Consider the following 115280-nt stretch of genomic DNA (forward strand, 5'->3'; position numbering starts at 1 on the left):
CAAATCTGTGGTCCACCCTTAGGAAGTGTGAGTTTACCTTCTGTGTACGACCTCTTTGTTGAACTATCTTACGTGTCTACCTTATCTTTATCAGTCCTCATAAATTTGTTTGGGAACAAAGTCAGAAATAGTGGAAACTCTCTGTACACAGGGCTTGTTGCCTGGTGGGCTTCTCTGGTGCGACAGCAGGCTAAAGATCACTAATTCTTTGCATGCTCGGGCTAGATACCACTAATTCTTTTCTCTTGGGCCGACTGGTTTTACCAGAGAGGCATCTTCTGATTTCCTGCCTAGGAGTAGAGAGGGACTTAAAGCCTCTTTCCCTGTCTGCATGTGCTTTCAGAACCCAGTGAGAAGGGGAACTAGGGAAGAGGGTAGTCACTGTTCAGTTGATGTCCTCTTGTGAATTCCCCCTTTGGTTGTCCCTTTACTAGATATTAGTGATGGGGGGAAGGGTGGTGGACTGAGGTAGGCATGTGTTTTCAACCTACCATGATGAATTGCAAGTCCTTCCAGGGATGCCAGGGCACGGTGGGGCCCTGTAAGTGATTGCATGATCAGGAACATCAAGTATGACCTGTATCAAGTATCAAGTATGATCTGAAGAACACTCAGCTGAACTTTCTCTTTGGAAACAGAGCTGCTATTCTTCAGGTTACCTACCATTCCTTGGACCATACTAACCTAGTATATTCCTGGGAGACTTAAAAGATCCATCAGTGAAAGTTCCAGAAAAGGGCCAGACACTGTCTGCTGTGTAGGTTCTAAGCCATCCCCAATTGATCTGGGGTGGCCTCAGCCTGCAATGACTTGAAGCAGGATTTTGGTCCCTCGGCTGGAGGTTGAAATCAGGCCGCAGCAGTGAGAGCACTGAACCTTAGCCACTAGTCCAGTGGCCAGTGACAAGGCCCCTGGCCTGTTGTCTTTGTAGAAGTGAATTCCCACAAAGAGACAGAAAGTAGTAAAACAAGTGTTTATTAGGAGAAAAAAGGGTACGTGTGAATAGACTCACACGGGTGGGCTCAGAGAGAGAGTTGTGCCCTTGTGGTAGTTTGAATCACTTATGTGGGGCATTTCTTCCCGGTTTCCTTTGGCCAATCATCTTGCTTTGCCTGGTTCTGAGTCCGTATTTGGTTTGTCTCAGGGTCCTCCCCTGTGTGCGTGCACATCTCTTAGCCAAGTTGGGTTCCAGCAAAGAGGCCTATGGGTAGGTTGACATCACTCACTTTTTGACCTCCAAGGAGCCTTTCTGTGCATGCATAGCTGGGAAGGTCTCATTGACCTTGAGAATGAGAAATATGTGGTTTCTCTTTTATCTGGACAGGGCCCAGCCTCTTCTATTATCGTCCTGCCATTATCTTCATCTTGGAGTATCTGTCCACAGGGGACAAACTCCAGCTGCTCAGCCTGGAGCCCATCTATCTCCTGCCTCACAATCATTAGGAACCCCATGGTCTTTGGAGCCATTATTGAGAGAGGTTTGTGTACACACCAGGACTGTCCTGGTCCACTTCCTCAAAAGGGGTACTCCAGATTAGATACCAGGCTAAGGTCCTGCTAGGGGTGCCTACTCTCCTTCTCTGTGATTATCAACTCTAGAGAGTCCTAGTGTCCTCAGGTGACCCCCAAGCAAACTCAAACCCAGGAAGCTCTGGGAAGCTGGGAGAATGTGGAGAGGCTTCCCACGTTGTACGAGGCACATTTCTATATACCAGGGATACAACAGGGAAGAACATAGGAAAAAATCCTGCCCTGGTGGAGCTGACATTCTCAGGGGCATGAAAGAGAGCTTAAATTTAAAGGGAGCAAGACCAACTTTAGGAAAAACCTACCCACTCATTCTAATTTGGTAAGAAAAATAAATACAAGTGGTGCATGTAGGCTTCTAAATCTTAGGAAACACAGGTCTTTATAAACTCAAAGAGTGAAGGTGGTGGCCACAGGGGAGCAGAATGGCGGGTTAGCAGGTCAGCAGTGAGTCAGCAATGTTCCCTGAGCCCCTGTGAGGTCTGGACTGGATGTTCGTCTCCATCCATTGCTGAGCTGGTGATCTAACATTTTAATTTTTCACATCTGCACTTTCTCTATTGGATACAGAAACACAGGTAAAGTGTTGTACACAATGCTCAAAGGATAGATGCTGATATTACAGCCACTGTAATGAACTGTTCTGCTTCTACCCCTTATTCAAGTCTTACTGTGTACACATATGTTTCCAGACACACTCCTGTTATCTGAAACTTTGTTCCCTTAAAGCACTTGGTTTATGCTCTAGATAAAATTTCTCATTTAACCCCATAAAAACACATTTGGAAAATTGCGGTCTCCTTTGACTGTTTAGGGTGTTGACTTCTTTTGTTATCTTAATGCAGAGATCAGGTTTAGGCAGGTCTGGTAAAGGACATTTGTTGATTTGGGGTCATCCAGTATCCATTCACCCTACTTCCACTAATAGGCCGTGCTCTCATTTTCTCTGGGGAATCCACACTCCCTTATTCTTATACCATGTAGATCAGATGTACACCACCCCTCATCTCCCCGTGACACCATATCACCCCCGCTAAAGCACAAGGGGTGAAGCATGTGAACTCAGCTAAGCCGCTCATTCAAACTCCCCACACACAGTGATTGAGCTAAGGTACCAACACACATTCTAATCAGAACTATGGAAATGCAATGAGACCTTCTGTGGAAATGCTACAATAGAAACCAGTGTTCTTTCCTGATGAACCTGAACCTCAGACATTGGAAGACCTAGGGCCACAGACATCTTGAACCAGGAGGACACCGAGAATAGAGCTAAAATTGAGGAAGTAGAGCTGAAAGGGTGAGAGAAAATAGGGGAGACAAAGGATATAAAAGGAAAGAGGAAAGAGAGATTGGATCCTGTTGACGTTATATGAGCCCTGGATTGACCTGTGCTGGAGCCGGGAGAGAGCGCCCTGGACTTTTCAGTTATGTGAAGCAATCACCTCCCATTTCCACTTAAACCAATTTGCATTACACTGATTGTCATTTGCCAAGAAAGAAGCTTACTTGATAAGCTGGTGCGGCTACCAGCAGAATGAGGAGGAAAGGATGCCTCACGGATGTGACTTGAAGGACACCAGGTCCAGGACCAGCTGACCTGATGGGAGAGAAGTGCACACATCAGACCCTCCTGGTCATCCTACAGGACCTGGGACTGCTGAGAGCTTGGAAAGAGGATACACTGTTTGTGTCAAGTAACACTGAGCCTATATGGCTATAAATTTGGAGAGGACATGTGATTTGAGAGATTGCAATTAGGATAATAACAAAGTGTTTCATAGGTAGATTTCCTAAGTCTCTCAGATTCCAGAAAGGAAATGATTCTCATAGGGTTCTAACACATGGATTCATCAAAAGATCACTGGGTCAAAGGAAAGAACCCAGTTCCCACATTCTAAACCCCAGAAACTCTTTTTAATGTGAGGTACAAAGTAAACCACTGTCTTAGCTCAGGCTGCTATAACATTAAACAGGTGGCTTAAACAACAGACATTTATTTCTCTCAGTCTGGAGGCTGGGAAGTCTGAGATCAGGGTGCCAGCATGGTGAGATTCTGGTGAGAACCCTCTTCCTGGCTTGCAGACAGCTGCCTTCTTGCTGTGTCCCCTCATGGCAGGGAGAGAGGAAGCTCCAGTGTCTCTTTCTTTTCTTATAAGGGCACTAATCCCAACATGAGGGCTGCACCCTCATGACCTCATCAAAACCTAATTACCTTCCAAAGGCCCATCTCCTAATACCATCACATTGGAGGTTAGGGCTTCAACATATGAACTAGGGGGAGAGGGGAGGCAGGGAACACAAATGTTCAGTCCATAACAATCACCAAGATGTTGCAGATATTCAGAAGATTCCTGGCTGGTGCAGCTATTTAAATTTCATACTATTACAAACCCCTTCTGGTTTTTCAGAGGCTGCTGTGGCAATTTTGATAGCTGAGATTCCGGACCCTCAGTTTCAACCTAGCACCCCAAACCAACGTGCCCCATTCTCATGGAGTCAGCAGGTTTTCTCCGTGTTTTCCTTCCTTCCTTCAGTTCCAAGTTTGGCCCTGTTTTCTAAATTGGTATGCTGCCCTTGGCTGCGGATCATAGTGACCTGCTAAAGGGGCTTAGCCAAGAAAATAAGCCTCGTTCATATGAAAGACCCCTGCTGGAAAAGCTTAACCTAAACCACATTCCACAAATCACACCACCCCCAGAGAACCCTCCGTTCTAAGAAGATGATTGCACTTTTTGTCTATTAAGTAGAGCTCAAACTCCTGTACATTCTGTCAGGGATTCTCCATGGGATAATGAGATTTGGGAATAGGATGAACACCAGAGTATGTATCCCCAAAGTTTCAAAGAATTACTATTCTTTAAATCCTGTTTTTCATTTTGTTAGAAAATGAAGTTAAAGGGACAGCAAATTACTCACTGGCTTGTTTGTTAATTAAAACAATATGGAGCAAAAATTCCATCTTTGGTCAGCTTGAACAAAGCATACTCTACCCAGTGATGTATCCTTAAATTCCAGAGTGTGATTTCCATCTGGTCCAAGCCAAAAAGTAAAATAAAAAAGAAGAAAACTAGGCAGCGATTCTCATCTCCTCTATTAGAGTACACTCATTATTGCAACAAACAACCCCAATCTTAGTGACTTAACATTAGTCAATTTTCTTTCTTGCTTATGCAAAGCTCAGTTGTCTGTAAGGCGGACAGTGTAGTGGGGCTACAGACAGTCTTCCAGCTGAGCCCTGGGGTTGTCGCTACACCCTCTGCTCCTGGCCAGCAGATGATGGCAGGAGGGAGAAGAGGAGGAACACGCAGGAGGATTCAGGGGCAGGAGTCCCTACTAACTGCAAGGGAGGCTGAGAAATGAAGTCCCACTCTGTCCCCAGGGAGAGGAGGGCATGGGCCCTCTAGCTGGACTCTGTCACCTCTGCTCTGCCCAACACTCTAAGTCAGCATACAGGCTTCTCTTCTGTCTTCTGTGTAGTTCTTATCAAAACCACAATATTTGCCTCATACTTTGCAGTTTGTAAAGCCCTTGCCTGTGTACTATTTTACTAATCCTCCCAGCCATTTTAAGAGATGGTGATTAATGTCAGTGATCAATCCCCACGTTAATGATGAGCAAATTGAGGCAAGAGTGAATGAGCAGCAGAGCTGGGTCTGGAACCCAGGGCTTATGGCTCCAACTGCCCTACTTCCCCAGGGGGACAGGGTAGCGAGGTGGCCAAGGGACCTGGCTCTGGCACCAGACTACCGGGCTGCAATCTGAGCACTGCCACTGGTTGACCACAGGATCCATGGCACTTGTCGACTCTCCAGCACCAGTTTACAACGTGGGGCAATTGGAAAACAGCCCTCATAGGGCCACTGATGAAATTCCAGCTGGTGATGTCCAAGGGGCCTGCAAAGCACTTGGCTTCTAACAAACCTCCTCAATGATTGCTGACAGCAGCCAGGGGAAGGAGACTAAGAAAACACCCAGACTCTCGTAGGGCCCCTGCTTAGAGCTCCACGGTTTGCTATGGAATAACATTTTCATAAATTTCATTTCCATGCAGAGAAAAAGCCTTCTGACTGCATTTTCACTTTTCATCACCACAGAGGGGTGCCCTCTGGTCTCTTGGTGAGGGACCCGCGGAGCTGGTATTCTCTCTCCAGGCTTCCGTCATGACAGCCCTTCATTCATTGCCAGGATGCGCTCAACCCAGAGGGAGACTCCAAGACTGGAAACAACTTCTGAGGGTCCCATGACGAGGACCCATGCCCAGGGACCCAGCCCAAGGTGGCCTTCAAACTGGGGACTCACAAACACTTGGACTATTTCATTTCAACACCATGGGTAATTACTAATGATACCAAGACCCCGCCAAGTTTCCGTAGACTCGGTAATTTACAAAGACATTCTCCACTTGACTGCCCCACACTTCCCCCATGAGGGAGACATGAAAGATGTTATTACTGGCCATTCCTAAGACTAAGGAAACTGAACCTCACTTTAATAACCTTTCCAAGGTTGTATGGTTATTAAATAGCAGGGTCAGCACTAGAACCTTGCTAGAATAGAAAGCGTGACTGTCTTTTTTTGTATGGAGTCCTCAGATGCAGACTCTGGACAAGGATTTGAAGGCAAGTAGTTCATTTTAGAGACCATCCGAGGAAGTGAAGAAAGGAAAGAAGAAAGGGAAGGAGCCAGGGTGTCCCCTGTAGGCAACTGTGCAGCTCATCCTGCTGGGGAGCTCTGGAAGGTGGCGTAGAACATGCCACCCCAGGGATGCTTGTCCTGTAACCCCCATCTGTCATTGGTCAGGGGTCTCAGGGACATTAACTCCCGGGCCCGTTCAGCCTACCTCATACCCAGGCTGAGAGCAAGCCTCTGTGTGGAGAACCCTGGGGCCTGCAGTAGGATACTTCTGACATGAGCCCGGACGGGGGGTGTGAAGGGGAAATGGGTGGGGTACCCACAGCATCTGCCGGGTTCAGTGTGGGACCAGACGCCTCCTGCCAGTGTCCCCTCCTTAGCCCCCAACCTATTCCCACTGACAATCTCTACAGGGGGTCCATAATGGAGACTGGATTTTCCCAAGGGCTGCACATGTTTCCTGAGAGAGACGGGATTGGAAATAGTTGATGATAGAGATGTAGATTGAATCCAGCTCTGTCATTTCCTTGCGTAAATCACCTTAACCTCTTACAGCCCATTTCTCCACCTGTAAAATAGGGATAATATATATTGCAGTGGATTTGGGGGAGGATTAAAAATAGAAAAACTAAAGCGTAAGCCCCCATGACAGCAGGGACCATGCGTGTTGTAATCAATGTATTCCCAGCATTGAACACAGAGCTTGGGAATGAATGAAGGAAGGAAGGAATGAGTGGAAGGAAAGATAGAAGTAAGGAAAGTGGGGGTGGAGAGAGAGAAAAGAAAGTGAGACAGAAAGAAAGAAAAAGAAGGAAGGAAGGAAGGATGGAAGGAAGGAAGAAAGGGATGATGTCAAGTAGCTGGACCACTGAAGGCTCTCAAAAAGGGTTGGTTCTCGGGCTTCCCTGGTGGCGCAGTGGTTGAGAGTCCGCCTGCCGATGCAGGGGACATGGGTTCGTGCCCCAGTCCAGGAGGATCCCACATGCCGCAGAGCGGCTGGGCCCGTGAGCCATGGCTGCTGAGCCTGCGTGTCCGGAATCTGTACTCCGCAACGGGAGAGGCCACAGCAGTGAGAGGCCTGCGTACCGCAAAAAAAAAAAAAAAAAAAAAGTGTTGGTTCTCATTCTGTCTTCTGGTTCTTGGCCTGGTGGTGTACTACATTATAATAGCTGAACCAGAAGAAAATGAAACCTTTAAACCCTGATAAATATTGTTTCATTTCTCAGGCGAGCCACAGAGTATAAAGTTTAAAAAGTGTTTCCCTAAAAAAGAGGCTCAATGTCTCTCTAGCTGTGGTCTGTCAAGCATTGGGTGGACTTGCCCTCTCTCCTCCCCTTGCCTCCGTCCTGTGGTTCCTTCTCCCACCTGGACTGGTGGTTTTTCGGCCCAGGACTGCCGGGTGCAAAGGACAAGGGTTGGGCAAAAGCTCCAATTTTCTTCCTGCTTTCTGCACCTTTCCTTTTATGTCCTGCCTGCCATGCACCACCTCTGCTCACCTCCCTCCTCTCCCATCTCCCACCTTACCCTAGCAGTGGACCCCAGCAGTGGACCCTGGCAAGGTACCCCAGCAGTGGACGCCAGCAGTGGACTCCAGCAGTGGACTCCAGCAGTGGACGCCAGCAGTGGATGCCAGCAGTGGATGCCAGCAGTGGACGCCAGTGGACGCCAGCAGTGGACTCCAGCAGTGGACCCTGGCAATGTACCCCAGCAGTGGACCCTGGCATTGTATCCCAGCAGTGGATGCCAGCAGTGGACCCCAGCAGTGGACCCTGCAATGTACCCCAGCACTGTTCCTCAGCAGAGTACCCCAGCTGTACTGCGAAAACTCGCCTCACGTGAGAAAACTCGCCTCACGTGGAATCTCCTACTCATCTCGGGTCCCAGTGAATGTTGCTGTGAACGCTCATATATCCCCCAAAGCCAGAAACACGCTCTGCATTGACAGTCGTAATGACGATGCTGAGACACCCCAGGCTGATTCACTCCTCCCACAAGCCTTTACTGAGCCCCTGTCACGTAGCCGGCAGTGCGCCCGGCTGTGGGGAGACAGTGGCAAATAAGGTAGAACCTGTCTCTCCTCTCATGGAACTTGAAGCCTAGTAGGAGAGGCAGATAGTACACAAGTAATCACCAAACAAATACATCTTTACAGTCATACGCAAGGTGAAGGACACGTACAAGAGCCTGCAGTAGGGAGATGACGCCTCTCCTGGGCAGGTTTGCTGCGGAAGTGGCGTTTGGTATGCAGAGGCTAACTAAGGTATGAGCAGGAGATGGGGACTGCCTGGTAAAACCCTAGAGCAGGAAGAAACCCACTATGTGCCGAGACCTGAGAGGCCCATACGACTAAGGCGCCGTAAGTGAGGAGCACGGGGGCGCCGGTGAAGCCTGAGAATTTCAATGACCTGTCCCGAGGTCACACGACCAGTACATTTGGGGACTGGACTGGATCCTGAGCTGGACGATGCAGAGCATTATAGGTTTAAGTCATTCATTCCATGGACACGTCTTGAGCACCTACTGTGTGCCATGCACTGTTTTAGGCATTGAAATAGAGAAGAAAATAAAGTCTCTTCTCTCAAGGAGTTTGGTCTTTGTCCAGAGCCCTGGAAGCCCCAAGGAAGGATTTTTAGGCAGGAGGTAACAAAATCAGACCTGTATGAGAGACTGGGCTGCTGGCAGTGCGGTGAAGGGTGCAGAGGCCATCTGGAAGGCAGCCCGGTGGTCAGGGTGAGAGCCAACAGCAGCTTGGCCCAGAGAGTGACAGAGGACGTAGAAAGAAGTGGACACATTCCAGAGACATTTAGAAGGAAACAGTTATAGCACTTGGTGATTCATTGGTTGTCAGGGTGACGGTGATAGAGACATCACAGGTAACTTCCAGGTCCCCGAAGATACGCAGTGCCTTCTGAGTCACCTAAGAATGAATAGTTTGTGGCAAGGTAGTGTAAATATTTGGATTCCTAAAACCGTGAACACTGGTATGGGACACCGTAGTTAACCAGAACTCACACTTTTCTCACCTATGTTTAGCTTAGGATAAATGAAAGGTGCGTGTGAGGAGGGGGTGTTATTTGTATTGGCAGAAGTATCGTTGCTGATTAAAAAAAAACGTTCAGAATGTCCTTAATCATCCTGAGGGTTATATTAGTTTCCTAGGGCTGCCATCACAAATGACAACAAACATGGCAGCTGGAAACAACAGAAGCGTATTTGCTCACAGTTACAGAAGCCAGAAGTCTGAAATCAAGGTGTTGGCAGGGTTGGTTCTTTCTGGAGGCTCTGAGAGGGAATCCACCCCATGTGCCCCCCTCCTAGTTTCCGGTCACTAGCAGCAATCCTTGGCCTTCCCTGACTTGCAGACGCAAAACTCTACTCTCGACCTCAGTCTTCACTGGCTTTCCCCCCGATAAGGTCTCTTATAAGGACCAGTCATTGGATTTAGGACCCACCCTACATCCAGGATGATTTAATCTCAAGCTCCCTAACTTCTGTACATCTGCTAAAACCCTATTTCCGAATAAGTTCACATTCATAGCGTTAGGACTTGGACATGACTTTTGGGGAGATACCCTTCAACCCATTACAAGGAAATAACCACAAATATTAGGAAATATGATTGCAGGAAACAGACTCGGGGAGAGACATTTATGGGTTTCAAGGATGTGCATAGAAATGCACCAGTTTTCTCTTTGTTGCTAAACATTAATTACCATAGTCTTTTTTCTTCTTCTTCCCGAAGTGCCTTAGAGGAGAGACGAGATTTCCATAGTTCTAGCTCACAGTTTATATACAAACAGAGGAAACAAAGGATTTGTTTCATTGTACATGGCCCTGGAGATTCATACAAATTATTTCAAGCCAAGACTAATTGTTTAGTTTTAAGGTTGGTAATTTATGTGCCTAAGAGTAAGAAAATAACCAGAGATTAAAGAACAGCTGTGGATGAATTAATTTTATCCCCAATCACGTGGCTGAGAGCTGGAAATGTGCCAGGAAGAAAAGCAAATAAATGAATTGAAAATCCTAGTCATTTACGTCAGACTTAAGCTGATCGATTCCAATCTATTCCCCATTGCAAAGAATAATAATAACAACAGCTTACAATATTGAACATTTACTTTGTGCTTGCCAACTACTGTTCAAAGCACTCTACACATATTATCTTATGTGATCCTCACAACAACGCTATGACAATTATCACCCCCATTTTGCAGAAGAGAATATTGAGGCAATAAGAAACTTGCTCAAGGCCACAAAGCCACTAAGAAGTAGAGAGGCCAGGATTTGGACTCAGGGAGACATCAGAGCACCTACTTTAAATCAGTATGCAATTTTTTTTTTTTTACGGTACACACGCCTCTCACTGCTGTGGCCTCTCCCGTTGCGGAGCACAGGCTCCGGACGCGCAGGCTCAGCGGCCGTGGTTCACGGGCCCAGCCGCTCCGCGACATGTGGGATCTTCCCGGACCGGGGCACGAACCCATGTCCCCTGCATCGGCAGGCAGACTCTCAACCACTGCGCCACCAGGGAAGCCCCAGTATGCAATTTTTAAAGTCTTCTTTATTTCAAAAATATATAATAACCACTATTTTTTTTTCTGCTTAAGGCAAAAATGTTGGATAAATTCCTGCCAGTCTCTACCAAGATCCCAAACTTCTAATCATCCTTCATCTTCCTTCCTTCCAAAATGATCATTTGACTGTATTTAATGTCTTTCTACAGAAAATGTTAAGTGTAAAACTGTTTTTTAGGGCAGGCGGTCTCTGTTTGCATATCTAGCCAGGATATAAAGGACTTCAGACATTGGGGCAAGGTCACATAAAGGACACCCTCCAAGATTAAAACCAAGAAAACTCAGATTGTGGATTTTGTTTAAAAAAAAAAAAAAAGGATGAGAAGAAACCTGCTGATTAAAAGAGACTTAAAAGATATAACAATTTTTTAAATGATCAAGTCTAAACAAACCGTAGTGTCCATAGATGCACACCGGGTAATAAAACTATTTTTAAAAACACAAGAAAGTGGGCTTCCCTGGTGGCGCAGTGGTTGAGAGTCCGCCTGCCGATACAGGGGACACGGGTTCGTGCCCCAGTCCGGGAAGATCCCACGTGCCGCGGAGCGGCTGGGCCCGTGAGCCACGGCCGCTGAGCCTGCGCGTCCGGAGCCTGTGCTCCGCAACGGGAGAGGCCACAACAGTGAGAGGCCCACGTACCACAAAAAAACAAACAAACAAACAAACAAAAACACAAGAAAGTGATAGCAGTTAGGTCAGCAGAGTGGTTACCTCTGGGGAAAGACAGGGTGGTGATTAGGATGGGGTATGTGGAGGGGCTTCTGGGTGTCTCCCTAAGTTCTATCTCTTGTCGTGGGTGATGGTTACAGGGAGTTCAATACGCTCTCCATGTCCCATTAAACCATTCATTGGCTTTATGTGGTGTTCTGTGTCTGTGTTTTATTTTTACCTTAAACAGGTTTTATAATTTAAGAATAATTTAAGCATATTATTTACAAATACAGAGATAATCAGGAGAAACGGCTAAAACAGGAGAGGGTAGTTCCTTCTAGGGGGTGTATGGCTTAGGGGTGATGAACTCCTATATTTCATTGTAAATCTTTTGATGCTGAGTCTTTCTGATTAAAAAAAATTAATTAATCTTAAAAATAATATAAACTAGGTATCGTAAAAGCTTACCTGCAGGGCCGTCAAAAAGGATTTAATGCTGAATACGGAGCACCCAGCCCAGTGCCTAGCTCTCAGGAGGCACTCAGTAAATGATGGGGATTCTATTCCTTCTCCCATGCCAAACTGAGGGATGGAGAAAGGCGTCCATGGATCCCCAGCACTGCCTGGCACGTAGTATGCACTCAATATATATCTATTTATTGAATGAATCAGTGAATATAGGGGTCTCTTTATATAATTCAACGTATTTTCAACATAAGCTTCCTAGCAAATCCTTGCTAGTTCTGGCTGTGAGCCAGCTCGGAAACACCACATCATATTAAGGCATTTCTAATTAGCGTGAGGGAGGTATTGAAGCAGGGTTTGATTAAAATATTTCAGAGGAATATAGCCTCTCTCTCCCCAGAAATAGTTGAATAAAAAAAATATTAAACTCTAAATCGCAAAAGTAACATGTATACTAAAAAAAAAAAATTTTTTTTTTGGCCACGCCCTGTGGCTGGCGGGAACTTAGTTCCCCAACCTGGGATTGAACCCACACCCTCAGCAGTAAAAGTGCAGAGTCCTAACCACTAGACTGCAAGGGAATTCCCAATATACTAAAAATTTTTAAGCTGCCTTTTGCCCCTCCCCACCACACCCCTAAATGTGGGCTGGGCTTAGTGACTTGTTTCCAAAGAATGGAACAAAAGAGGAAAAATAATAACATTACAGTGGCCAAGTCTGAGAGACCACCTTAACCCAGAGACCAAGATTAACATCTACAGTGATAAGTCCTGTTGATGGCTAGCAATGAGAAGGTGGATGCCTCCTCTCTGTGGAATTCTTTCCCCGAATTCACAACCTCAATCTAATCATGAGAAAGTCAAAATTGAAGGACATTCTATAAAATATCTGACAAAACTGTCAAGATCATGAAAAAACATGGTAATTAGTTTGATCATTGTAATCATTTCACGGTGTATATATATATGTATGTATACTAAATCATCACACTGTACACCTTTAGAAAAAATAAAAGTTTGCTGAATGAAAACAAAATCATGAAAAACAAGGAAAGAATGCAAAACTGCCCCACACTAGACTGTGGCACATGACAACTAAATGTGATGTCTGTCGTATCCTGGATTCGATTTTGGGACAGAAAGAGAACAGTAGTGTAAAGACTGGTGAAATCTGAAGAAAGTCCAGAGTTTAGTTAATAATAATGTACAATCTTGGTTTCTTACTTCTGACAAATGTACCAAGGTGATGTAAGATGTGAACATTAGGGGAAAGGGGTGAGGGCTGATACAGGAACTCACTGTAATATCTTTGCAACTTTTCTGCAAATCTAAATTATTCTAAAATTAAAAGCTTATTTTTTTTAACCCTGAAATCCTGTTTTTACTAAGTCTTAGTGCATGTGAAGGTGCATAAGTTTATACAGCCTAAGATCCATTCACTGACATTATTACTTTTTTTTTTTTTTGCGGTATGCAGGCCTCTCACTCTTGTGGCCTCTCTCGTTGCGGAGCACAGGCTCCGGACGCGCAGGCTCAGCAGCCATGGCTCACGGGCCCAGCCGCTCTGCAGCATGTGGGATCTTCCCGGACCGGGGCACGAACCCGTGTCCCCTGCATCGGCAGGCGGATTCTCAACCACTGCGCCGCCAGGGAAGCCCTGACATTATTACTTTTAAATTTATTTATTTTATCTTTGGCTGCGTTGCGTCTTCGTTGCGGTGCGTGGGCTTCTCATTGTGGTGACTTCTCTTGTTTCGGAGCGCAGGCTCTAGGTGCGCAGGCTCAGTAGTTGTGGCGCGCGGACTTAGTTGGTCTGCGGCATGTGGGATCTTCCCGGACCAGGACTCATCCCCTGCATTGACAGGCGGATTCTTAACTACTGCGCCACCAGGGAAGCCCTAAAAGTTTATTTTTTTAAGTGTTGCCTTTAAGATTCGCTTATTACAAAAAGCTTTCAGAAACAAAACCAAACCCTAAACCTACCGCATAGGAGAAGGGTTATACTTCGGAGTGCGCTGAGGGCATTATGGACCATTCTGCCTTTTGAGTAATATAGCATGAAAGCAATGAAGCAAAGAAAACAAAAGACAGGTAGACTCAGGGAGGGAAAAATATTTTGAACACAAATCATCTTGCAGTGACTTCCATTTCAAGGGAATGGCAATTCCTCACACTCTTCCTTGGGTAAACTCCTGGAATGTGCAGACTGGACAACTGTGAGAATGGAGGGGGGAAGAGCTTTCCACGGAGAGGGATTGATCGGCTCAGGGAACTGGAGGAAGCCCAGTAGAGGTGATGTGGCGAGGCTAATTCAATGACATGCCTCTGGAGGGAGATTAACCCAGCAGAACCACACGCTGATGACTTTCCATGGTCCCTCTGACCCCTGTTGTGATGCTCGGAGAAGGAACCTATCCAAAATGAATCACCCACATTTATTTACTCACGAGGAAACCTCTAGACGAACCCAAGCAGAGGAGTGTTGTATAAATGACCGGTCTGCACTCTTCAAAAGAGTCTAATGTTACAAAAGACAAAGTCTGAGATTAAAAAAGGCTAAAGACATAACGACTAAACGTCTGCTCGGGACTGGATCCCTGAAGAAAAACTAATTTTATAAAGGGTATTTTGGGGACAATTTGTGAAATTTAAATATGGACTGTATATTAAATAATAGTATTGAATCAATGTCAAATTTCTGAATTCGATCATCGTACTGTAGTTCCTATGTTAAGAGGATGCCCTTGTTCTGAGAGGATACGGGCTGAAATATTTAGAAGTGAAGGGCCATGATGTCTCCTGTGTACCCTCAAGTGGATCAGCAAAAATAATATACAAATAATAATAAGAATAATAATAAGACATATATTGAAAGTGATAAAGCAGATATGGCAAAATATTGCAATCGGTAAATCCAGGGAAAGGGTAGACAGGTGCTTATTACTCTGTTCTTGCAACTTTTCTGTAGGTTTGCAATTTTTCAAAATAAAAAGGGAAAGGAAATCCCTCAGGCTATTGTACCGTGAGTGGATTGGAGGGAGCAATAAAGAAGGTTGGTCCAGGTAAGACAGAACGGTGGCCTGGACTAAGCATTCGGCAATGGACATGTAGAGATGCATGTATGGTTGACGTACATCTGGGATGTGAAGGAATGAAAGGAAGGAGGTATTATGTTCACACTTGACATGTGACAAGTCTACACCTCAGTTGCTTTCTGACTGGAGTATCGGCAAAATATTACCTTTTAACATGTTACAATAATCATTAAAATCACCATAAGCATAAATGTAATAAGTGTTATTGTGAATGTTATTATTACAAACTACATACTAATAATTTGTTTCCATTGAGATAATAAATGCTCATGGATGAACTGTAACCACAGGCTGAAGTCTATGATCCAGTTGGTGTTGGAAGGAGACCCGGGAAATTATGGCGAAAGCTTCCTGCCGGTTCTGATGTAGTCAGGTCACAGAGCCACCGCTCTAGAAACCCAGATCCATTCTAGTCTGGGTTTGGATTCCAGTCTCTCATCCTGTTGCCTCGCAGTGTTTCAGAGGAAGCCCACCCTCAGGCTAAGTGGATTTATTAATTACTGTTGCAGGGATTGTCCAACAGACAAACAAGATTATTCAAGAGAACTTGAAGTCAAAGCAGGGGAAGATATCATCACTCTCATTAAGGACTTTGAAAGAGTAGCTTTTTTTTTTTTTTTTTTTTTTTTTTTTTTGCGGTACGTGGGCCTCTCACTGTTGTGGCCTCTCCCGTTGCGGAGCACAGGCTCCGGACGCGCAGGCCCAGCGGCCATGGCTCACGGGCCTAGCCGCTCCGCGGCACGTGGAATCTTCCCAGACCGGGGCACGAACCCGCGTCCCCTGCACCAGCAGGCGGACTCTCAACCACTGCGCCACCAGGGAAGCCCAAGAATAGCTTCTTAAATTCTCTCTCCAAGTCCTGCTCCTCAAGTTTCTGATTTCTAAATTTTATCTCAAGGATAGCGGAATAAGAATACATGTTGTGGCATTTACAACTTAAATCATGTGACTTTGGCAACAGTTACAAAACAACCCCAAATTAAGGAAAAACACTGCAGCAAGAAGACAAGTTTCACAACTGGACCCGCTGGAAATTCCAAGCCCTGGTGAAAGTAAAACAACGGAAAAACACACACTATCAACTTTCAAGCCTCTCTCGGCTCTCAGACACTTGCAAGAATTCCAGACACCAGATAAGGATAGACATCAAGTCCATTACAATGTAATGATGGCTCCTTAGATGACGGCTCTAGGTTCTGCATACATTTAATCAATGTGAATCTAAGAAATCTCTTTTGGCGTTCATAACACCAACTAGTTCTGAAGTTCAGTGTTCATTCTTGTCCGAGATTTAGAGACCCTCTACTTTCCCCAAGTGCTTCCCTGGACTCATTCAACATGTGCACATAGATACAGCTAACTCTTCCGAGCCTACTGGTGTAAATCCTTCCTGCCTTAAGAGGAAAAGTTTTAAGTTTAAATGAAAACTGCTGTTTGCCCAAAGATATATGTACAAAGACACTTACTTCAAGGTTGCTTATAACAGCAAAAAAGAACTTAAATATTCTTTAAATAAGTTATGGTATATCCATATTATGGAATTATATGCAGTAATTTTTTTTTCTTTTTAATGAAGTAGCTCTGGTACAGAAAGATCTTTAAGACTATTAGGCTGCGGGGGAAAGCGAGTTGCAGAATAACATTTTTAATTTTTCTTAACATCTTTATTGGAGTATAATTGCTTTACAATGTTGTGTTAGTTTCTGCTGTATAACAAAGTGAATCAGCTATACATATACATATATCCCCACATCCCCTCCGTCTTGTGTCTCCCTCCCTCCCATCCTCCCTATCCCACCCCTCTTGATGGACACAAAGCACTGAGCTGATCTCCCTGTGCTATGTGGTTGCTTCCCACTAGCTATCTATTTTACATTTGGTAGTGTATATATGTCCATGCCACTCTCTCACTTCGTCCCAGCTTACCCTTCCCCCTCCCCATGTCCTCAAGTCCATTCTCTACATCTGCATCTTTATTCCTGTCCTGTCCCTAGGTTCTTCAGAACCATTTGTTTTTTTTTTTTTAGATTCCATATATATGTGTTAGCATACGGTATTTGTTTTTCTCTTTCTGACTTACTTCACTCTGTAGGACAGTCAAAATGGATTAAAGACCTAAATGTAAGGCAAGACACTATCAAACTCTTAGAGGAAAACATAGGCAGAACACTCTTTGACATAAATCACAGCAAGATCCTTTTTGACCCACCTCCTAGAGAAATGGAAATAAAAACAAAAATAAACAAATGAGACCTAATGAAACTTAAAAGCTTTTGCACAGCAAAGGAAACTATAAACAAGATGAAAAGACAACCCTCAGAATGGGAGAAAATATTTGCAAACGAAGCAACTGACAAAGGATTGATCTCCAAAATATACAAGCAGCTCAATATTAAAAAAACAAACAACCCAATCCAAAAATTGGCAGAAGACCTAAATAGACATTTCTCCAAGGAAGATATACAGAATAACATTTTAAAATATTTACGTTTAAAAAATCAAAACTAAATACATATGTACATGTTAATATTATCTCTGTGCATATATATGTATGTTAATGCAAGAAAAGGTCTGGAAGGGCCTTCTACAAACTTTCATTAGCATTTACCTTTGGAGAAGGAAATGGAGTTGGCAGAAAGCAAGGGGAAACTTTCATTTTTACTCTATTTAACTGGGTCTTGTTGAATTTTTAATTATAATCATGATTTGTACGTCACTTCTGTAATTTTCCAAAAATTTGTATGTAAGTCAAATGTACAGAAAATAAATAGCAAAAAAGCTTTGTGAAGATTATTCTATTTCTATTGTGTTCTCCTAACTGCAGACAATGAGCATTTACTACTTTTATTTTTAAAATAATACAAAGTGTTTTTAAAAAGAAAAGACAATCATATTCTCTAACTGGAGCTGGGGAAAACCAGGCTGTTTCTGAATAAAAGAGCCCAGTAAGGGATCCCTAAATGGTTCAGGAAAGGGTTGCCAAACTTGCTTCAAATTTGCCACAAAGTTGCTACAAGTGTGGAGCAGTTGGTTTGCTGGGCCGACCTTCTGTGGACCTACAGGAATAGAGAAGCCTTCACCCCGGGGCCCTGTTCCCTGTCCCTTTGGGCCCAGGAGGGAACAGTACCGGGGAGTCTGGGCCACTGTAAGCAGACTGCCCCTCACTGAGCCCCATGGTGTGTGCCCATCAAAGGCCTGTAGCCGGCAAGCACCACTGTCCTTCTGCAAGGACAGAAACAGCACCTGAGGGGACAACACTGACTTCATTAGATGCCAGCAGCAGGAACTGCTCCTGGGGGCCAAACTGCTCCCAGAGTGACTTACAGAAGTTTGCACAAAACACAAGAGTGACAACTTGATGATCTCAGCTCTCTCTGCTCTTTTTTATTGGCTGGCCCAAACAGCATCCCCCTATGCCTGAGACTCTGACCTGCCCAAAAGGAAGATACCAAACATTAACTTTAGAACCAGGCCATGGCAGAGACCCAGTATGAGCTGATGTCTCTCAGAGAGGCGACCATACCTCCAAAGAATCAAAGAATTAAGCTAGATGGTTTTAGCATCATCTTCTTTCCTTAAATTAATCCAGGCAACCTCACTTATTCCTATTTTAAATATGTGCTTAAGTGGAAGATTTAATGGGTACTGTTTTGTTCAGCTAGGCCTATTAGTGAATTAACAATGACAAAATAACACCTAACACTTACAGTCCAGCATTGACATGTATTGCACGCACTGAACACGTGGGCAGGTGTTGTGTTCTGTGCCTGACATACTTCATCTCATTTAATCCTTACAACAGCATTAGACCTGGGTGTTATTATTATCATCCCCATTTGACTGATGAGGAAACTGAGACTGACCAAGAATACACAGCTGGTAAGTGGCAGAGCCTATAGCCGAATTTGTGTACATTTGATTTCAAAGCCTGTGCTCTTAACTGCTGTGTTATTTGGGGGAAAGATCTGTTCTTCAGATGAACAAAAGTCCTAAACTACCTCATCATTTGTACCTGAAATTCAAACCAGGTAGCTTGAGAGGTCCCAAAACAAAATGCTCCCAAAAGACTCTCAGCCTGAGTTTTCTCATCTCTAGATGGGAACGGTAATACTAGACTCTATCTCACAGGGTTGTGAGAACCCAAGGAGGAAACTCACACAAAGGGCTTAGCTTAGTATCTGGCACATAGCAATTGTTCAATAAATAAGTGATCAAAATAACTAACACTTCAAAAGCGTGCCAGTAAATATATCAGCTGGATGAGTTTACCAATACAGCCAGCAAACACCTCAGAGAAAGCAGGGTCCAAGCCATGCGATACTGAAAGGGGAAGTCTTAATGGAAGGACTGAAGAAGTCATGAGAATTAAGTCCATGTACTAGGCAATGCTCCTTGGAACTGGAACCCACCCCCTTGGTGCTGGGCAGGGGAGCAGAGAGGAGGGAAGGGAGATGGGAACACAGGGACCCAGGCAGAACAAGCTGGTTACTGAACCTTCCTCTCCATCCTCCCACCAACAGGGCTATCTTAGTGAAATTGAGGTACAATGAGCTCAATGCTATTTGAAAGTTGCTAAGACAGTTCTCACCACAAAACAAAACGAAACATTGTAACTATGTGAGGTGATGGATGTGTTAACTAACCTTACCAGTGGTATTTATTTGTAGTACATACATATGTCAAATCTTTATGTTGTATACCTTAAACATACATAATATTATATGTTAATTATATCTCAGTAATGCTGAAAAAATAAATTAGTTCAATGCCCTCTCTAAAAGGGGGGAAAGCCATGAAAGGGCAGCATTAAAAGCTGAAAGATGTTTGGGTAAGGGAATAAAAGGAAGCCTTACCTTTTTAGCATCAGATTGGAGGTTTTCAAACTGTGTTCCATGGAACCCTGCTTTGCGGGTTCCACAAATGTTTTCATTAGGATTTCACTTTTTAAAAATAACTAGGTTAAATAATGAACAGACATGCTTAAGAGTGTTATAAATCAAATTTAAACTCATTAGAGACCCCCAACTGAGATAACTTGGGAGGTTAACTTATTTTTATGAAGACCTCAAAAGTAAATGTTCTGGGGAGGAAGCTTCGGAGCCGCGGAGGAGAGCACAGCAACAGGGGTGCGGAGGGCAAAGCGGAGAGATTCCCGCACAGAGGATCAGAGCTGACCAGCACTCACCAGCCCGAGAGGCTCGTCTGCCCACCCGCCGGGGTGGGCGGGGCTGGGAGCTGAGGCTCGGGCTTCGGTCAGAGCGCAGGGAGAGGACTGGGTTTGGCGGCGTGAACACAGCCTGAGGGGACTAGTGAGCCACAGCTAGTGGGAAGGAGTCCGGGAAAAAGTCTGGACCTGCCTAAGAGGCAAGAGACCATTGTTTCAGAGTGCACAAGGAGAGGGGATTCAGAGCACCGCCTAAACGAGCTCCAGAGACAGGTGTGAGCTGTGGCTATCAGCGTGGACACCAGAGACCGACATGAATTGCTAAGGCTGCTGAAGCCACAAAGAAGCCTGTGTGTGAGCACAGGGCACTATCCACACACCCCTTCCGCAGAGCCTGTGCAGCCCGTCACTGCCAGGGTCCTGGGATCCAGGGACAACTCGCCCGGGAGAACGCACGGTGCGCCTCAGGCTGGTGCAACGTCACGCCGGCCTCTGCCGCCGCAAACTCCACCCGCACTCCGTGCCCCTCCCTCCCCCCCCCCCCGCCCCAGCCTGAGTGAGCCGGAGCCCCCGAATCAGCTGCTCCTTTAACCCCGTCCTGTCTGAGCGAAGAACAGACGCCCTCAGGCGACCTACACGCACAGGCGGGGCCAAATCCAAAACTGAGCCCCTGGGAGCTGTGAGAACAAAGAAGAAATAGGGAAATCTCTCCCAGCAGCCTCAGAAGCAGCAGATTAAAGCTCCACAATCAACTTGATCTACCCTGCATCTGTGGAATACATGAATAGACAACGAATCATCCCAAATTGAGGAGGTGGACTTTGAGAGCAAGATTTATTATTTTTTCCCCTTTTCCTCTTTTTGTGAGTGTGTATGTGTATGCTTCTGTGTGAGATTTTGTCTGTATAGCTTTGCTTTCATCATTTGTCCTAGGGTTCTATCCATCCGTTGTTTTTTTTTTTTTTTTCTTTTAAAAAAATTGTTTTCTGAATAATTATTTTTTATTTTAATAACTTTATTTTATCCTCCCTTTCTTTCTTTCTTTCTTTCTTTCTTTCTTTCTTTCTTTCTTTCTTTCTTTCTTTCTTTCTTTCTTCTTTTTCTCCCTTTTATTCTGAGCCATGTGGATGAAAGGCTCTTGGTGCTCCAGCCAGGAGTCAGTGCTGTGCCTCTGAGGTGGGACAGCCAACTTCAGGACACTGGTCCACAAGAGACCTCCCAGTTCCACATAATATCAAAGGGCAAAAATCTCTCAGAGATCTCCATCTCAATACCAGCACCCAGCTTCACTCAACGACCAGCAAGCTACAGTGCTGGACACCCTATGCCAAACAACTAGCAAGACAGGAACACAACCCCACCCATTAGCAGAGAGGCTGCCTAAAATCATAATAAGTCCACCGAAACCCCAAAACACACCACCAAACGTGGACCTGCCCACCAGATAAATAAGATCCAGCCTGATCCACCAGAACACAGGCACTAGTACCCTCCACCAGGAAGCCTACACAACCCACTGAACCAACTTTAGCCACTGGGGACAGACACCAAAAACAACGGGAACTATGAACCTGCAGCCTGCAAAAAGGAGACCCCAAACACAGTAAGATAAGCAAAATGAGAAGACAGAGAAACACACAGCAGATGAAGGAGCAAGATAAAAACCCACCAGACCTAACAAATGAAGAGGAAATAGGCAGTCTACCTGAAAGAGAATTCAGAATAATGATAGTAAAGATGACCCAAAATCTTGGAAATAGAATAGAGAAAATGCAAGAAACATTTAACAAGGACCTAGAAGGACTAAAGATGAAACAAGCAACGATGAACAACACAATAAATGAAATTAAAAATACTCTAGATGGGATCAATAGCAGAATAACTGAGGCAGAAGAACGGATAAGTGACCTGGAAGATAAAATAGTGGAAATAACTACCGCAGAGCAAAATAAAGAAAAAAGAATGAAAAGAATTGAGGACAGTCTCAGAGACCTCTGGGACAACATTAAACGCACCAACATTCGAATTATAGGGGTTCCAGAAGAAAAAGAGAAAAAGAAAGGGACTGAGAAAATATTTGAAGAGATTATAGTTGAAAACTTCCCTAATATGGGAAAGGAAATAGTTACTCAAGTCCAGGAAGCACAGAGAGTCCCATACAGGATAAATCCAAGGAGAAACACGCCAAGACACATATTAATCAAACTGTCAAAAATTAAATACAAAGAAAACATATGAAGAGCAGCAAGGGAAAAACAACAAATAACACACAAGGGAATACCCATAAGGTTAACAGCTGATCTTTCAGCAGAAACTCCGCAAGCCAGAAGGGACTGGCAGGACATATTTAAAGTGATTAAGGAGAGAAACCTACAACCAAGATTACTCTGCCCAGCAAGGATCTCATTCAGATTTGATGGAGAAATTAAAACCTTTACAGACAAGCAAAAGCTGAGAGAGTTCAGCACCACCAAACCAGCTTTACAACAAATGCTAAAGGAACTTCTCTAGGCAAGAAACACAAGAGAAGGAAAAGACCTACAATAACAAACCCAAAACAATTAAGAAAATGGGAATAGGAACATACATATCGATAATAACCTTAAATGTAAATGGATTAAACGCTCCCACCAAAAGACACAGACTGGCTGAATGGATACAAAAACAAGACCCATATATATACTGTCTACAAGAGACCCACTTCAGACCTAGGGACACATACAGACTGAAAGTGAGGGAATGGAAAAAGATATTCCATGCAAATGGAAACCAAAAGAAAGCTGGAGTAGCAATTCTCATATCAGATAAAATAGACTTTAAAATAAAGACGATTACAAGAGACAAAGAAGGACACTACATAATGATCAAGGGATCAATCCAAGAAGAAGATATAACAATTGTAAATATTTATGCACCCAATATAGGAGCACCTCAATACATCAGGCAAATACTAACAGCCATAAAAGTGGAAATCAACAGTAACACATTCATAGTAGGGGACTTTAACACCCCACTTTCACCAATGGACAGATCATCCAAAATGAAAATAAATAAGGAAACACAAGCTTTAAATGATACATTAAACAAGATGGACTTAATTGATATTTATAGGATATTCCATCCAAAAACAACAGAATACACATTTTTCTCAAGTGCTCATGGAACATTCTCCAGGATAGATCATATCTTGGGTCACAAATCAAGCCTTGGTAAATTTAAGAAAATTAAAATTTTATCAAGTATCTTTTCCGACCACAATGCTATGAGACTAGATATCAGTTACAGGAAAAGATCTGTAAAAAATACAACCACATGGAGGCTAAACAATACACTACTTAATAACGAAGTGATCACTGAAGAAATCAAAGAGGAAATAAAAAAAATACCTAGAAACAAATGACAGTGGAGACACGACGACCCAAAACCTATGGGATGCAGCAAAAGCAGTTCTAAGAGGGAAGTTTATAGCAATACAATCCTACCTCAAGAAACAGGAAACATCTCGAATAAACAACCTAAACTTGCACCTAAAGCAATTAGAGAAAGAAGAACAAAAAAACCCCAAAGTTAGCAGAAGGAAAGAAATCATAAAGATCAGATCAGAAATAAATGAAAAAGAAATGAAGGAAATGATAGCAAAGATCAATAAAACTAAAAGCTGGTTCTTTGAGAAGATAAACAACATTGATAAACCATTAGCCAGACTCATCAAGAAAAAAAGGGAGAAGACTCAAATCAATTGAATTAGAAACGAAAAAGGAGAAGTAACAACTGACACTGCAGAAATACAAAAGATCATGAGAGATTACTACAAGCAACTCTATGCCAATAAAATGGACAACCTGGAAGAAATGGACAAATTCTTAGAAATGCACAACCTGCCAAGACTGATTCAGGAAGAAATAGAAAATATGAACAGACCAATCACAAGCACTGAAATTGAAACTGTGATTAAAAATCTTCCAACAAACAAAAGCCCAGGACCAGATGGATTCACAGGCGAATTCTATCAAACATTTAGAGAAGCGCTAACACCTATCCTTCTCAAACTCTTCCAAAATATAGCAGAGGGAGGAACACTCCCAAACTCATTCTACGAGACCACCATCACCCTGATACCAAAACCAGACAAGGATGTCACAAAAAAAGAAAACTACAGGCCAATATCACTGATGAACATAGATGCAGAAATCCTCAACAAAATACTGGCAAACAGAATCCAACAGCACATTAAAAGGATCATACACCATGATCAAGTGGGGTTTATTCCAGGATTGCAAGGATTCTTCAATATATGCAAATCAATCAGTGTGATACACCATATTAACAAATTGAAGGAGAAAAACCACATGATCATCTCAGTAGATGCAGAGAAAGCTTTTGACAAAATTCAACACCCATTTATAATAAAAACCCTGCAGAAAGTAGGCATAGAGGGAACTTTCCTCAACATAATAAAGGCCATATATGACAAACCCACAGCCAACATAGTCCTCAATGGTGAAAAACTGAAACCATTTCCACTAAGATCAGGAACAAGACAAGGTTGCCCACTCTCACCACTATTATTCAACATAGTTTTGGAGGTTTTAGCCACAGCAATCAGAGAAGAAAGGGAAATAAAAGGAATCCAAATCAGAAAAGAAGAAGTAAAGCTGTCACTGTTTGCAGATGACATGATACTATACATAGAGAATCCTAAAGATGCCACCAGAAAACTACTAGAGCTAATCAGTGAATTTGGTAAAGTAGCAGGATACAAAATTAATGCACAGAAATCTCTGGCATTCCTATACACTAAGGATGAAAAATCTGAAAGTGAAATCAAGAAAACACTCCCATTTACCATTGCAACAAAAAGAATAAAATATTTAGGAATAAACCTACCTAAGGAGACAAAAGACCTGTATGCAGAAAATTATAAGACACTGATGAAAGAAATTAAAGATGATACAAATAGATGGAGAGATATACCATGTTCTTGGATTGGAAGAATCGACATTGTGAAAATGACTCTACTACCCAAAGCAATCTACAGATTCAATGCAATCCCTATCAAACTACCAATGGCATTTTTCACAGAAATAAGACAAAAAATTTCACAATTTGTGTGGAAACACAAAAGACCCCAAATAGCCAAAGCAATCTTGAGAAAGAAAAATGGAGCTGGAGGAATCAGGCTCCCTGACTTCAGCCTATACTACAAAGCTACAGTCATCAAGAGAGTATAGTACTGGCACAAAAACAGAAATATAGATCAATGGAACAGGATAGAAAGCCCAGAGATAAACCCATGCACATATGGTCACCTTATCTTTGATAAAGGAGGCAGGAACGTACAGTGGAGAAAGGACAGCCTCTTCAATAAGTGGTGCTGGGAAAACTGGACATCTACATGTAAAAGTATGAGATTAGATCACTCCCTAACACCATACACAAAAATAAACTCAAAATGGATTAAAGACCTAAATGTAAGGCCAGACACTATAAAAGTCCTAGAGGAAAACATAGGCAGAACACTCTATGACATAAATCACAGCAAGATCCTTTTTGACCCACCTCCTACAGAAATGGAAATAAAAACAAAAATAAACAAATGGGACCTAATGAAACTTCAAATCTTTTGCACAGCAAAGGAAACCATAAACAAGACCAAAAGACAACCCTCAGAATGGGAGAAAATATTTGCAAATGAAGCCACTGACAAAGGATTAATCTCCAAAATTTATAAGCAGCTCATGCAGCTCAATAACAAAAAAAAAAACAAATAACACACTCCAAAAATGGGCAGAAGACCTAAATAGACATTTCTCCAAAGAAGATATACAGATTGCCAACAAACACATGAAAGAATGCTCAACATCATTAATCATTAGAGAAATGCAAATCAAAACTACAATGAGATATCATCTCACACTGGTCAGAATGGCCATCATCAAAAATCTAGAAACAATAAATGCTGGAGAGGGTGTGGAGAAAAGGGAACACTCTTGCACTGCTGGTGGGAATGTGAATTGGTTCAGCCACGATGGAGAACAGTATGGAGGTTCCTTAAAAAACTACAAATAGAACTACCATATGACCCAGCAATCCCACTCCTGGGCATATACCCAGAGAAAACTGTAATTCAAAAAGTGTCATGTACCAAAATGTTCATTGCAGCTCTATTTACAATAGCCAGGAGATGGAAACAACATAAGTGTCCATGATCGGATGAATGGATAAAGAAGATGTGGCACATATATACAATGGAATATTACTCAGCCATAAAAGAAATGAAATTGAGTTATTTGTAGTGAGGTGGATGGACCTAGAGTCTGTCATACAGAGTGAAGTAAGTCAGAAAGAGAAAGACAAATACCATATGCTAACACATATATATGGAATATAAGAAAAAAAATGTCACGAAGAACCTAGGGGTAAGACGGGAAGAAAGACACAGACCTACTAGAGAATGGACTTGAGGATACGGGGAGGGGGAAGGGTAAGCTGTGACAAAGCGAGAGAGAGGCATGGACATACATACACTACCAAACGTAAGGTAGATAGCTAGTGGGAAGCAGCCGCATGGCACAGGGAGATCAGCTCCGTGCTTTGTGACCACCTAGAAGGGTGGGATAGGGAGGGTGGGAGGGAGGGAGACGCAAGCGTGAGGAGATATGGGAACATATGTATACGTATAACTGATTCACTTTGTTATAAAGCAGAAACTAACACACCATTGTAAAGCAATTACACTCCAATAAAGATTAAAAAATTAATAAAAATAAAGATGTAAAAAAAATAAATAAATAAAATAAAAATGTTCTCCTACTACCTTTCTTTATTGAAAAGAATCTTGGATAATGCAAGACAACTGTTTAAAAAACAACAGAAACAAAACAAAAGCAGTACTTTCAATCATGTATTTGTGTGAAGTTGGATTTTCTTAATCCTCTGTGAGCAAAAACAAAATTCAGATACAAACTGGTTGCCGAGACCAATAGCAGACTGCCAATTCCAAATTTTCATGTTCTTCAAGTAGCTGCTTTGTTCTGATTAACTTTATAAAATTAACTTATAAAATAACTGCACAGTAATAAAATACCATAGAAAATACTACATACATATGTAGTAAAGTTCTACCTAAGATTTTATTTTTCACAAAGATTGTGGTACTAAATGGAAAGTTTGGAAACTTCAGCCCTTGATCATTTGGACAATGGGACGGGGAGGGTCAGGTTCCATGCATAAGACCCTCTGGTTCCTGCTCTACCCCTGAATGTTAAGACCACCTCTTTCTCTTTCCTGTCCAAGCCCTGTGGCTCTGCAGGAACCAGGAAGAGACGGAGATTCAGAAAGCTGAAATGGAGCCTGCAACCCTTTTCTGCTGCACGGGTCCACTACACAGAAGTGACCCTGCTTCAATGCCCAGCAACTTCCACCAGCCCCTCCTTCCTTACTCTAGGTAATACTGACTTAGAAAACAATGCAAGCCAGTCTTGCTAAGATCTCAGGCCTTCCAGGTCTGGAAAGTTTGCACTCTTATCCAGGAACTTCCTTCCCTCTCTGGCATTCTTCAGTTTAATCCATTGATTAGTGAAAACTGCTAATGACACGCCATAAGGAAAAATACCAACAGGAAAAGGTAGAGACAAACAGGAACGTTGAGCCTGGCCATCTCTTTGGGAAAATTCCAGAAGCAAGGGGTAGACGGAAAGGTGAAAACCTACAAGAGAAAGCATGTGGGAGAGCTGTGGGCCTTTTCACTTTTGTATAAATATACGTAAGAAAATATACGTGAGACCATATTCTATATTCTACAGTAAAGTGCCATTATCTTTGTTATAATTTTCCAAGTAAATGTGGTCACGTTCAAACACTGCAGCTTCAGCTCCACTATATTTCATATTATTTAGCCACTATACCCAGTAAGCCTATTTCAACCATAACATCTCTATATCACACACACATAAAACGTTTCTGCACTCTGCATTATGCCAAAACATTTCAAGTTAGAGGAATGACACATCATTTCAAGTCAGAGGAATGACTAAGTAGATAATTCCTTAGAGGTGGTTGTTAATCTGAATTGAACTACACCTCGCATAGTTATCCTCTACAGGTTTAGAGATTCTGAAAAGTTGGAAGCTTGTGAGTTTGGTGACTTTCCAGTACAATATGAGAATTCTATCTGTCTGAAACAGGAATAGCCATAGTTAACTGGTGAAGCTGAATCATGGGTTCATGGAGGTTCAGAAATGTATTCTATTCTGTATCCTACTTTTGTACATGTTTAAAATTTCCCATAATGAAGTTTTTAAAAATAAAATGTATCTGCCTTCCTTGAGATCTATTTTAAAATAGATTCTATCAGCCAGCTTCATCTAACTCTTCCTGTGACAGAAGTCACACACTAACCAGCCTCGCCTACGAAGACTAACACGTTCTTTCTGTTCCCTTTGGCCCTGCTTTGCAATTTTTCTTTATTGAATGTTCTCACACTTCTAACATTCACTTATTCACACTCTTCAGACGTCACTAGAGACTTTCTGTCCAATACTTCACTTCCCTATATACCCTGACAGAGAAGAGAAAAATCCTGAGCCTGATGTAATTCAAGTTCTATTACATATCCTAAAGTTCGGGGTCAGCAGATATGATTACAAATAAAGGCCAATACAAAAACAATGTAAGACTGCTCCAAAATGCAAACGAATTTTCCAGAAATTCTAAAACCACTGAGTCCCTGTGAGGCCTCACAATCTTTATCACAAAAATCAGTAGCTTATAAAGAATTTTAGCCAAAATGTGCACAGAAAATAAAACAGTATATTTGCCCTTGGGTTGGGCTGTAGGGAGTAAAACGATGCCTTGTCACCTTAGCTGGCTTGCTGTGGGTAGCTCTCCTGACACCTCCCCAAATAAGACAGAAGCTCTTAGATCTTTGATTTAAACCCTTACATCGATTTCTCAAAGTTGCCATTTTTCTTTCCTTCCTTATCCTTTCTTCCCTTCCGGCTTTGTGACATTAACAAGCTAAGTAGGACGAGAAATCAATTGTCCTTTACCCTCCTGACTTAGTTCCTCCACGCCAGCCCCTGCCTGATCTCATGCTCTTGTTTTCACTCAATGCCCTTCTCTGGCCATGAAGCTTCAGAGGTGAACAGGACACTCTCTGTCTTCAAAGAGGTCATTTTCTTCTCTCCTTTGACCCTGGGTTCCTGTGTTCCAGTGCCCCATCTTGCTGAAAGGTGAGGGCCTGTTTAACTTAAGACTTGGCATGGAGTCAAGGTAATCGTTGTCAGGTTTTGGGTTTGTTTGTTTCTAACAAAAACCCATGGACAAATAATGTACATAAAATAAAAGCGAGACGTGTCTAGCAGTTCTTTTGAGAAAAATCAGGAGGTATTTTTGGCCATTCCCACTAGAGAGCACTAGACCCAGCACAAGTCCTCAATCACCTCTTCTGCCACCTGCCTTCACCCCTCGCTGCCCCTTATGCCACCCAAGCTGTATGATTCTAAAAACCTCTTCCACATACACAAGGTCCGTACAGAACTGGGACCTTGCCTGTTGTAGAAAGTTGGAATTCCTGAAATAGATTTTATACGCTTCCTACCGATGGAGCTCAGGCCCCATCTTATTGGTTTCAGACCCTGCCTCAAATAGGGGTTCTGACACTGCAGTGAATTCAAGGGCTCTAGAGACAGACACAGCTGAGCCTGAGGGATTCTTTTTTTTTTTTTTTTTTACATCTTTATTGGAGTATAATTGTTTTACAATGGTGCGTTACTTTCTGCTTTATAACAAAGTGAATCAGTTATACATATACATATGTTCCCATATCTCTTCCCGAGCCTGAGGGATTCTAAGGGTAGGTGTGGAGGTGCCAGGAATAGATAAACAAAGAACAAAGCTTGTCAGTCTTACCATATCCTGCTCATAATCACATTATATACCTCTCGTGCTTTCTAGCAGTTTCTACACATCACAACCCTGTTCTCTCTAACTTTATTTTACAGGTTAGGAAAAACCGAGGTCCAGATTCATCTAAAGTTACTTGGCATCCAGCCCACCACCAGCATCCCCTCTGGGCAGGAGTCACTGAAGATCAATTAGGTCTCAGGACACTGATGACAACCTTGAATCTGTGGCCTTTTCTCCTTTGCAACCATGAGATCAGCAGACACAGGCCGACCACAGGAAGCGTCTGATCTCTCAGTCCAGCACAGTCCTCTGTCCATGCTCTCCAGCCAGACCTCCAGGAATAAAACTGTGTTTAACAAAATTGTGTTTAAAGCTCAGAGAGCGCTCCCCTGGTGGCGCAGTGGTTGAGAGTCCGCCTGCCGATGCAGGGGACACGGGCTCGTGCCCTGGTCCGGGAGGATCCCACATGCCGTGGAGCGGCTGGGCCTGCGGGCCATGGCCGCTGAGCCTGCACGTCCAGAGCCTGTGCTCCGCAACGGGAGAGGCCACAACAGTGAGAGGCCCGCGTACCGCAAAAAATAAATAAATGAATAAATAAAATAAAGCTCAGAGAGACCACACACTGTGGGGAAGCGTGGGGGCATTTCAGTAAGAGGCTGCTAGAACTTACAGGATTGGGGCTTTGGTTTGGTGGTTTGGGGGGGGGTTCAAGGAACAGAGTTTCACTCTGGACTGGGTGCTGTCAGGAAGGGGGGGCTAATCCTTTGATCATGTATCTTAATAAATCTCATCTAGGACAGATGGGAGCAGTGCTAAAGCCGTCACTGGTACAGCAGCAGCGGTGACTGGGATTTGGCAGGAGAGGGGTGTTTGGTATTTTGCAATCTGCAGTGATCTTGTTTTTGTCCATGTTTAGGTGAAATTACAAAGTGGTCTTGTTTATTGTTTCACTTCATCATGGTCATACCACGACCTTGTCTGAGGTTGGTGTCCTGTGAGGTTGTTTACGTCCTACTAGGAAACACCATGGTCCAGCTGGAGTTGCTGGGCCAGCTCCAGAAAACATCCCAGGTGTAGCTATCGCTGGCTATTTCCTGGCTATCGGGGGCTGCTTTCCCCCCCGCCACCCCTCAGCTCTCTTTAGTCTTGTCTTTTATGCCTGGAAGATGTCGTGGGGATTAGGTTAAATGAAATAGTACAGCACAATACCCCACAACTTCCTGTTTAAGTAACTAGCTCTCGTATGCTCTCTGTTGTTTTGGCAATTGTGTCTCAACCTCCCTGAGGACCTGAGAAGGGCCCTTCTGACAAATACCTCTGATTATCATCCCAAACCCAACATTATGACCAAAGTCTGACTTAGGTGACAAACCTCTAACATCATCCAACCAGGAAGCCACAGTCAGGACTCGAACTCAGACCTTCTGCTTCCTGACCCTTTGCTTTCCGCACACGCTGTGACGATGGCCCCAGCTAGTGACAGCCCACGCCAGAACCTGGACTTGCAATTCCAAGTCCAGTAGGGCTTTTTCACAAGACTATTGACTTGAGTCTGAAATTCTCCTATTAGAGATCAAGGTCAGAGCAACGACAGAAAGGGCACAGAGTCCATACGTTGTCTATCAGATAGGGGCACTTGTGGGGCTTGCTGCAATCCCTCCTGACTCTGCAGGGCAAAGGCACAGATTGGGACAGACATTGCAGTGAGACCTGAGGCCAGGAGCTATGCTGTGTCACATTAGAAGGGTCTCAACCTTATTCCCCTCCTCTTACCTCCTGAGATTCACACCCCACCTCCTCATTCTTCTACATTCTCTACCAGTTCCCATCTGAGGGCAGATTCTGCAGTGAGTTTGTTCTTTGCAGACTCTTCAAATGACACAAAGATCGGAACAATCAATGAATGTCCAGGAGGAGGGTCCCTCTCCATTCTGCAGCCTTCACCCCTACTTCTGCTGGAGGCTCGTAAGTCAAAGTTGGAAAAGACAACATATTTAGGCTAATTTATACTTATTTCTGGTTCTCTGGGCTTTGGGGTAACAAAGATGGAAAAATATGCAGAAACAACTTCTTTTCAGGGTTTTCAAACTATTCTATGGGGTTGGGGGGTGGCAAGAGAATGAGTTTCTCCTTTACACAGGTTTTATAACCCACTGAAAAATATTTTTCTACCCCTCAGCTTGGGAAACAGGCAATTCTCAACCCAAGACGGGCTCTACAGTGAAGAGACCTAGCTTTCTGCAGAAGACTCACTCTCCAATTTTCCTTGTGTTTATTTTCAGTTATCTCAGCACAGGATGTTCTATCAGGCAAGGTCAATTAAGAGACACTCTCTGAAATACAAATACAGTTGAGTTGGATCACAGAAAGAGGACTTGGTTAAATATATAGAAATAGTGGTTTCAACTATTAAATTATTTTGCTTCCTGTCAAGTCCAATCTGCATCTCGGTTTTCTTCTCCAAGATCCCTAACTACCAGGACGAGGTAAGAACAAAATAGGATTGCCACCAACAACACAAATGCCCAACCTTCCCGTGCAGAGCTTCTGTGGAATTCCACACCACCTTGATACAACCTGTATGCTCACTCGAGGGAGAAAAAAGTGAAAGACACATCCATGTAACTTACGACATGAGTATGATACCCCCAAGGTTGTTAATAAATACTTTATTATGAATCATCACGTGGGAAATGAGTAGAAAATGAGGAATCCTTTTTACAAAATCTAATGTTTCTGACTCTGGTGTCTTAGAACCAAAATGAAGCTATGTTTCATTCATTTGTAAGCTCCTAATGTGTTTTATTCAACGCACTATTAAAACATAAGGGAACCCAAAAAGGGAACATAGGTTGATAAGCCAATAAAATCATTAGTCACAGAGCTTAAAAACTCATGCTGGATTGATTTTGGTTAAGTTCGGAGAGGCTCTAATTATTTGGTAATCATGGAAGGAGATCGTTTAGATAATTTATTCATAAAATCCTCTGTTAAGACTTTCAATATTCTGGCTCTTTTAACATGAGAATTAAGAGGCAAAATGCTCAAGTCCATCACTGTACCCTAATGGATTTAAGCATTGTTTTAAAAAATTGTGTCGTCCCTAGTAGAAGAAGCTAAAAGGCAGGCTAAGGCAACATGGAGAGCAGGCAAGGAGGAAAGTGGGACACAAGAAGGGGACCCAAGGTCAAGAAGGAACCGGGCTGCTTTACCCACAGCACCAGCTGGAGCAGTGTCCATCTGTTCAGGAAGACCCAGGCTGAATACCAAAATGAGCCAGATTGTGATGAATTTCACCGCCCACGTTATCTCCACAATTTAAATTTCTTCCCCGCAAACCTTTTTTCTCTGAGGGAGGAAACTAGAAGAGGGATCCTATCTGCTTCACCTTTTTATCCCCCAACTCCTGTCCCCTTGCCTAGCATATAACAGGTGCTAAATAATGGCTTAATTAAAAATCTCTCCACCTGGGGCATCTCTAGGACAAGTCTAAGAGGTCTGAGTACCATCTCCACAGTCAAAGTCTTCCCTCGGGGATGGGGGGTGGGGAATGACTTAGCAAGCTTTTTTTATTTCGTGGGGATACAAGGCATGGAAATGGAAAGCTTCGTTCTCTGTTCAAGGGGTTTTAAGTCCCAATGAACAGAGGGAGGGAAATTTGGAGAAATGGGCAACTCTTCTCATTCCCCAGAAACTGTGTCATGCTGGCGGTGACGGGCCTATCCTATAAGCCCTATAGGACAGATGGACAACAGGAGGCCGAGAAAAGAAAACCCCTTTTTCCTGACGTCTTCCATTCCCATGGCCGTCATGGTGGATGCAGGCTCTTCCCCAGCAAGCCTGTCCCAGCTCAGCCAGGTTCAACTGAGCTGCCCTGGGAGAAGATGGATGCAAACCGGGAGACTTCAAGGCATATTGCCTCGCTCTTGGTCTGTGGGGTTTTATTCCCATCACTGGGCCCAGGAAAATGCATTCAAATGACAATCTCCTGTCCCCACACGGACCCCTTGAAGTGACTGGTTAGGGGGGAAGAAGAGCCTTACACATTTTAACAGCAAGCTTGAGTCTCAGCCCTGGGAGGGCCACGCTCTGAGACCTTAGAACATGGGCCTGCACTGGACCGCTTCTGGCAGGCCAATGGAAGGAGCGGTGCGCACCCCGCTGGGGTCACTGCAGCTCAGACCCCGCCCAGAAGCCTGGGGCTGCTGGCAGTACACCAGGGCCCGGACCGCACTCCTACCCTTTCCTAGAAACCAAATGCTGATGGGATCAAAGAGCTGGAAGCCACTTTCTTATTTTGGGAATGGATCTTTTATTTCGTGACTGGTAAAGGGTATTTTCTATGCAAAATCGCTGCTAAGCAATTCACTGTGATGCCTAATATACCTACCCTAATACTTTTTTTCACTGATAGTCTCAGTTTGCTCTTCCCCAGACAAAGGTTTCTGGATTAATTGTGCTGATCTTTCTCAATCAAAAAAGAGGTGAGATATCTCCAGAACACTAACTTTATGAACGTGGACAGTACGTTATTATTACACGTCCATTATTACAATGACCAGAATATTCTCTACAATGCTTCAAAATTGGGTTTGTAATGATTACCTGGACAGGAGGCTTACCAATGACTCACATTTTATGAAAAGGATTTTAAGTCCATGTGTATAATGCTACCGAGATAGAATTCTCTAGGAAGAGAATTCCTCTTTATTTATTTATTTTTTGCCAACAATTTTAGAGGCAGGGTGTTAAACTGATTGAAGTTTCACAAGATTGACATTATTGCTTAAAGTGCTTGAATTGGTTACATTAAAAAAAAAAGGTACAGATTATTTTAAATAAAAACTAAAAAAAAAATTTTAGCAACAAAGTCAAATAAATGAATGCCACACAAATACAGTAACTCTTTTGGTTATACAGAAATGGAAGCCAAAATAAATTAATGCAATACCGAAAAACAAATTTAATTAGGCAGAAACATAGGAAATCATTTTCCCTGACCCATGCCACTTACATGAGTTAATCACACTAGTGCTGATAAATGCCTTGACCATATAATAGCAAACGAGGGCAAAACATTTAGTGCACAATATTTTAATACACATGAATATACAAAGTTGATCAAAATGCAATGTTTAAAGATAAAATCCATCTGTAATAAAGCTACACTCCAATATCTAAAATAAGCCCTAAGCCCCAGTTAGAACATAGTTTCATTGTTAGGCATGCCCATGAAAATTAAGGGTATCCATGAAAATAAACGCACAAGGACCATTTCCGTCATTTTTTTCCCCATTTCATCTGAAATCCAAAATATACCAGGCTATAAAACCAATATGACTGGTTTCCTAGTCAAAGCACCACCCTCTTGGGCTGCTCCTTGGCTCTCTTCAAACCAGCCCACTTCGTGTTGCCTCGGAATGGAAAACGCATCAGAATAACAGGACTGGGCGTCGGCATTCTACCAACATGGACTTTCAAACAAATGAAGGTTTTATCACACTGTAACATAATCTAGATGTTAAACAAGAAGTAACCAATAAAGCAAATATTCCTTCTCTTTTTAAAGTGGAAAACACTGCAACTTATTTTAAAACACCCAGCAGTTAAAAGGAATACAGCAGGCCTGCTCACTCCTGCCAGAAAACGACACACAAAAACCCTGGCCACTTGAGGGAATATTGCTGAGCCTTTGTGCTATTGTTGACCTCAGAATGGTCTCACACATCCCACACCATCTCTGCTTCACACAATGAATGAGGGATGAAAAATAAAGAAGTGTTTATGTGCTCTAGTCTTCACATAAAGTGAAATGACTGAGGGGGAAATGTAGCTGCCTCGTGTTTCTTTCGTTTAGTAAAGAGGAAGGGGGAAGAAGTTCCCAGATAGCTCTAAAGTTTAAAAAACTGATGGAGTGTTGGCGGATAAGTGTGTTTTGGTCTTTTTTTCAATCTTCTTTTCCTGCAACACACAACCATTTTAGTGTCTCTGTGTTAGCTTCGATACTTATTTTTTTAGTCCAAGAATTTATCCGTGAATATTGAATTTTAACTGACCTTTTCTACTAAAAGGCATTATTTCAGTTAAGTCACTGGGAAAAACTTTTTACACATCAAAAAAAAAAAAATGAATCTATGACTTAGCATTCAGATATTATTTCCTTAGACTTCCAACTGAAAATTTTTTTTCTAATAAATTAGCTTCAAGAGTCATTTCAAAGGTAATTTTCATAGTTTTTCTCATGTATCAGTTCCAAATATATTAGGGATCAATCAGGGTTTTTTTAAACTTTGCAACCTGCAGTCAAATATATGGTTTATGTATAGTACAAACAGTTCCCTCTAACAGTCACCTTCAACTGGAAAGTGTCTCTCCTTAAAAGAGAATAAAAACACACCTTCCAGGTACGCCATTACTGCATAAGTTTTGTGGAGGAAAAAAAGACAAACTATTTATAAATATGAATTCACCTCTAAACAAGGCAAGGTATATTTTCATCACTTTTATAAAACAATAACATGAAGATCACCCTGCTTTTGTCTTCTCCAGTGAAAAGTAAAACATTTCACTTCAAGCATGAACAGATGAAGTGTTGGCATGCTTATGTAAGTTGTGAGCGACAAACAGTTCAAGATACTTCAAAGATAAGAAATCCAGTTTTCATCTAGATAAAGTGCTATGCTCTTAATTGTCGCAAAATGGCCAGTAACATTTTCAATTTCAATTTTAGTTCACATTATGCCACAAGTTTGCATGTTCCTTCGCTGATTTATTAGGTAACAAAATAACAGGTTCACAGTATATTATAGCGCATGGAAGTCAACTGTCTTCCCAAAGGAAGCCAAGATCTACAACTCATAACATTTGTAGGAAACCAAAAACCAGCTCAACAGCAAAACACTGTATCGACCCTTTTAATAAAAGGTGCCAATACTCAAAAGATTTAATAAATACATATGTAACAAAAAGTAACTACGGTGAGATGAGGTTCTTCCAAAAAACTCCGTTTGTCAAGCATCCTGGGAGTCTGAGCCAAAGAAACGCCACCATTTTGTTCATCCCTCCACCCGCCCACTGACACTTCCTTTGACCCACTTGCATCCCCAGCTAACTCCAGTATCTCCTGTAGGGAAGGTTCCATGTTAGCCCTGGAACTTGCCAGGGCCTCAGTACACAGACTGAAATGCTAAAACGTGAACAGCTGTACAATGTGGCTGATGGGAGGAAAGGTGCAGAGCCTTCGTTCTTCCTGGGAAAGGACGGTGTTGGTGCTGCCTAGCTAAGGAGAGCTGGGCGCAAGGCAGTCCCTGTGGTGTCTCAGCTCTGCCACCACTGACTGCGAAACACCAGTAGGATCGGAAAGATACCTTGGGAAGCTTAGCAGCGCCGGATAAAGGAGATACAACTCACAGGACAGAAGAAAAGCATCACTAAAAACAAAGAGCATAGAGCTATTTTCCTGAAACTTGGTTTTGGTAGAAAGATAAGAAAAGCAACTTTCCACTGTGCACAAAAGCTACCTCCTCTTGCCTTTGCCTGCCCTGAGCCCCACACCTCCTCAGCCTCTGGAATTCTCATGGCTGGGTGAGCTCAGCCCCGGGCAGCCGCTAGCAACCGCGAACGGCTTCTGTTCACCCTGTTCCACCCGGAGGATGAATTCAGTTTCGAGGTTACTCACTTTTAAACATTTTCACTGGCAAAACTTAAAGCTATAGTTGCAGCTCTAAAAGGTGAGTATCTACCCCATTCTTCTGTCCTTCTGTCAGAAAAGAGGCAGAGAAGCTAAAAACGGGAAGCGGTGTTTCCAGGGACAAGTTAAAGGAATGCATTGAAAGGAGACCCCGGAAGCCATTTAGGAAGATGAGCAAAGACCCCAAAAAGACTGTCGACGTTCATAGGAAATGTCATTCTAATTCAGCCAGACACAGCCAGTGGCATGGCATGTACCTGATCCTAAAATTAGCAAATGTTATTCATCTAAAACTTACTACAATCTGATTGCAGTTAACTCTACCTCAGACTAACATAAAACCACGAGTAGTGCTGCATGTAGAAAAACGAAGGGGGAGAGTCACACAGCCAGACCCCTGAACTCGGAGCCACGCCGCTGGTGGGCCGCTGGGGAAGAGGGACGTCTGCAGTGAAACCAGGTAAGAGTGCTTTGAACATTTCCCCACTCGAATTAGTCCCACAGTCCTTTAAGTTATTCTCTTGACTGATAGAATAAAATATATCCAGATTCTGAATTTTTTGATATATCTGATGTCAGGCCATAGAATTCTTCAATAGCTTGGGCATCTATTTTCTGCAAGCAAAAGAGAAAACAATACAACAGTTTAACATGATTCCTGGGAGAAGGAAAGAAACACTAATGGAATGCACAAGAAAATGTAAGAAACACTATCATAAAATTGGGAACTTTCAATAGCAAATGGATAGCTCCACAGACCTGACAGAGGGACATGATTACATACATTGCATATCGTTGGGGAAGAAAGCCACCCTTTAATCTATCAGCAACCATAGGTGGGCGCTCTTGGAAGAAGCCAGGACTTGCATCTTTCAAATGGTAAACTGGGGGAGCTCTTGGGAATAACCTTAATTCTTTCAGGCCATCAGAGTTTCTTCCCTTTAGTGCTACCTTAAGTGGGCTAAAAGAGACCACGTCTTTGAGTGTGGAATTCTCTCCAGCTAGTATTCCTTTAAAACAAAATGAATATGTGGAATACTTTGGTATCATATAAAGATTTCCAGGTTTAACAGATTGAAAAAATATTTATTTTAAAATAATAATCAATACAAGAAAAATTTGGTATAATAAAAGAATTTTAATAGAACTTTGAAGTTTATTATCTGGTCCCAGAGAGGGCTTTAGTCACTGTAGGAAACAGGACTTACACATGGGCGGCAAAGAGATCCCATGTCTACGGCTAATCAGTTAACAAGAACGCAGTATTGATGAGTCCACGATCACACCCCTTCTCCCCTTCCAGAGAAAATGGGGAGCAGCAGAATTTAGTTTTGAGAGAAATGTAAGTTGTTTTCAAGTCAGATTATGGGAAAACAGGCCTACTTTAGAAAATGTCCACACACACACATCCCCAAACACCGTCTCTGCCCCACTTCTCTCTGATACAATCATCTGCATACCGACCTCTACAATGTCATCATCAAACAGAAGCCAGAAGCCATGACTTTTCACAATAGTAATATAATGCCCACGATTAGGACCACTGGAAAAGAACAAAGAAAGTCACCAAGTTAACATTTATTTCTCCATAAAACTCTATGTAGCTCTCTACATGCAGTGATTTACTAGGGGAAAAAACCCTCTATCTTCAGGACAGAGAACTTGGTATATATGTCTATTTCCACATTCCTTTGGCCATAACTCACGGAGGGACACCCAGGGGCCGGAGCTGTGCTGGGCATAAGAGAAAGATGAGAAAAACCTCATCTTAGTCTTCTAAGGACTCGCAATCTGCTGGGGGAAACAGACATTCAAATTCAACGAATACTAACACATAATTTTGGTACACCCACTATGTGCCAGACCCATCCTGGCTGTCGGGCTAAAAAGCAGAAAAGGAAACAAAGCCCCACTCGCTTGAGATGAGGGTTGGAGAGGTAATAAACAAACTAAAATACAAATATATTTCAATTGGTGGCAAGTGCCGTGAAGAATACAGCAGAGCAATGGGCTGGTGAGCGACAGAGGGAAGGCGGTATTTGATATAACGTGGTGAAAGAAGGCCTCTCTGATGACAGGAGAGTTGAACAGAAGGAATTTCCCTGACGGAAGGGGAAGGGGCGTGTGTGTGTGTGTGGGGGGGGGGGGGGGGAGAGAGAGAGAGAGAGAGAAGCCACGTGACCACGTGATGGAAGTGTCGGGAATGGGAAAGAGCAAGTGCAAAGGTCTGGGGGAGGCGTAGGGGTGGGAATAGTTCTTGGCGTGTTCCCCCAACAGCAAGGCAGCCAGAGTCCAGTGAGCCCGGGGTGAAGGAGGGACGGGAATGGGATATCGCGGCGAAGATTCTGGACTCTGCTGTGAGTGAGCCAGGAAGACACTGGGGAATTTTAAGGAATGACGTGATCTGGTTCAAGTTTTAGAAAGATGTGACACTAAAATGTATAATAACAAGCACGAAAACAAAAAGATACATTACACAAAGCAGAAAGAACCACCAAACAGCTGCTACTATGTAGTTGGGTCTACACAACTGAGGGTATTTTTAACTCTAAATCTAGAGTTTTGTTTTGTTTTTTCGACGCACCATCAAAATTGGAAAGCTGCATTTGCCTTAGCTTGCTTTCTTTAAATACAGCATGCCCCAAAGGGTCTGTTCGCACCTTTGTCAGGCCACTCTCTCCCCTCCCCCCGAGCTCCAGCCCACAGGCCTCCTCTGTTTCATACACGTCACCGTTCCCATCTCGGTGCTGTGCCCGCTGGAGCTTGCCTGAAACTGCCTTCACCCATGTTTGCCTTCTCGGCTCTTTTTATTCCTTAGGCCTCAGCTCAAATGTCACCTCGGTAGGTAAATCTTTGCCGACCACCTTCCCTAAAGAGGTGTCTCCGTTGCTCTCTGTCATTGCCCCGATCGTTCCTCATAGCACTAATCAAAATCATAAAGTGATTTTGCGGTGGTTTGGTTTTGGTGGTAGCAGCCTGGTGCGTTTACTTATTAACTATCTGTCTTTCCCACTAGATGCCCAGCTTCGTGAGGGTAGGGCCCCTGTGTGTCCCGTTCACTGCTGTAACTTCAGATCTTGCTACGGAACCCAGGAAACAAGGGTTTAAAAATGCTTGCAGGAGAAATCAATGAAGGAGGCTGTGCACCTGGGGCAACTGTGGGCTGGGGGTCCTGGCACAAGAAGGGCTGAGCTCCCTAACCTCAGAGCTTTCCAGAGCCCACGGCCAGAAGCCACCTGCTCCGTGTATGGGAACAATTCCACCTCTAGTGGGGAGGAATTTAAAGAATCCTCATTAGTAGCATGCGTGACTTGGCACCAGCTCAGCCTTGCTGCCAGGGCTGCTCTGACCTTGTGCCCCAGGTACAGACACTGACTATTCTAGAACTCAACCTCCTACTTGTCCCCCAGTTCTCATAAGTGGGTCTCTGCCTTGCCCTCACCAGCGTTCCCAGGGACCAGAGTCAGCACCCACAGAGATCCATACTGAAAACCCCTGCGTACCCCATACACCTCCACCTCCTGTCCACACTGCCCACCTCGGCCACCAGAGACCCTCCAGGTACCAGGCTCTGCCTGCCCCCAAGACCTCCTCCCGACCCAGCGTTCATGGCTAGTTTCCAGATCGCTGAATCCCTCTGTTCTTTACAAGAATGAACCGCTAGAAGTATTCTTCAGGGGAAACAGAAAGATGGCTTACAACTGACCGACAAATACAACTTTCTGAGAATGTAAGGCAATAACCCATGACTTAAAGTTACTCTGCATGGGACAAAACATGAGGTGCTTCAGATGTGAAGCCACAGTTTCTGATACCATCCACTCAGTACAGGGCAAGAAATCAATCCATCCATCCCTCCACAGGGAACCACGCATCCTCTTGGTAATGGTCTGTTCACCACAACCCAATCCAGGAGAATGGAGAGGAAAAGACACCTGCTCTGTGACAGGCCCTAACCTGAAACCTATAAGGGTGACGGCGTGCCGATCCCAGGGAGGGGACACAAACCCGTCCCAGCGAGCAAAGGATAGCAAAGAGGTGAATTTCCGGCAGACTTTTCCAGGCTTTACACCAAATTACGGAATACAAAATACTTCCTCAAAAGACTTCCAGCAAAGACATTTTGCTTCTCTACATCGAGGGGCCCTCTCTCTTACTCCCTTTTTTTCTGATTATGTACTTATTATAGAATATTGGGGAAAGACTAAAAACTGAATAAAGAATATTTGTTAAGAGTACATTTCAATCATTCAAAATGCCAAAAAATTTTTAAATTCCATCTACTGCTTCCAGTCTTTATTCACACATCTTAAACCACTTCTGAGATCATACTATACGTGTAACCTGGTTTCTTAATTAAAATCATAGCATAAACATTTCTTTCTCCATGTGATTTCAAACTCCATAAGCGTCATTTATATCCAATGGAGACTTAGTATTTCCCTTATGAGAGAACGTTTAGATTATTTTTATTATAACGCAACTGTTTTATTTTTTACTTTTTAAATTTATTTTTTATTACCTTATTTTATGTATGTACGTTTAGATTAATTTTGAGGTGACAGATAAACCAGAGCTTGGAGGAGACTCCCCAAAGCACCATTACCGCTGAGTCTCACCAGCCGGGAAGGGTGCGGCGGGGTCCACCTGGCCCAGGAACAGCCCTCCCGCTTCTCCCACGCCGCGCTCCCCACCTGCCCTCACCTGCCGCAGTGGACCACCACCGCGACCAGGTCGTACATGCGGTCCAGGTTCACCGCGTCGCTGGAGGTGTTGAAGAGCCGCAGTTCCAGGGGGAAGACCACCCGGTAAGACAGCTTGGTGTACCTGTGGAGCTGCTCCATGTACTTGAATCGCTTGAGGTGCAGGGCCAAAATCATGGGCAGCTTTTTGACTCTCATCCTAAGAAACCATGACGTAGAAAATCAGTGGTAGCCAACCCCCATGAGAGGAAGAGAATACAACGCCACCTGCACAAATGGAGAGCAGGAGGGGTCCAACAAAATTCAAACCAGCAAACGGCCAAACCACTCGCAAGAATGAAAGGATGCTCGCTTATGCAGAGCTGACTTCTACAGGCTCGGCTAGCTGGAGCCTAGCCAGCAGAGAAAAGCACTACGGGGGCGGGGGAGGTGTCTCTGTTTGGTCAAAGGAGACATCCCAGAACTTCCGTACCAATGAAAATATGTGCAATTGCTCTGCATCACTGCCCTCTGCCTCCCAGGGAGAACAGTATTTGGACAAACCCCCTCACCCTGAGATAATGGAGACGAGGGGGGAGAGTTTCTGAGAGAAGGAGGTTGGGGAGAGGACAAGCGGAAAGGTGCAGTCTGGACGCACAGGTTCTGAGGACCGACCAGCAGGGATGCCTCAGATACTGCCCACTGCGGGCCATCAGGTAACCAGGCATGCTGGGCCCACTCTCCCTCCCTACCCCTGTGCTTCTGGGCAAGTGGTTTCCCTTCTCTGGCTCTCAGGTTCCTCGCTTGTGAACGCAAGGGTTGGCTTAGGGCTACATTTACCCAAACAGGCTCATGAGAGCCCCGGAGATGTTAACGGATGTGGGGTTTCTGGGGCCAAGTCTGCACAATGCTGCCTTCTATTCTGAAGTTCCTCCTCGCACATTGGCATACTGAGGGATTTGAGAAATGCTGCAGAAAAGGATTTTCTTTTGTGTTTGATGCAGCATTTCGCCAACTTACATAAACATGGAAAGCTTTTTTCACTAGATGACCATTAATATTCCTCGGTAGGAAGTCACAAAGACCAGTTTTACGTGGATAACTCTGCTAGGATAGAGGATTTTCTGGTTGCCTTCCAGGACCCCCTCTATGAAGGTCCTGAATCAGTGTAAATGCTGTTCAACTAGTGCACATTTTCAATGCATATTATTTGTAAAGGACAAATTTTAAGAGAATATCACTCAGAAATCTATGGAGTAAAAACCCTGTTCATAAAAATAAGCAAAATAACAACATCAGCAGAAACATTAGATTTATAGTGAACCCTGTATTATTCAGGAACACGACATTTTAATGTATAAACCTCCAGGGCTAAACAGAAAACACCTTCATGCCCCATAGGAAGACCTAGATTACATGGGTGGGAGCAGAGGTGAGTTCCTCGACCACTAGCAAGTGCTAACTTGCTGCCACCACAGTGACTAACCTGTCTTAAGTTTTGATGCACCAAGAAAAGACGTGCATGTCTGAGGACGGAGGGCTGGGAGACTGGGCAGAGAAACTATTTCGACCTCAGTTCTAGACCCCTGAGGGTTTTAGGCGGCAGGAATGGGCGTCTGTGAGTTACCCCGAATATACCACAACCATGGGCAGGGTAAACTTAACTCACAGTAAGGCTTCACAGGATAATTAAAATGTCAAGTTTCTTGGCTTCTGGGTGACAGAATACAGGGAAGGACTGGCTATTTCACACTGTCCAAGAGCTGGAACTGGCTGGTGCTGGTAAAAAAGATGGGCAACTCTGGGTCCTGTATCAACTCAGAATATGATAACTTTCTTATCACCTATCCACAAACTGATGATATTGATTTCCTCATGATTCCTTATTAAATGATTTTTTTCTTTTTTCTTTTTTGCCTATCTTCTAAATAAGAAGTTCCAATATTTAGGCAACACTAACAATATTATCGGGTGACCACTATGTGTTAGGCACTATGCCCAATCCGTTTTATAATTTGTCTTTCACCCCAAGAGGAGAGTGCTTATACTGGTTCACCACTTGTTTCCCCAGCACAAGTATCTGGCACGTTGAATGAATGAATGAACAATCAGACGAAAGGGCAACTTCCCCAGGTAGGCATTCTTACCCTATTTTACCAGTGAGGAAGGTAACTGACTTCTCCAAAGCTACTTGGCTACAAGCCCATGGAACTGGGATTCAAAAATCAGATCTGTCGGGCTCCACCGCCTGGTTCCTTCTGACGACACAAAGCCACCCCCTGAGCTAAACCCTTTACGTACCTTTTCTGGGCTTCCTGTTTGCTACAACACGTTTCACAATAATACTTCTGTTCACTACACAGTGTTTCTGTGTTGCTGAAGTCTCTGCAGAGAAAAATATTTTCAACTTAAAAGAAGTCCAAAATGCACTCAGTTTACCATGTTTTAAACCCCCTATTACCTGTAGGGTAATTTTTAAGTGAATGTGGGGAAAGAAGTAATGAGAAAAGATCCTTCTTAGAAGCAGGTGCTATGATGTATGTCCACTGGGCTGGATTATGATTTCACCACGAGAGATTTTCAAGTATAGCTTTATTTAATGGGACATAGATAGATCTAAATCAGGATTTCCAACTGATTCAGAAAAAAAACTCAGGGTTTAACAGAGAGTACCTGTAAATTGGAAATAAAATTACAATGGAGGGCTTCCCTGGTGGCACAGTGGTTGGGAGTCTGCCTGCTGATGCAGGGGACACGGGTTTGGGCCCCGGTCCGGGAGGATCCCACATGCCGTGGAGCGGCTGGGCCCGTGAGCCATGGCCGCTGGGCCTGTGCGTCCGGAGCCTGTGCTCCGCAACGGGAGAGGCCACAACAGAGGCCTGCGTACCGCAAAAAAAAAATAATAAATACAAAATAAAATTTAAAAAATTACAATGGAAAAATACTAACTCTAGTAAAAGCCAACCATTTCACTGAAAGTCGAGTCCAAAAATGTCAGTCATACAAAATGCAAGGTGTCCTTATTATGTGGTTAATGAAAAATGGTCTGTCTCAGGTGGTCTGTATTTTCAAAGAGCACAAAAGTAAAGATAATAAAATTTAAAGCATGTTCAGTGGCTCTTATATTGAACTAAGAAAGTCCCAGATGATCAGGAGATGTCTACCAAGCCCTTACTCCCCACCTCCCCACACACCGGAAGATAACGTCAGCCTGCCTCCTGAGAACAAATGCCACTGGGATGTTCTATCTGTATTCACCTTATCATGAGGTTTTACTGTACTACCTATGGTTTTCATTTTTTAAATGTCATGGCTTTTCATTCTTCTCTGGTCACTGAGATCCTACTTAACATTCCTGTGGTACTGCTTCAAAGGCTGAGTAACATTCAGAACATCATAATACCCCAGAGTCTTGAAAAAGTCTATGACATTTCCTTATTCATAGGGAGTGTCCTAGCGCCAGAATGATCAGATTTATGAAACAGAAAATGGTATTTACATGGTGTCAATGACTCAACCGCTTAAACAGAGCTTATCAAGAGAACACATAGGTTGTTCATTCATTAAATTCCCCAGTGGCTACTGACAGTACCCTGGGCTAGGGGCTGGGGATCCGCAGAGAATGCCTGCCCTCACATAGCTCACAGTCTACCAGAGACACGTGCAAGAAGCCGCTGGCAACACTTAGTGTTCACTGCAGGCTAAACATAAATCATTTCACACGATTGACTCCCCTGCCTAAAATCCTCCAATAGTTTCTCGGTGCAATCAGGAATAAAATCCAAATTTCTTACCATGGCCAACAGACCGCCTATCCTCAGAGTCCTGACTGCTCTTCTGACCCACCTCCCGCCCCACCCCATCTCCTTCACTCTGCTCCAGCCCCGCCGGCTGGCCTTCTGTGTAGCTCCAGAGTGCCACGCTCTCCCTGCCTCGGGGCATTTGCTGCTGCAATTTCCCCTGCACTGACAGCTTCTTTCCAGATGCTTCCATGGCTGGCCCTGCTCACTGCTCAGAGCTCAGCTTAAAAGTCACCTCTGGGGCTTCCCTGGTGGCGCAGTGGTTGAGAGTCCGCCTGCCGATGCAGGGGACACGGGTTCGTGCCCCGGTCCCGGAAGATCCCACATGCCGCGGAGCGGCTGGGCCCGTGAGCCATGGCCGCTGAGCCTGCGCGTCCGGAGCCTGTGCTCCGCAACGGGAGAGGCCACAACAGTGAGAGGCCCGCATACCGCAAAAAAATAAATAAATAAATAAATAAATAAATAAATAAATAAATAAATAAATAAAAGTCACCTCTGGAGCGGACTTCCCCAGCCACTCTCTCCAAACCCATCCAGCCCCTACTCTACTGCTGTCTTGTTTTCTTCTGAGCACTTATCACTATCTGAAGCATCCTCCTGTTTGTTGGATCAGCCGCCTCCCCTCTGTGTGAGCAGTGACCCTGTCTGTCTCACTCACTGCTAGAACCCCAGCACTGAGAACAGGCCCAACCCATAACGGCCCTCAATAATGTGTGTTGGCTGAACAAAGGAACAAAGAGAGAACCGTGTGTATAAAGTCCAGGGGAAAGCACAGAGGACAGAGAAATGAACTGGGATTATTCAGGACGTTTCCCCGAGGGGTGATATCTGAGTCAGGTTCGCAAAAAAGGAAAGTGAGCCAGGGGAATAAGAGTCCAGGGTCCCAGACAGAGTGAAGGCTGAGGCCCAAAGGCATGAATGCAAGGTACAGAGCACGCTTCTTAGAAGCTGTGTGGACCCTGTGGCTCTCTAACTGGTCTCTGCAGGGGCGACAGCATCAGACAGTGCTTTTCGGATCACTTCTGGCAGCGCTCTGGGGGAAGGACTGGAGGGGGTCGAAAAGCAAGGAAACAATTCAGAAGGCAATTACACTCAACCCCCAGATTTCAAGCGCTTGGTGCCTAATACAGACTCAAACTTAGCTGAATGCATACTAGCCAGCTCTTCACGGAGTAACTGATGTGAAATCTCTTCTTGGCCCACACACGGTTTATTGGGGCGGAACGGAACAACCAAGGAGAAGGGGGGGATGAGCCCGGGTGACGGTGGAGATTCACATTTTTGGAAAGTCTACCACAGACAAATCTCTTTATCCAACTAAAGAATCAGAATAACTAAGGCAAGCACAACAACAAATAAGGAATTAAACACTTTCGACTCTCTCTTATTACCCGCCCCCTGCCAAAAAAACCAGCAGTTTTTGTAGACCCACTACGTAGAAATATAGCAGAAGTTGGTACCTAATGTGCAGACCTGATTCACAAATAACCACCATCCTGCCCAGCCCTAGCTGGCTGGAAGCTCAATGACACAGGAGAGACAGGGTGATGCTTTTGGAGCATCTGTGAGTTGAGAATTGGAAAATGCGGCTAAGTTAGGAAAACAGAGTGGCCCTGGCAAGAAACTGAGGCAGAGCAGATCTGTCAGGTGATGCTATACAGTTGTGGGAACAAAAGCAGGCAACAAAGGTTGAGGAAACTTTTCAATGAGAAAATCAAAGAGAAGAGGAGAGAGTAGAGAGGTCTTTTTGACACGGGATAAATTACAACAAAGCACAGAGGAGAGGTTACTGGGAAAGCACAAAACCCTTTGTAGTTCTTTAGAAAGAATCAAAGTGGAAATGAAACACTTTTTAAAAATACACTTTGGGAACAAATCTAATATGAAACACATACCTTTAAATGGAAACTATGAAACCTAATGGAAATGTATACAAGAAAACTTGAAAAAAATGGAGAAAAACTATGTTCCTGGGTAAGATGGCTCTAGGTTGTAAAGATAGCTACCATGTCCATGTTTAATGTCTATGTTTGATACATTTTTAATTAAAATCTTAACTTTTCACTCCACACAATAGCTAAAAAATTGAATTTAAAAGAATTCTCAAGCTAGGCTTCCCAATAATCTTCATGTCATGACCCACATAAAATAATGGTGCTACGTAGAAATGAGCTGGGGTACCCGATGCGGCTGCTCCTCTGGCAGCTCCAGGCTCTGCCCAGCCTCCCAGAAGCTGAGGGGATCTACACGCACCTGTAACCCATCTTCTGGGGTGCACCAGCTGGGAAGCTTTGTTCTAGAATCTGCAGCAGTGGTTCACCCAGCTGCTCATCAGAATCACCTGGGGAGCTTTAAAAACAATCTCAATCGCCCCTCACCCTCCCCCAAGCCTAATTACAACAGAATCTCTACAGGTAGAACCAGGCACTATTGTTCTTAAAGCTCCCTAGGTGGTTCCAGTATGCTGCGTGGGCTGAGAGCCACCGTCCCCAGTGCTTTGCAAATACTAACATGCACTCATGCACCGGGAAATCTTGTCAAGACGCAGGCTCTGAGTCACGCACTCATTCTTGGAGGAGACCTGAGATGCTGCCGTACTAATGAGATCCCAGGTGATGTCAACGGCACTAGTCCACAGACCCCTGTTTGAGTAGCACAGATCTAGAGCGGGGGTTCTCAAACTCTGGTGGTATCAAAACCACCCACAAAAATTAATTAAAAATAGATGCCCAGGCTCACAAAAGTCGAATATGGCCTGGGCCTCAATTTTTACCAACTTCCCCAGGTGATTCTGATATGCACCAAAGTTTGAGAACTACTGACTAGAGTATTAAAGAAGGTCAAAAAAAGAAATCCAAAAGAAAGACATGTCAGATATTAGCAAGCACCATATATAAATAACAACCAAAACCAAGACATAAGTGAGGGAAACAGAGAAACTAATAGATGAGCATATGGCAATGGATGTGTGATGGGGATGCGTGTAAACTTAGCACACAGAGGAAGTTTCCAAAATGAACAGAAAAGACATTTCTTTAAAAATAGAGTAATTTAAAAAATAGAGCTTTGGGAGAACTAAAAGGCTGACCTCCCTGGCCCTGGGGGAATGGGAATTTTTCATGACAGGAAGAGCAGAGTGGTTTCAGAACATGGAGCCCTTTGAGGAGAACGGTACGTTTCTGTGCAGGAACCACAGGGAGGGACTAAGTCCCTGAAGCAAAAGACAAAAAATACCAAAAAGGACATGGGGGGGATAATTAAGATAAAATTCACGTATTTTAAGTTTTTGCCTGAGGCCATCCCTGAACTTTTTAAAAGGAAAAAAAAAACTTTCTCAGTATCCTCCTATGATACAGATGGCTCGCTCTGCCTAAGACACGGTGCTGAGATGTGAAATATTAGAATCATAGCTCAGCTACAATATGGCTTTAGTGCTTCCTCTAGACCTGTATCCTGAATTAACCACCATTTATATCATCATTTCTCTGGGACAAAAGTTCACTGAAAACACACTGTAATTGATCATCTAAAGCCCTTCAGGAAGGAGGTGGCAGAGATCTTACATTTAAATCCTACAGTGTTAGCTTGATTTTTAACTTTTCTCAAAATCAAAACAAATGATAAAGTATCACATCAGAAGAGATAGGCAGGCATGATGTTAAAGAAGAAAACTCCTAATTCTAGTTTGAGAAAGAAACCCTAAAGAATGCAAAGCAAATTAAACCATGAGAGGGGCCAAAAAAGATCACGATCATTCCTCCTCTGTTGTCTCAAACAGAAAAGGCTAATGCATCAGCTGGCATCATTTATTCCCTGGAACTTTCTCCTGCACTTGGTTCTTTTGGGAAAGGCTGGAAAGCTGCCACCCCCATCACAGAACTCTCAGCGGTGAATGGCGACACCTGGCAGGGCCTCTCTTTATGTTGGGGAGGTGAGACCTTAGGCATATATGAGGGCAGGTCTAGGTAAGTCAGTCAAGGTCTATTTTAAGGATGAGGTAAGATGGGGTGGGGCAGGCCCTTCAGGAATATCAGCCTGGACAGTCTGATGAGAATCTGATGTTGTTTAGAAGGTACTCTGAGGCTATTCCGTACCCACCCATCCTGCTTTAACGCCTCCACGTGCCTCTAGCCTGCCTTCATCAGGTATGCATCGCCAATATATACACTTCTCCAAGGAAAAGAAAAGGGCGGGGGGAAACATAATTCTGGGTTACGTTTGTTTATAACAAGGTTCCCCAAAGTTTGGAATTATAACTAACTAGAGTTAGCCCTTTACCTGGTTGGTCTCAAAGCTATAGTCACTGCCATCTGCCCTTCTGAACAGCCCAGAATTTCTTAGAGGGGAGGGGAACAGTCAGCCTCCCAAACTAACTCCCCTTCTCAAAGAAGCACAAATGGGCAAGTAATACCTTTTCTCCCTCCCCCTCACCTACGACCGGCGCTGGCACAATCTTACCTTTTTCGACTCCCTGTGAACACAAAACCCGGAGGAAATCAAAACCGGCTGCTTTTCACAGGAATATTAGGAGCCCGTGCCATAACCTTAACCATTCAGAAGAAAGAAAGGCCATCCAGGCCCACAAAACGCTTTGCAAACAAAGAGGTAACAAATATACCCTAGACACCTGGACCCAAGGCATCTGGAGACAAGGGATGAAACGTCAGACCAACAGGAGGTGCTGCAGTAACTCTAAGGGGTGAGGGTAGGCTCAGAATCCTGGGAACTGGAGAGTAATCAGCCCCCAGCTCACACGATACATGACCCTCAGATGGACCAGGACGCTCTTCCAGGTTGGAGTTGGTGCCTTTGCCCTGAAAAATGACTTTCTAACAGCCAAATGGCCACAGCAAGTCTCTTTAATCTAGTCTAAAGAGTTCTAAGTAACCTGAACTCCTGATAGAACAATTCTGTTACACAATTCCCACTGATAAAGATCAACAGTGGCTTGAAAGAGAAAGACAAATACCATGTGGTATCACTTATATGTGGAATCTAAAATGTGACACAAATGAACTGATCTAGGAAACAGACTCACAGACATAGAGAACAGACTTGTGGTTGCCAAGAGGGAGGGGAGGGGGGGGAGGGATGGACTGGGGGTTTGGGATTCGCAGATGCAAACTATTATAGAGAGACTGGATAAACAACGAGGTCTTACTGTATAGCACAGGGAACTATATTCAATATCCTGTGATAAACCATAATGGAAAAGAATGTATATATATATATATATATATGTATAACTGAATCACCTTGCTGTACAGCGGAAATTAACACAACATTGTAAAGCAACTATACTTGAATAAATTTTAAAAAATAAACAAAAAAATAAAAATCAATAGTGCCTTGTAGTGACACAATAAAACATCTCTGAGCTGAGGTATCATAAGCAATGGGAAGGCCCACCCGACCACCTGGTCTACACTGGCACCCCCAATACCAGGCACTCTCTAGACGTGTTTAATGTCCTTCAAAGCACTGATCCCTGTCCATGGATTCCCACTAGACTGTAAGCGCCATGAGATGCATACCTGCTGCTCACCCTTGACCTCCAGTGTCCAGAACAGAGCTGGGCTAATTATAAGCACTCATGACCACTTGTCGAAAGGAGGAGAAGACAGTGAGGACAGGAGAAGGGAATTGTGCCCCTACATCAACTTTGAGCACATTTTCAACACATGAGTCAATGCACAATAGCTACACTAATGTGTTGCTCTTATACTCTGGGCTCCTTGCCTTTCCTCAACCCTAATTAAGAGGAAGTTTTTTTCCATAAGTGAGCTCCATACAATGCTGAAAGATGGAGGAAAAGGTAATGCCCTCATTGGTTCTCAGCTCAAAAGTGCATAATTTTTTTTTTGGCCGCGCTGCACAGCTTGCGGGATTCTTAGTTCCCCGACGAGGCATTGAACCCCGGCCGCAGCAGTGAAAGCTCCAAATCCTAACCACCGGACCGCCAGGGAATTCCCACAATGTTTTAAATAACAGAATAGATGAGCTTAGAAAAAGAAAGTAATGGTAGGCATCTGTAGCACTTTTTAACTTAATTGTGTGACTCTGTGATTGTGTGCGTCTCTGTGTGTGAGAGGGAGAGAGGCCGATGAGAGCCCAAAGCACACATCTGTATTAAAGATCAAAACCTTATTTTTAAACGTAATGACTAATGACTTCCACTTGATCCTCTCACTCCTCAGCAGGACTCTTCTCCAGACCACATACACTTATTTTTAAATCTCTCTTAGGAAAGAAGAAATAGAAAATAATAGGATTATATTCGTTTAACAGAAAGGAAGATTATGTCCTGAAGAAACACAAGAGTTTTCCCCCCATGTACTTACTAGCCTGATCAAAAGCTCAGACCACTGTCAGAATTCATGAGGTTACCTTAGACAGTGGGTAATAGATGTATTCTGCTCCACATCAACAGAAAGGTCAAGAAAATCTTCATCTTTGCTACTAACCTGGAGCAAAAAAAAGAAAAAAAGCATTAGGCACAAAATACATAATAGACAAGTAGATAAAACTTTGAACACCTACAGGTAACCAAAAACGGTAACTGCAGTCAGTCAGGTATGGCTTTGTATACTCTCTAGCTACCAGTTACCTTGAAAACAATCCAGAACAAGAGAAAATCCTAAATTCTCCATTTAACCTCATCTGTGTCCAGCTTTGATTCAGGCTTTTCATAATTAAAACTCAACCAGATTTCTCCTCCTGTCCATTCATTGCCCCCACTGTTTCAAAGCAGGAAATATCACACAGGTATCCATATAGCTCAGCCTGGCAGAATGATAACAATGGAAATGGAAAAAGGACAAGAGCCTTAAAAAGCCTACTGCTCAGGGCTTCCCTGGTGGCACAGTGGTTGAGAGTCCGCCTGCCGATGCAGGGGACACGGGTTCATGCCCTGGTCCGGGAAGATCCCACGTGCCGCGGAGCGGCTGGGCCCGTGAGCCATGGCTGCTGAGCCTGCGCGTCCGGAGCCTGTGCTCCGCAACGGGAGAGGCCGCAACAGTGAGAGGCCCGCGTACCGCAAAAAAAACAAAACCAAAACCTAATGCTCAGATGATCACCCTCCATTCAGCTGTCTGCACTTCTTGCCAGTCCCCAGAAATCACTCCCTTCCTCCTGTGCCTAGTCATTCAAACTGTGTGGGGGGGCCCGGGCGCTGAATGTGCTATGGGCTGGAGGGTCTCTCTCTCCCTCTCTCTCTCTCTCTCTCTCTCTCTCTCTCTCTCTCTCTCTCTCTCTCTCTCTCACACACACACACACACACACACACACACACACACACACACACACACACACACACACACACACACACACAGAGCTGTCCTCTGGCCCAGGAAGTGTTGTCCTTTGTAGAACACGCCCATGCTGTCTGTGGTACCAGCCAGACCTGGAGCTGGCCGGGAGCCTGGGCTCACACGGGCCCGGCAGACTGGACTGCTCTCAGCCACACCCATCCCCAGCCCTGGCTGTTTCTTGGCCTGCACAGCTGGCACCACACCGATTCTGGGTCTGTACTTATCAAAGCTCACCGAGTGGTGCCTGCCTCCCAGCAGCTCACCAGCTTGCCTGGCATTTCACTGTCTTGGAGTGGGAGGGACAAACTAGCCCAGCAGGAACTTTGAGATGCCCAGTCAATTGGCAGCAAAACAAAAATCATACTCCTGTAAGTGAGACAACTATCCTATGACCCAACACTCCAATAGTCAGAGATGTGGACACAATCCTTTATACTTTCATTTGTGTACCCAAGAATGGGTATTGGCAGACTGCCCAACTCCATATCCTGTCTCTGCCACTTATAAAGCGGATGACACTAGGCAAGGTACTTAGCCTCTCTGTACCTCAGCTTCCTCATCTGTAAAGTGGGAGCAGTAAGAGTATCTATTTCATAAGGTTGTTGTAAGGATGAAATAAGATAATACATGTAAAGTGCTTTAAGAAGTAAGTAAGCATTCAACAAATCAAGGATGGAAAAAACATTTAAAATGGCCTAAAATGGTCAAAACGTTGGGAACGGGTTACTACACTGTGAGTATCATATTAAATGAAACATTAAATGAAACATGAGACTGCTCTCCTGCACTTCCACCGTCACCATGAGAAGGGTAACCCAGGCTAGCCCACTGCTTCCCAGAAAAAGACGAGAGACCCACAGAGCAGAGCTGTTCTCACTATAAGGTGCCCCAGCCAGGTCCAGACAGGAGCACCATTGCCACCGGCCGCAGACACATCGTGAGACAGCTGAAATGCAGACGTACGGGCTCAGCCCAGGCCGGCTGGATCAGGCGACCCCCCGCCAACCCGTGGTTGCATGAACTACAGTAAAAGAATCAGAGTGGATCTAAGTCTCAGAGTTTTAGGGAAGTTTGTAACAAAGCAACAAATATAACCAACACAACTACAACTAGCATGACAGGCATTCCTCCTTGTACTGAACTTGGCACATAGTGTGTTTCTTTCAATTTGGAGTTTTGTGGCAACCCTGTGTCGAGCAAGTCTACTGGCAGCAACATTTGCTCACTTCGTGTTTCTGTGTCACATTTTGGTAATTTTCACAATATTTAAAACCTTCTTCATTATTATTATGCTTTACGGTGCTCTGTAATCAGTGATCTTTGGTGTTACTACTATGACTCACTGAAGGTTTCAATGATGGTTATCATTTTTTAGCATTAAGTATTTTTCAATTAACGTATGTACATTTTTTAGACATAATACTATTGCACACTTAATAGACTACAATATAGTGTAAAAATAACTTTTATATGTATTGGGAAACCAAAACATGTGTGTGACTCACTTCACTGTGATATTCACTTTATTGCAGTGATCTGGAACCAAACCCACAATATCTCCAAGGTATGTCTGTAGGTATATTTTATTTTTATTCATTTATTGTCTATTTCTCCCTTACTAAAGTGAAAGTTCAAAAGTTCTGTAATGACTAAGATCCTGCCCTTCCAACACTCCTCCAGAAAAGTATAAACTCAAATAACTATAAACTAACAGCAACTACCTGAAGGCAATGGAGGCAGATGGGGAGTCCACACGTGGAGGAAAAGAGCTACAAAAATGAGTTCATGGTTTCACAGCCTTTAGTGGGATCCAGGGGGGAAAATGCAGTCTTTCTGGTCTAGGAGCCAGAAAATCCAACCTGGGAAACCATGTCCACTGAGAAGAAGGGAAGGAATCTGAGAAAGTATCCCCAACTCTGTCTACCCACATCTCTGGCTGACCCCTGAGCCACACACATGCACAGAGTACACTCACAGCAACCTGGCTGGTTACAAAAGGGATGACCCAAGAGTCAAACGGCTGCCTAGGAAACAGTTTGTAGTGAGTCCAACCAAGATAACTACCTGCTAAAACTAACTGAAGAAAAACAGCAGAACCCAGAGTCTCTCAAACTGAACATTCTCAATGTCCCAGATATGACCCAAACTTACAATATGTGAAGAACCAGGAAAATGGAAGATATTCTTAAAATAAAAGGAGGCAACTGAGACCAATCCTGGGATGACCCAGATGTTGGAAGTAACAAACAATGATTTTAAATAAGCTTTTATAAATATCTTCAATAAAGTGAAATATATTCACAGTGAACCAAAAAATAAGACATCTCGGCAGAGAAATAGAAACAAACAAAAAAAGACTCAAATGGAAATTCCAGAACTAAAAAATTAATACACTGGATGGACTTAACAGAGAACTGGAGATGACAGAGGAGACACCAGGGGACTTGAAGACAGAACAATGGAAATTATCCAAGGAGAAGAATAAAGGAAAAAAAAGAAAGATTGAAATAAAAATTAACAGATACTCAATAAACCTGTTAGATATCATACACATAATTGGAGTCCCAGGCGGGGAGGAGAGAGAATAGGGCAGAAAAACGATTTGAAAAATAATGGCTGAATATTCCCTAAATTTGGTGAAAGACATACATTTATAAATTGAAGATACTCAACAAACACCAAGCAGGATAAATACAAAGAAGGCCAGCCAAGGTCAAACTGTTGAAAGCCAAAGGTAAAAAAGCAAATCTTAAAAACATCTAGAGAAAAATGACACATTACAGCTAGCTCCCTGGTGCCCTAGTGTTTGGAATTCCAGGCTTTCACTGCCGTGGCCTGGGTTCAATCCCTGGGCGGGGAACTGAGATCCCACAAGCTGCGTGGCATGGCTAATAAATAAATAAATAAACTTTTTTTTTTTTAAATGACACATTACAAGAGAATGATTCTGTTGGAAGCTGGCCTCTCATCAAAAATTACAGAGGCCAGAAGACACTGAACATCTTTAGTATGCTAAAAGAAAAAGCTATCAAAACAGAATTCCTGCATCCCATAAATATATCCTTCAAGAATGAAGATAAAAGTGAACAGAATTCATTATTAACAGACTTGCACTACAAGAAAGGTTACAGGAAATTCTTTAAACCAAAGGGAAAAGCTAGCAGATGGAAATCCAGATCCTCAAGAAAAAGTGAAGAGCATCAAAACTGGGAATTATGACACTGTCCTGTGGGGGTTATAACATACGTAAATGTAATACATGTAGCAACTATAGCGTAAAGGACAAGGTAGGTCGGGGTGGAAGGAATATGCACCTACACAGTTATAAGTTAACTATGTCTTATGCGAAATGGAACATTATTAATTGGATGGGGACCGTGAAGAGTGAAGAATATACTGTACTCTCCAGAGCAACCACTAAAAAACAACGTACGAAGATATACTAGGAGGAAAATTAAAATGGAATTGTTCAATGTAATACACACACACACACAAATAATCCGAAAAGGGAAAAACGTTTAAAAAGCAGAGAAGGAGGAAGAGAGAAACAAAAAGCTCCGGGGGAATAAACAGAAAACAAATAATAAAATGGGAGCCTCAACCCAACCATATCAATGATTATAATAAACACTAATGTAATAAACTTTTCAAGTAAAAGTCAGAAATTGAGTTGAATTTTTTTAAAAAGCAAGGCCAGCTACACACTGCCCACAAGAGCTATACTGTAAATATAAAGAAACAGATAAGCTGAAAAAAAATGGATGGAAAAAAATATACTATGTAAAGAGTTAATATACATATATAGTGGGCTATTTAATATAAGAAAATAGATTTTAGACAAAATTATGAGAAATAAAAATGGTATTTCCTAATACTTGGGTCAATTTACTAGAAAAACAATCAAAAATATGGAAGTCCCTCATAACAGAGCCTCAAAAATATATGAAGCTGGAGCAGTATTCACCAACAAAATGGAATGAACCACATGCTACAACACACATGAATCTCAAAAATGTTATGTAAGTGAAAGATATCAGACACAAAAGACCAGATCTTGTGTGATTCCATATATATGAAATGTCCAAAAAAGGCAAATATCTAAAGACAGAAAGTAGCTTAGCGGCGGCCTAAGGCTTGCAACAGAGATTAACTGCCCAATACAAAGGATCTTATTGGTGTGATGGAAATGTTTTAAAACTGGATTATGGGCACAAAAGCAGAAATACAAATCAATGGAACAGGCTAGAAAGGCCAGAGATAAACCCACGCATATATGGTCACCTTATCTTTGATAAAGGAGGCAAGAATATACAATGGAGAAAAGACAGGCTCTTCAATAAGTGGTGCTGGGAAAACTGGACAGCTACATGTAAAAGAATGAAATTAGAACACTTCCTAACACCATATACAAAAATAAACTCAAAATCGATTAAAGACCTAAATGTAAGGCCAGACACTATAAAACTCTTAGAGGAAAAGATAGGAAGAACACTCTTTGACATAAATCACAGCAAGATCCTTTCTGACCCACCTCCTAGAGAAATGGAAATAAAAACAAAAATAAACAAATGGGACCTAATGAAACTTAAAAGCTTTTGCACAGCAAAGGAAACCATAAACAAGACGAAAAGACAACCCTCAGAATGGGAGAAAATATTTGCAAACAAAGAAACTGACAAAGGATTAATCTCCAAGATATACAAGCAGCTCATGCAGCTCAATATCAAAAAAACCCAAACAACTCAATTGAAAAATGGGCAGAAGACCTAAACAGACATTTCTCCAGTGAAGATATACAGATTGCCAACAAACACAGGAAAGGATGCTCAACATCACTAATCATTAGAGAAATGCAAATCAGAGCTACAATGAGGTATCACCTCACACCAGTCAGAATGGCCATCATCAAAAAATCTACAAATAATAAATGCTGGAGAGTGTGTGAAGGAAAGGGTACCCCCTTGCACTGTTAGTGGGAATGTAAATTGATACAACCACTATGGAGAACAGTATGGAGGTTCCTTAAAAAACTAAAAATAGAACTACCATATGACCCAGCAATCCCACTACTGGGCATATACCCTGAGAAAACCATAATTCAAAAGGAGTCATGTACCAAAAGGTTCATTGCAGCTCTATTTACAATAGCCAGGACATGGAAGCAACCTAAGTGTCCATCGACAGATGAATGGATAAAGAAGATGTGGCACATTTATACAATGGAATATTACTCAGCCATAAAATGAAACGAAATTGAGTTATTTATAGTGAGGTGGATGGACCTAGAGTCTGTCATACAGACTGAAGGAAGAGTGAAGGAAGTCAGAAAGAGAAAAACAAATACCGTATGCTAACACATATATATGGAATCTAAAAATAAAAAGTGGTTCTGATGAACCTAGGGGAGGACAGGAATAAAGACACAGACATAGAGAATGTACTTGAGGACACAGGGAGGGGGAAGGGTAAGCTGGGATGAAGTGAGAGAGTAGCATTAACGTATATACACTACCAAATGTAAAATAGAAAGCTAGTGGGAAGCAGCCACATAGCACAGGGAGATCAGCTTGGTTCTTTGTTACCATCTAGAAGGGTGGGGCAGGGAGGGTGGGAGGGAGGTGCAAGAGGGAGGGGATATGGGGATATATGTACACATATAGCCGATTCACTTTGTTATACAGCAGAAACTAACACAACATTGTAAAGCAATTATACTCCAATAAAGATGGTAAAAAAAAAAAAAGCAGTAAATGGCTGTAAGAATCCCACCCCCCAAAAAACCTGGATTTTGGTCATAGTTACACAACTTAGCAAATCACCCCCCCCAAAAAAATCACTGAATGGATGAATTTCATGGTAATTAAATTGCACCTCAACAAAGTTGTTTTTAAAAAGTAAAAAAAAAATCATGAAGCAAAAACTGACAGAATTAGAGGGAGAAATAAGACAAATCCCACAATTATAGTTAGAAATTTTAACACTACTTTCTCAGCAAATAATATAAAACTATGGGGGAAAAATCAAGAAAAACACAGACAATCTGAATAACTCTACCAACCATCATGACCTACTGATAACTATAGAGTACTATACCCAACAACTACAAAATATAAATTATTTTCAACTCGGTGGTTCTTAACAAGGGAAACTGCCTTTCAGGGGATATTTGGCAATGTCTAGAGACATTTTTGTTGTCACATTTTGGGGGATGTTACTGGAATCTAGTAGGTAGAAGCCAGAGATGTTGCTAAACATGCACAGGGCAGCACCCCACAAAAAAGAATGATCTGATCCGAAAGGTTAATAGTTCTAAGGTTGAGAGACCCTGTTTTCAAGTGCATTTACCAAAACAGAACGTGTGTTAGGATACAGAACATGTCATGATAAATTGTAAAAGACTGAAATCATACAGAATATATTCCCTAACCAAAACAGAATGAAATTGGAAAATATTAAGATACCTAGGAAAACACTAAATATTTGAAAATTAAACAACACACTTCTAAGTAATACATGGGTCAAAGAAAAAAAGTCACAAGAGAAATTAGAAAATAATTTGAACTAATGACAAAGAAAATATCAAAATTTGAGAGATGCAGCTAAAACAGTGCTAAAAGGAAAATGTATAGCTTTAAATGTGTATATTAGTAAATAAAAGAGCAGGGACTATCTTTTCTGTTTGTTTTAACTGCTATATCTCTAGTACATAAAACAATTTCCAGTATTTAATAGGTACACAATAAATATTTACTAAATAAATGAATATATAACTGAACAAAAGACTAAACAAATGAAAAGATATCTAAACGCCAATAATGGCATCTGGGTGGAAGAATTATGAATGATTTTCTTTTTATACATTCCTGTGCCTGTTTTTAAAAAAATAATTCACAGGTATTATATTTTTTAATTAGTAAACCTTTTTTTAAACCTAAATGGCCTTTCTCTGAGAGATAATAAAACGATTATAGCCAACTGAAGTCATACATAATTTAGATAGTTCTACTAAAGGTCCTGTACTTGAAGGGGGATGAAAACAAAGAAACACTGTCTCCCTTTAGATGCAAATCTTTCCCTGTACTTGTTTCAGGGAGAGGGAAGAAAGGTACAGATCTAATTAAAGAACTGGAGAAAGTTACTGTAACTTTCTCAATTCCCAGTGCAAACTGCTTCCAGAATTAAGAGAAAGCACTCACTGCTCAGGTGGATGGCCCTACCGGTGACATCAAAACATGGCACTAAACCCTTCCATTTGGACTTTTCTCTCTCCCCCTGTCTCAGACTGACATAGTCAAAAGCAATGAGTGATCAAGCAATTTTTTTTTTTTCCTTTTATCTCTTCCCAGAAAGCTGCCAGAAAATAAAACCATTTTCTTCCCACACACAAGGATCTCATTCTGGTCTAAGTGAAAACACAGCTTGTCTCCAAGGAAACATATGTATCACTAAGACTGATACTCTCGGCAGGTACAGGCTACATCTTATTCTTTCTTCTCCCCCGATTTTGGGCATGGAGTTCCCCCAAAACTAGTTTTAAAAGGATGGAAGAGACCCTACTTGCTCTTGGTTTTAATTCATTACAAACCAATTAATAGAACAAATTAATATACAGGGCTTTGCTAAGTTCCTGAGTAATTAAAAAAAAAAAATCATGAGCTTTGCTAAGTTCCTGAGTAATTAAAATCCTATTCAAATGTGCTTCTAAATCCCCAGCCGCCTTTGCCGGGCTTAGCAGAAAAGGTGACCAGGTGGCAGCTCCACGCTGCTCAGCCAGGGACTGAAAACGTGCTGGCTCAGAGTCGGTGCCAAGTTGTTGGGCTCAGGAAGAGTGGCAACCACAGCCCACCTGAGTCCTGGGGACTCAGAACCACCTGACCACAGCGCCCATCCCCACTCCTCTTCTGTGAAGGGCTCAGAAGCTCTACTGAGTCAATTTTAACCTCTGCAAACAAAACAAGAAGGGGCATACAATTGGTACTTCATAAAGCAGCTCTTTAGACAACCTTTTGGCTTCTCAGTCTTAAAGCCACTGAGAAGCACTGAGAACCACAGATCTGCAAAGCAAAAACTCAGTTGAAAGAGAAAGTGGGGGCGGGGGGGCGGGAATTAACAACAACAACAAAATTAAGCTCCAACCAAGGGAACACTGAGGCTAGACTGGAAAATCCCCAGGCCTCCGTTCTGGAATGCCTTGGTTACGGTTATCTGGGACAGTCAGCACTGAATGACCCCCTTAAAACTGTCTCTCCAAGTCTACTGCAGAATGAAACCGTTTGTCTCCATAAACCCCTCAGTTGACATCTGCACTGCAATCACAGGCAACGTTTACAAAGGGTGAGACCCAGAAAAAGAAAAAAATTATCGTCTGAAAGCATGAAGACTGGCACAAAGGGTTTTGCACAATTGGAGGAACTACCAGCTGAGGCCGCCCCTACAGCGAGGCTCCCCCAGGGGCTAATTTGCTGCTCCAGATCTAGTGCAGTTCAATCCCACTGTGAGTGTTCACTAATGGTCTTGGCAATTCTGCCGGAAGCGCTCTGTAAAGGCTGCTTGCTCTGGGCAGAGGACGTTACTTAAACGGGGCCCTATATTTCTCATCCTGTGAAGGAAAACTTTTAACTTAGGTCTTCTTTTACACTAAGTTCTCAACATTCTACAGTAACAACTAAAAAGCCCGCACACTATGCATTTTCTTAGAAAGTAGAGGGCTTTCTAACAATTAGAGCTTTCTAAAAATGGAAGGCATCGCCTGGGAAGATTGAGTTCCCTATCTCTGGACAGGATCCAGCAGATGCTGGTGACCAACTGGCTAGGACGTCACAGAAGGGACTTGGGCACTGGGAGAGGAAGGATTAGGTGACTCGTAGGATCCCGTCCAGTTAAAGGATCTAAGAAAATGGAGGTGATTATCCAAGTAACTCCAGAGCGGGGAAGGTGGAAAGCACTCCTGCCTCAAATGTAATCATTTCAGGGGATAATAAATGTACGTTTTTCAGAGTGCACCATCCTCCACAAAGACACACACACACACTCTCATTCTCTTCCACAAACGAAGTATAAATGGTTGGAATCCCGCTAAAACAAACTCTATGGTGTGATCCAAACGTTTTGGAGGAAATCTTTGGGCACAGGCTTGCGATCCGTGGTAACCCTCCACGAGAAAACAGGCTCTGTAACAGCTTCTGCAATACAATTATCTGCGGGTGCAATTTTGCATTTGTTGGGATCAACTGACCTGTTCTCAGACAAAAAAAGAAACTACAAATGTGACTGAGCCTTTCTGAAAATCTACACAGAGAATCACAGGACGGATGTAGTAACTGTTAATTTCAAAGATAACCAAAAGAATTAGACCAGCTGTACAGTCTGGGGCAGGTTTCCCGGCTAAATGTAGAGATGTGATGCCCCATTGTTCTTGTTCCTGTATCTAAGCTCACAGAATACTCTGTACTCCTTCACGGAACTTTGCAATTGTAACCACAAAATGAATTAGCCACTTTGTTATTAACGTCTGCCTTCCATGCTCAAAGTTTCAGAAAGGCCAGGCTCTCACTGCATCCTCAGTGTCTATACCTTTACTTAGCAGATGTGGGAAGAAAAAAAAAGTATTTATTGAATAAAAGAATACTTGTCTATACAACAGCCACTATACTACCAAAGTGAAGAGACATCTGAGAATAGTGGGTATAGACAAGAATGTGGAGAATAAGAATGCTCATGCACTGGGTGTATAAAATGGTACAACCACTTGGGGGAATTTGGTATTTTCTAATGAGTTTAATGGTAAGCCCATCTTATGACCTAACAAATCTACTTCTGTGTATATATCCTAGAGGAACTAGATTTATGTACACTAGATTGTATATGTATTACAATGTTCACAGCAGCATTGTTCATAGTTGCCCCAAGTTGGATACAACCAAATACCCACCAACAGTAAAATGGATTCATGAATTGTGGTATATTCAGGCAATGGAATACTATATGACAACGAAAATGAATGAACTTAAGCCTCATGCAACAGCACAAATAAATCTCACATGGGATAGTGAGAAAAAAAACGAAAAAAAAAAACCAGGACACTAAAGAATACACACTGCATGATTCCATTCATCTAAAGAGCAAAAAAAATCCAAACGGCTATTTATTTTAGGGATGCACAGGTAAGTTTCGAGTTCTAGCAAACATTCAAAGAACAGATAAATCAAAACGTACACATACTCTCTCAAAGAAGATAAAGAAACTGGAGGCCACTACTCTACTTTGGGCAGGAGAGTGACATGGAAAAGGGCAAGAGAAAAGCAAGAAAACCCAGTAGGAAGTTACTGCTGTAGCTTAGTTGAGACGGCCAGTCACGAGCTGATGGGTTCCTCTACCCTTCTAGGTTCTTCTGGCTGCTCTAAAAAAGTAAACGGGCATGAGGCATTAACAGGAGAAAGTGGTGATGGGTGGCCTGAGCCAGGGTGGGAGCAGGAGGGATGAAGAGGATTAAAGAAACACAACAAGACAGGACCTGGTGACAGAACGGATACAAGAGGTAAGGTGAGCATGGTACCAAGGGATACTCCCTTATTAAAAGAAGGGAAGAAAGCAAAAAGACTGCAAGTCTGCAGATTATACTATGTACAATATAGCCCTAATTTTGATGTTTAAAAAGAACATGAATTTACTCTAAAAATAAATTTAGTATCAAAAAGAATAAAAAAACTGCAATGGATTAAAACACATAAAATGTTAAAACTCAGGAGTTCATCACAAAACTATAATGCAAAAGAAGGAAAAGAAGATGAAGGGTTCCAAAGGTTCTAGCATTGCTGGGAAAGTGGAAAAAAAACAAACCAAGTTAAGGATGTGTATTGTAGTCTCTAGAGTAACCTCTAAAAGAATTTAAAACTAACAACAACAACAAAAAAAAAAAATAGGAAGGAAGACAGACGTTTCATTGATACAAAGGCAAGAGAAAAAAAAAAAAAGAATATAAAACAGGTGGGTTGAATAGAAACAAAGAATAGGATGGTAGAAACGTACTGCCATTTCACAATACAAGTTAAACACCACAGGATGTTTCCAGAATGTGGGAAATTCTTTCAAACAACCTGATTTCTTCAACAACTAAACTACGAGGGAAAAAAAGGAGGGGTGGTAACTCATAGATTAAGACACATACTGACCAAATGCAATGTGTGGACCACGTTTGGATACTGATTTGAATTAACCAGCTGCTTTAAAGAAAAAGTGACATAATCAGAGAAACGAACACTGAGTGAACAATGATTTAAAGGAATTCTTTTTAGGTGTGATAATGGCATTGTACCAATGTTTTTTTAAAAAAGATTTCTTACCTTTTGGAGATATATAACAAAGTAATGAAGAAATTACAAATGGAATGATGTTACCTGGGACTTGCTTAAAAATAGACCAGTTCTGTGAAGTGGGAGGGGGCGTGAAAGGAAAGATGACTGAGATGGGCCAGCGTGTTAACAATCATTGATCCTCAGTCATACACATATGGGATGTATTATACTATTCTATTTCTGTATGCATTTGAATTTTACTGGAACAGAAGGAGAAAGGGAAGGAGGAGAGATCTCTAGATAGATAAGTATGTGTAGAAAATGTTTTGGCAGGATATATTTCAAAATGGTTATCTCCGGGCTAACGTGATCACAATTTTTAGAAAGTGTTACAAATTTATCATCTCTGGGTGGGGAGATTACTGGTAACTTTTAGTCTCTTTTTGCTTAGCTATGTTTTCTAATTGTTTCTACAAGGAACAAACCAGAATGCTTCAAATGCTCCAAATGCTTCAAAAATTGTTTAGAAGGATAGAAGACTGCCAAAAAACAAAGAGCCTCCCACTTAAATCCACATTTCTTAACCATTTCTGGGTGCCAGTCCCTTGGCAGAATCTGATGCAACTACTGTCTCTCTCCCCAGAAAGATGCACAATCCTACAGAATTTTTCATATGACGTTATTAAGAAACTCTGAGACCTCAGATGAACCCATACTTCCTATGTTATTAGTAGTCATCATAAATAGTAATGGTTGGCTTTTACTGCACAGTTGGTATGTGCCAAGCATGGTTCTAAGTGCTTTCCAAAAGCTAACTCATTTAATCCTCCTAGCAACCCTACGAGACAGGCACTCTCATCATCCCCAATTTACAGATGAGGTGAGGTCAGAGAGGGTGAATAATTTGCACAAGGTCCCACAGCTGCTGACTGGCAGAGCCAGCATACAAACTGAGCAGCCTGGCCCTAAAGCCTTTAAAAAGCTTTTTTTTTTTTTTTTAGTTAAAGCTGGGCTTTTAACTACCACATTAAGAGGCCACTCAGAGAGTTAGATCAAATACAGAAAGCCAAGGCAACATCCTGAATCACGCCCTGGAAAATGTCTTCAAATTCAACTAACACTAAGTGCCTACCTACCATGTGCCAGACTCACCCAGACACATAAGCTAACCCAGCCCTGGCAACAGTGCTGTCAGGGACTTGTCCCATACACCCAGCTAACTGCTAGAAAATCAGAAGCCAAGCCTGGGGGCTTCCCTGGTGGCGCAGTGGTTAAGGATCCGCCTGCCGATGCAGGGGACACGGGTTCGAGCCCTGGTCCAGGAAGATGCCACATGCCGTGGAGCAACTAAGCCCGTGCGCCACAACTACTGGGCCTGTGCACTGCAACTACTGAGCCCACATGCCACAACTACTGAAGCCCGTGCACTCTAGGGCCTGTGTGTTGCAACTACTGAGCCCACGCCTAGTGCTGCTCCGCAACAGAGAAGCCACCACAATGAGAAGCCCACGCAACACAAGGAAGGGTAGTCCCCGCTCGCCGCAACTAGAGAAAGCCCGCGCACAGCAACGAAGACCCAAAGCAGCCAAAAAAAAAAAAAAAAGTCAAGCCTGTCTTCTGATTTCAAGTTCACCATACACAGCTGATTCCCTTTATGTTGGGGAGGTGGTCTGTTCTAAGTCACACATGACCTCCCCGTGGCCAAACTCATTTCAAGATAACCGGTGGAGGTCCAGTTCAATACTTCCAATTGGTAGACCCTAAAATTAGTCCATGAGGCACAGCAATCTAGTTCTTGAGATTTTCCCTCATCACTCTACTTCAGCCAGCTGAGACGTCTTAGATGGAGACATGCTTCCAAAAGTTGGCATCTGAGGCTCATACACATAAACAGAACGGTATGCACATACTGAAGACAACTGCTAGGTGCTACGATACCACACTACACTCACGCACAACACAGTTAGTACAACTATACACAAGCAAATTACATGAAAGCCCTCCTGATGCTTACAGTTTCACAGTTCAAGCATCGAGTTTCATTGGTGAGCGTTCCCTGAAAAATCTCATGGACCCAGGTGAGTTCTGGTTTATTATTCTCCGCAGGTTCGTTCATGTTGCCATTTTTTAATTTTCCATTTTGTTTCTCCTGTTTCTTCTCTTCCTGCAGGATGTCCGCAATAGTGTTTAGCAAATAATTTAAAAATTCGTGAGCATCCTGCTGCATGTAGTTATCAAAGAGATCTGGAAAGGAGAGGGTCGGTATTTCAATCTCTGGCTATTGAAAAGCAAAGAAAATGCTCATTTTACAAACCACACTTCCATTTTTATATTGAAAGAGTGGACACGTATGGAATACGTTCACCTCTATTTTGCAACTTCAATGGATAAGTTTTTAAAAAATTTTTGTTCACTTCCACTTTTTACCACCCACCAAGAACTAAATTTCCCATATCTTCCTGAAGTCATCATATATATAAAAAGCTACCAACATTTTTATTTGTTCTACAAAAAAAAAAAAGAAAAAGAAAAAGAACAGGAATTACTTGATAAACTCCCTGATAAAGTATCAGTATTTAATATGATGTGACCACCAATGATCAATTATTCACTTCGTAATTTATGCAGAGCAACAGGGTCTCTTCCCAAAGATCATATTAAACCCTGGACCAACCTGGAAGCAGCTTAAATGAAACACATAAGGGAGATGAGGGATATATATGAGAATGTATCTATCTGATAGTGTTCTGAAACCAAATACAAATGATTCCAGCAGCCTGTTCCCTGCCATAAGGACAAACAATCAAGAGATGAATGCAGCTGTGAAACTTCATTATTAATCATGTGCACAAGGAGACTTGGGAGGGCTCTGCTTCCTTCTCAGATTATTTCTATTCTGGTGTGTATAAACTACAACAACTTCAAAAGACGGCAATCAAATTAAATGAGACTTTATAAAACAAACATCTGATTAACTGTGCAAGTCTGTTGCAGTAAGGCTGAAATCTAGGCTAAACACAAGTTGTCATATCAAATATTTCTATAGTCATAAAAATTACCCATGCAGAACTTCTGGAATAACCTCATCTCTACCACCGCTTCTCACACACACACAAAAAAGAATATAGAAAAAAAAGAAGAAAATCAGGTGACAGCAGGACATTTTTTATCACAGAAAAATATCAGCTTGATATCCTTCAACTTAGGCAAACAAGAATCAAAGGTATTATTTTTAAAACAGCAGAGCCTCTGATTAGACAATCTGCATTTAGTTTAATCACTTATGACAAGTTTATAAGATAGTACTATTTTATTCAATTATTGCATCAACCTATGTATTCCAATCAGTGTCCTGCCTTGGGCAATTTCTCCTCTTACAGTGATCCTACCCAGAAAAAACTCCTTCCAATGTGGAGCGAAAAGAAAAGGTCATTCCAAAATGGAATGATAAATTTGAATTTTTAAGTATATCTTTAATTCAGTTTTGTTTTATATACTGGGTGGAAAAGGAGAACTATCTTTTCAAATGATAGTTGAGTAGTTGGCCATACTATTTTCCCATTTAAAAAAAAAAAAAGGTTTCGTTTTGAGGATATACAGAACTGTCAATTCTCCTTATTTCAGAGCCTGAAACCCATTCGTCTCCACGCTACTCACCATTTTCTTTTCTCAGCCTCGAAATGAACTTCTTTGGTGGGATCACGCCAACCTTCTTCTTCTGCGTGGCGATGCTGTGGAAAAGGTCTGCCAGGCATGTCAACAAGTTTTCCTTCTTTTTTTGCTGGGCCTTGTATGCCAGCACATTCTCCCGGAAGGGCCGGCAGAAGTACAAGGCCTGAAGCACGGAGTTACAGTAGCATGTGTTTCCGAACTGCCAAAGGACAACAGGGATGGTTCAAATCAGGGTCCGGGGCTGCACCACCTCCGAACCAGGTGGAGAGAGGGAGAGGGCCACCCTCCATGTGAACCAGCCCAGATTCCACGTATCACAGCCCTGCTCACGGTGGCAGAAGCCCAGTATGGCACTCTGAACATCACCAGGGAAATGAATGCTAGTATATGCAAGCCTGGTAGCTCTCTAGCCCATTAAAAGTCTCTAAGATGATAAGAAGCACTCGGCCTTGATTTTAAAAAATCTAGTGAAACTTTCTGGTGCTTAAAAAAGAGAGAGACACTGAAGAAGAAAAAAATCGACATGATGTGGAGACGCAGAAAAGCAGCTGGCTACACAAAAGATGTCACAAGGCAACACATCAAAACTCCTATGACAGGGAAAATAAAAATCTCAATCAGAAAGAAATCCAGGAACTAGGAACCACTTGCTCAGCTAAAACAGTCTTCACCGAATGGGGACTTGTTTTAGTTTCTCTCTTTCAAGATTCCAGCACGCCTGCCATTGGCTTCAGACCACATTTCCTCACTTTCTCCAAAGCAATCTTATTTCCGCCAAAGTAGCAATTGTCTCAATACAACAGTACCACCCAGTTCCTGGTCTCCTGCAATCTGATTAGGGCCCACAGAGTAATACTATGACCTCTCAAAAGCCACGGATACTCAAGATTATGATTAACGAGGGAAAAAGTAAGTCATCATCTCCCTGGTTTTCAACTGACCATATAATAACCAACTCTGCGGGTGAACACATAGCTGAGACATTCACTTTAGAATTTTTCATGCACGTTAAAATGAAAAGGAAAACAAACTAAGGAAATCAGAAGATTAATAACAGATTACGAACTGCTGTGTAAGATTAAAATAGAACATGAGCATTTCAAGATTGGTTGTTGGCTTGTGTGTTGTCTGCCCAAGAGCAAGGCAGATGCACCACCATCCTTAACGTGACATTTCTACGTATGTTAAGATAGAACACTTCCTATTTTTATATATTTTAATCTACTTTGACACAATTATGCAGTGAGACAAACCTCTTTTTAAAGAGAAGCTGTAACTTTCATGAATTACCATTCGAAACAAACATAAATGAAACTATTAATAAGTTTAGGTCTCACAATGCTTCCACAGACTAGGAGATGGCCTTAGTTCTTTTTTCCTCCATAGTCTGCACTTGTCTTTTCCCTGCACAAGGTAGAATTCCAGCAACTTGAATAACTATCCTCACAGAGCTTAAGCAAGAGGCCTTTGCACTATGCCTAAAAAAACTGCATTAAAATTAGGAGTCAGTATTTCATCAACACAATGTCCTATATTCCAGTACTGGAGCCTCCTCCTACCATTCTTTTCTCTGTTACTCAGTACCTCACCTTCAGCCAGACACCCTTTAGTAACACTTGGCCCTGGGCCAGTGGACAACGTCTGGGAAAGAAAAGGAACTAACATTGACCGAGTGTCCACAAATGTGCCTCAGTCTCATGTCAGTACCTTCAATAGGAGCTCTCATGGATCCTTCATTATAGGCCAAGAGGTAGAAACCATTATGGTCTCCATTTTACAGAGGGGGAAAGGAGACACAGAGAGGCCAAGTGACTTGCCCAAGATCGCACAGCTAGTGAACGGCATAGGCAGAATTCAGACTTAGGTCTGTACTACCGCAAAGCCAATGTCCACTCCATTATCCCACAGGCGGCATTCACTCAGAGAATGGTCCCAGCGGAAATTACCACCTATCACACCTGAACTGACAGACCACACTCAGAGCAGTTGTTCCAGAAAACCAGGTGCTTATGAGTTAACACCGGATGTCACTTAAATCCTCCACCCCAGAGAGAAAGGATCAGGGGGGGAAGAAAGCTCACGGGGGTGGTGGGCAATACGGCCTCACTACTTGGTCATAATCAACTTGTCTAGGACACAGGCCCTGGCAAGTATGGCCATCTACAAGGGGACCATTGCTGAGCACAAGCAAATGAGGCCGAGGGATTTTGAGGCAAACTGGCCCCAGTTTTCCCCTGACTCCCCACCCATGCTTCAAATACCAAGTTGTGCTGTTAAATCGCTACTGGTGATGAGCTGGAAACGCTTTCGATGCTCTGGTTGAACTGATGCATACTGAAACAAAGCTACCAAGGAACCCACCCAGATGGTGAAGGGAGAACGTACAAAAGCAGATACTGCTACAAAGGCTAATAATATCACTGTGAAAGTTATGGGTGCAGCAGAAATCTTTTAAAGCACAGGGGAAAAAAATGAGAATCTGACCCGATAATGCACTCATTAAACACTTTCTTCTGGGGCAGCTCATACTTTCAAAAACTGGACTAAATTTCCCCCACCCCAATATTTGCCACTTATGGTAACCAAGGAGTATGAACGATTATTTAAAGCTTGATAATAACGAAAATGGGAATGGAGTTGCTTCAAGAACTCTAAAACATTTGATTAAGATAGTACATTTTAAAATACTTACATTGACCAATCCGAAGTAGTGTTCATTGATTGGAAACTGCTCTGGACCAATGTCTTTTTCCAGAGCAGAGGCATTGGTGCCCTAAAAGAGAAAAATAACAAAAGTTCTGTTGTGTGTAGAATAGACAAGAAAGCAAAATGATACTTGAGAGAGTCCGCTATCGAGACCAGCATCTCCTCGGGTGGCCTGGAGTTTGGTGACGGTCACGCTGAAAGAACAGGTGTCAGAAGTAAACCGTCGAAGAGGTAATGACATCAGCCTACTCCTCTCCTCATCCAACTTCATCATCCCCTCAAACCTGTTCTACCCGGCTTCAATTCTCCTCTATTAGGAAAGGAGGTTTGGGACAGGCAAATCAGCAAATCATCAGTCAGAACTTCCGAATGAAACATTCTGAGCTCAGGCAGCTGCAGTAGCTTTTATACTACTGGTGTATAGAATCGTACCACCACTTTCAAAGTCAACAGTATCATCCTGATAAAGATTTATCTACCGTACACCCACTATGTGCCAGGTACTATTCTAGGCTCTGACAACAGAACAGGGGACAAAGACAGGCTGAAAGAAAAGGCAAGTACACTGGACAGTACATCAGAAGGTGACAAGTGCAGTGAAGAAAAACAAGGCAGGAAATGAGGGTGGGGACTCCAGGGAGCAGGGGGTGAAGGGGAGGCACGGAGGGGGAAGGAGTGGAGGGTAGATCATTGCCGCTTAAATAGGGTGGTCGGGGGGGCCTTACGGAGAAAGTGAAATGTCCAAGGAATATTGTAAATAATGGAGAAATACAATTTAAAACCTAACAGTTCCCAAATGCATCAAATTGGTGAGCCATGTGTACTCAAGTTCAACACTCCAACAGGATGATAATAAGTTCCTGGGTACTCCCACTATATATGCCAGGAACTGCACTATTTATTCTCACAACATCCCATTAGGTAAGTACTTACTATCATAATCCCCATTTAACAGACAGGAACTTAAGGCTTCGAATGGTTAAGAACCTGCCCAAAGACCACAGAGCTAGGACTTGAACCCAGGAGTCAGACTCGGGAGCCCACGGTCTTAACCAAAGGCTATGCAGAGCAATCCTATGACAAAACCATTTACTGAGCCCCGCTAAGGGCCAAGGGGTCATTGGCAAAAGCACACTGATTATCACTGCGCCCCACCCCACCCCCCGCAAGGCCTGGAGGGGTCTGCTGGGATTAGGAAGAGCGACCAAAGTTCAGTCCAATCCGGTGAGTAGTTAGGGGGTGGGTAGGACCACAGGCCCCACGTATACCTGTGGCGCTAACATCATCCTACAGCTTCTCACATCCTCAGGCTATCACGGAAGACTCACAGCTCACAGAATCTCAGGGATTTGGGAGACAGGTATTTTAAAAAGAGACTGTTATGTTTTGTAAAAACTAAATCTGCTGCTGCTACTTATTCTGGGCTCATATAACTAGAATCTCCCATCCCAGAAAGAAATGGCCAAAAGGTGGGCTGAGAACCAGTTAAAACGGTCACGTGTCAACAAGCAAACATGAAATGCAGAATAACTCAATTCTAAGCAAACACCACCTCAGCAGAAATAGTACATTCCATCCCCTTATCATACTATCCTTTGTTTCCACTTGTTTTCTAGGTCCCTGATACTGCTCCACCAATCTAAACTCCTTTACCCGTCATCGGAGACCTTGAGTTTAGCGGTCATCTTTGCGCACAACAGTTTCACTATCTTTTTCATGGGGGCGGGCGGGGGAGGCAGGGTTTCATTGCCTTCACAATAATGTGACTCCATATACAGGCTGAATTTTTAAAATAATACTCATATGAAAGCAGGATGTTATGGTATAGACAAAAATCACTAAAAGTTTTCAATAAAGCTACATCTCAATCATCAATCGATGTAAATAATGTGTATTAAATATACCCACAGCCATTTTTGAAACAACATTAGAATATATGGCTTAGAGCCCAGGAGGCACGTCAGATATAAAAGTAGAGCACATGGAGACAGATCTCATTAAATCTAGAGATTCGATCCCTGACTTCTGTTATTCGGGAATTCTTGGATGGAGTGCTTTTTTCTACCTTAATATTTTCCCACTGGAGAGGGAGCTGGTGGGGGGCGGCTGGCTGTGACTCAGGCTAAGTACGGTGACCCAGGGGAAGAATACCTGGGTGGGAGGAATAATATAATAATAATTATTATAATAATATGATAATACCATGGAGGTAGCAGGCCAGGAGCACCCACAGCACAGCTCGGGGGAGAAGAAAGTGAGCTAGCCGTGTCGTCAGCGAAACCTGGCCCTCCCTCCGGTCAGGCCTGCTCACCCCCTCTCACAGCCCCCGCACACACACGGTCTGGAAGGGTCAGGAGGGGAGGTCAACCGCGCTCTGATCCCCAGCATCGCTTCCAGACCCCTGCACCGTCACCCATCTCGTCAAAACATCCACCCTGTGCAGCCCGTGCCTCCCAGCACCGTACAAACCCCTTCCCTTCTCCTCGTCTCGCCTGACCCCTCCATGCCCCAACGACCTACCTTTACACCCTGTCTCCTGCCATCGTGCTGGGTGGCTTCAGGATCCACGTGGCGGTGCCTTCCCATACCCTGCTCTCTCAGCAACTCATGCCCTCTTTTCTAGCTGTCTTTTATTTCACTCCACTCCAGCTACCCACTCCCAAAGACGCACCCCGGACCTGGTCACCACCCCAAAACCCAGCCAGGCTGGACTCTGTCTGTCGGCTCATCCCATCACAGCCACTCGTACACCCGCCAGGACCCGTCACTCCTCTCCTTTCTCATTCAGCTTAGAGTCCATGGATCACGATGTCAGTGGCTCTTATAAACACCCCTGACCTTATGCTTTGCTCACACCACCTGGCAAAAAACCCACCCAATGGGAACCAAATTATTCACCTTCTCTGAACATACGCCCAGACAGATGTGCAGCGCTAGGGGGGAGAAGTTGCACCTCAGGCTGATTGCATTCGCTCGAACTCACCAAATTCAAGCAGCCCACGTCCCCACCTTCCAAGACCCTTTCTCTGAGGCACTCATTCTCCACTCCACAGCGACCTTTTCCAAATTTCCCCAAGCGCCTCAAAACTATATACCTCTCTGCCCCTCTCACTGGCTTCCCACTCTACAGGGAAATGAAGAAAAAGAAAAACATTAAACCAGCAGAGAGGAACTCTCTTAATTTCACACTCTCAAACCTTCAAACCTATGCGCCTACCTCTCCCAATGATGGAGACCTCGCTCTCGTGCAGGTCAATTGCTCCCGCACTATTAGATCCTGCCCGGCAGAATTTAACATGCCTCCTTGTCTCTCATGTTAAAAATACACATACACGTCTTCTTCCCACCTCTCCCAGTCCCCACTCCCTTTCTCACCTCCCCTTCATAGCTAAACTTCTTTAAACAATTGTCTATTCTGACACATTTACAAATGAATCAGATGATTTCTAAGATTTATTTCAAATGATCCAGTGGGGAGAAGTGGGAGGTGGGTGTGAGGGGCTTATTATACTATTCCATTTATACTTTTACATATATGTTTACAGGCAGAGTAATGGTCTCCCAAAGATGCCCAGGTCTTCATCCCCAGAACTTGCGATGACGTCACCCTACATGGCAAAGGTAAATTTAGATTGTAGAAGGGCTTAATTTGCTAATCAGGACTTAATTTGACCTTAAAATAGGGGGACTGCCCTGGCTTATCCAGCTGGGCCCAACGTAATCACAAGCATCTTTAGAAGCGGGAGACAGATCAGAACAACAGACCGGAAGGACTCAACTTGCCTTCGCTGACTCTGTAGGCAGAGGAAGGGGCCAGGAGCCAAGGAACCAGGCAGTCTCTAGAAGCTTAAAAGGCAAGGAAAAAAAAACAGTTTCCGCTAGAGCCTCCAGGAAGAACACAGCCGCACACTGCCTTCATTTTAGCCCGGGTGGGGCTAGTTCAGACTTGTGACCTCCAGGCTATAAGGTAATATACTTGTGCTGTCTAAGCTGCTAAGTTCACGGTAACTTGTTACAGCAGCAATAGACTAATACAATATGTCTGAAGTTTTCCATAATACTCGCTAAGACCTGTCTCTATTTCCTCACCTCCCCATCTCTCCTGAAAATATTCCCTTCTGGATTCTACCCCTGATGAGCTCCACACATGGTCAACTCAGGAAGACACACTTAGCTGTTGGCTTTCTCCAGGTGCTGTCTAAGGCCCTCTTCCCTCCCTCCATGCCTCTTTCTGTAGGGTCCAGGCAACAACCAGGCTTCAATCAGCAGCTACGTGCCAACCATTTCCAACGCTTCCCCTTCATCCCAGAAAGCTCATTTCTGAGCCCATTCAGGCGGGGTGAACACACAGTTCCACTTGCTTGTCTCACAGGCCCTCAAATTCACTCTACCCCGAAACTAGAGCTTTCACTTCTCCTTCCCCTCAAATCCAGTCTCTTCCTGGTGTTTCCCCACTTGTCCATGACGATGCCACCTTCCACCTGGCTCCGGCTAGAAACCTGAGGGCCACGCCTAACGTCCTTCTCCACACTCGACGGCCATCCACCACAGCACACTACTGACCGATTCACTCTCCTTAAATCTCTCAAATCCCTTCGCTTCTCTTGAACCTCCTGCCACCAGTGGGACCAGGCCACCAGCATCTCTCATCTGAATTACAACAGCCTCCTAAATGGCCTCCGACACCCACCTTGCTCACCTCTAACCCCACCATCAACATGGCAGCAAAACTGCCTTTCTAAATACAAATCTGCTTTAAAATGCTCCAGTGGCTTCTACGGCTGTCCCCAATGCCACCTACCACCCATGCTCTCATACACTTGGCCTGCTAGGGTGGCCTTTGCTCTGGTCCTCAAGTACCTCAAGTTCCCTCCCATCCATCACCTGAATGCTCTTCCCCTGCTTCTTCACCTGGCTGTACCCTATCATCCTTCTCAGGGAGTTCTTTACCGGCCACCCCTAGATTCAGGTAGTCTCTGTAATGGACAGAATAATGGCCCCTCAAAGATGTCCCCACCCTAATCCCTGGAACCTGTGAATATGTTAACTTATGTGGCAAAAGGGACTCTGCAGGTATGACTGATTTAACAATCTTGAGGTGGGGGGGGTGCAGTTATCCTGGATGACCTCAATGGGCCCAGTGTCATCAAGGGTCCTCATGAGAAAGAGGCAGGAGTATCAGAGTCAGCGAGGAGATGTGACGACAGAAGCACAGTTCACAGAGAGACCGGAAGATGCTACACTGCCGGCCTTGACGATGGAAGGGGCCCAGAGCCAAGGACTGCAGGCAGGCCCTAGAAAGTGGAAAAGGCTCTCCTAGAGCCTCCAGAAGCTGTGCAGCCCTGCGACACCTTGATTTTAGGAGTTCTGACCTCCAGGAGCTCGAAGGGAATAAATTCCTGTCATTTTAAGCTGCTAAGTCTGTGGTCCTATTTTACAGCAGCAACAGGAAACTAACACACCCCTCCCCCAACAACCTCCACTCTCCACTCATAGCATACTGTCTCCCTTACAGTGTTTACTCCAATTCTTATTTATGTAATTATTAATATGTTTCCTATCCCCTCAACTACATGTCTCACAGGAGCAATGACTTATGTCTGACCTGCTTAATACTGCACTCTCAGTGGCTAGCACAGATTAGGCGCAGGCCTGCTGGGTGGGTGGGTGGATGGATGGATGGACGAATGAGTGGATGGTTGGTTGGATGGATGGATGCATGCGTGCATAGATGGGGATGGTTAGGGCTGTGCAAGTTGCTTCCACGTCCATGATCATTTGGACACAGGTGTGTGAGCTCTCCCGATCTACTGTTCAGTGAGGCCTACATGGTGCCCTCTTCCATTTCCCCATTCTCCCTTCCCTTTTATAAATATACACCCTAGGAATTCCTTCCCATGGATACAGAACGTCACTGATACTGACATTTGGAACCAACCTCTTGCTTCACATGCTAGCATTTTCCATTGGTAACGTGAATTTTTGTGCATCTTTAACAGATTTCGGAGGTCTCTACGTTAAATGTAAATCTCTGTATGATGAAAGGACACACACATGATGGGGAACGTTTCATGAGAGATGGTGGGAGCTTAAAGATCAACTAGACAGTATAAATCGAAATTTTCAATGAGCACCTCCTTCAATCCTGCAATTCTTCTTTAAGCAATTTGTTCCACATCTATACTCACACGGGTAGAAAAGATACAGAGACTATAGCAAGGACCAAAATAATCCAGGCCTGGCTTAAACAAGACGGAAGTTTACTTCAAGAGGAAGCAGCACAGGCCTGACGCGGCAGCTCTGCAGGGCCGGGGACTCGGGCTCCTTTTATCTTGTTGTTCTGTCATCCTCAAGAATGTATCTTGGGAACCAACATGGTCACTCCGGCCCCTATCATCAAACAACCTCCGCCAGGGGGAAGCAGACAAGACGGGGAGAGACTGCGCCATCTCTTCCAAGAATGTTCCTGGAAGTCGCATACATCACTTTTGCTCATGATCCCAATGGCCAGAATCTCACCCAGCCACACGGCCACACCTAGCTGCCAGGGGAGCCTGGCAAATGGGCTCTATTACCAGCCAAAATTAGAGATGGAAAAAGGATACTGAAGGAACGAGCAACAGGCAACATCTCGGACGGTCCCCGCCCCCCCCGGCAAGGCTTGCAAGAGGAAAACGTTAGAAATAACTGGTCAAATAATTACAGTAATAAACAGGATGGAATACCATGTAGCTACTTAAAAAAGTAAAGCTACTCTATAGGTATGGCTATGAAAATCTGTCCAAGATACAGCGATAAGTATCAATAAAAACGTGTGAGAGAGTAAGTGTGTGTACAGGACACTTACTGGAAATGTCCTCCTTTCAAGCAGCAGACGCTGAGCCCTTTTCGTGTCCAGCGCGACTCTACTTCTGAGGGACCCAAAGGGACAGAGCGGCTCGGGCCTGCCTTCAACACCTACATTCTAATGGAAATTCCAGAACGAATATTTGAGAAATTATTAACACTTGTCACCAGCGTCCAGGAAGCAGGGCTGGCAGATGACAGGCCACCGGGGGCTTTTTGTTTTCTCAACTGTGCAAAGTTTTTACCATCAGCGTGTATTATTTTTGTCATAAAAAATGTCAAAGAAAGTCAGCAAACTAATACCCTGCAGACCAGCTGTCGAAGGCCCACGGCACACAGCTCAGAGCTTTATGAGGCCATTTTCCCCGCCGGTGTGAATTTGCTTTCCCCTCTCTTGGCCTTAGCTTCCTGGCTGAGAGGTGGGATATTCGGCCTGCCTGTGGCTCAGGGGGCAGAGAGAATCAAACAAAACAGGGAACATTATCAGCACTATGTAAACTGCAAGGTGTGCTGCAAACCCAAGAGCCTGCAGTCCTACCGCGGGCACCAAGCCCTGTGACACATAAGGCAAACGGGAGGCACTGAGAATAACTGACCAGATGCTGAACAAAAAACTAATCCAGAGCAGTAAATCACAGGGTCTGGAGGTATAAGAAACACAGTTCTCATTCTCGTCAGTAAAAAATCTGGTAACCTTTGAAAACAATGCACCACACTTTATTAAAAATAGAATCTGGGCTGGGACAAGTTCCAACAAGAAGACTGTAATGCTAGCTCTTCACAGCACTTCTGAAAGCAACTGTGTGACTGCCAAGGGGTGCTACAAAAACACAAAACCAACAATAACAACAACTTGTGAAGGATGAGTCATAAATGTATAAGATGGGTGTAGAAAGGCATTTCTTTTAAAGCAATTTTAAAAGCAGTTTATAGGAAAACATGTTAGAATGCCTTCCTTCTGGGGAGGGGGGAAGAAGACAGATTCTTGCCCAGGAGGATATAATCAGAATGATGGCAATGAGAGTATCACCTCACACCGGTCAGGATGGCCATCATCAAAAAATCTACAAACAATAAATGCTGGAGAGGGTGTGGAGAAAAGGGAACCCTCTTGCACTGTTGGTGGGAATGTAAATTGATACAGCCACTAGGGAGAACAGTATGGAGGTTCCTTAAAAAACTAAAAGTAGAACTACCATACGACCCAGCCATCCCACTACTGGGCATATATCCTGAGAAAACCATAATTCAAAAAGAGTCATGTACCACAATGTTCATTGCAGCACTATTTACAACAGCCAGGATGTGGAAGCAACCTAAGTGTCCACTGACAGATGAAGGGATAAAGAAGATGTGGCACATACATACAATGGAATATTACTCAGTCATAAAAAGAAACGAAATTGAGTTATTTGTAGTGAGGTGATGGACCTAGAGTCTGTCATACAGAGTGAAGGAATTCAGAAAGAGAAAAACAAATACCATATGCTAACACATATATATGGAATCTAAAAAAAAAAAATGGTTCTGATGAACCTAGGGGTAGGACAGGAATAAAGACGCAGATGTAGAGAATGGACCTGAGGACACGGGGAGGGGGAAGGGTAGGCTGGGACGAAGTGAGAGAGTAGCAATGACATATATATACTATCAAATGTAAAATAGATAGCTAGTGGGAAGCAGCTGCATCGCACAGGGAGATCAGCTCCCTGCTTTGTGACCACCTAGAGGGGTGGGATAGGGAGGGTGGGAGGGAGACGCAAGAGGGAGGAGATATGGGGATATATGCCTACATATAGCTGATTCACTTTGTTATACAGCAGAAACTAACACACCATTGTAAAGCAATTATACTCCAATAAAGATGTTAAAAAAAAAAAGAAAATCAATGAGAACACTGTATAATACGCAGGAGCCTAAACCAAAAACAGAGACCAGGAAGGGATCTTGGAGATCAGCTCCATTCCACAGATGAAAAAAACCAAGGCCCAGAAACATAAACCTCCTCCCCCAGTTCTGCATCCTAAGGCAGGCAGGATCTCTTTCAAGTCTGTACAAAGTGGAGAAAGGCCCGAAATAACATGTAAGGATTTCTAAGTACACAGAGAAACAGTCACTGATTATAAACCATGAATTAAAATATATGACAGGAGAGGTGAATATTGTTGCTAAAACTACAGTTTTAAGTCTATATTCAAAAACAGTTATTTCACTTATCAAGTACGTTTTCAAAGTACAAAAGTACATAGAGGACTAACTCTCAGAAGCTCTAGTATTCCCAGACTTCTGATGACAAAATGTCATTCCTAGAGCCTTAAGGAGAAAGTGAAGCAAAAATGAAATGATGCAGCTCAAGATTTCAGGATGAGTCAGAAGCACTTGCCAGAATTCAAGGATGGTTAAGGAGGAATTACAGTCACTGGCTTCCACATAATGAGTAATAATAACAGACATCACAAAAATAACACTTACTGTGTCCAGTCACTGCTCTGAGGACTTGATGTATATTTTACTCATTTTAATCCTCACAATAATGCTGTGAGGTGGATGTCCTTATTGTCTCCATTTTAAAGATAGGAAAACTAAAAAAAAAAAAGATGTAAAAAAAAAAGGGCTTCCCTGGTGGCACAGTGGTTGAGAGTCCGCCTGCCGATGCAGGGGACACGGGTTCGTGCCCCAGTCCGGGAAGATCCCACATGCCGCGGAGCGGCTGGGCCCGTGAGCCATGGCCGCTGAGCCTGCGCGTCCGGAGCCTGTGCTCCGCAACGGGAGAGGCCACAACAGTGAGAGGCCTGTGTACCGCAAAAAAAAAAAAAAAAAAAAAAAAAAAAGATGTAAAGATAGGAAAATTGAGGCACAGAGAGGGTAAGTAACTTCATCCAAGTTCACACAGCTAATAGGTACTGGAACTAGGTTTGAACTCACACCATCTGACTCCAGAGTGTATGCTCCCAAGCACTACACAATATTGACTCTCAAGGTGGCAGGGTCCCCTCAGAGTCCCAGAATTGCAGGAATGAAAAACCGAGGAAACAGAAGGGGTCACAGAGTTATATAGGTAAACCCCTGCCTCTGAGGCACCATTCAAAATATTCTAGAATGAGGAGCACAGGTGTCCTTCTCTGTAAAATCACCACAGAACACTGCAACCTGTTTAAGAGAATATAAAATTGAGGTTGAAAATCAGGAGAAACTTGAGATGTAGTCAAGAGGAAATAGGTTTTTTTTCAAAATGGTTTCAGGCTGTGGATTTTTATCTAGCCAAATAGGAAAAGAAAATAATATTGTTTAAAATAGGAGTAAGTGAAAACAAGATCAAAAAGCAGAAATGAGTTCTAAGAAGTAAACCATTTTACACCTAATACTAGAAAAATGTGCACTCTCACGTCCCTAACTTCTAAATTTTTGGATACTGACAATAGAAGAAAAAAGAAAAGAACAGAAAGAGAAAGGACCCACCAGAAGTATGCAGAACAAAATGTGTTAATATATTAATACAGCTCATCTCTCAGTGTTGGGATTATTTGGGAGGGGTGAGTTGGGAGAAGTAGTATGAATTATGTATCAGGGAAAAAACCGCCATTATTTTCTTATCCAAAGAAACTGGCAAAGCATCTGTTGTGCCTCTACAGAGACAGAAATGCAGATTGCGATTCTGAGCCTCTTGGCTCAGAACTAGTGTGGCCAGTTCTCTGGCCCCTCAGAGCTGTCCCCTCTTTCCCCCCATCTCCTACTCAGCATTTGCCTTCAATGTCACTTCTTCACAGCTACCTTCCCTGACCCTTCCCTCTCTCAGAATCCTGTGTGTCTCTTCATACAACTAATCACAATTTGTAATAACTTACTTATTTGTGACTATTTAACACCTGTCTTCCCACTGGACCACAGGTTGGCAAATGACAGTCCATGGGCCAAATGTGGCCCACCAACTGTTTTTGTAAATAAAGTTTTATTGGAACACAGCTGCGATCACTCATTTACTTATGGTAGCTACTTTCACAGTACGACAGCAGAGTTGTATAGCTGCGACAGAGATATCATGGCCCACAAAGCCTAAAATATTTACCATTGAGCCCTTTACCAACAAGCTTGTCAACCCCTACACTAGACCATAAACTCTATGAGGACAGGGTTGTGACTGACTGGTCTCCTAGGACCATGCAGAACATCTGGCATACAAAAGCACTTACTAAATTTGCTGACTAAATAAACTTGGTAAACAGGGTAAGCAGTATGTGCCACTCGTTGTTCAGAGAACCTCACGTCTCTATTCATCGACTCCACCGTCCGCCAACCAAGGCAGTCCCACTTACTGTCCCCGTGCCACTCACGCAAGAACAGAGGGAACCTGCTCGGGCTCACTCAGCCAGTAAAGGCAGCGCCAGGACTCAACCCCAGGCCATTCAGGTCCAGAGCCTGAGCTCCTGACCACAAGTCAGAGAAGATGGTCTTCTCATTCATACTTTTAGTAATTCCTTAGCTGCAGACGTAGAGACTGGGCAGAGGGCCGCAGCTTCTGAGAGTGTCCTCTTTGGCTGCTGGCCATCACACATCACCTAACCACGGGCGGGCAATACCCAGAGGGGCTATGGATGCCGCCCGTCCTGCTCAGAGAGCACACACATCACCTGGTCCCATCCAGCCACACTGATGCTCTCCCTCCAGAGAAGTCACACACTCAGACTCACTATCCCCATTTCATAAGTGAGGGAAATGAAGTTAATGGAGGTTAAGTAACTGGCCAAGGTCAAGTGTTAGTATGAGGCAGAGGTCAGCTGTGAACCCACAATCTTAATACCATCACGACTCCAACTCCTGGCTCAACAATGCTCCTCTGCCCCGCTCCAGGCTTCCACAGGAAGGCAGTTAAAGGGCATTTTCATTCTGCGCCAGGATAGCACGTCATTTCCATGCCTTATACGATACTGGGGAGAGAGAAACAACTCTGGAAAAAACCTCAACGTGACTTCACTGAATGATGTAACGCAGAAGCAAAAATGCCTGCAGCTGAAGAAAGATGACCCTGGGATACATAATGATCCGAAGTCATCATAGGAAGGACAGTAAACAGCAGCTAGAGCCTCTGGCTTGTAAAACAACTCTCTTTGTGGCTAGACACAGCATAACAAAGTCCTCAGGCAGAGATGACATTTCAACTCAAAAGGAGAGGGGCTTCCCTGGTGGCGCAGTGGTTGAGAGTCCGCCTGCCGATGCAGGGAACATGGGTTCGTGCGCCGGTCTGGGAAGATCCCACATGCCGCAGAGCGGCTGGGCCCGTGAGACATGGCCGCTGAGCCTGCGCGTCCGGAGCCTGTGCTCCGCAGCGGGAGAGGCCACAACAGTGAGAGGCCCGCGTACCACAAAAAAAAAAGAGAACAAAGAGCTGGGTCTGTCTTCTAGCAGAAGGTGGAGGAGGAAGTATTTACCCCAGTCCCTGACTTCAGTGACCTGGAACCAAGAACCTCACTCCCAACCCAGTGTTCTGCAGAGGCACCAAGCTGCCTCCTCGACGATGAGGTCTCTTAAGCTCCTACTTTACCCAAAGGTACCCTTCTCATCGTTTCCCTGAAAGGCAGCATTGGTGTCACAGGATCCTGGCAAAGCCCCGGGTCAAAGAGGCCAAGTCCTCAAATTTAACTAACAGGGTGATTTCAAGTACTTCCCTCATCCCCCTCTGTAGTTCGAGCTCAAGGTCTTCATCAGTGAAAAACCAGGACAGCAGTATCCCCACCTCACAGTGTGGAATCCCTGCCCTTGCATCGGTACTGCACTACCAGAGATATTTTAGTCTAATGTACTGAAACCACCCTGTAATGTATTGATTAGGAAACAAAATATAAAATTCTGTGCTCTCTTCTCCCCTCCCCAGACAGGATGGCAAGGGGAGAAAAGAGAGGTAGCAGGAGGTCTTCACAGCGGTACTGCTCAAAGCATTATTGCTCTGCCCGGGAGCAAAGTTCAGAAACTGAAAACATGTACAATGAATGGACTGGGTAAGTTTGCACCTGTAGAGTTTGGTAATAAAACAACTGGACCCGGTGTTTTAAGCAACTTTGAGGTTTCTATTCCATTTTGCAATTAATGTTCTATTGTATTTTACAAAAGTATTAGTCTGTGACAGATTGAAAATAAAAATAAAACTGGTCCTTCCCTACAGACTTTGAAAATAATTGCCAACAGCAAAACAGTTAAATGAAATTGAGCTTGTTTTCTGAAATGTGTGAAGAGCTGCTCAAGCTCACTCCTAATATGATAAATGCAAACTAAAAATATACCAAGACACCATTTTCTCCCCCACTGGCAAAGATAAAAAAGCTTTTGGAGAGCACCCGACTTTGGCAAGGCTGTGGGCTACGAGAGTCACACATATTGAGAGTGGAGGGCAATCTGGCAGTTACAAATGCATCGAAGTTACAAATGCAGATCCATTTCTAGGAAGTCAGCTGACAAGATACACCCCAAAGTATGCAAAATGATGTAGGGACAAAGTTGCTCCCTGCAGCCTTGTTTGTAAAAAACCGAAGACTGGAACACTACCTTCAAGCCCATCAGTTGGGGGCTAGTTAAGTGAATTCAATATGTTCAGGCAACTGAATACTCTGCGGCCATAAAAAAAGAATGAGGATGCTCTGTACTTACTAGCACAGACCCAACCCCAAGATACAAAAAGCAAAGGGCAGATCAAGACTGTTCAGTATATGCTACAAGCACTGTTTGTGTTTTTAAAAACTAGGAGAGAAGTATAAACATTCTTGCTTGGGTATGCATGAGATACCTCTGAAGAGAAGCAGAAGAAACAGCAAATACTGCTGGATGCCAGAGACAAGAATTGGATGGTGGGTATAATTGCAACATACATCCTTTTGTACAATCTAAAATTTCTACCATGTAACTCAAATTCACCATTTCAAAAACTTTCTTTAAAAATTCTTTTAAAAAAGGAAGAAACTGAGCTTAGTCGCCTCACGTGTTTTTGTTAGGAATACCTAAGTGTACACCAGATAACACAAGAGGGTATGTTTATGCTTATCAGATGACTGAAAATCGTTTACCACATGATGTGCCCTCATTACCAGGAAAGGAAAAACACAGTATCCTGACTGATGATTACAGAAGCTTTGCCACACACCCTCAGTCCTGCGCCTTCCAACATCTCAGTCGGAAATCACAGCTTCTTCCTCCTTTTGTCCGCTCCACGCACTTCCCCTCCCCGGGCTTGTCTCAGATTGGAAGCCACGGTGAGCTTACAACATGCTGGCTCACCTTCTCAGCACTGCTCACCAGGAGGAATGGCTCTCATACAGACCCAGAGACCTAAACTCACCTGCCCAAAGCCACAAAAGTGACAAAGTGGCAGGATCGAGATTGGAACCCGGGACCTCGGATCCCGAGATCGGGGCTCTTTCCACTACAGCCTTTGGACTCCTTTGCTAGTGGGAAGGAGGGGGCTCTAGAAGAAAACTGCAATAAAATGGCCAGGCACCGGGCTAAGCGCTAGACACAAATGATTCCACTTACGCCCCACAATGCCCCAGGGAGGGAAGTTCTCTCATCACCCACGTGCCATGGATGAGAAGCAGAGTCTCTGAGAGGGTGGATGATGGCCAGCTCTCACATCCAACCCACCGGATCCCATCCACACGCTGACCTGCCTCGGGAGGAAGCTCACCAGCCTGCAATCCGCAAACCAATTTAACAGGGCTCCTCCAAGAGCCAGTTAGGTGAACCACCATAAAGAACCTCTTACCTGAGCCGATGTCTCCTGAACTACAGACCATGAATGCCCAAGGGAGGGGAGATAATCTTAGGTGGCACGAATATGAACATTTTTAACTTTAGCAACGACGCTTTTGATATGTATTTAAAAAGCACATAACCAGCTCATCAAACCCGTTACTTCACAGATGTCATAGCACAGAATGAGGCCAAATTAAAAGAAGCTGAACAGACTTAAGGACAACTACTAAATAAACAAGTTCAGGTGGTTCTGAGATATAATGAAAACCGTGGAGGACAACAAACTGACACTTGAGAATCACTGGTCTAACGAAGTGGATCCAGTGCATGGCTTTTCTCTAGAGGAAGAGAAGCTTGGGAACACCCCAGCACACAATACACACGAGTTCTAAACGTCACTTTACTTGTATTTATTTTATTTTCATCCGCCCTCCACTCTCCACACCGGCCGGCCTCTCTCAGATGGATGAGGCAGGACCCCAGTTACCAAAGCATCCTGAAAACTTGTACCTAAATGACAGTGTCCTGTGGTGGCTTAACCTTGGGTTGACCACAGGCCTAGTTTGCCCTGAATAGCTCTGATTACACCTATAGATCAATGAGTATCAAATAATTAGTTTGAGCGTGCCCCCTCTCACTTTAAGTGTCTGACCTGGGGAAGAAATTGGAGAGCTGACTGGGAGAGATGTGACCTCATTCTAGCCCTTCACACTCAAGAAACAGTGAGAAGGGACACCCACTTCCTCAGCACCCGCAGTCAGAACCGCACCATCTGATGAATTTTGCCTCTGCTCTTGCCCAACCTCCTTCCCCAATCCTATTTTTCCCAAAATGCCCACTAAATGTAGATGGCAGGTCAAGATGAAAGGATCCCATTGGCTCCTGCAATACCAACAGCTCTGTGCTTTGAACAAACTGAAGGAAAATGTTCATTCGCTAAAAGAGAACTATGAAAAAGTAATATGCGTGAGGGCATCACAGCTCACAAAACGCTTCCGCAGGCAAGATATCCTTTGATTCTCAAAAAAAAAAAGCAGTGAGGAGGGTATTTCATCATGCCATTTTGTGTTGTAAAGAGATGGGGAAACAGGCCCTGAGATTTACCAAGCAGGATTTTAAACCCCAAACTGCTCCACTTTAGAGCTGTATGGAAAAAAGAAATTGTTTTCCTTTTCTCCCTAGGGTCTTAAGTGTGTTCCCCAAACCAGGAGCATCTGGTCACGAGAGAGGATGCTAGAAAGGCAAAATCTCAGCCCCACTCCTAACCTACTGAATCAGAATCTGCATTTTAATGAGATCCCCAGGTAACTCCTGCAGACAAGACAATTGGAGGAGGGATTTCCCTGGAGGTCCAATAGTTATGACTCCATGCTTCCACTGCAGGGGGCACAGGTTTGATCCCTGGCCAGGGAACTAAGATCCCGCATGCTGCACGGCATGACAGGGGAAAAAAAAAAAAAAAAAAAAGTGACAAGACAATTTGAGGAGCACTGCTTTACTGCAAGGCAAGCCTTCCATTCTCCCATGCTGCATCTCTTCATTCATTTATCCAATAATAATTTACTGTGAATCTACCACACTGTGCTGAATGCTGGGAAATCCCCAGTGAATAAGATAAACGTAGCTCCTGCCCTCGTGGGGTTGCCAGTCTAACACAGTGGTTTTTTTCAACCTTGGGTGCTGATCAGAATCAAGGGTGGCACTTAAGGAAAAAATGCAGGTGCCTAAAACCCACTCCAGACCTACCTACACCTCCATACAGTCAGAAACTGAGGCTGAAGCCCTAGATGCTGCTTCTCAGACAAGCTCCAATTCATGTAACTACTATGGAGAACAATTTGACAATACCTAGGGAAGCTGCGGGCGAGCATATCCTAAGAGCAGCATTTCCAATTCCAGGACTATATCCTGGAGAAATGGAGGCATGTGTGCAAAGAAGACAGGAACAAGAACATTCACTGCAGCACTGTTTCCAGACAGAATATTCTGGAAACTATCCAACTGTCCCTAAATAAGGGAATGAATAGGTAAACCATTGTGAAGTCAAAAAATACTGTTAAAGAGCCCTTAGAATGAATAAAGAGAAAATAAATAGATGTATATGTGTCAACATATTCTCGAATATAATTGGTGAGTGAAAAAAGATAGTCACAAAGGCTATACAGTTGTACACACACAGATATACTGCTTACGGATTCAAAAATAGAAGGATAAAGACATGCATGGTAAACACATACCATCTTCGGGAAAATGGTCAGTTCTAGGAGGAGGGGATAGGAAAGAGATAGGGGTGGTTAGTGGTTTTTTTAAGGTAGCATATCTAAAAAATGATCTTAACCAAATATGATTAAAGTATAAGTCCGTTAAATCTGAAGGGGTGGCGTTTGGGTATATAACATATATTAAATTACATTCTTTTTTTCCATACTTTTTTGGGTGCTAATGTTTTGTGATTTAACTTCTTTAAAATTACTTTCAAAAGCTTCACAGGGGATGTGATATATAGCCAGGGTTGGGAATCCCTGTTATAGGAACATAAAGCAATAAAACTCTACTATTTAATATCAGGAAATACATCTACAGAATGGCAACGATCTATAGCTCTTGAAGTTAAATTACTACCTTAAATAATTTTATATAGATTTAAAAAAACCTTTCACATGGCAGATAATTTCTATAGGCTATATATTTTTTTTAGGAGGCCAAGGTTATTACCCAAGGAAAGCAACATTTCTCAAACTGTGACCCTTAGCTCACCTGCAACAGAAGGAAGCGGGAGTGAGTAGAGGAGGGAATATTTATTAAAATGCAGATTCCAGGTTTCCTGCCTTAGACCTACTTAATCAAAATCTCTGAGGGCAGAAGCCCAGAGGCTGAATTTTTAATAAAAGAATGCACCTGTGGGCACAATTCTTTCGTACACCGAAGAACCACTCAAGTATATTCTTTAAGTTAATGTTACTCATATTTTTAAAACCATACGTGTCTGCGTTCAATAAGGTAACATTCATCATACTCTGAAAATTAAAATAAAGCACAGGGAATGTTTTCTAAATACTTGAGATCATAACTCCCTAAGTACATTCAAGCAGATCCTGATAAAAACTGGTTTCCTGCACAGTGTATCTAACCTGAAGGACAAAGAAATGTATTTCAGGAAGAACATTAACTTCACGTTGCCCTTCTAAAAGAACTTCAAACAGCAACTGGGTGAACAAAGCTCCACAGGTCCAGCCCTGCTGCTGTTCTCACCGGAAGAGGCCCCAGACACGATTTTCACCAAAGCCAAATTCGATTAAACAAGGCATGAACGATGTAACTTGAACTGAGGCCTGGCTAGCACAGTAAAAGATCCCAAATTTCCTCTCAACACTCAAGACTATCTTCTCCATTCTAGTCTATAATCCTTTTGCTACATTTTCCCCACCTTGTTATCATGTCCTCAGCCTCTATCTTCCATTCCATCCTTATCTTGCTTGACTTTTTCTTTGGTCTCCCTGATGCTCCCCTTCATTTTCCTTTTCCCTACGTGCAGACAAAACCAACACGGCAATCCTGACTTTCAAGCCCTAGAAAACTGCTCTCGAGCCCCTGGATTCGAGCCCCTGGATTTAAAACAACCCAGGGCTTCCCTGGGGGGCGCAGTGGTTAAGAATCCACCTGCCAATGCAGGGGTTTGAGCCCTGGGCCGGGAAGATCCCACATGCTATGGAGCATCTAAGCCCGTGTGCCACAACTACTGAGCCCGAGCACCACAGCTACTGAAGCCTGCACACCTAGAGCCAGTGCTCCGCAACAAGGGAAGCCGCCGCAATGAGAAGCCCGTGCACCACAACGAAAAGCAGCCCCCGCTCTCAGCAACTAGAGAAAGCCCGCGCGCAGCAACAAGGACCCAACACAGCCAAAAATAAATAAATAAAAATTTAAAAAATAATAATAATAAAACAACCCAGCACAGGGACTTCTCTCAAGGTCCAGTGGTTAGGACTCGGCGTTCCCACTGCCAGGAGCCCAGGTTCAATCCCTGGTCAGGGAACTAAGATCCCACAAGCCGTGTGGTGCGGCTGAAAAAGAAAAAAAAAAAAAACAGCACAAAGGGTGGTGGTGGTGGGGATAAATTAGGAGTTTGGGGTTAACATATACACACTACTGTATATAAAATAGATCACCAAGAAGGACCTACTGTGTAGCACAGGGAACTCTACTCAATATCTTGTAACAACCTATAATGGAAAAGAACCTAAAAACCAATATATATATATATGTGTGTGTGTATAACTGAATCATTTTGCTGTACACCTGAAATTGACACAACATTGTAAATCAACTATACCTCAATAAAAAGTGTTTTTTTCTAATAAAATTGAAAAATAAAAACAACCCAGCAGGGACGAAGGGAGAGAGTGGCATGGACATATATAACACTACCAAATGTAAAACAGATAGCTAGTGGGAAGCAGCCGCATAGCACAGGGAGATCAGCTGGGTGCTTTGTGACCACCTGGAGGGGTGGGAGGGAGACGCAAGAGGGAGGAGATATGGGGATATATGCCTACATACAGCTGATTCACTTTGTTATACAGCAGAAACTAACACACCATTGTAAAGCAATTATACTTCAATAAAGGTGTTAAAAAAATTAATAATAAAAGAAAGAAAAAAACAACCCAGCAGGGCTTCCCTGGTGGCGCAGTGGTTGAGCGTCTGCCTGCCAATGCAGGGGACACGGGTTTGAGCCCTGGTCCAGGAAGATCCCACATGCCGCGGACCAACTAGGCCCGTGAGCCACAACTACTGAGCCTGCGCGTTCGGAGCCTGTGCTCCGCAACAAGAGAGGCTGCGACAGTGAGAGGCCCGCGCATTGCGATGAAGAGTGGCCCCCGCTCGCCGCAACTAGAGAAAGCCATCGCACAGAAACGAAGACGCAACACAGCAAAAATAAATTAATTAATTAATAAACTCCAACCCCCAACATCTTCTTAAAAAAAAAAAACCCAGCAAAATAAACACACGAAAAGATGTTCAGCCTCACTAGGAAACAAGAAATTGCAAATTTTAAACCACAAAGATATCATTTCACACCCATCAGACTGGCAAAACATTAAGTCTAACAATACTGAGTGTCTGCAAGCATGTGGAGCAACTGAAACTCCCAAACCTGCTGGGTGGAATGCAAATTGGAGAGAAATAAGGCAATATATTAGAGTCAAAGATGCCCATTTCCTTTGACCCAGCCATTTATTTCCCTTCTAGGTATGCACCACAGAGAAACTCTAAACAGATGCACAGGGAGACAGGTTCAAAACTGTCACGGCACACACACACACACAATTCTAATGCAACAATAAGATGAATTAATATACTGTAGCACATTCATGTGATGGAATATTATACAGCAGCTAAAATAACCTAGAATTACATGTATTTGCATGGATAAACCTCAAAATCATTATTTAAACAAAAGCAAACAAATTGTTCAGCATTACAAACATGAGGAAGCAAAACTCAAATCTGGTTTAGGAAGACCTACATATCTAGTAAAGGTATAAAAACATGTGATAAACACCAAATTCAGAAGAGTGGTCATTGTCTGGTAGGAAGGGCATGAGATGGGGAAATGTTCACTTGTATCTGTAATATTTCATTTCTTCACAGGATGGAAGATACTGGGTGTTCACTCTTATCAGTCTCCATATTTTTCTGTAGGCCTGAAATTTATCACCACCTAGAAAAAGGGCCCCAAGTCTGAGCTACTTGAGAGCATCTGGGGGTTCTGAGAGTGGAATCAGAACTTGACGGGGACCTCCCTGGTGGTCCAGTGGCTGAGACTCCGCACTCCCAACGCAGGGGGCCCGGCTTCGATCCCTGATCAGGGAGCTCGACCCCGCGTGCCGCAACCAACACCAGGCGCAGACAAATAAATACTTTTTTTTTTTTAAAAAGAATTTCATGGTCAGGAGGAAGGTTGAACCTACAAATGGAAAGCTCAGAGAACCAACAGCGTTCCCCTCTCACTCTTCAAACTACCCATGGCAAATAATCATTCTCAGAATTGTGGTAAAATTCCATGTAGAGGACTTACGACATCCCCAAAATTCGAAGCCACAATCCCAGAACAGAAATATTCCAAAAAGCCTTTAGTGCCGGGGTTGGTTGCTGACACAGAATTTATCTGCCTCAAGAAACGTTTTTGCTGGTTCATTTTGGGGTGGCCTATTCTCGTAAAAGATCAGCAAGGCCTTTCAAACCCTTAGACTAGCATTTGGTTCCACCACAAGTGAAGGTTTCTTGTAAGAAGTTACATTAAAATACTTAGGTCAGAAAAGTTAACTAGACTAAAAGACACCATTTTTTTACATCTCTCCCAATCGATTCGCTTTGGGCTGGCTCCGTGGGTAGGCAAATAAAACCACCAAGAGATACCTTTCTGATGAAACCACAGAATTAAATACCATCATAAAACCTCAACTCATTCAAACTAACTAAACAGACTGGGGCAGGGGGGAGAGGGAGGGGGAAGACGTGAACTAGACAATCTTCTCTTAATTGCTCAAGAGAATCAAAACTGAAAATTACTTTCAGTTACAACCCAAACACACCAAAATTCCACATTAATGAAAAATAAATAAATAGGTTTTATTGTTTGGGTGAACTGGAACACACATAGTTGATATCCAGAAAATGGTATCACATTAATTCTAACTAAATATTGTCATTCAGCTTTGTTTTCCCTTACGATTCCAAGAAAAACAAAGAAGAATCTGTAGACCTAATTGTCAGGTCCTAACCCAACACAAACTCCTCCATATTAGATCTGAGAGGCCAGAAGAACAGAGTTTTTCTTTAAACATTAACCCATGCCACCTCAGGCTGCAATTTCTAAATCTGACAAGTATCAGTGGAGACACTCACACATGACCTTAACCTCTCCGAGCTGACATATTAAACTCAACTTACGATTTCCAATTATCTTTGACAACGGGAAGGAGTAACAGTAATAGAGGAAGAATCAAGTTATCTCTTCCAAATTTTGAGATTTACATATTTTTAAATAACTTTAAAATTTTTTTTCAACTATTCTCAAAACACTTGCCTCAAATAAGTAACTGACTTACCAACATAAAGTGATCTCTATAAAAATCCTCTAGCATTGTTACAAATGTTTACTAATTTTACTTCCCCTTCATATCAAGGTGACTTCATCTATGTACAAGAATTCAAATCTGGCACTCACAGTGGTGTCCAATAATATCCTGGGGTTGTTCAATGAATGCTGAAATGGTAATATCTGGTAAATTCAATACAGTTTTAAACAAAGTCGTTAGCCACTCAAGACTCCAGAAACTACTACTCACTAAGAAGTTTCTGACAACCAAAAAAATATATATCAGTTTTACAAGCTGAGGAAAAAAACTAAGGTCCCAAGAAATATAACAATTTGTCCAGAGGCACCATTAGACTCAGGCTTAGCTGGAGAGACACTCAATGGCACAGATTCCAGTTCTAAGTTACGCTGACCATAATCATGTCCTCATACCAAATAAAAAAAATAGTCAAACTTGAGTCAAATGCAAATTATATTACAGAAACATCCTGCTGTGTTCATCAGTCCACTGAATCGCTTCTGAGATTTTGTTCAACCTTTAACCCTGTGGATACCACACTGCATTGAAATTGTTTCATCTTTACCAATGTTTTACCCACAAGATAAGAAACCACTGAGCTCCTTGGGGACAGGGACTCACCTCATTCAATTAAGTACCTGCACATAATATGTGCCCACACTAACATAAAGGTCCTCAACAGAGGGCCATTTTCAGGAACAAAATGTAATCTATTTGACACACAGCATTTCTTCCATGGCACAACTTACAGCGCTATTAACAAGTGAAATTAAGATTTGATGATTTAGGCCAATTTGCATCAGTACCAGTCACATTTCTAGAGGGCACACTTGGTTTCTCCTAACAAATGCTTCCTCTTTAGAAAAGTCCTCAGGCTCTTCAAACAGAAAATCTACCCCCAAAACACCTTCCATTTGTAGGGCCATAAAAATATGTAGGAAGTTAAATCCATTGGTCTGGACAAAAGTCACAAGATTATCAACAAGGAACATTTCCTTATGCTTGGTAGCGGCTAGTACATTTTAAAAATTACAACACACCAGCCAAACAAGCTTTACTATCTCTGAACCAGACACGCTGTGTGGCTAAGCTGACAAGCCCTAAGCAAGCTGATCAAGAATCACTATGGCAGGAATTCACACGAAGTGAAATTAAAACAAATGGGAACTCGCATTAAACTGCCAATGGAATGTAAAACTTCAGTGGGGTAGGGACAAGTGGGGGGATGTGAATATTTTCCACAACCCCTGTATCTAAAACTGGCACAAGAAGTGTAGGGAAAAGAGAAGGTGTTTATTTTTCAATCACACAAAGGATTTGCTACAAGGTTTTTCCTGCTCTGCTGGGTCCTTTCTTGTCCGCTGGATGAAACAAATCCACTTCTCAATGCTAGGTCGGTTTGTACAAGTCTTACCTAGAAGGATGATATCTTTTAACACTCTTTCTGGACACACATCAGCCTGTTTAAAATAAGCCAAATGACCTGCTTAAAAAAAAAAACAAACCTGCCACTCGTTCTAACTACGACTCAGACCAGCTGGGACCAAATGGAGTTGGGAGTGGGAAGGATCAGTAAGAGCCCCAGAGAGAAATGAAACAGTGAGGAGAGACCCATAGAAAACCTACCTGGAAACAATGCATCATCAAGTGAAGAATCTAAAGAGAAGTCCAATGAAAAACGTATGTTTGATCAAGTGAAAAGACAGCAGTCTCCTCATCACGGAGCCTCCTCTGTGGGAAGCAAGACTGGGAGGGGCCACGATGACCTGAGCAGCCTTTTATAAGGGGCGGAGTTAAGGATTCCCGTCCCAGCCTCCCTATACTGCAGTCAGCTTGGTTTGCATAAATGAACATGTGGGTTATCTTAGTGGCTGCTTCCATCAGGTACAAGAAGACATCAAACCCATTGTCCTTTAAACCACTGAAGATGACATAATAACGAGAAAGATGATGTTGATAACAACTAACACTCAATGAGTACTTGCTACATACTAGGCTCAGTAACTCATTTAATACAACAGTCCCATGAGGTAGGAACGATTATCATCCCCTTCTTATAGATAAGGAAAGTAGCAGAGTGAGCAACCTGTTCAAGGACGAAAAGCTAGTATGTTAGAAGCAGGTCAATGAACCCAGGAAGTCTGACTTTAGAGCCCAAGCTCTTCATATCACTTACTCCAGTCACAGTGTCCATATAGAAACTAGAAACGTAAGACTCCCTAGTTATGAATTATTGGTTCCTCACCTCACCTGGGTGATGACCCTAAATTTGGGGCCTTTTTAGGGACTCCATATGAGATGCCAACTTTCCAGACACAGTGCTAGCCCGCTCCTCTCATGTCCTCCCTGCAGCTTGCCTCCCTGGCCAAGTTTCACTGGAAACAGGTTGTGACATTCTACTCAGGTGTGCCACCAAGAAGCCCCAACTGCACTGAGGGCCAAAAAAAAAAAAAAAAAAAAAGCAGGGGACTGACTTCATCTTGGGACGTGCTAGCTCTCAAGTTTCCAGCCTGCTTCAATACAGAGAGGTGTCGCCACACACAAGCAGGACAGGAACACCACCAAGAGCTTCACTGCCCTGTAAGCCCGAGGCCACCCCAGCAGGCACGAAAGAGAGTATTGGAGATGCTCTGGTTTCAGAGCTCCCCTCAGGAGCTGGTCTTAGCAGACAGAGAGATGGAGAGGAAAGGCATCATCTTTTCACTGCACCAAGCAACATTAATGCCACTCGACAGGAAGGAGCAGAAGACCTCTCTCTGTGTGGAGAAGGAAGGAAGAGAGGAAATGTAAACGTGCCAGGAGCCACTCACCACATCTGGTCCTGCACCAGTACCTTTGCAGCTATCACTCTGGGAAGGCCCAGCAACTGCTCTGTCGACCACAGCGGTAGCCGCGTCCAACGGTGCTGAAAACCGAAGCCAGCACCAGTGGGTCTTGGTTCCACCCCTGAGCTAACACATGGCTCCTTAATGCTCCTTTCCCATGTGTTAATCTTGCAACAGAATGTGGGACAGAAGATTTATAAAGCTGGGTGATGGGGGAAGGGCAGCCAGATCACCTTACTCCCAGGCTTCTCAATCAAGCCTCCTCAGATTCCCTTTAGTGGCCTGTATTATTAGCTTCAAGGGAGGTTCCCCCAAACTGGCATTAAAAGAGCATGTGTTCCACTCAGCTGGGGGGAGGGGAGACTTGATGCGGGGCGGGGGAACCCTGGAGAGCTAAGGCAAAGCACACACTCTCTCATCCTGCACAGGAAGACAATGCCTTACTCCAGGGGGCGAGCTGTGCTCTCCAAGGCTCTGACAAGTAGAGGTACCAGCAGGATGCACCCTGGGGACCCAAGGGCTGGCGGCTGTTCCTGCAGAAAATGAAAACGAAGGGAAAGCAATGGGAGAAACCCAAGTTAAAGTGATCACCACGTCATGGACCCAGTCCAAATTGGAGCCCAGCAAGGTCCCCTTGCGGTGTCCACGCCCACCAGTCCGCGCTTAGGTCTACAGTGGATCAGGCAGGATAATCCTGGAGACCAATTCCACGCCCCCAGCCGGCCCCACCCTTAGGGCCTCTAATTGTTACTGCCTTATAACCTTGTCCCCCTTTCACAGATGGGAAAACTGAGGCATCCAAAGCAAAGGCCATGCTTTCCTAAACCAGGCAGAAGTTCACTTCCCTAACCACAATTTTGCACTTTTTTACAGCTCTATCATATTTCAGATTTCACCAGATACACCTACTGCCTCTGCAAAGTGAATCTTAAATACAGTTTAAGGAGTGAACTAAAAAATGAGATGAGGGCGGTCAGGGAGTCCGGCAGGGCTTATCTGTGGCAAGGACAGGATGGGTGCCCCCCCCCACCAGCTTCTCCTCTAACCCGGTCCCCCGGGACGTCCGGGTTCTGCCTCCCCCCCAAGACGCTTCCACCGCAACCCGAGGGCGGAGGCGCAGCGGCTCGGCCCGGGGACCGGCAAGCGGGGTCCCCGGTCCCGGGGCCGAGAAGGGGGCGGGGGGCTCGGGGCCGCGACCGGCCCGCCCTGCCCCGTGGCCGGGAACTTCTGGCGGCGCGGCGCCGCGCCGCCCCCGCCGCCCCCACCCCCACCGGCCGCCGAGCGGGCGTGCGACTCGGGTTTCCCTTTCTTCGCCTCGCCGCGCCTGGGGCGCGACCCCCGAGGCGGCGGCGGCGGCCACTCACCATATTACAGATGGAGGCGATGTTTCGGACAGTCATTAGTCTAAAGGTTACAGCGATCCCGCACCGCCATCTTTATAAGGTGAAAACAGAACCGGCCATGGTGAAGCGCTCGCGGGGAGGCCGGGCGCGGCGGCGGCGGCGGCGGCGGGGAGGCGGCCTGGGGTCCGGCTTTCAGTTTGGCTGGGAGAGGGAGGCCGGGAGGGAGGAGAGGAGGAGGGGAGGGCGGGGAAGGCGGGAGGCGGGAGGGAGAGCGGAGGGGCGGGGAGTGGCGGAGCGAGGGAGCCTGGGCCGCGGCCGGCGGCGCCGGGAGGAGGGGCGGTCCGAGCGCCGCGTGCAGCCCGCGCCCCGAGCGCTCCCGCCGCGCGCCCGGCCTCGACCCAACCCCGACCCGGCCCCGGCCCGGGTCCCCGCGGCTCCTCCTCCCTCCTCCGCCCGCCCGCGCCCCCGGCCACCCCGGCTCGGCCTTTTTTCTTTTTCTCTTCTGATGTCCTGCTTCACTCTGAACGGGTTGGAATGCGCGGCCAGGCCTTCGCTCGCGCGGCTGCCGCAGGTCCCCCGCGCGGACCCCGACGCGTCGGCGGCCTCCTCCGGGCCGCGGCACCGCCCGGGAAGCAGGGACCACGCCCGCGTTGGGTGTCGGCCGGCGGAAGGGGCTGCCCTCGGGCCGGGGAAGCGGGGCGCGTCGCCGGGGACAGGGGGCCGCTTTCGGTCTTGTTCTTCTTTCCTGCCGCGCGGCCCCCAGCAGCCCCGGGTTTTTATGTTTGGGCAAGTGGAGGAGGCAAGGGGTAGGGGTGACTACATCCAACTTTTGATTTCTCCCCGGGGCTCCAGCCAAATGGCACCCGCAGGGACCCAAGAAATAAATGGGGTCAGGACACGGGAGTGTCCAGAGCCCTGGACAGTGCGGGCCGGCTGCCTGATCGAGGGCGCCGGGAGGGGACAGGAATCTGGGTCTGAGGGGAAGCCAGCCACGGCGCGCTCGGCCAGTTTGTGACATTAGCAGGTACAAAGGGAAAGCCTCGGTTCTGGACAAGGACTAGGGACGGTCCAAGGAGCGATTTGAATCTAGAAAGAACGAAAACCAAACTTTTCCGCGTCTTCTAGAAATACCTACCTCTCATGCGGGCACCCAACCTCTTTAGGTTTTGACAAGGGTCATTGTATCGGCTTATACACATTTCCTGCATAAAAGGTTGTGGGTTTTGACTCAAAGCGCGAATCCACACCATTTAGCAGATATGTTCCTGTGAAGTGGAGGAGCCCATTTCCGAAGGTGTGAAACAATTCTCATACAAGGTTGCAATTCAGTGCTTTCAACAGAGAAGTTGTACAAGCGCAACCCATGATAATTCTTAAACCAATATATTTAATGACAAATCGAATTAGAGGAGAAGTTAATATAGTTAAAGATAGCTTTTATCTAACCAAGAGGAACATACTGGGAAAATAGCACGCTTCCTGTCCTCCATTATCTATTTAGTGTTAGGCATTGTAAGATTTGAGAACCATCGATTGCTAACATCCCTAGGACCTGGGATGGAAATAAGACAAACAACAGCGACTAAAGTTTCCTTGGGGTCATCTTGGCTCTGTATACTTAATGGATGTAAGGAATAAATTCCTGCTTATGTTGAGTCATTCTGCCTACATCTTATTTCCAAACAGATCCTGAGGATGATGATAGCTCGCTTTAATTTTTTGCCATTGTCAATCATGATGCTCTTTACATTCATAATCTTCAGGCACCAACATAATCATCAGATAATAGATGCTATTATAATCGCCTTTTGTAGATCAGTAAAATAAGGCTTAGGGTATCAAGTATCCTACCTCAATCCTGTTCACCAAATGTTACAACTGAAGTTAGTGTGCTAATCTGGCTAAGCACCTTAAAGAGAGGAGAAGGCAGCAAAACACCCAACTTACGGCCAGTTGGGTAACTGACACCTGGAAAGGTTTAAATACTTGAGGAAAGTCATAAAACAAGTTCAGGAGCAACCTCAAGGCTAAAACTCAGGCCTTGGGACTCAATTTCACAGACATTCCACTATGAAGGCATTAATCCAAAACCTTAAATGATATGGAAATTTTATACCATAATAGAGTTCAGTATTTCTGCCAACATTGGCATAATGGATGGCAAAGTCCACAGGATTGAAAATGCCATTGACATAATGAAAACTGAACATCACTCGATTACTGAATGCTACGTTAGCAAGGCATCCTTTGCATGCCTTTTAACAGCCTAAAGCCTAAAACTGAAGTGTTCAATATAGACAAACATCCAGATTGAAACTCAGGCAGTGAATTACAAACACAGCAAATCAATTTAACACAGCAGATCTTGTCAGACTCATGAATAATTAAATACATTTTTACACCACTACAAGGGTGGTATTCACAGATCTAAATTGGAAAAGGCATCAGTTGAAGAAGAATAATTGTAACCTCAGCCTTGTTCAGGGAGGAAACATTACTTGGAGGTGGTAAGAGGTAAAATGATGAAAATGTTGACAAGCTAATGAGAGAACTTTGAGGAAAAGTGTTCCACATATAGGGGCCAGCTGGTATAAAGGTATAGAGTTAAAACTGGGAAAAGTGGGCAAATGGAGAGACGGAACATAGGCTAGCACTAAACAGATGAAGGCACATGATCCAGGCCTGGCCAATGAGAGCACCTCGTGGCCCAGCCACAATGACTGGTTCAGCTAGGAGCCAATGAGAGTTGGCCCTGGGTCTTTGGGGAAAGAAGTGCTCCCCTTCCTGAGTTTGCTGAGCTGATATGATAAAATCTAGAGCTGCCATCTTTCCACTTGCTGAGAATGAAGAAAAATAAAGCTGAGAAATGTAAAAGAGATCCTAACGACATCATTTATCCTGTGGCTGCCAGATCTGTATCCTGGACTCTTCAGCAACTCAAGGTGGTAAAGTCCTTGTTTTCTCTGGTAGTTCAAATTGAGTGTCTGCTGCTCACAACTGAAACAATTCTAATACACCATTGTCTCCCTATGTCCAAAATTCATCAGGTTCATTCTGAATTCATGGTGTTTCCTTTTCCTCTCTTCTCTACCCACTCCATAGATTTTTCCAGGTCTTCCTCTTCTAGATCTGCCTCCTCCGTGATGCCGTCCAAGATTGCTTCCCACCACCACCAATGAACTATATCCAGGTGTTTCCATGCTCACCCTTCTGTCATTACCAGTTTTGTGTCAGTGCCCCCTCCTGCTTCCCCTCTTTGCTTAGTTAACACCACTCAGCCTTCAGATGACTTGAGACAAGATGGGATGCCTTTGTCGTATGTTCTTACAGCACCATCAGTCTTCCCTTCACGGACCTTATATTTGTGAATATGCTTATGCCATCTAGCACACAGCATGGAGGCAGTAGAATGGGTGGTTAAAAAACGAATCCTGGATCCAGACTCTCTGGAATAGGTGTATGATCTTGGGCAAGTGTCTTAACTTCTCTATGTGGAAATTTCTGTATCCATAAGAAGAGGCCCCTTCATAGAGTGTTACTATATAGAGTACAAGAAATATGCCTGACATGCACTAACCACTACATAAGTGACACTGCTATCATTATTGTGCATGTGATTGATTGATTAATGTGTGCTTCCCAACCCTCATTAGATGTGAAGTGAGAGAGAGGTCTGTTTTTGCTCACCATTTTACACCTAAGAAGGACACGGTGCCTTGTCCGTAAGAGCAGCCAAGAAATCAGATATTAAATATTTGGACAGTTGCCTCTCTCCAAGTGGCCTGGAAGCTCCTGGAGGGAAGGAACCTTGTCTTGTGCATTAAAAAAAATCTCATTCGGTCTCAGGCACTGTGCCTGGCACATTCGTTCCTTTCCTTTTTTTCCTCATTGCCAAATAGGTTATTGCAGCTCATGTGAGATGCAAGTGCTAGTAAACATTTGGCTGTCTCAGGGGAAAACATTTTCCTGACTGTACTTTAAAACCAAACTGGTTTCTGAGGATTATATTTCAACTCTGTGAGGAACTTTATGACAGCCTTTTCCCTTTTTCATCATGTATCAAACAAATCCTGAAGACCTGCTTTGGGCCAGATGCTTGCTGTGTGAGGTGCCGGTGGTCCGAGGATAAGAGAAGGCAGTCACAGCACTCATACTGCTCGATTTCTCATGTGAAACTGTTTATGAATGTCTTCACTACTTTTTGCACGTACTTAGTGTAAAATAAGGATAAGCTAACTTTGGAGTGAGTCCCTACAACGGGGAAACTGCATCTAAAATCATGCGTGTATTTATGCGTGGTTAAGATTCCCTAAGTCTTTGAAACAATTGGCTTATTTTGAAGTGCCGACTGAAATGCCATTGAAGGACTCTTAAGCTAGGTTGGAACATGATTCGATTTCTATTTGTTAATACATTTTGATTAACTGAAAGAAGAGATGACTGTAGCTGGCTACTGTGTGGGGAAAGACGGTTGAAGGAGAGCAAAAGGGCTCTAGGGGAGGTCAGTTAGAAATCTGTGGAAAGGGAGTCCCAGAGCTGCTGGGAGCCTGGGTTTAGGTAAGGAATAGCAATGGAAAGGGGAGAAGCAGATAGATGAAAGACATTTTTTTGGAGGTAGTTAGCTGAATTTGGTGATTTACTGGGATGAGGGACAAGGATAAGTCAAAGATGAGACCCAAGTTTCTGACTAGAATGAAAAGGAATGTCATTTTTTATAATAGGGAATGCTGGAGGAGAAGGTGCAGGTGTAGGTGGTTGAGAAGTGAACTTGGTTTCAGAGGTGTTGAGTTGGAGATAACCATGAAACACCTGAAAAGTTATATCAGGTACCACTGGGGCTCAGAAGAGATGTCTGGACTGGAGATAAACCTAAAGGTAATTAATATATAGAAGATAACAGAGGACATGTGGTTATGGATGAAATTGCCTAGGAAGAGTTTTGCCAAGGAGGTTTTCTTTTTTTATGAATTTATTTATTTATTTTTGGCTGCATTGGGTCTTCCTAGAACACAGGCTCTGTAGTTGTGGCGTGCAGGCTTACTTGCTCCGCGGCAGGTGGGATCTTCCCAGACCAGGGCTCAAACCCGTGTCCCCTGCGTTGGCAGGCGGATTCTCAGCCACTGCACCACCAGGGAAGTCCTGCCAAGGAGTTTTTTTTTTTTTTTTTTTTTTTTTTTGCGATACGCAGGCCTCTCACTGTTGTGGCTTCTCCCGTTGTGGAGCACAGGCTCCGGACGCACAGGCTCAGCGGCCATGGCTCACGGGCCTAGCCGCTCCGCGGCATGTGGGATCTTCCCGGACCAGGGCACAAACCCGCGTCCCCTGCATCGGCAGGCGGACTCTCAACCACTCCGCCACCAGGGAAGCCCTGCCAAGGAGCTTTGACTGAGAATAGATAAAGGGTTAGTCAGAAAGAGCTCCACTATGCAAGATCAGATGGAGGAAGAGCAGCCAAAGAAAACTAACACAGTGCTGCTAACCTGGTAGAAGAAAAGCAAACAAACACGCAACATCGCAAACTCCAGAGTATTTTAAGATGGGAGGAGGTAGTCAAAAGAATCAAATACAGCTAAGAGATCAAAGAAGATGATTAATAATAGTAATAATGTTCAATTCTTGACCAAAACTTTAACTACATTTAATCCTTCTGACAGCCCTATGAGGAAGGCATATCTATAATCCTCATTTTAGAGAAAACTGAAGCTCAGAGAGTTTAAGTAACTTGCCCAGATTCATTTAAGCATTATTTCACCAGAACCTATTACTCAAAAGTTCTTTGAATTCTATCAAAGGCAGTTTGCATGGAACAGTTAGGATACTGGATATTAGATAATCCATATTGGAATGGATTCATAAATAAGAGGGAGGTGAGAAAACAGACTAAAGGTGTTCGGCTTTCAAGGGGAGAAGAGATAGGGAACTAGACAACTGAAGAGCTCAAAATTACCTTCATGGAATGGGTCTCTGCCTTGTTTGCAAGCGCCTCCTTTAAATCAAATATTTACATCACTCTCCATGCTTCCAGGCCTGCAGCCTCACCCTCCGATGATTATTCTTCCTTCTATTTCAAGTCCACTCACTCCTCAAAACTCCGTTCAAAGCTCACTTCCAGAGGAAGACTTCCCAGTTTCACCTTTCTTGGTAGGTTTTTATCAGAGGTCACTTCTGACATTTCTTTAAGATTTTTTTTTTTTTTTTTTTTTGATGTGGACCATTTTTAAAGTCCTTATTGAATTTGTTACAACTTTGCTCCTGTTCCATGCCTTGGCTTCCTGGCTGCAAGGCATGTGGGATTCCGGCTCTCCGGCCAGGGAGCAAACCCACACCCCGCCAGCCCCCCCGGATTGGAAGGCAAAGTCTCACTCACTGGACTGCCAGGGAAGTCCCTTGACGTTTCTTTAGAAACCTGAAATGCCTGGCACAATGCTAGGTGCACACAGGATAATTGACAGGTTAATTCTTTACCTACAACACTTGGCTCACTTAATCAGAACCATTTTACTCACCACCCTGCTTTCCTGGTGGTTTTCTCTTTCCTCCAAGTTCTGATCTGAACTATATAGAATTTACAGCCCTCACGGGTATGAGGAGGGCAGGGTTTAGAAGGTAAGTGTGTGGCAAGGAAGTTGAAGCAAATGAGCTTCCCTCATTTAGAAATAAGACTTCTAGAGAGATTTGGTCATAAAATAAGGAGAGATCTCAGCACCTTAAGGGAGGCAAGGGAATCAATGGAAGGGTTTGGTCATCTTATTTATCCCTTTTTCCATAATTATTAGTACATTTGTCATCAAAATGTGAGGAGCTAGTGAATCTACAAGTAAGGCTTGATGGAGTGCCCTTATTAGAAGGGTACGGGTCACGTCAAGGGCCCAAGAGCTTTGGAAAGGAGGAAGTACATCCATTAGATTGAGGAAATTGACATGAGATGGCCTCCATCTTCTTAGTAGACAGGAATAGACGCTCCATCGCTCCTTAGAGGTTTCGACTGCATTGTTTACTGCCATACCCCTTAGAATAGTAAGGCACATCGAAGGCACTCAATAAATATTTGTTGAATGGGTGATTGAAAGGATAAGATTAGAAGAAGACTCTCTAGGGTAAGAGAATAGTTGTTCTAATAGCCTAATCAGATTTCGAACAGGCTTTCTTTGGGGGCATTTACATTCCTTCCATGTCCATAAACACTATTTACAATAAAGGAAAGATGTATGCCTTCTCTAGTATGCTCTAGTATGCTCCCAGCCCATATGTGATCACTTCCATAGTTTTAACAGCCTCCCGACCACCACTGCCACCTGGTGGAAGGGCAGGGATTCACAAGTGGCACCTGGAATGAGACTTCCCTCAGGCAGCAACACCTGTAATTCTCCTTTTGTGATCATGCCCTTCTAGAAAGCTGGCAACCATGTGGTTCATCGAAAACAAGATAAGACTGTCCTGAACTCTCTCACTGTACAACTTTGTCCCCAGTGAAGGTTTAGGGTTCTACTCTTGCATTTCTTCTCAGAAAATAGGGTCAGACAGCCAAATGAAGGGTGACACTGATAAGGCCACATGAGCAGATCCTCCTACTGGTGGCTGTGGTGCTGTGTACCTTGAAAAGCACTATACACATGCCAGTCATCACTCGCTGTTACCAGTGACCAAAAAGAGAGAGGCTCTGAGGAGCTGACAGCTCTGAATGCTATACATACTCATTTGATAAGCCTTTCAAGCTCTGCATGAACTAGGTAAATAGATTCAAAAGTTTCAAGAGTACTAATTGATTCAAATTATTACAAGTGATTTATGCTGTTTTTGATAGAATTCTGGTTCAACTGGAACCTTTGAAACAATGATACTGTAGATGTTTCCATTTGAAGCACACTATACTCATTGCTGTTTAGACTTTATTTTTGAATAAAAAGGATAATTCAAGATAGCTTACTTATCTTCTTTTGGGGGTGGGTAATTATGAGCCATTTAGTTGAAGTCACTGTTATAAAAGAATGTTTCAGCAACAGCTATTATTGATTCCTATAGGTTATTACTAAAAGAGCTGTTGATATCATGTCTAAGCACAAAACCTTCCTATGTTTTTAATATTTTAACTTAAAACAAACATTCAGAAAATTTAATTTTTAATTAAAACATAAATACATGCATAAATCTTAAGTGAATTGTCACAAAACAGGCACACCTGTGCACCACCACCCAGGTAAAGAAATAGAACATAACCAGCACCCTGAAGTCCTCGCCCACACTCCTCTCAACCACTATGCTCTCTCCCCCAAAGGTAACCCCTACACTGACTTCTAAATCCATAGCTTAGTTTTGCCTGAGTTTTCTGTTTGTGTTGCTATAAATAAAATCATGCAGTGTGTAACTCTTTTTTGCCTGGCTTCTTTTGCTCAGTATTATGAGATTCAGCCATGTTGCTCAGAAAAGCTGCAGTTTGTTAGTTTTTGTTGCTGTATAGTATCGTGTTGTATGAAGATGTCACAGTTTATATACAAATTCAACACCATCAGGTATTTGGTTTGTTTCCAACTTGAGGCTATTACCAAAAATGCTTCTATGGGGCTTCCCTGGTGGCGCAGTGGTTGAGAGTCCGCCTGCCGATGCAGGGGACGCGGGTTCTTGCCCCGGTCTGGGAGGATCCCATGTGCCGCGGAGCGGCTGGGCCCGTGGGCCGTGGCCGCTGGGCCTGCGCGTCCGGAGCCTGTGCTCCGCAACGGGAGAGGCCACAGCAGTGAGAGGCCCGCATACCGCAAAAAACAAAAACAAAAATGCTTCTATGAACGTTCTTATATGTGTCCTTTGGTGAACATGGGCACACATTTCTGTTGGATATACATTTAGGTGTAAGTTGCTGGGCCATAGGGTAGGCATGTGTTCAAATGGGGTGATAATGCCAAACCGGTTTTTAAAGTGGTCATACTAATACTTGCACTAGCAGAGTGTCAGAGTTCCTGTTGCTTCACATCCTACCTATACTTAATATTATCAGACTTTTTTTTTTTTTTCATGGTCTAAATCAGCATTGTTTTAGGTCTGTGAAGATTGAGAAGTATAAAATACAGGGACTGCCTCGACCAATTATTGCATTTGCATAATTTTTAAGTGAATGCTCTTCCCTCTTTTCAACCTGAAAAACTCCTCCTTTTCCTTCAAAATGTACCTCATCTGTCTCTGAAGGCTTCCTTGATCCCTTCCTGCAGTTAACCACTTCCACCTTTGAACCTCTTTTTTTTTTAATTAATTATTTTATTTATTTATTTTTGGCTGCATTGGGTCTTCGTTGCGGTGCGCAGGCTTCTCATTGTGGTGGCTTCTCTGTTGCGGAGCACAGGCTCTAGGTGCGTGAGGTTCAGTAGTTGTGGCACATGGGCTCAGCAGTTGTGGCTCACGGGCTCTAGAGCGCAGGCTCAGTAGTTGTGGCGCACGGGCTTAGTTGCTCTGCGGCATGTCATGTAGGATCTTCCCAGACCAGGACTCGAACCCGTGTCTCCTGCATTGGCAGGCAGATTCTTAACTAGGACTCAAACCCGTGTCTCCTGCATTGGCAGGCGGATTCTTAACCACTGCACCACCAGGGAAGTCCCTGAACCTCCTTTTCATAGCATTTATTATGTATGATGAATTTTTAAAAATCCCATTCTTATTAAGCCATTTCTTGGTGTTAGGGACTTCCTCATAGGCAGCCCCTTGCATATGGACATACTCCTCCGTCCTACATATACAAAACGTTACCTATCTTTCAAAATGTGGCAAAATATTACCAATATTAAACTGCCCCTGATCTTTCAGCTATAAAAAATTTTCCTCTTTTTGTTGATCTTTCATAATATTCTCAATCAGCGCCTCTCAAGCTTTAATGTGCATATGAATCACTGAAGGATGATCTTGTCAAAATGTAAATTATGATTAAGGCAGATTCTGCATTACTAGAGCCCAGTAATGCCAATGCTGCTGGTCTTCCGCGTCTGCTGAGGAGACAGAGGTGAAGTCCCCGTTAGTGGGGGACTACGCCGGGGGGAGGGCCCCGCGGCTGCATCTCGCGGCCCCTCGGAGCTCGCGGCGGAGGAGGAGGCGGTAGCCGAGCCCAGGCCCCAAGGCCGCCGCGCCAACCCCCGCGGGCACCGGCAGTGACCCCCTAGCCGAGATGGGTATCCCGGGAGCGAGGCCAGAGACCTATCAGACTTTTAAACTTTAGCCATTTTGGTGAGAGTGTGTGTGTGTGTATTTCATTGTGGTATTAAAATACTGTATTTTAATAAACAACGATTGTGTTTCCTTTTACAGCAGAACAGAGGGAACCATATATAACTTAATAATGCTCATCAAAATATTTTTGGTACTGATTCCACATCATCATATTTCCTTTTAAGCCCATCTCAATGAGCAGTCCATGTCCCAACTAGTATAAAAATAATAACATAGATATGTGACAGGTCCATCCATTTTTTTTCTAGCAAACAGAAGGATTCATCTAATATCTCCTTGAAATGAAACAAGATAGAAAAATGAATAGTCAACGACTATAAGCAGTAACAGAAAACAACCAGCTTAAAAAAAATGAAGTTGTAGAACAATTGAATATTACAGTTAGATTCATCTAATTCAACCAACTTGGAACCAGGAGAGGTTAAATGATCAAGACCCATATCGTTTGCAGACAGAGGTAGAACTAGAATTCTAGTCCATACACCCCTGGTCTTTTATAGGATACCCAAAATTTTATTCAATGTGCTTTCTTAAGTCTAAAATTTCTCTTTAAACTCAATCTAATTTCCCAGAGTCCAGATTAATTTTGTAAGTGCACGTAGTTAACCATGAAAGAACACTCTGTCCACATGTTGTAATTATATAGCCATGCTTTCTCTCTCTGACTAATTAGAAGACAACTCAACACTGAAATCCAATCTCAGCAGAACATGCTATCTGGCTATCACTCTTCAGAAAGGCAAAGCAGTCTGCCTAAATTCTCACTACTTTCTTTGCCAGCAAGTCAAGGCTTAGAGTTTTATAAAGCAATCCATGTAAATACTCTGCTCTGTCTTCCTCTGAGGACTCAAGGGGGTCAGGGGGCTAGCTCTATAATGTGATGGCTTTCTTGTAGGAAGATGTCACCATTGACCCACAATCAATAGACCATGGACTTTGAATTATGGTTCTGCAATGATCTATATACATTGATCCAGAGCTTCTAGATGACAAATGGCACACAATTACAAATGTCTAGCCTCTGGCTACTGACCAAAATATAGCTAATTTATCCCTATAAAGTTCATGGTTTGAGGGCTTCCCTGGTGGCACAGTGGTTAAGAATCCGCCTGCCAGTGCAGGGGACATGGGTTGGAGCCCTGGTCTGGGAAGATCCCACATGCAGCGGAGCAACTAAGCCCGGGCGCCACAGCTACTGAGCCTGCGCTCTACAGCACACAAGCCACAACTACTGAGCCCGTGTGCTGCAACTACTGAAGCCTGCGCACCCAGACCCGTGCTCAGCAACAAGAGAAGCCACCACAACGAGAAGCCCATGCACCACAACGAAGAGTAGCCCCCGCTCACTGCAACTAGAGAAAGCCCGCGCGCAGCAACAAAGACCCAACACAGACAAAATTAAAATAAATAAATTTATTTTTAAAAAAAGAAGGAAAAGAAGACATTCTTGTCTTCTTTAAAAAAAAAAGTTCATGGTTTGAGTCTCTGCTAACAGCATCAGCAAACCATCTATAGACTCTAACTTTTACCATCTTGGTCTGGGAAATACAAGCTCTCCTCTATTTCACTGCGGTATTAATTTAAGGTATTGTATTTCCTTAAATCAAAAGCCCCAAAACAATGACGCACAGACATATTTAGTTTAACCATTGCAGTGTTTAAAATCTATTTGAATTAATGCCAACATTTGAAATCTAGAGAATTCACATAAAAATTCAGATTATCTGCCTTTCTTGAAATATCAAAAGCTCTAGCCATTCAGGGACCTTGTTCCTGGTAACAGCCAGGAGAAGCTGATGGGTGGCTTCCTTCAGTGGGGACATATTTCCCTCATCTACCAGTCTCCTGTCCAGGCCTCTTCACTCCTTTATGCTGCCTTCCTGGCCCCCATAGCCATTTGAATTTATGACTCCTGCCCTTATCAAATGGTATCAAGGCCAGGTTTCTGCCTGGAGCTCCATGCCAGGGCTTTGGCAGCAACTTGAAGAATCTCGAAACAGGCTGTGCATGTAATTCCGATCCCCTGCAGGGCCCTGCTGGATTGCCCAATGCTGTCCTTTGCCATGCTCTTTCCATGGGCTGGATATTGGCATAATACAGAGCTTCACTGACAGACAATGGGGATGCGTTCATTCAGGGAGATCTGGGACTTCTGTTATGCCCCAGGAGCCTGATTCCCATTTTCTCTTCCCAAGTACATGGGTAGAAACATGCTGAGAGACGTAGTTTAGCTTTCTCTAATCTGTAGAAAATTCAATTGGCAAGGTCTGCAAGCTTGGCTCTTCTTCTAAGCATCTGTATTCCCCGCCCCCCAACCCCCATGAGTCAGTGCATTCAACAATGCTATTTAAAATTCAATAAATAAAGGCAAATGAAATTACAAAAATGGATCATCACTTATATAAAAAACCAACTAAACAAATCTGTTGCTCAAAATGTCAAGCATTCGGGGACTTTAATAAAATACTGAAAGTATGTTCCCTAGAGGAGATAAGCAATTCAAAAATAGGACATATGAGAACAGTACTAAGTGATCCTTCAAATACAAATGGCACCCCATGTCCTAATGGATACAGAACCATGTTACCTGATGTGATGACACATATCATGCAGTGGGAGTCTCTGGAGCCCAGTGGACAGCAGCTGTGCAGGATCTGAGGCTACAGATGTGAACAACAGTGGTCCATGGGAATCCACAGGAGAGATTAGTTCACTGTCATGTAGAGCCACGCTGTACAGGATTTACTGTTGTGAAAGTTTCCCAGAGTTCTAGTAACAATGGGTAGTCAGAACCTAGATTGTCTCAACCAGGGTAGAGCACTGTATGGGGTCCAGGACTGCATAGTACTACTCTTGTCTGTTGGGCCCTTCTTGAAGGAGTTAATGTATCCATCCTCTGTTTTCTTGAATTATCAGTGGTCACTGATCTTGTGACCTTATCTATTTTATTTATTTATTTATTTATTTTTGTGGTACGCGGGCCTCTCACTGTTGTGGCCTCTCTCGTTGCGGAGCACAGGCTCCGGACGCGCAGGCTCAGCGACCATGGCTCACGGGTCCAGCCGCTCCGCGGCATGTGGGATCTTCCCGGACCGGGGCACAAACCCGTGTCCCCTGCATCGGCAGGTGGACTCTCAAGCACTGCGCCACCAGGGAAGCCCTTGTGACCTTATTTTAAAGTAACTGCTCAGGTGTGTACCCACTTGGTGTTTTGTCCCCAAGCTCTGATGAGGTAATCCCATAAGGCTATCCATTCCATAGCTATTTTAGAAATCCCTAGAGAAGTTTGTTAGAAATGCATATTCCATTGCAGATTCTAGGGCTCTACTCCCAGAGACTCTGACCAAGTAGGTCTTGATGGGGACCAGGAATTTACATATTAACCAATGCCCCAGGGGATTCTGATATATACGGTCTGTGGCCATACTTTGAGAAACGCTGTCTCAGAAGGCTGATGCCAACGCTTCATGGTTCCATCTCCAACATCAATTTTAAAAACATACTTTTGATGAATATAAAACCTGAATATAAAAACCCTGAATTCATGATAATATGAAACCCTCCTGTAATTATCGAGGTTGTATAACTCTGAAATTGGGGGGGGGGGCTAGGCAAAAAAAAAGAGTTTACCCTGCCTTTCCCATATGACCCGTTTTTTGGGGGTAATCAAATAGTGTTTGAGAGAAAGACGAGTGATGTTTTAAAATTTGTAATTTATTTTACAGCTATGAAACAAGAGTTTAAGGAATGAGCATAAGTGGAAGCTAAAGCCATTCGGTGAAAGGGTAATGGCTAACTTGGTAGTGGAGGACACCACCTCAACCCACTAATAAAACCTAGAAAAATGGGACAAGTGTGCCATTACGGGCCTTGCAACGTGATGCATCAGAAGTATGGAAGGTTTTCTCGACTCAAAATTCAACTTGAATCTCCCGTTTATAGAAAACAAACAAGTTAAAAAAAGAAAAAGAAAGAAGTTAAATGAAGATAAAGAAACACACTAAATGCCAGTAAGGGGAAACAGACAAATCCAGAATGTGGGTCATTTTACAGGAGAAATTACCCAAATTCTACAACAAATCAGTGATCAGGTGAAGGAGGAGGATCGTTATCAAATAAAAGAGACTTAAAGACACAGCCAAGTGCTATGTGTGGATCTTGTTTGGATTCTGATTGGAAGAAAACAACTGTAAAGAAAGAGTTTTGAGACAATCGGGAAAATCTGAACATAGACCTGGTATTAGAGGATAATAAAAAAAAATTATTAGGTGTAATAATGGCAAATAGTTATGTTTTAAAATGTTTTTATCAATCTAGAAATGCAAACTAAAATTTTTACTGGTGAAATGACATAATGTCTGGAATTTCCTTGAAAATGACTGAGTAAAAATAAAGGTGGGTGGGCAGATGAAATGAGATTGGCAAAATATTGCTAATTGCTGAAGACATGCTGCGTATGTGAAGCTTCTCCTTATTTGGGGGTATGCTTGAAATTTCTCATAATAAGAAGTTTTTTAAAATATACTTTTGCTGTAGGCATTCACCCATTACAAGTCAGGGTAATGAGTCAAGAAGTTGAGGTTATTATTACTCAGGAATTAAGCACTCCCTTCTACTGGCAACTCCCCTATAAATGCCCAGAACTAAGTTTTCATATCCTGAAATCCATTTTTTTCTCTCACAGCCCAAAAAAGCACTGGTGGTTTTTTCCCCACATTATGGAACTCCATTTGCTATTGCTACTTTGGCTGCTCAAGAACCATTAAAAGACCTTTAAATCATCACTCATCTATTAAGTGAAAGAAAATCCTTGAGACTTCCCTGGCAGTCCAGTGGTTAAGACTTCACCTTCCAATGCAAGGGATGAGGGTTCGATCCCTGGTCTGGGAGCTAAGATCCCACATGCCATGCAGCCAAAAATCCAAAGCATAAAAACAGAAGCAATATTGTGACAACTTCAATGAAGACTTTAAAAATGGTCAACATCAAAAGAAATTTAAAAAAAAAAAAAGAAAGGAAGGGAGGGAGGGAGGAAGGAAGGAATAAAACCCTTGTCATTAAATTAAGGGAAAACCACTCTTCATACTCAGGAGTTTGGGGTGTTTAAAATGCACTATTTAGATAGTGAAAAAGTGTTGAAGCAAACATGGTTGTACTTTGTTGTAGCCTATGTCTAGAGGAAAAGAGGGGTCCTCTTAGAATATTTACAACCTACTTTGTTCTTGGTTGCCTAACAGAAAATGGCTTCAGATTAAGAATTAAAATTTCCTGAATCAAGAAGTATTCTAATTAATCAATCTGAGCACATTTGTAAATGCTGAGGTCAATACTGTAAAGATTGGTGCAGTAATTTAATTCTTAGAGGCTATTTGGCTTTCATTGCCTTTAAAACTAAATTTGGCTACTTCACTCACTCCAGGGTGGCTAATTAACAACCACAACACAATTCTCCTGGCCATCATTCCTGCAAACGTCTAACTCCAACCCAGAAGACATCAGCCAGGGTATTAACTTAGGCCCTTTTTATTATAGTAAGCCTATAGTAATATTTCCAACTTTGTTTTTTAAAAGTCTTAGTCAATAATCTACCAGTTGCGGGCTTCCCTGGTGGCGCAGTGGTTGAGAGTCCGCCTGCCGATGCAGGGGACGCGGGTTCGTGCCCAGGTCCGGGAGGATCCCACATGCCGCGGAGCGGCTGGGCCTGTGAGCCATGGCCGCTGAGCCTGCGCGTCCGGAGCCTGTGGTCCGCAACGGGAGAGGCCACAGCAGTGAGAGGCCCGCATACCGCAAAAAAAATTAATAATAATAATAATAATCTACCAGTTGCTATTATGGCTTTTCTGTGAAATGTCAAGTGCTATTAAAATCAAGGTTTAGGGATACCTAGCAGAATTTCTCAAAGTGTATTCTGGGAATACCTGCATCAGAATCAACTGGTGGGTTAAAAATGCAAATTCCTGGGTCCCCTCTCCAATCAGACTACACCAGACTCTCCGCTGATAAGCCTGGAATTCTGCACCTTTAGCAAGTGTGGCAGGTAGTTCTTTCACACACTAAAGTCTGACAACCAAGTTTTCAACAATGTGAGGTTTCTCTCAAGTCTTTGAGAGAAGGATAAAGACACAAGTTGAACAGCAGCAGGAAAAAGCAATCAGCCAGCATGTGGAACACACCACAGCACAACTGACCTGTCCACCAGCTGATAAACACGTAAACAAAATTTAGTATGTCCAATCAATGGAATATTATTCTGCCATAAAAGGAATGAAGTCCAGCACTGCATAGCACTACTCTTGTTTGTTTAGCTTTGAAAACATTATGCTAAGTAAAAGAAGCCAGAAACAAAAGACCACATCTTGTATTATACAATCCCATTTATGTGAAATGTCCAGAATAGGCAAATCCAACGAGACAGGAAGTAAATTAGTGGTTGCCAGAGGATGTGGGGAGGAGAGAGGTAGTGAGTGGCTGCTAGTGGGTGAGAGTTTCTTTTTGGAGCGATGAAAATGTTCTGAAATTAGATAATGGTGATGATTGTACAACTCTCTGAATATACTAAAAAATACTGAATTGCACACTTTAAAAGGGTGAATTTTATGGTATCTGAATTATATCTCCAAAACTGTTATTTAAAAAGTTAAAGGTGTTGGAATAAAAAAAAAAAAAAGAAAAGAAAAAAAGGAGGACATTTTTTTCTTCACCAGAAGAGGCTTAAGCTTTGAAGACATAACTAAATACAATAAGTAAACCTTGTTTGAATCTTGATTCAAACAAACTGTAAAACAGACATTTTTAGACAATGGGGGAAGTCGAATATGAATTTGGAATTATTGTGTACTTTCTTAACAATCATGCTGGCATTGTTGTCAGGTACGATTATGTCTTTTGAGATTAATACTGAAATATTGAGGGGTGAAATAACATGATATCTGGGGGTCTTCTTTAAAATATTTCAAGAAAAAAGGTAGATAGATGAAACAAGTATGCAAAATAAATGCTGGTTTTGGTTGATAGCTGTTGACTGGAAGATAAATACACAGGGACTTGCTGAATTTTATCATTGGGCATATTTGGGAATTTTCATGATAAAAATTTAAGAATGAAGGAACTCAGGGCTTCTTGATTATTTTAATGTGTTGTGATTCCAAAAATTTCAGTTGTACCTGCAGTGTTAGGGTGAGATTGAAGGGCAAATATTAGAGGCAGGTTCTTACTTTTTAGCTTTTCAACAGGAAAAGGTCAGAGGGAGAATTGAGAATAATTCCGTAAACTCAGAGAAATTAATGGACAGACTAGAAAGGCACTGAGCTCAAAGTTCCTTGGTCATTTTTAGAAAAGAGAAAAGCGGGACTTCCCTGGTGTCGCAGTGGTTAAGAATCCACCTGCCAATTCAAGGGACACGGGTTCGAGCCCTGGTCGGGGAAGATCCCACATGCCGCGGAGCAGCTAAGCCCACGCGCCACAACTACTGAGCCCTTGTGACACAACTACTGGAGCCCATGCACCTAGAGCCCGTGCTCCGCAACAAGAGAAGCCACCGCAATGAGAAGCCCCTGCACCGCAATGAAGAGTAGCCCCCGCTTGCCGCAACTAGAGAAAGCCCACACGCAGCAACGAAGACCCAATGCAGCCAATAAATAAATGAATAAAAAAAATTTTTAAAGGCCACTTTAAGTTCTAAGAGGATAAAATTCTTGTTAACCGAATATTCAGTTGATATTTACTCTAAGCAATGAATTAACTTCACATCAAAACAAATTTGTACTTTGATGTGCTGTGCTGGACTTAGGATTTTATTGTTGAGAACTTCCTAATTTTATAATCTTGTTAAAGATTTAGTTGTCTTAAAAATCTAATACTGTACACACACACACACACACACACACACAAATTAATGCTGAATCTTTGACCAGGGAATTAACCCAAATTGCCATATCTTTCTTATGGGAGCATACTACTTGTTTTCGATCACTGATTTCAGTATTTTTATAGAGTGTGGCCTATCTGCTTCATAATCAGATGC

General features: G+C 43.5%; 1 protein-coding gene across 2 annotated transcripts; it reads right to left on the reverse strand.

Annotated features, from left to right (window-relative positions):
* Positions 1-34961: 34961 nt before the first annotated feature.
* USP46 (ubiquitin specific peptidase 46) lies at positions 34962-97663 on the reverse strand. Of its 2 annotated transcripts, none has more exons than XM_019928182.3 (9): positions 97073-97663; positions 71163-71243; positions 68456-68669; positions 66813-67042; positions 52582-52658; positions 44696-44779; positions 42417-42614; positions 39177-39255; positions 34962-38327 (listed from the first exon to the last, which is right to left on the reverse strand). In XM_019928182.3, exons 1-9 carry the CDS (start codon positions 97106-97108, stop codon positions 38226-38228), a joined length of 1101 nt encoding a protein of 366 aa, XP_019783741.1. In that variant the 5' UTR covers positions 97109-97663; the 3' UTR covers positions 34962-38225. The 2 variants fall into 2 exon arrangements, with proteins under 2 accessions (XP_019783741.1, XP_019783742.2); XM_019928183.3 differs by lacking the exon at positions 97073-97663 and adding an exon at positions 94510-94623.
* Between the last annotated feature and the right edge of the window lie 17617 nt (positions 97664-115280).

This window comes from Tursiops truncatus, chromosome 5 (assembly GCF_011762595.2).
Source record: "Tursiops truncatus isolate mTurTru1 chromosome 5, mTurTru1.mat.Y, whole genome shotgun sequence".
Classification (NCBI taxonomy): domain Eukaryota; kingdom Metazoa; phylum Chordata; class Mammalia; order Artiodactyla; family Delphinidae; genus Tursiops; species Tursiops truncatus.

Coding starts and splice junctions, on each gene's coding strand:
- USP46 (XM_019928182.3), bottom strand. CDS start 97,108: ATGACTGTCCGAAACATCGCCTCCATCTGTAATATG. Junction 67,043..68,455: donor GAGGCTGAGAAAAGAAAATG/GTGAGTAGCGTG, acceptor TCTCCTTTCCAG/ATCTCTTTGATAACTACATG. Junction 52,659..66,812: donor GATGCTTGAACTGTGAAACT/GTAAGCATCAGG, acceptor TTTTTGCTCCAG/GTTAGTAGCAAAGATGAAGA.